The sequence below is a fragment of the Cyprinodon tularosa genome, unplaced genomic scaffold (genome assembly GCF_016077235.1).
Source record: "Cyprinodon tularosa strain WSP-4 unplaced genomic scaffold, ASM1607723v1 ctg294, whole genome shotgun sequence".
Taxonomy (NCBI): domain Eukaryota; kingdom Metazoa; phylum Chordata; class Actinopteri; order Cyprinodontiformes; family Cyprinodontidae; genus Cyprinodon; species Cyprinodon tularosa.
In genome coordinates this window covers 1,303,862-1,448,040 of record NW_024039001.1, presented here as the reverse complement: position 1 = coordinate 1,448,040, position 144,179 = coordinate 1,303,862, and the positions used below count along the sequence as shown (strand labels likewise).

Genomic DNA, 144,179 nt, shown 5'->3' with positions numbered 1-144,179 from the left:
GCTGGTACATGTCAACATATGGCAAGTAGGTATATAGTAAAGAGAATTGCCTCTAGCCCTGGTATTCCTGGAGCATGAGTAAGATTAGTCAATAACTTGAAAAAAATGAAATCTGTCAGAAAAATAGGATTTAAACCTGTCAGAGTTATGCTCTTTGTTTAGGTTTATTTTTAGTTTCACTCTTTATATTTGTTTTCTTGCAGCAATATAGTTTTGTGTTACTTTCTGTCGCCCCCTTGTGCCAGTTTCCTTTCCCCATGGCTCCTTTCTAGCTGCTTCTGTCCACACCCACCGCCAATTAACTAATTATTTATTTATTTATATTATCTATTTATTTATTTATATTTTGTTCCTGGATTTGTGCTTCTGTTGTCATCGAAATTGAAATTAAATCTGCAAGCACTCATCTCTGCCTCCTGATCTCTGCTATTGGGTCCTCAACCAACCTCCACCAAACCTTGACAAAACCAGCCTAGTGCTGTTCCCTAAATTCCTAAATAAATATTCAAGTCTTTCTTAAAGAATATTGTGATCAGCTGTATCAAATGAAGCACTGAGATCCAACAGGACAAGTAAAGATACAAGTCCATTATCGGAGGCCATCAGAGCCGTTTCAGTGCTATGATGAGCTATGAAGCCAGACTAAAAGTCTTCAAAAAGTCTAAAAAAAGTTATGGTGTTAAGTGTTCACACACTTGTTTACCAAGTATTTGCTCAAAAACTTTTGATAAGAAAGGAAATTGGATATAGGTCTATAATTGACCAAGTCATGTGGGTCAAGAGATGGTTTCTTAAGTAAAGGTTTATCATGGGGTGTGTTGGCCTTGTGGTTAGAGCAGTGCACTTGTGCTCTGAGAAGGTTGCAAATAAAAATGCAGAGAGTTAATTTCCCCATTGTGGGACAATAAAGGGATTTACAATTCATTATTAACAGGTATTATAAAAGCCTGAAGTACATATCCCTGTAATAGTGATAGATTAATCTAACATGGAATTAGATCAGAGGGAATACTTCCTTAAATAACCTGGTTGGAACTGAATCTAACCTTCAAGTTCAAGGTTCAGGTGAACACAATAGTTTTGCTAACTCTGAAACTTCAACTGGATCAGAACAGGTTCATAGTTACCTCAGATGCTGCCAAGAGACAAACCAATCATATTTAGAGAGGTGTCAATGATATTTTCAGGGGTTGACGTTAAGGATTTTTACCACTTGCTCTTTGGGCAAGTGACTTTCACATTTCATTTGCCCAGAAAATTTTTTTACTTGCCCAGTATAATGTTTGATAAATATAGTTCCTAATATTTATTTTTGTATATATATCAATGAAAAATTTTTGTTTTTTAAATGTTTTTTTTGTAATTCAGTAAGTTTACAGGTTCCTGGTGTGTATATGCATGCGTCAGATAATGAACTCAAGCCTACATTACCATGTTAACATGCTTTTCAATCCTTCCTGCACATTGTTTCAAACTAAACTTTGCTTTAAACTGTTGTGTGCTTGGAAAAATATAAATTGTAATGTTAAAAATAAAATAAAAAACTTGACAGGTTAAAAACTTACACTACTACTACTCACCAATTTAACATGTTTAGCTCTATAACATTTAAATGCACCACTCCAATGTCTAAGAGAAAAAAATGTAATGAACATTTTTAATGTATGATTATTGTACAGAAGACTGCCATATAATAGAAATATTTACACTGTGCGCATACAATTATTATAATTATTTTCCTAATCCCTGACTGATCATTTTTAATCTAGCGTGTATTATAGTATAGATAAAATTCATCATCCAGCTGCTGCTCTGCAGAATTCTCTCCCCAAGAGCTGAATCACGCCATCTAGCGGAAAATCACGCAGCTTTTTCAAATCACGCGAAAACATGTGCAAAACAACAAAGATGGCCCCGGTAACGCTTGTGGGTCGTTTTCATCAAATGTTGGTGATTTTAAAGTAATTTTGAGTGATAAATACTTTTTTTTTTGTGATCATTGCACTTGCCCAGAGGGCAAATGCAATGAAATTTGTACTCTCCCGACAATAAAAACTACTTGCCCCGGGCGATCGGGCAATGGTTAACATCGAGCCCTGATTTTTAATAGAATCATTCTCATTCTAAATCATTACTGCTAAGAGCAGGTGGAATGGAGGGTTCAACAAAGCTATGGCTCTGGGTGAGTTTGGCAACTGTATAAAAAAAATGTAGGACCCTTTATTCTCCTCCAATATTGAAGAGAAATATGCTGCTATAGTTTTACAAAGGGTAATTTTCATACAATAGTAAGCCATTTCCCTAGACCAGGGGTGTCAAAGTGGTTCCAGAAAGGGCCGTGTGGCTGCAGGTTTTCTTTCCAACCTAGCAATAACACACCAGACTCCAGTCATCTCATCAAGTTATCGTGTTCAGATTGGACTCACTTGATTAGAAGACTGGAGTCTGGTGTGCTATTACTGGCTGGAAAGAAAACCTGCAGCCACACGGCCCTTTCTGGAACCACTTTGACACCCGTGCCCTAGACCAAGTAGGATTCCTGTAGGCATTTAGGACGAAATTTTCTCTTTAGTGTCCAAGCATTTTGTTTCAAAGTGTGCAGCTCTGTATTAAACCAAGAAACCAGCCTCTTATTTCTAAAGTTTGTTTTTTCCACATTAGTTGTTTCATTTCTCTTTTACCTGCTGCAAAGGCAGCAGAAATAACATGAATCATTTGAGTGTTTCTGATTGTTTGCCACAAAAATCAATCCAGCCTCCCTTCTTTCTGGTATAAGTGTACTGTTCGCATTGTCATCCTGGCAGCACTCCACAGGAAGGAGCTCTCTTATTGGGCTAGCTGTAGGAAGACTGTGTCACCTAATCTAAATGCCATTGGTCTTACTTTGTCTCTCAGCAGCACTGATTATTACTGGTTGCTAAAGGATACAAAGAAAGAAGCATTTAAACAGACAGATGACTCACATATGAAAGCTGTGGCCAAAGAAATGTATGACCAAAAGTGCTGTGAAATGAGAGTTCTAATCAAGATATTTAAAGTGATTGTGCTTATTTAAAATTTTTATGTTTTGTGTGATGTAAAATTTAATATATCTTGGTTAACAGAAATTAAGACATTTCATTAGGCTGGACAACAGTATGTGTTCCTATTGATTATTAACTTTACTCATGTTCAACTTTAAATCCAAACTTATCGCACTTTTTTGACATCTATTGATTTCCAAGCAATTGTTTGCACATAAACTATGCAAATGCAACTGATTTTGGTCATTTAAAAGCTTGCCAGCAAGATAGTTTGCCAACCTAACCGTTTGCTAGCAGCTTTCTAACTATAGCTTTTTTGTATGCTTGTTTGTCATCATTTTATTAATTGTTAGGTAATTTGCTAATTTAATTTCAAACTTACTTGCTCAATAACAGCCTTGTTTGAAAGCTCCTGCATGATAACTGTACTATAGGCAGGGGAGAGTAAATATCCAGCTAAGCTGAATTTGTGCCACCAGCCAACACACTGATTCTGTTTAAACTGCTTGGCAGGAAAACTAGCTATGTCAAGCTTTTTTTTGTTACACAGTTGATGTGCTCAAATGACAGCTGGCAGTAATACCCTGCTACGATCTTAAAGGAATAGTACACCCAAAACATGATTAGCCTTCATTTTCTACTCAACCCCATGCTGAACAACACTCTGGAGTACTTTTTTGATATCTCAAATGCATCTGGAGATCTGGGAGGCTTCTTGCTGTCTGCTGACATTCAAATAATGGAGGTCTATGGTGCCCGAGACAGAAAGGTCCATAAAAGTCCACAAAAAACGTGTCAATATTCCTCCATACTGCTCGTCCAATGTATTCCAAGTGTCCTGAGTGGGTAGCATCCAGAATTTACTCGAAACGAAGTCATTTAGAATTTTTTTAGAGCATAAACAGTAGTGTATAGGATATCCTGAAAGCGCGCGCCTGTGAGTTCACGACTCTACGGAAACCGCGGCAGACCAAACCAGATGAAAGTGCGCATTCAGCTCGGCAAAGAACTCATGCTCTTCCTCAACACTGAAGTCCTCAGACATTTTTCTTTCGTTGTTTCTTTCTTTGCACAGGTAAACAGCACATTTCTTCTTCTACGCTTGCATTATCGGCAGAGCAGACGCTGAATGCGCACTTTCATCTGGTTTGATCTGCCGCGGTTTCCGTAGGTCTATTACACTTTAATTGTCATCAACTTATAATTTAAATACCTCTCTAAGGTCTTGATTGATCCAATATTACAGTATTTAAATTGAGGAATCTCACAAAATTTTTTAAATATTTTATGAAATCTCACCTATGAATTTAATGACATAGAGTCACTTCACTATAAAGTAAATAAAAAACACAGCTTCTAATGATTACTTATTGGACCTGTCCTACAGTATATGTAACTTTATCGTGCAAGGATACACAACAGGAAGAAGGACTTAGAGTGTAAGAGCATCAGAAATGAGGCACTAAGAGCAGGTTGTCTGTAGGTAAAAGCAAAGCCAAAGTAAACGGTACCTGTGGTTTGAGGCGTGTTAGGTCAGGTCAGAGTCAGAGTACTGTTCTTTATCAAAGTGATGGAGCTGATGTGTGACCCAGGCACCATATTTTTCTGTCTCTACTTTAAATGTGCTGAGCACTTGGTTGTATCTCTACTGGAGCAGCTACCTTTGGTAGGATCACTCAAACCACAGAGAAAACTGCCTCCTTATTTAAATATAAGAAGAAATAAAACAAATAACCATGCCGTAAATCAAAAACAGGGTTAGAAATAAAATGTTTTTGTAATACTTAAAGTGGCTTTGCAAAATAAAAGGGTCACAAAATAAAACACCATTGGGAAATAAATAAATACATTTTTAAGAAAAATTGCTTCTATCTATCTATCTATCTATCTATCTATCTATCTATCTATCTATCTATCTATCTATCTATCTATCTATCTATCTATCTATCTATCTATCTATCTATCTATCTATCTATCTATCTATCTATCTATCTATCTATCTATCTACTTTAATGTCAACCACACTTTACATTGCAATCAACATTTCAGTTTCAATACAAACCGTTCATCACAATACATCACATAGGTTGGGGTGGGGTGGGGGGTTGACACGGGGAATGGTTTTACTGAGGCCTTGCGTGCTGCAGAACGTTGCCTTTGGTGTGTTCTTATGGCTTCCTGGGTTCCCACTGGTTACCTGGCTTCCCAGTTCCCAGGCCATTACCAATAGCACTGACTTAGACTCTATGGAAAGATAGGAGCCACAAATTGGGGAAGAGAGGGGGAAAAAAAGGATATTTCATACCTAATCCATGACAGGATACAGTTTCAGATACCAAAAAAAAAAACACAGCACAAGAAAAGCACATGTAACACGAAACAGACATTTCAACAGAGGGTCACATCGGAGGCGGAGTCACATGAAGTCAGTCTGACATTTGAAACATTAGTTGTGGCGAGTCTAATACTCCAAATTTGTTGGGGTTTTCCGCCTTGAAGCGAGCATGCACATTCAAGATATTATCCCATCTCACCTTTGAGTTCAACCACCGCAGCCAGCCTGCATTCAATCGCACCCAGCATACATCTTATCTCCCCCGATCTTGCTCATTCACAGCCTTTGTGATGGTGTCAACGCTGCCGGAAGCCTAATCAGTGCCCAAATTGTCGCCGACATCCTGTGTAATTGTAGATACATCAGGTATCCAAATCCAAACAGGAGAAATCTGAGTATCATAAAAACAAGAATCCATACATCTTCAATATCCTCCACTGACATCGTTGTGAAGCACATCATCCTCCAAGCCTTCCAGGAGTCCATGATGTATCCCATGAAGTATGTCCCGGCAGGACAGGACAGGTCCCCCTTTCCCTGTCTTCCAGTTGAGAAAATTTGATCAATTGCATTGAGAGACCAGCTGACCAGGTCCATTGCTTGAGTTCGGGTGATATGAAGTGAGAGCTCAGGAAAAATACAATACAATACACATAAGGATGAAGAATCCCAAAAATCAGTCTTTTGAGCTCTAGCTTTTAATTGTTATACTGAAGTTTTGGCAATTAAAATTAGGATTTTTCATTTGAAATCATGCTAACAGACAAACAATGAATAAATTATATTTCTAAACAATTGTTGAGATTAAGTCTTTATTTACATTTCCTTTTGATTAAAATTGTCTCTAGTGTCTCCTTTGCATTTTATTAAAAATGTTGAAATTTTTGAGGACTAAAGACAGCATTTAGGGATCATTTAATGATGAATTGTGAGTTACCAACAAAATGCTTGATTTTGTTGGACTTTGTCCATTTATTGTCGGCAATTAAAAAACAATTTCAAGTGGTTTGTAATAACTAAGTAGTATTAATAGCTTAGTAGCTTGCCGTAAAAATATTGGAGATGTTTTTTTTATTTCATGTGAGTCACATAATATTAATAAAAAGGTTTTGTACTCTTTGCTTTGAATTTATTTTCCCTGGATCACCTGGATTATTCTACTCCACCATGTCCTTTTCTTGTTGCTTATGTGCAGGATGTTGGCTGGTAGATCGGCCAACACCCAACTGTATTATTAGGTGAGTAGTGATGTTTAAGTTTTCCGTTTAATATAACTATGAAATATAGGAAAAGTCTCTTCCTATAATGATTTAATCTAGAATCTAGAAGCTCTGCTGGAAGCTCCTTTAAGAAGGTTGTAGGGAGGCCTAATGGCAGAAAGAACCAGGCTGATGTCCTCTACTGTGTATATATATGTACACTTAAAATAACATAAAAAAAAGAAGATTTACCATGTTTATATATTAGATAAGTTGGCCAAGTTGTGACTGTCTATAGCTGGGTCAGATGCCTGCAGCACCCTTAGAAAGGCTTCCAACTGTTTGGATGTGCTCAATTGGAATTTAGCTCTATCTTCTCTTTCTATGCAGAGCGGCCATTCAGCTGAATCAGAGAAATGAAAAAACAGAGATTTCAGACACATTTTGCAAGGTGCAGTAATTTAGGAGTGAACATACACCTGAGAGGAAACAGTGCTCCCTCTTCACTTTAAAAAGAAAAAATGCACATGCACAACCCTGTACCTGCTCCCGAGAAGGAATGCATATTAAACACGCTCAAAAGCATGCACAAGCCCATTTCTCCTTGTGCATGCTCCGTTTAAAAGTTGCTGTTTGCATCACTCATACAAGCTTACTTTCCAAAAGAAGATTTGCAATTTTTCCACTGTTAGACTCACCCCCGGTAAGTGAAAATGGGGATTAGCACATAGGACGGCCTTAAGTAAATATCTGATCAGAATGATGGATAATTAGAAGGACCACTTATTTTTCACAGCATGAAAATCTAAAACTGAATATGTAAAAGCAAACGCAATCTCTTCAGCAGCATGCGATGTGACCACAATATGTCTCTGACCCAGCATAACCTTAGAATTATCTGCCATTTCACTTCAAAGAGAAAGTAGTCATTAGTTCTACATTTCAGCCTGCTTCTTCATTATCTAGTTAAATCGGCAAACATCTTCAACTGTCACTAATTAGCATGAGGCCTGTAATCATTGTAATTTGTGTACTTTAACTCTAATTAGCAGATTTCCTGTTGCAAATCAAACATAATCACAAGAGATGCATATAATTTCTTTTTTTGGAGGTGCATCATATTCAGACAGGTTCACTTCTTTCTATGTTAACAAAGTCCCCCTAATTAACAGGGTTTCCTCCTATCTTTTTTTCATATAGAAAGAAATTGAAAGTGAATTAAGGATAGAAATCATTCAACATGTTAGGATGGTCTTTCAAAAGTCCTTTGCTGTTACCTTGGAGATAATCCCACTTTGCTGTTTGCTTTGGCCTGCAGACACACATATGGATCCAATCACGACCAAATACACATGGTTGTGGACAAAAACCCACACAGCAATCCTTGTGGGAAAGGTATAAAGAAGTTGGTGTGGGTGTTTTAGAGGATATGAGGTGGGTATTTATTACCTATAAGCAATATTCTTAAAGCCTGAGCCCAAAAGTCGCACTCATTGAAAGGTAGTTTCATCAAGGGACACTGAGATGAAACTGTCTTTCATAAATGACTGAAACCTATTCTGTTAGTTTACCTTGGTTATTTTCTTAAACATGAAACACCAATAGTTTTTTTGTGTGCAATGCTTTAAAACTATTCCTAACAAAGAGAAGAGCTAAAGTGCATGCCCCATTTATAAGGAATATACTCCCCTTAGACATCAAACAGATTAAAGACGGATAAGCAGTGATCTTGACCAACTCACGCCCAAATTCCTATAAACTGCCTGGATTATAGCCAGATGCCTCATTAACCTTCCCTTTGAAGTCTTACAGCTTTTCTTTAAGTTGTTCTTGCTTTTACAGGCTTGTTTTCCTTTATATGCACTCTGATTAATTTGAAGCTGAAGTTTTTAATGGAAATTGCACCAACATTAGAAGACGGTCAGTAGGTCAGCTGATTTGAGTTCAAGTAAAATAAAGATTGCTGCAATAAACCAAATGCGATACATTTCCAGAGATTTGTTTGTCCTTTTTTTTCCTTCTCTTTCACTATACAAGTAAAACACGAGCAAATGGCTTTCCTGTTTTAATTTACAACACATATATCTTTTTTTATGTAATCATGCAGAGGAAAAAAACAAAACCAGAAGTTTAAATTGAGTACAGTTCCCAATGTCCTTAATTTAGAAGTTATGGAATTGGTGAGAGAAGAAATTTTCAAATGATTCTGGGTCAGCATTCAACTTCTACCATGCTGCATAGGCAGAACAGCATGGTGCAGTTAACATTGCATGCAAGCTGATTTCTTGTGGTATTAGAGAGTTTGTATTCTCTTGAAAATCCATTTTATACTGCTCCAGATTGAAGTTAGGATGAAGCATTCAAATCGAAGTGCTCTCCTGTCATTAATACCCTCAGTATCAGAGTCTTGGCATTCTAATGATTTAAAATAAAGCTTTTTTAAAAGAAAAAAAACCCTCTTTTGTCAGTTCTGTTTTTATGTCCATACCAAAGCTGAAAGTATGACATCACTCCGGGAGATTGGCTAGTAAACGTGGCGGATAAACAGGCTGAAACTAATAGCGATAGTAACGAAAATACTTATGTATCTTCTTCAAGTGAGCATATTTTGACACATGACAAACAGTATCCAGTTGAATAACAGGTCCTGCTTCCCCAAATGTTCGAGCCTGATGTCTCGTCTGACAAGGAAAGGCTGTTTTTAGGCCAATCAAATAGCTTACTATTCTCTTGAGAGTAATACTTTGTTGCACATCTATATGTCATTGTAGGTAACAGCAAAAATGTGTCATTTAAACCCAAAATTGGGTCTCTGAGTTCAAGTCCCACACACTCCCATGGACTGCAACTCTGGGTCCCTAAACAAAACCCTTAACCCCAGACTGCTCCCCGGGTGGCGCACAATGGCAGCCCACTGATCCCCAGGAGGGTTGGATTAAATGCATTGTAAAAATGTTTTTCTTTGCTCTGTACTTCTGACAGTGTAATGACTATAAGGATGAATTCTATTTTGTTAAAAAAAAAACTCTTTTTAGCTCATATCAGACAAGAGTAGATCACCAGGTGTGATGTCACTTTTTTGTGGCATACTGTGGCAGTGGCTATAGTGCATTCTAGATTTGGCTGAATATCTAATAAAATGTTCTTACCCTACATTGTTAATAACCATAAAGTTCTCGCTGTAAAAAAAATATAAGCTCAATTCCTCTTATTAACTAACTCTTCATGCTATCTTACAAATGTTCAAGTTTGACTCAAAACATATGAGCCAATCATGTTGCAGTATTATAGTTTACGGTTATACATAAAGCCGTGAAGACAGCAGGAGCTGCCGAGCCCAAAGCTGAACCAAAATAAACATAGCAGCACAGGAGTACACATACGTTGCTGCTTCTTGATTATGACTTATTTACTTCTGCACAAGACATGATTTTCTGAAACTATTTTGCTGTGTATTTATCCTTTGACAATATGAGCATATAAGACAACAGCTGGAAAGACGGGGAGGTTAGACCAACAACTGTTATTGTCATTTTGTGTACACAGAATGTAAACAAAACAAAATTTTGTTTTGTACAGCTTTCATGACATTTACATTTCTTAAAGTGCAGCAGTGATCAAATGTGAACAGTGTAGGAGAAAAAAAAACAGGGTGCAAAAAAACACATTGATTTGCATCCGGGTTGCAGCTTCAGTAGAGGTAGGGAGAGAGAGAGACGTTGCTTTTTAAGCCTTTTTGCTCTACAGAAGGAGCTTAACAGTTGTCCTTGTGGATAAATCTAGCTCATTGCTTCTTTAATATCTTCATCTTAGTGTTCCATAAGGCCAAAGGGTGTTGGTTGGTCCAATCCCTTGTGTAACTCAGTTTAGTCCCAATATGCCAGGGCCCTCTGAGCCAAGATGTGAAGTAATGATCTTCTGTAGATCCTTAAACATTTTGTAATCACTTTTACTTAATTTCAAGGCAACGCCTTGGTCTTTTTGGCTCCTTTGATAGATGCAGAAACATTTTCTATTTCACCCCCTGTTTTTATGTAAATCTTGTACAGATGTTAAAATGTTAATATTTTCTACCTAAATCTCCCAGGGACAGGGAGAACATGCACACTCCATGCAGTAAGACCCCAGGGCGGGAATTGAAATAGACAGCAGGTGGAAATTATTGGCAATTAGCAAGATACACTCAATAAAAGAGTGGTTCTGCAGGTGGGGACCAAAGATCACTTCCCAGTAACTACTGTATGCTTTCTAGCTGATGTTTTGGTCACTTTTTAATGTTGATGGTGCTTTCACACTCGTGGTAGCATGAGACAGACTCTATAACCCACACAAGTGCCTCAGGTAGTGCAGCTCATCCAGGATGGCACATCAATGCTGTGGCAAAAAGGTTTGCTGTTAATTTTGAGTGTGACTCCAAATCCAGGCTTCCATTGGTTAATACATTTGATTTCTATTCACAATGTTTATGTGATTTTGTCAGCATATATATATATATATATATATGTTTAAAAATATATATGTATAAAAATATATATATATATATAAATATATAAATTTTCTCATTGGTGGTTTGCCACAATGATCATGGTGATCATTAATCAATGTTAAGCAGAAGAGGACAGCCATAGTGATCAAGGTCGTCATCCCAAATGGAAGAAAAAAGGAAATACTATAGAAAGCCTGGAAGGTGAAGGTGAAGGCCCGTGGTCATGGAAGCAGTCTAATCAGTAACACCCATCGAGAAGTGGCTCCAACAGAAAACTGGAGAAACATCAGTGCTCTGGGGACTGCACTTTTCTGCTGGGTGAGAGAGCAGTTTTTCTTTTGTTTTGTAAGGTAATATCACGTAATGCAACTGCTGCTTAAATTTTACAGTGTTGACATCATGATATTACTAAATTTCATGAGGCACCCTGGAAACACTCCGTCTGCACTGGCAAGGCTTCACTAAATTCTGCATACATTTAAGATGGAAAAAAATCCATCAGCTGTGATGTCTGTGCAGCACGTAAGGTTGCCTCACAGGGTTATGTCTAACATTTGTCACTAATGAAACTTTATCTTCTGTAACTATTCTTTAAGGAAAAAACTATAATTTTTAATGTTTTTTTAAAGAGCTAAAAAAAGAGGCAGGATAACCTTTTAAAATACCCATATTTGTTGAATTTCTTATTAACATCCCTCTCATCTTAGAGTGGGTCCATCTTGTGTACAAAAAAACTTATATGTCCTGTTATGATTGCAAGGTCAAGCAATTTATTTTTAATCCAGTATATTGGTTTTTACTGCCTGGGGTTCTATGCTTACATAGAGATCTGACATATAGTGCTTTGCTTTAACCCTAAATCTGATTCTGGAATTCTAAGCTTTATTTTATTTAAACCATACACTTTTTAACATGAAACCCAGTGTGCCAGACATTTTGGATAAAATAATGACTTTCTCAGTTATTGAAAATAATTGACTTCATAATTTTATCTGCAGTGGCTGCTGTTTTTATGAGACTAGACTGAGTTTTATATTAACAAGACTTTTAATGGGCTGTAAGCCCCCACTGTAACCCCTGTAATGGAAGTGTATGTCAACATTGAGATTACTCCCTACTTTGTTTTACAGAACAGGATGTTATCAGCAGACAGTATTTATAATTCTTTTAAAAGGACAAGCAGTGAATTCTCATGCATGTGTATTTGAAAACTTTAACACTAACTTTGCTGGAATCCGTGTGTCCCATGTTTTACATGTATGTGGATGTGTTGAATTTTAACTCAAACTTAAATAAAAGGGGCAGCTTTTTCGTCCCACTCTGTCCTTATCGACTACAGAGCTTGGTTTTCCTGCTGCCTTTTCCTCTCAGAGGTGGGCTGGAATGATTGCGTAGGAAAAACAGGGAGCTGTGCTATACAGTCTGATAACAAACTGATTAGACAGGCATCAGAACTCATTAATCATACTTTAGTTTTATCTAAACAAAGATGTCTTTGAAGCTCACATCTAAAAATAAACATGTGATTTTGCTTTTGTTTAGCTCCTAATTTAAAGACGTTTTTAAAACATCTGCAATAATAAAAAATAAAAAAACAGCAGCGACATCCATTCTCTTTTAGTAAGCAGCTAAAAGAAACATATCTGCCCCTTATTTTATCGTCACACCCGGCGGCACAACATGCGAACAGCATCTGTTACGCATATTCAACATGGCCACAACTAGATTTGAATATCTGTGACGTCAGCTGGGAGTCATGAATTGATTTCAATTTGAATTTTAATTAGTTTTAACACTCTGGACAACTAATTAATTATGGTTATGTGTTCAAATGTCCTCGATAGTTTTTCTTTCATTTTTCTTTCCTCACTTTTCACCATCAATTAAAATACATCTCTCTCTCTCTCTATATATATATATATATATATAAATATTTATATATATATATATATATAGTATATAAATAAATTTTTTTATTTGCTAATGTTTAATCCGAGGATTTCCCTCACATACTGCTGAGTCATATTCCTCCACAGGATGGAGATTTTTGTTTCAAACATACTCCTTTATACAAATGACACAACCAGGTGTTCAGAAAACAATGGACGTGACAAAGGGGAAGCACAGTATTACATTCCATGAGGCAGGTGCCTCTGGCTCACGTCATTGTATGTTGCTCATTTTCTCCATGCTGGGCATACCCCTACGATTTCGCCTTTTTTTTCTGCTGTTAAAACTGGCAAGCATATTTTCAGTTTTACCTGTTCATTAATTTAAAACATTTCTTTCGAGCTTTTGTAGATTGGCTAATAAGAAGCTTCAAACACTTTGCTAAGATAAGGATCTTTTTTTGATGATGTAAGGTTCTGCGTTTGGCCTTCCTCAGCAATACCAATACCCTTAATGTGGAACAAGATTGTGAGAAAAAGTAATGGACTAAATTGTCCACCTAAAAATGAGACTGAGTGTTTGTTTTGAATTGTAGTTTTAAATTTCTATACCAGTCCAATATTGTTTAACCTATGTATGCCATTTCTATAACATGTTTAACATTACTTTGTGTGTGAACAGAATATCCAATGTGGTCAGTATTGTAAATTATTTGCTCAACATGACAGCTCCCTAAATCTAAATAATCTACTCCTAAAACGCAGGAAAGTTGGATCTACAGAAGGAAGGAACAAATGGACCAACAGGTGAAGGATGGGTCAGTGGGCAGATGAATGGATCAGTTTAATCCCCACCTTTAGATTGGGGTATGAATAGACTGATTGTCAAAGATCAGAACAGAGGACCCAGTATTCAAGGAAACACAGAAAGCAAGATTACTCAAAAAGCATTTATTTTAAAACTTTGGATCTGCAATGGCAGCTAGGGCAAACTTCCTTAAACAGTTTTAAGGCTCAGCCGGAACCTTGTTGAGTTTTGCTTTTGTATGAAATCGCTAAACGATTCTCTGCTAAAAAATGAAAGTCTTGCCTCAAGACTGCAAGAAAAAAAAACATATTTGTACCGTTGAAAGGAATGCTTTGCATCTAGAGAGGCTCAACGTTTTTCAAATGATAGCTGGCACCAGGAGAGTCACACATATCTCTATAGCTGCAGAGATTTATGAGGTATGCATAGCTTGGAGTTATGTTATTAGAATTTGGTCCATGGCACATTGTTTCTCTGCAGAAGAGGGGAATATTAGATTTAAAAATCATGGCTAAATATGTCTCTTCACTTGAATGTTAATCAGTTAAGAACCTCTGTTATAGCCAATGTCTGACCAATAATTTCATAAACTTTATATCTCTTCTATAGAGCTTTGAGACCTCGGGCTCCATTCATCTAATCAGAAGTTGTCAATAACAGATAGAGATCCATCGGATCAATATTTGAAGTAGTTGTTAAATAATAGTTGTTAATAAACCTGCACATGAGTTTGCTCATGACATATTTGGGTGTCATTCTCGATACTTTAAGATATACCTATAAACTAGGCAATTAAATTTGAAGCTCAACAAAGTGGATAACAGTCTCAAAGGGGTGGGTTGAGCCTTTTCTTGAAATATTAATAGGAGAACTGGTAAGTGTCTTCTCTCTTTCCTAGACAAGGTGACAAGAAGTGGCTCCAACAGAAAACAAGAAGAAACCAAACATTTTTATCATCATTGAAAGCAGTCTACATCAATAGTTCTTCATTCGTTTTGTTTTTTGGGCCACTGGTACTATTTTACTATCTTTCTGCCAGACCTTGTACCTAACCATGAATAAAAAATGTCCAATTAACATCTATATTTGTAGGTTTAAAAGACAAAATTGAGTAGCTGCCTTTTTCAGTAGATATTTAGCTAAATAGCAGTTACCTTGATGATTGTTAAAGAGCCAATCATTTTTAGCTAGTGTTTATAAAAAACAGTTATCATGAGTAGCCTTTATATTGAGTGGCTATTGTGTTGAGCAGTATTTAGCTAGCATGCTAGCCTTCATTGTATATGTATTGACATGATCAGCCAAACGGAGACTTGTCTGTGACTTGTCTTGATATTGGAACTAAAGCCTGTAACCAGGGCCGGCGATTGCTATAGGCGAGCTAGGCAATTGCCTAGGGCGACAAATGTGTTGGGGGCGCCCTCTAGCGTCGCCCTTAGGCTTACTTCCCATTAATCATAGAATTAGAAAAAAAAGCGAATTAAAACCGGTTATGAAGCGTCCGTCAGTTTGACTTAACCTTACGTATATATAAATAGCAAAATATGAACAAATAAATATACCACCGTTTTTTTATTTATTTTTTCACATTTAAGAGAAAACCGGAAAAGATTCTGATCACTTTTCAAGCGCCCTCCAACCCGGAAGTCGTGACGTCAGAACGGGAGCGTTCATGGCGGTGTTATGCCCAAAAGTGCATGCCTGCCGAAATATGCATCCCCAGTCGCGGGAGCGCGCCTCGCTCTGTTGAACTGCATATCGACGAGGAAAACTGATTAAAATATGTTCAATGGAGCTTACGTTCTTATATTAATGATATAAAAACGTTTAAAATCAGCAGCGACATCCGGCTGATCATCTCATCAGGAGACCAGCTTTATAAGCAGCGGCTGAACTTCCCTTCAGTGCCGGAGTGTTAGACCAGTTATGGTTAGCAAACCTGAGCCAAGCCTGCATGTCTGGACCTCAGCCTACTCTTAAGAGTTAACTCTACCCTAACCAATCTTTGTCCTCTCTGCTTCTTAGGAAGACCTGATTGAAGCCTGGAGCTCTGGATGAGCTCATTGTCGGAAAACCTGCCTGCCTGCTCTGTGAGCCAAACCTGAAGATCCACCGTTTGAATCTACATGCCAGTTCTCAAGGAGAGAGCTGAGAAACCCACTCAAGGTCTGAACCTCACTAGTCTGAAGCCAAGCCCTGCCGCTGCTAAGCTCTCTGCTGAACCCTCAGTCTCTGGACCCACCTGGTTCCCTCCCTCACCGCTCAGTCTGACCACCATCAGGTACAGATCAGTTCCAAGCTCTGACAAGACTCTCCTGCTTCCTGGCTAACCAAACTGTCCCTCTCTACAGAGAACCCAGTGATACCAGACCCGGACCCGTTCCAGCATCAGTCCAAACATAACTATATTTGTGCTTTCTCAATAAACAGTTTGAACTTTTACTCTGTCTCCGTGGTGTTCTGCATTTGGGTTTAGCTCCTAAGACCCAACATGACACCATGTACGGAGGCCTTAGTCCTCGACGTGTCCGAACCAGGTTCGAATCCTACCTGTGGTCCTTTGCCGCATGCCTCTCCCCCTCTCTCATACCCCCTTTCCTGTCAGCCTACTGTCCAAAAAACGAGCCACTACTAAAAACAGACAGTGAAAAAACCCAAAATGTTGAGTTAAACAAGTGGGCTGTGGATCCCTGGTATCGGCAGCTAGAGTATCTATAACAGGAATGTCTATAGGAAAAAAACACAGGTTAGTGACCACAATAATCTGACGGAGTACGGTTATGAATGCCTGCATCACTAACCTGGTTTGAGAGTTCAGTCTGTGCCCAGAGAACGAGTATGATTCCAGCTGGTCGGCTGACAAGACACAGCAGAGTGTTCCAGACACGGAAGTCTAGAAGGCTGCAGAGCTGACAGGATATCAGATCCGAGCTGAAAAACAAAGGCAGGATAATCCACAGGGCAGAGTGAAGAGGCAGAAGAATCCAACAGGAGTCTTAAGACAGGTCAGACAAACAGATCAGACATGGGCAGGCAGGCTCCAAGGTCCAAATACAGAAACGGATCAGGATCAGGCAATCAGAACACCGTACAGTAGAAATGTCAAGAAAGGAGGACAGACAGACCCAGTATTCTGGCGAGACAGATAGTAAAAATAAACAAGCAGAGCTGCAGTGGCTGTGGTTGCAGTGGGGCACCGCTGGAAACTCGGGTTTGAGAGAAAAATACAGGTAAATGACCATGGTAATCTGATGGAGGATGGTTATCCATGTGAGTCACTTACCTTGTTTAACAGTTCAGAACATCTCCTTAGAGTGAGGTAGAATACAGCTGGTGGACTGCCAATGAGATGCAGCGGGGACTGCCCAGAGTAAACCAGATAGTAATAGTAGAGTTAGTTCTTATACCTCAGTGATATCTGTAAAACTGTTTCACACCTATTAGGCGTCTATGTGATTGTGAGTCATTGCTCATCCCTACATTGTTGTTCTGCTTTCTCTTCACTACTACAGCTACAGGCATAGGTCCCCTTCCTCATGCCAGGCCCTGAGTAACTGCTTTATTACCTAGATTATTACTATTACTATTATATCTATGTAGGCTTTCCTGTTTTCCAATTCTTTTCTCCTATCTTTCTGATCTCTGCTTCAACTAATGTTACTCCTGAGGTAGATTAAATACTGCATTAGAATTTATACATTATATTATGGGTAGGAAAAAGCATCTTTAATTAATGGATGAGTTGATGTTTATTATACCTAACAACCTATGAATTTTAGTGTTTAACAAGACTTTGATTAAATGATGAAGATAATTCCAAAAAATAATTTAGACCAAAGCAAGCCCTGCTTGAGTAGTTGTTAATTTAGGTACAGTAGATGATAGCTTCATTGGTGATTTCTGCTCTAAGTTAAGGGGAAGCGGCTGTTTCGGCTGCAACAGCACCTTTTCTTTTATAGCTAATTTTAAAGTCGTAAAAACATGTGTTTTGACAGGGAAAGGTCTCAGACTTTGTTCAGCCTTCCTAACAACCAGATGTCATGGAAAAGGCAACATCATATGGAAAAAAGGGGTGTTGCTTTGAAAGCAAGTTACTTTATTCTGGGTTGGGAAAAATAGCACCAGAAAACATACATTTCAAAACAAAAGAACATTCATTGGTGCCAAAGGTAATACTTTATCATATATATACATACAGCAGATTTTTTTTAAGGATTAAAAAAACACGATGTAGAACCCTTTAAACAGAGGAGTTTGTAGAAAATCAGTGAAATAGAAAATAGCTGACTGCCTGATTGGGTAGATGATACACCAAGTGTTAGGCGCTGTGCACATGAGGGAGATTAACTCAAAATGGCATTGTGGTTCTATTTTTGTGTACACAACTATATGACATTTCAACAAAATTTTCTGCGCATACAACAATAAACCTGCAATGATGCAAGTGGATGGTAAGTTCTTAGAAACACAACAAAATGGTTGTGTGTCTTCTACTACTGTAAGGCAGGGCTTCCCCATACAGATAGATCTGGTTCCCCCTGTGTACACCACAACAAGATAACGGGCAGTGGTTCCCCCAAAGATTTACAAATGCAGTGTTGTGCTACTATTACTACTACTACTGTTTCTATATTTCTTATTATTAAATTAAAACTTTGTTTTAGCAAATTGACTGATTGACATTTGTGACTCCTGACTTAAACTTTATTGAGTTACTTCAGTGTTTAAAACTTGGATGATGCATCAAAGTGATGTGCTTGTTGCTTCAAAAGTCTGGGAGCTCTTAGGCTAAAAAGTTGAAATTGTGACTAATCACCGTCAGGCTCTCTTTTACTAAGTACATGTAAATTCTCATCTTTGGAGCGATGTATTCACTGTTGGCATAGAACAATAAATGGTGAAAAGGATGGATTAAACATCTGTCTTAATCTAAAGATAACAGACTGAAGATATAATTCAAGCCTAAGTAAGATTAACAGTGAAGAAAGAGAGAATACTCTCATATTTCCTATTTTTCAATCATACACTCACACACACACAGCAGGATGTTGTCACTGAGCCAAAGGCATCCAGCCTCTGTTGAGAGAGATAAGATAGGATACAAGAGATTAATGACTCTGTTTTTGTTAGAGTTGTGGAAAGTCTGGGTCAGAGCAGAAGCTATAGTATTACTGTACTCTATAACCATTCTTATCTGTGACTTGACTAAATTCCTCCATTTCAGTTAAATATTTCCACTTGAGTATTTTATATAATAAAAACAAGACAGTGGAAATTTTATTTTGGATTTTTATTCTGCATAGAGCTTCAGAATGTTTGATCTAAAATTCAAGATTATGGTTTGTTATATGATTAATTCATAATTAGTCAATAATTATATTTAGATTCTATATAATAGGAGTTTCTGAAATACATTTAAATAACACTCTATCCAACAGTCTGCATGTACACTGCAATGAAGGCAAATTTGTCTTAAAAAGCCTTCCTTACACATTTGTAAACTAGATGTTATATCACTGTTTCCCTGTTTGTGATTTTGGGTGGATTAAATATTTCTGTTTAATTAGGATTCTGTTCAATGTTAAACTTTAATTATAGTTTTAAAAGAGCTACTAATTCTCTCCGAGTAATCTTTCAAATATTTTTCATTCCTGTTACTGACCAATACATTGGAATTGTGTTGCTATCCAACAATAAAATATGTTAATTTCTACACTTGAATCACCCTTGTGTTTAAATCAGAATATTTTGGAAAATTTTATTGCATTACCCACTGATGGTGGTAAGAGGGTCTTGTGGCATCTGTTTAAAACAGCCTTCCGTCAGCGTGCCCCAGGGCAGCTGTGGCTATAGTGTAGCTGACATTCAGTGAATGGCTGAATGTCTAAATATAATATAAAGCCTTCTGGAGTCCCCTGGCTACAAGCCATTCACCGTTTCCCTTTTTATTGTCTAAAAACAATCTTATTTTTTTACAACTGACTTTTAAATACAGGATATTACAGAACAATTGCACCAATTAAAAGCTGTAGACTTTAAAGTCTGCAGGTGAAAACGGATACATTTAACCAGAGCCTGTTGTGAACGTGACCTTTGCGGCAGTTACCCTCTGCTCTGCTGTTACTGTGAGCAGGACCGGAAGAAATAATAAAATCAGACCAAGAAGCCATGGATTGTTTTTTTTTCATGGGTCTGTGTGGAAATGCTGTTCCATAAGTGGGTCCATGTGTGTTCCATGTTAAAACATTGGTGACCACAGGCATGTCGTTTGATTAGAAGAGACACAAAGCATTGTGGTTTCCTGTGTGGGGAGGGGTGGTCTTGGTCCAGATAAAAAAAAAAGGCATCCAAGAGTCCCTTTTCAATTTTGAATATAAGGAATATAAAGTTTGGTGGAAATTAACTGGCCAGACCAGACAGGCTCTGCCCACATAACGGCACTTATCTACTTATATTCTGAGAAACACCCAATGCATCCTAATCCTTAAACTTTTCAGTGTTCATGGAAACAGATTTCCCAACTCTTGGCAAAACGATGGTAAAAACATAGCCCGGATTGGCTTTGATTTTATGGAAAAAATCCACCCTGTTGAAAGTGCTGAAGACACAAACTTCAACAAGGAGCAAAAGACAGATGAGTTTCTGGAAAACAGCTCAAAAAAGCTTCTGAAAGAGGCAGGCACTGAGGTAAACCGAATAAATTTTCAAACAGGGGGCGAAACCTTCCCATCAGTTATTTATATCATGATCTACCCTGAATTGAAAAAGATGCAAAGGAAATTCTTAAGAGTAGTGGTTTGTACAACATTTAACAGCAGTACTTTTACATTTTAAGGAATTTCTCCTAATGTGTTGATTCAGGTCTTTGGGATTTAGAAGAATTTGTGCCAGTTGGACTTTTCTGAACATCCTAATGCTGCATTTCAATCAGGTTGTGGTTTGTATTTTGTCTGGGCCACTGTAACATCTGGATTCTGTACTGGTATAGTTATTCTGGCAAAGACGTTCCGCTGTGTTTGGGATCACTGTCCTGCTGATGACCCCGTTTGAGACGAACCTCGGCTGAGAGACAGCTGGCCTCACATTTCACTCTAGGATACATTCATATATCATGAAGTTGATATTCGATTCAATAACTGTAAGTAGCCCAGATCATGTGGTTACAAAGCAATCATTGTTTCAAAACTGTGCTATAGCTGGATTGAGGTGCTAACTCCGGTTTTTGACTAACAGAACTGCAAACATAGTGCTTTGTTTATGGCCACTTATTCCTTATTTATTGCCTGACTTGCCCAAAAATTGCTGTTCCAAAAGTCTTGAGGTTCCCTGAGATGTAACTCTTCACTCTTGAATTTGTGTATCTATACCAATTTTAAACAGAATTTACTCTTTTTTTGTTATCCTTTTTCAAATCTATTATTGACTATTAAAATCAAACATGTTACAAAGTCTGTAGTGTCTGTATATAAGTTTTGGCTTCCCTGAGCATTACACTTCATGGTCCAGTGATCAAGTAAATGTGAAGTGACATTCACCTCTTTGAAAATTGTGGTTTTTCCATCCCTCTGTAAAGTGATCAACTTCAAATTGTTTCGAAAATGTCTCATAACTTTCCCAAGATGTTATGCAGCAGTAATTGCTTGTTAATAGTCATTACTGTTGTATTTCCGCTCTGGTATTGAAGTCAAAACATACTGATGGTCAGTTAGATAAGTCTGTTTGAGAAGCAGTTTCTGATGGGGTTTTTCCTTTTTATTTCAATGAGAGTTGGGAGGCTGTACTTAAATTTCACGCACAGCTACACTATGTAAATATCACCATCCACCCATGCATGAATCTCACTGAATTCTGTACATTTAAGGGGGAATTTATATAAGTCCAAAACCTTTACTATTATGTCCAGGACATTAAAAATTGAGAACTGAAAGGGAATAAACATTATTTTACTCAATAAATCAATATGAAGAACACATTCTGTTCTTTTTGACTGTATTGAAGAAATTGCTTTCAAATGCTGTCAATCTCAAATGTTATTTGATTGTATTTTTGGACCAAATGGGAGGAAAATCTACTGTTTACTATTAAATCCAACTATTCAAAAGTAATAAGACTGTTAGGGATTTTATTCATGAAAGATGATAACAAACAGGGTAACAGACAAAAACATTAATCAAATTAAAACAACAACACTGGTAAATACCTCATAATTGCTCTGAAAGTTTCTTATCCTGACTTGAGTAAATATAAGGAAACAACACTTATTTTTAATGACTGATCACCTCTGTTTGAGTAGAGAAATAACATGTCAGGCTCCTTTGGATTAACAAAATAAAGATAATCCAGCTGAAACAAACTTAAATATATCACTTATGTTTTGTCATTATTTGACCAATCAGCTTTGTTGGACTTTTTAACATTTTCTTTACATTTGTGTTTTGGGTCTCAAAGTTTTACTTTTCTGGATACAAATCTATTTATTTTGATAAGTTGACAGTGGCTCCTCCTCTAGACTTTTTAATATCATGGTTATCATAGTTCTGGCTGGTTTTAAATTTTCTAATTCATTCATACTTTTCTTCCTAGCTAATTGCATCGGCTTCCTGCAAAGTCTAGAAGGTAGCACAGAAATGGATAGAGCACCTTACCATTTGCTTAAAGGTGTTGTGGAAGATTTTCGTGATTTTTTTTAAAAGACCTGCCTTTTCCCTTTTAAAATTATATGCACATGCACAACCCTGTACCAGCTCCCGAGAGCAAATTTCTATTAAACACGTGTGAGAGCATTCACAAGCCCATTTCTCCTTGTGAACGCTCTGCTTAAAAGTTGCTGTATTCATAGCTCATACAAGCTTACTGCGAATATCTGCTCTAACCCCTAAATCCCTCAATAACTATAGCGGGGACTATATGGTGGACTTTATAGCAAACTCAGTTAACTGACTGTTTGGATAGAAGATCACTACTTTTTGCTACTGTTGGTCACATAACTCCTCCTCCACCGCACAGTGCCTGTGCCATCTTATTTATTAGTTGCTGCTGTCCGGTAGTGATTGCCTATGGCGACAGTCGGCCTCTGTGACAGGGAATCCCATAATGCTCAGCTAGGAGAGCTTTCCTCACAAAGCCTTTCTTTTCTTTTCATACACTTCGCAGAAACTTTTTGCGAAGCGCGATGAGAAAGGTGAGCTTCAATGGCTGTCTGAAACCGTAGCTCACCACAGATATAGGCCTAAAAGTTCGCATGCACAGAAAAAGATAGCTAACGGGACGAGCACGTAGGACGGCCTTATGTAAACATATCTCCAGAATGATGGACAATTAGGAGAACCACTTATTTTGATGATCCACCCGGAAATAAAAGATCGTCCTCTATACCTTTAAGTAAAAGCATAGGCGTAACTTCCTTAAGGACTGGTGTGGACATGTCCCCACCAATCTTGACCGGTAGGGGGACATGTCCCCACCAATATTTTGTACACATATTTTGCTTTCGGTGCTGTGTATATCTGATTAAAACCCCATTCATGCCGCTCCTCAGAAAGAAAATAAAAAAAGTTCTCCCCGCTGCTCACCGTCCACAAACCCCGACAAAAAACTCAGAAAAAAGAATCTGTTGCCTCTCGCTTTCTCCCCATCACCCCCCTCCTCTGGTGATTTTTTTTTATGCGTGTGTGTTGTTATGGACATCAGAAATGTAATATTAATCAGGCACTGGGTGCAGCGCAGTGTACAATAGCCTATGATGGGTTAACGGGTCGGGTTGCGGGTTAAATATCAACGGGACGGGTCGGGTTCGGATTTGAATTGAAGATATCCGCGGGTGACGGGTCGGGTTCGGTAGTCATCCTAACGGGTTCGGGCGGGTGCGGGTTGGTAAAACTCGACCCATGCAGGTCTCTAAGCTACACTACATTCAGTATCGTTGCCATAGAAACAGACAACAGCGCCAATATATCAGAATTATACTAAAACACACGCAAATAATTTCCCACATAAAAAACAGGACTTTCAGTCCATTACAGTTTTCCGTTTTTAGAGGGTTGTTTATTTTGCGTTTATTAAGTGATGGCTGTGGTATATTAGCTTTCACTGCTATAAGCTTTCGCAGCAGTGATTGATTAATTTAAACACCTGCTCTACTGATGGTCTATCGGAGTTGGTGTTTAGGTTGAACATAAAGAACACCTTTTATTTGAAGCTTCTTGTAGCTACTGTTTTAATCCCGGCTTCACTTAAAACTTTTTCCTGACTTTGATAGTGTTGCCATTCAGTAGCAAGCACTGCGCCCCTTTTTCTTTTATATGTACACGTACATTTAAGATTTAGCGTGCTAAGTTGACAACTCATGAGCAAGCTGCTTTTTGCAATTTAGCAGGAAGTTAAGGATAGGATCTTGCAGGTGTGACGTCACTCTGCAGGGGGTCCAAAGATAAAAGCTTTAAACAATTTTGGCATTGGAATTTCAGATTTAAGGGAGTTAGAAAGTTCACTTAGTAAAAGTGCAAATAATAAATCTGATTACCGATTACTTTTAAGCTGGTTGAACATACTGCGACAGACTGGTGACCTGTCCAGGGTGATCCCACCTCTCACCCAGAACGTGGCTAGAGATATGCACCAGCACCTCCTGATCCCACTGAGGGATAAGGTTAAAGAAAATGGATGGTTGAACATAGTCCGCTCTCCCAGATTCTATCAAATCAGTATTGATACCCTCAGGGGCGGATTTAGGAAATTTGGGGCCCTAGGCAAAGACAGGCAGGAGGCCCCCTGAGAAGAAAACCCATAAAACAGACCCATTCTACAGATAGAGAAATGTTAATAGAATAGACATCCATTATTTGTTCTAGGTTTTGTCCCTCTCTTCTTGTCCCTTTTTCCTCTCTATTTATCAGCGTTCTGATGGCATTTTAGCCAAAGGATTTTTATCAAAAACATAATTAATGTGCACAAATAAGGATTAGTTGTATTAACCATACATGGAAACAGAGTTTTATGGGGCCCCCAGGAACTTGGGGCCCTAGGCAACTGGATACCCTGCTGGTGGATGTTCTTGACAGAAAGACAGAGTTGCTTAATCATATTCTGCTTAAGGCCCCATAAGATCTTGTCCGAGTCCTGGTATAAAAGTAAATTAATTTTAAAACGTGACCTAAAATTGACCGTCAATAAATGTTCTACAAAATTGATATATTTATTTGATTTCTTTGATTTGTACTGTCTGTTTAGATTTGTTATATTTTTTGCACAAAATATATAAGTGAATATTGTAACAGTTATGTTTTCAACTGTAAGCATTAAATTGATAAATGTTATTCGCATTTTTTTGGCTTTATCCTTTCCAACAAAAAAAAAAAAGGCGTCGCGCAGGTAGCTCCCTTTCCTTATGAGCCGTCCCCACCAACTTTCAACACAAAGTTACACCCTTGAGTAAAAGAATAACAATTTTAACAATATTCTTTGGTCAAGTAAAAGTAGAAAGTAGTCATCAAGGGATTAACTAAAGTAACAGTAAAAGGTGTTCAGTAAAATGGCTTCTCAAGTACCTAGTAAAGGTTGTACATAAAACTGTAAGGATACAGTTTTGATTATGTCAGAATAGAATAAAGAACTTTCTACTATTTACTGCAAATTCAACTAATCTCCAATTAGCTTAAGTTACTTAATACGGCGCAGTGACCTCAAATTTTGCTAAAGTAAAATTAAAAGTATTCTCAGAATATTACTTTAGTAAAACTAAAGCTAATAGTAAAACTAATGTACAAATACTCCTAAAAGTTTTTCTTTCTTTCTACAAGTTTCTAGGTAATGAAAAAAAGTGATGAGTCAGCTGGTTATCTTTATTCTGCTAATCCAAAGGAGTCTGCTATGTTATGTAACTGAGTAATTGTAACTAGTGACTAAGGACCTACCTTCAAAGCCCTCTCAACTGCTGCTCCTCATTTTGATATAATCTACCATTTACATTAGAAATGCTCCTAAACTGCCTACTTCTAACTCCACTTAAAACCTATTGAAATTCTTTGGCTTTCAATATTAGACTTGGTCTGACCTTCTGTGTTTTAGATTGCTTTAATTGTATTCATTCTGTATTGTTCCTGTGGCTTACTTATATATTCTTATTTTGATGTATTCTTTTTTAGTTTTAAAAATGTTTAAGACTTAATTTGAGCTTTGATTGCTGAAAAGGGTTTTATAAATACAGATATTGTAGGGTATCTTTATTGTTCTAAAGATAGATGTGGCACATTTAGAGGAGTAACTAATGTCTTGTGACCATTTCCAGACTTTGTAACTAAAACACACATTTCATTATGGAAAAGGTGAGAAAACAGACTGCTCATGTATTGCAAGAGTGGCCAAGAAATAGGGCTGCCAAACATCAAGACAGTTTTATATTCCTGGAGGATGAACTGCTTCAATTTTTTTCATGCTTTTCAGGTAGAATACAGCAAAACTTTCTAATAACCTTTTATTTTACAAAGATGTATCCTTTTGATCTCAGTGAAAATCAGAATATCAAAAACATGCCACAAAAACAGACCCCATGCCTTTAAACTAGGGTGACCATATTTTCATTTGGGAAAACCAGTACACCTTGGAGAGGGAGGGGGGGAGGGGGGGTTGATTGAAAGAACAAATGTCTCATCATCGGGATTTGCTCCGTGATCAGAGGAAATGTTACTTGGCGCAGAACAGTTGTGAAAATTTGAAGTTCAGTTTAATATAATAATACAACTCTGTGAATAGTTCCGTCTGAAATTAATGAAAATAGTTGTTTTAATGGTTATAGAGTCAGATATGTGGCGGTAATGTTTGGTTTATCTAAAGGTTTTAATCTGTTACTGTGTAAATGAGTTTGGCTGTAATTTAAGGACAGATTCTAATAGATCTGCAGAGTGGGAACTATAAATCTGATAGGATTTAAATTTTTTTATTGTTGTTTTGCACAATATGCTTAACTAAGTATTTTTTGTTGTTGAATATTAGAGATTTTGCAGATATATTTTGTAGATACATTGTTTAGATTTACTTATATATTTCTAACCCTTTTATAGAATAGAATAGAAAATCCCTTTATTGTCCCACAATGGGCAAATTTACAGCAGCAAAAAGGTTATTGAAAATTGTCACACAAATGAGGACCTTAGAGAAATCTATAAGAATAACATAATAGGGAAGAGTTAAAATATAAAAAATAAAATTCTGTAAAGTGTTTTAACAATATAAAACTGGAGAATAAATAACCAATATGCAGCTATGGACATTTTTACAATAATGGATATTTGAAAATAGCAGCAACATCAGAGATGTGCAGAATGACAGCAGCAGGTTATTTAACTGACTAAGGTTTCTATCATTACATTTGATTTGATTTGTTCCTGCTCCCGGTGGTTGGAACCTTTATTCCACTCTGGATTCTTGTGAGTGTAGTCTTTGTTCACTTTAACTTTTTTTAAAATAAATAAATAAACAAACAGTTTTGAAAACCTCGGTATTCATTATTTTCCTGCTTTGTGTGTCAACTTTCACGGTTGCTAAGCAACAGAGCATACGGCGGTAAAACCCGCCGTAGGGTGGACCTGTTCGAATTTACAGACAGAACTTTTCCGGCCTCCTTATTTTCAAGGACCTCGAAGGATCCAGTCTAGGTAGACCGCGTCCTTGGAGGATGCAGCCCAGGTTTTTGAACAGAGCCTCTGATTAAGAACAGGGCTGCCCGCACTGACGCGGCTCAGGGATTACGTCACACGGAGCGTCGTGCGCAGTGAAATCAGGACATTTCCTCACTTTCTAAAAAAAACCCGGGACGCCCGGGACAGGACGTGAAATACGGATATGTCCCGGGAAATACGGACGTTTGGTCACCCTACTTTAAACTGAAACATAAACAGAAATAAAGGCCCTGCAGATTCATTGCTTTTGCAGAAGGTCACTGTCCTTTGTTTGTTTGACAGTAATTGACTTTAAATATTTTTTTTATATTTAGACTCAGAGCATTTTTGTCACACCAACATTTGTGGCTAAAAGGTTTCAACATATAAAGCACATAAAGAGATGATTTGAAAAATACAATTTGTTATATCTCTTACCTTCTCCCAATATAAAGGAGTAGATTTTTCCCCTGGACTTCAGCAGGGTGGAGGCTCCTCGCTGAATGCTTAGCGGGTTTCAATATGCTTGCTATTCCCAGATGTTTGTAGAGACATATCACTAACTTTATGTTCTTAGGCATGTCCTTACTGAAGGTCTTGGATAATAGGCTGTAATGAACTTTACTGAGTGAGCAGACGTCACCAGACAGGAAGGCTAAAGGGTTTTGCTAAATTTTTGGTTAAATATGTGTGTGATGTAAATGATTCTGTGTTAGGCATGCTCAAGTGACATAGTGACAAATTAAACACATTATTTTTGTCCCAAAGTTTTCTCTTCTGCAGTCAGAATACAGCTGTTTTGGTTATTCTTTCTGTCCATTCTTTGGTGTCTTAGTCATAGCTGAATGTGAATTGCTGCTAATTGTGGACCAGTTTAAGACTTATGAACACATTCCTTAAAAATAGAGAGCATTTGTGCAGAATCCCCATTGGCCATGTATTTATTTGTGTATTTTGTTACCCGAGGGTGGTGATAATTAAAAAAATGTCACTAATATAAGGATAAGATGAAAACTTGGCTAGCATGACTATCCTACCTATGTTTAGACTGTTGCTTTGTTGTTTCTTGCATGATCTTATACAAATTGTGATCTATCTATCTATCTATCTATCTATCTATCTATCTATCTATCTATCTATCTATCTATCTATCTATCTATCTATCTATCTATCTATCTATCTATCTATCTATCTATCTATCTATCTATCTATCTATCTATCTATCTATCTATCTATCTATCTATCTATCTATCTATCTATCTATCTATCTATCTATCTATCTCATATCCTTTTGATCTCCAGACTGAGCTTAACAGTCAACAGAGTTGGTTGCTCCAGGGCTGAGCTAATGCAATCCCTTGCATCCCTCAGTTCAGTCTCAGTATACAAGGGCCCTGTGAGCCAAGATATGAAGTAATGATCTACTGCAGATCCTCAAACATTTTTAATCACCCCAACACCTTGGCCTTTTTGGCTCATTTGATAGTCAAACATATGTTTTCTATATTGGGCAGATAAAAATGTTAATGTTTTCTACCTAAATCAAACCAATGTACGCTGGCTTTGCAAAGACATGAGACAAAACTTCTGACCCTTGTGGTAAATTGCAGTAGATTTTTGATGCTATATACATTTTCAATAACAGCCATGAGTCAAGGAGGCAAAAGTCTTTTTAGCCATGATATTTAATAGGCGTCTCCTCTTCCTGCTGCAGCAGAAACAGACCAACCACAGTTAAGGACAGGCTGTATATTGAATAACGTCCGATGCAGATGTTTTGTATCATTTCGCTCACTTTATGGTCATTTTGTGTAATTTTGTGTTGGTGACATCTTTGTGGTCATTTTAACTCCCAATTATGGTTGGTTTCATAATTTTCCCATCTTTAAGGTGAGGATACACCTCCTCTCTGATGTCAGATGTAATTTGCACATCTCTCTGCGGTTATTTACATCTGATAGTTGTTCTGTGGTCCATATTGTGGTCCCTTGTGAACTGTTTTAGGTGTCTTCAGAATTGAGTACTCTGTAACCTACAGGGAGCAATATAGCTAGATACGTATGTATAATATATTATCTCAAGATATGTTTACCTGATCGTTATAAACTAACTTCAAATTTGTTATTGCAATAAAAATAAATGAACGCTGCACTGCCATAAGTATATTTCCGATCAAGAATTAGAAAACTACTAAGACATTTAATCTTTACAATTTTCAGGTGTTACAGGAAATTAGAAATTTATATTGTTACTCTCATCTTAAAAACACATTTGAACGGTAGAACAATAAATAAGATGTTGTCAATATTAATTTCAGAAATTCATACAAGAGTGCAGTAATTTCTGCCTTACTTAGTCGGTGGGCTGTGGTGTTTTCTTTAAATGCTTAAGCCAGTAGTCTTATGTTTCAACCTTTATCATTAATGTATTGGTTCTCTTAGTTGCTCTGTAGTCAAAATTGTTGTATCACTGAATTTAACAAGGAATGCGTTGCTCAAACTTCACCCCAAAGACAGTTTGTAACTAGTAACCAGCCAAAGTAACCAGAGGTGTCATACTCTTGGCACCTTAGGCTGGGTTTTACTCCTTCTCCTCTCATCTGCTTTGCTCCACCCTTCGCACATCTCTAAAGTGCATAAATAGCAGAAAGAACAAGTGGAGCTCATTAGCTCCACTTGTTCTTTCTGCTATTTATGCCACCGGATCCCAGCCTATGGTACCAGAATAATTGAGCTTCTAGCGAGTCTAATTCTAGCGTTTCTGTATGTGTTCATTCTGTCTTATCCTGACCTGTGTCTGCCACCAGATTTCTGAGTTTTGGCCGCCGCTATTCTGCCCTGTTTATTTCTTCAATATATTTCTTGTATTTCTTCCGCTCTATTTCTTCTGTTGTAGACCTCAAATCTGTCTTCTGACCATAGCTTGGATTGTGCTTCTGGATCCCTCAGTTCCTCTGCATGCTCTGGCTGCTGCAGTTTGCTGCTCCTCTTCTCTCCGGATCTCTGGTACAGGCTCAGTTTCAAGCTGCAGGGTTCCGCTCCTCTGGACTTCACTCCTTATGCTGGGCTCAGACTGAACTTTGCCAGGTTGGTGACTTTCACGCTAATAGTTGTTCCCCGTTTGAGTTCAGAAGTTACTGACCTGAGTCTTTATCCCTGCAGCGTTTCCAGTGAGCCCACCTCAGCTGACGAGCAGCTGCACGCAGCTTTTTCAATAAACACTTTTGAAGTTTTCACTGTCTGCCTCGTCTTAATCCTGGGTCTAACATTCCAAGCCTTCTGACAAAAGATCCACCTCAGTCTAAGGAACAGTTACATTTTGATGAGGATCCTGATCACCATCTGGATCCAGGAATTTTTTGAAAGATTCTGTGAATACAGGTGTTAACTTAAGGTGGAAATCACAATATGCCAAAGGGAAAATGAACTACTTGGAGGAGGTCTGTGATCTCTGAGCGCTTTTCTAGTTTTTGCTTTAAAAAATATCTGGAAAACGTTCTTGTTATTGGAATTTTAAGTACAACTGAAGGTTCAATAATGTAACATAAGGTGTTTTCTTTTATTGATTAATTAAATACATTATTAATTTGAAAGTCTACATATCTTAAAACATTGAAAACTTATCTGCAATATCTTAGTGTGCATTGTTAGTATGCATTGCTATATGGTTATGTAGATGTAATGATTGTTTGTAATCAAAGAAAAATAATATGCTTTGAAAGTTTTTATTTTTGCACACTGACAGCCTTCAACTGGCTATAAAATGGGTATAAAGCTGAATAATAATGCTCTTCAAGAAATTTAACTGTCATGATCTTAGTGCTGATGACTGACCTGAATACTCATTTCATTCACCTGCCTCGCTCCTCAGTTCTCATTACTGTTCATCTTGTCCACCTACTTCAGCCTCTATTTGGCCAGCCTTCAACCAGTCATAACTTAGATGCAGGCATGGAAGCAATAATCTTTTTTAAATTCCGCAGGTTTGAGCTGGTTTCTTGGCATTTCATACCTTTTTGCACATCCTTTTCTCTGTGTGTTAAATACTTATTTTCAGTGCCATTGTAAGTCCTAATATCTAACTTGTATTTGCTGTGTAATCTTCTTGATATCTTTGTATGAGTGGATTATTTTCATTGTTGCTGACATGTTTTTCATTTTTTCTCAGTTAATTTGTGTGCATAAAATGACCAATTTTTAAATTCAAAAAGAATCCTTAACTTTACATCTGGGTATGTAATAGACCCTGTATGGTCAGAAGTTTTAATCAGCTTAATACAGAAAATAATGTCCCGTTCTAATTTGATCCTGACACACTGTGTGATTCAAATACATTTTCAGTGTGGTTGTAAACATTTCATTTATTTAGCTTTCTTTCAGTTTGTTTACTTATAAGTAGGCATTGATAAAGTGAGACTCATCTCTCTCTCTGTATTTTGGAAAACAAAGTCTTTAAAGAGGCTAATAGTTGTAATATTCCCTTGCAATTAGGATAAGATTAGATTTACCAGAATTTCAGATCATTTTGTGAATATGTTCCCTGACCAATTTTTTGCCCCATTTAGTCTCCCCCACTACCACCCAGCTTCATTTACTGTACATCACAACCATGTTGTGAGAGTTGAGATTTGAATCTACTCCAAACAAATCAATACCTTGCTGTTACGACCCGGCTCAGCCAGGGAAAAAGGAAGTAACATTAAAGAAACCCTGGTGGTAAGGTTTTAACAATTTAGGGATTTATTGTTTGGAGTTTTTCAAAATAAACAAATAAGGGTAACAATTATTAATCAAAACGTAGGGACTCTCAACAACAGAGTATTCACTAAAACAAAATCCACCAAACAAAGATGTAAATCAAAGAACTTAACCAAACAAAAATGATCTCTCAAAACAAATTAAACAAAAACTAAAATACAAGTCTCTAACGGCATTTCAAAGTTCCCCCACCGGGACAAAGCAAGTTACACAAGAAATCAAGGTGAACAAAATCTGTTAGAGCAGACTAAGCTATCAAAGCTAACACCAGTTTTACAGCAGTCAAACCTACACCCCACAAAATGGCAAGCTGTCTGAACAAAGGATCAGCCGCGCCTTCCCCTAGGAAGTCCTTTGGTTTTAAATGGAGGCCTCAACAATGATTGGTGGAGCCGGCAATTGGTGATCCAATCACGGTAGGCCCCAAGGTGTGTCACAAGAAAAACATCCACTTCCAGGTGCAGTCAATTTGATCAGGCCTCTGAAAAAAAAAATAATAAACACAAACACAGAAAAGGCCACTGGCCGTAACACTTGCAAATGCTGTTTCTAACATTTAAACCAACTGGGTGTAAGCAATTAAGTGAAAATCATAAATTTCCTTTTTTCCTTGAAGTTTAGAAGTCCATCTGGAAAACTTTATTTTGATTTAGTCTGAAGAATCGGATTCTCCTCTAGCTACGGCATCAGCTGTCAGAGGTCTTACTGGAATAACTGAAGTGAGTGATGGAAAATGTATTTTATGGTCCAGTGGGTTTTGTGAGGGCAGGAAACAATTGTCCAAAGTCAGATGTTAATACCAGAGAGTTGGACAATAATGTTACCAGAACTCCCACTCGCGTGAACTGTAGTTTCCCTGATGGCAATTCTTCACCTTGACAGTGAATTGCTTTAGAATTTAATGGTTTCCATATTTCTGTTTTCAAACATGACCACTTCTACCGGTGTTGCAGATAATGGACTCATCATGTTTTTCCACAAGAATGTTTTCGATCAGCTAAATGCAAATATTTTAAATCATTGTCTTTAGACGTGGATTGTTTTAAATGTTGGAATACCCCTCATTGTTTACTGAAAATCTCTGACTGAATTGTATGCATGCTTAGGCAAGAGATGCTGCAGTAGCCTTTGGCTCTACTTAACAAAACTTGAAATCAGAAATCCCAGGATAAGAGATAAAGCGAGGCTCAACGTCAGGAGTTTATCCTGGCTTTATTCGTTCCAAATACTCCAAGTAGGCTTCACAGGTGTGGCTACTTCCTGCCAGGTGTAAGTAATCAAAATAAACACAGATCTGCAGTTTTCCTCAAGAGACCACAATATTCATGGATTCAGCACACAGGAGCTGAAAGAAGACTGAAAGAAATATTTCCCAAACCACTTATCTTAACTGAAGATTACATAATCTGAGGAGTTACTTGCCATTTTTCTCAAATGAACAACTACTAATTCGAAAATGAATAGCCAAAATGGTAACAAGTGTGGATCTCACAGTTTATTGATATATATTACATTTCTTGCTTATAATTTAGTCCCTCCATGGTGCAAAGGTTTAAGTATTTGCCTTTTACTTGGGCTACTGGGAATTGAATCCCAAGCACTGTACTGAACCAAATATAGGGTGACCCTGATTATCAGACCACCCCCTCTTTCCAGGACCAGTTTTTATGAACAAAACAAAAAGACCAAAAAGAAAAAAAGACTGATAACCTAAAATCTGAGTTTTGTTTAAAGAAATTTTAAATAAATCCTCTGTTCAAAGAAAATATTTTATTCTTAAAGCTACAGTGTGTAATAATTACAGGGATATAAAGTCAGAAATTTAATATATTATACATAACTATGTTATTTATCATCACCTATGAGCTCAGCCTTTTAACCATAATATTTGCGTTGCCTTAGAATTCGTTATTTATAATTACATAGGAGCGGGTCTCGCAGCCATGGAGGCAGACATCTTTACGCTACGGCAAGCGCAGAGGCAACAAACTAGCGATTGCGAGATCACCCATTACGCTCGAAAATAACTACGGCAAGTTGAGAGAGATGAACTGAGACGGTACTGAACAGTAGATGGCAGTATTATGCCTGAGAAGCGTTTAGTCTGCCTGAAACCAAAGAAGAAGAAGAAGCAGGTATACTGCGCCTCAGTAACAAGAAAGGTGAACAAGGCGGCAGGTGTGAGTGACTTTGCAAACTGTTTGGCACTGTGTGGCCAAACATCAGACGAATGGAGGATCATGCCTACTCTGTATCACAACGAAAAGCGGCGGACACCGAACCCCCGTCATCTAAGAAGCAGAAACACGACGAGAATAAACGCAAGCGTGACAAGAAACGACAAAAAACACGGATCAACATTGGCACGGCATTTACACGATGGAAGTCACTGATGGAGGAAAAAGGTTTTCAAAGTGACGCTCAAGTTGCCAGTTTTCTCTTGGACAGGTAATTAATCCTACACACACAATTGTCTAATATCACTGCAGTTTTTGGAGTACAGAATGCTCAGACCTGTCTAAAACAATAACATGCTGCGTGATGATGCTGTTACTCTCCAGTATACTTATTCAGCAACGTCCCTGACGTTTCACAGGTAATGATTCAGTAATTTTCTGTAAAATAATTTTCTGGATATATACCTCGGTTACTTCTCTCCGGCTCCTTTGGAGATCTTCAAGCCTTTCCTCCTCTGCTCTAGTCACCCCGCTGGCTCCCCTCTCTCGCCTGGCCCTAGCTGCACGCCCACCCCGGCCTCTCTGCCCTCTTCCTTTCCCTCTTCCTTGCCTTGTAACCCCCGTGCCACAAACAAGACTTGGACTCTGTAAACGGGGAATATATATTCTTCCAGCGAACACAATCTCGCTGTTAAACTAATGACTACAATTACTTCGTCTGTTTATATCACCATGCAAAGCAGCTCACCAAAACGTCACAACGATGTAGAAAAAATAACGGGTATATTTATTATCTAAAGTCTACATGAAATCTATACCCTACACGGACTAATGAAATACTATCTGTAAAATTATCTATGTAAACAAACCTCATCACTTGGGAAGGTAGGTGATTCCGACGTCGTGGAAGACATTTTGTCCCGTAACGGTCGCCGTACTGTTGGGTGGGAGAAGCGGTGGGGGGGAGATGTTCATGTTGCTGCAGTCTGCAGTCTGGACTTTAGATGTCGCTGAAAATTACACACTGTAGCTTTAAGTGCTAAGAATTTCATTGAAATAAGATTTGTGCAATTACTGTAAACTAAAAGAGATCTTTAACTGAAATCTTGCAACACTTAAACTCAAATGGTTTTTGAACTTTGCTCACATAACTTTTTAAAAACCTGCATGAGGCTTTTCCTCACAGGCCTCCTGTTCCTCACTGTTACTCCTACTCTAAACCTGCAGCTCTGAAATTTTTTGATAATCTTTTCTTTTGCTTTTTCCATGTTGTTTTTGAAAGTGCCATCTTCTGACATTTTTATGTGTAACTCCATGTTTCTTTGCTGCCTGACTGTTGTTTGATGCCTCCATTTAGGTTGACCACCGTTATTTTCAAAGTGGCCTCATAAATCTGCCTCAAATGTCTGCTAACTTGTCTGACTTTTGATCCACTCCGTTCTGGGCAGCGACTCTCCATTTGTAGCATCCTTGTCTCTCTTCTTCAGTCTGTTCTCTGTAGTGATAGAAAGGTGACCCCAGAGGTCACTGGCTTTACAAAAAATTGGGGCCCTCTGTTGTTGCTTTCATGTAGTGACCCCAGACAACTGCCAGGATGGTTAGACATTTGGTTAGACGTTTTAAACGTAAGAAAAAAACAAAAAAATACGATACTGCATGAAATAAATCAAATGTGAAAAATTAAATTAGTCTCCTCATTAAACAACAGTGTGATTTTTTTATTCTGTTTTTTCCAGAATGATGTCCTTCCAATAACATCAGGGAATCATCGCTCAGCAATTAAAAGAGTAGACCACCTCTTCCAAATTTGTTGATGATTTGTCACCTATTTTATGTTAGGTGCAATATTGCACAGCAAGGCCCATTTATTTACCTAGCACCACTAGCACATAGATTATTCAAAGTGCTTTACATGAAATAGACAATAGCATACAAGAAAAATAAAAGAAGAATAAAAGCAAATAAAGATAAAAAACATTATAAAATCAGTTAGTAAAAGAAAGATAGAAAAAAGCAGATAATCTCTGCCCTATGCAGCTGTTTAATGGTCACTCTGTGTGCAATTCTGAATTGGAACCCAGCAGTCTGCACAGGTATCGGATGTTATCCCCAGAAAAGAGGTAACACTCAAGCAGGCAGTTATTAAGAAAAAAATCTAATATGGGCATTTTTTTTTATCCTCCTCACTAGTCTGTTAAACAAATTTCTGTCAAACAACAACTGCTTTAAATTAGGCTGGTCAGATATCTGGGCCACAGTAGTTGGCAGTATATATCTCTTAACATGGCCTGGCTGTTATTCTGGTTAGGAGCCGACTAGTTTATGATAATAAATTTTCTTGAATGCCTAGATTCTTCTGTGTTAAAGACAACATTTGCAGAGCACTCTAACCGAAAGCTAAAAACAAGCCAAAAACACAGATATTTAAAACCAGAAATGAGATTATTCACAGAAAATGTCTCAATGTCAAAAACTGAGTGTGCTTCATAGAGGTTAAAGCAGGATTACATGTTAGAGTTGTTGGCACACAGATTACAGTATGTGAAAGAAGCCAGGCTATATGCTCACCTGACCGCAGAGTGAAATATGCCAGAGTTTTATGACTGAAGCTCTGAGCACAGTTCAGAGTTTATTTGTTTTGATTTTTTTGAACATCAGTGGAATGAGCAGCAGCTGGAGGAGCTGTCAACACCTGTACACACACTCTACTAATTATACAAGGTGTGTATATATATATATAACTATATATATATATATATATAGTTTCTGCACAAGCTAAGCCAACATATATTTTTTATTAATTATATTGTTTATTATAAATATATAAATCAGTTGATTGTTTTCTTATTGATAACATGCTTGGGTTGGAAAGGTTCAGCCAGTAAATCTGTTTGTTAAATTAGGCTTGCTCCTCGCTTGCTTACATTTTTTTTTTTTTTACTTTTTACCTTCTTATTTCTTAGCCAAAGTGATAGAAAGTTTAACAAAACTATTTTAATTCAAGGATTTTGTTTTTGGACTACTTTTTAAACATTTGTAAACATTTGATGCTATTTTCAGCACACGTTGGAAAAGGACACTTCAGTGCAGAGGAGTAAGGCAAGTGTCTTAAGAGAATGGCTGTCTTGGAAATGAAGACGTAAAGTCAATTTGGAAGTAGATGTTGTTCATGGAACTTATACGACCATGCCAATGCCGACCCTGCCAGAGAATATGGGGATTGGCTAAAAAAAACTATTTTTGGCCCTAAGAGGGACTGACCTCGAAGAAAAGGGCCTGATTCTAGACAAGAGGTTATGACAACATTCAGCTCTCTCTGAAACAGCCTCATAAAAAGTCAGCTGCTACGCCAAGACTATTAATAGTACCTGATGATGCTTTGAATGAGATTAAACCAAAAGCAAAATAGATAGTGAATGCTGGCTGTGCCATGCTTTCTGAAATCTTAAAGAGGATCACAAGGACCACAAAATTAAACCCAACCTTGAAGAAGCACAGAATCATGTTGCTAAGAGGAAGTCAGAAATATTAAAGGATGACTTGATTAGTCTACTTAACACTGCAGAACAGATCCATTTTAAAGTTTTAATTAGTGGCCCTGTTGCAACATCTTCAGTAAGACATGAAGTCACAGAGTTTCTTACGTCAATAATTGGATCAAACAAGCCTGCTCTGCAAGACGGATTGACCTTATTGACAACTTTAATACCTTCTGGGAAAAGAGAAACCTCTACAAGACAGATGGATTTCATCTGAATAGATCAGGTGTAGAACTTTTGGCTTCCACCATTTTCTATTTCCTGAATAAAGTTCATGATGTGAAAGGAAACCAGATAAGGAATCTCCCTGATGATAAACGCGACTCTGCTGAGGCCTTTTCATGTTGGAACTGCAACCAGAACAGAATGAACATAATAATAAAGACAGCCCAAATGGTTGATGAGGTGATGGGCAAATACATGTCACATAAATCAGTGCTTTGGAGCGTAGTGCCCACTCCTAAAGCACCAACAAACAGGTGTGTAACCCAAAAATTTTTTAGAAAAAAGTTTTAGTAAAGCAACCTGCATATCAATGCCAACTCCAGTGCGACTACAGTCTCCAGTTAAAGTAAACTCAGTTAAAATGCCAGAGCCATGGCTTGAACCGGCACCCCTTCACCAGCAAGAGAAGAGGTGCAGGTTCATTTTGATTATATGAACAGCAATAAAGTATACTGTCTTAGGAAAACTAAAAAGTAGCGCTTGTGTGATTGACTTTTCTTTAGCAAGGGCCATGCCTCAAGGCTATGGGTTTAAAGGTTTGTTGAAGTGAGGAGTTAAGGGGCTGAAGAACTGGAAGTGGGGATGAGATCATCTGAGCAGACAGGACTGAAAGATTGGGATAAAAGGAATCAGCATAGGGGTGGAGTCTTCTTGATTTGGCCTTTCCTAGCCTGCGTAAGACCTCCCAGGATGCTACATGAAAAAAGAAGACATGAGGATAAAGAGGTAGGGAGGAGAACATTGTAATGAGAGGGGTGAGGATAATGTGTTGAAGGGAAGGAAAAGGGGTGGGAATGATGTGTTGAAGGAGAGCAATAGGGATAAGGAATGAAAATTTTTAAGGGTAAGGCAGGGGGTGGGCTTGATTACAGTCTATTAGAATTTAATAAACTGTGAAGATTGGGTGAGCTAGGTTTAAGTAGATGGTTGGGTAAAATGCGGTTGTGGTGTCCCCAAACTAAGTTAACATATTATCTTCAAAATATTACATAACAACTGCCAAAAAACAAATGGGAAAAAGTAGGAAAGTTAATTACGCTGGACATGAGTATCACCCATCTTGAGTGCAGAAGTCAGGTTTAGGCTTGTTGCCCCAAGTTTCCTACTCGGAAATCTGACTTTTGGGAGTGTTTGAGTTTTCCTCCTTGAAAATAAGGAATTCTGAACCATTTCTCTCTCCATGCATCATGTGTCACTCCTAAACTGTAGGTACTGAGTGAAAACCCTGTAATGTAACCAAATTTATTTGGAAGGGTATTGATTAAATCTGGTGGTGGTATAAAGGTGTAGGGGAAGGTTAATTGGCTAATTTCTGTACTAGATGAGCAATTTCAACACCAAAGCCTACCAGATTATTGTTGTTATCTATGTCCATCCCTTCAGGACAACAGTGTACCTAACCCCTGATAGGTAGTTAGGGCATTATAATGCATTATGTCAAAAATCTTGTATAATCTCCAACTGGATTCTTAAACTGTTGTCAATGCCTTCCACAGTCGACAGCTAGAAGGTTACATACAACTATTATTTTGGCTGTCAGTCTCTAGAATATTAAACCCATCATGTTTTGGACCACATTATTTTCCTCTCCAAATAGCAGCAGGGCACTGGATGAATGAACAATAACTGGCTACTGAAGCCTCTGAGACTGAAAGAACTGTTCCATTACACTCAGCATGCTCTCATTTACCTTGAAGTATTTGGCAGTACTTTATGACTACGTATAATAGGTTGCAGCAATAAGTTAAATCACTTCTAAACATCCTGCTGTCAAGAGGCATTAGGTATCAACACCAAGGGCAAACATTTAGCAGTTTGTAGTCAGGATGCCAGGTGCAAAACAGGTAATGTTTGTCATGCAGAAACCATATTTAATGTATCCCTGCCTAAAAATACCTATTTTTAGATACTACAGTTTTTCTTCAGTTCTCTTTTTGAATTGATATTTGGTCCCAACATAAAGCCTGTTTTTATTTATGCAGAAATTTGAATTCACTCTAGGGTTGGAAAAGCAAAGCCTCCATTGTTTACATAGGGTTAATGACATAACATTTGAAAGGTTATATTTTAATGGGTCAAGTACTATATCTTAGTTGTTGAAGAATCATATTGTCATCTACACGTATCAACCCAGAATCTGCGTCCATCTTTGAAATGAGTCCTTGGTAATGAAGGAAACATCTGAAATTTATATTTTGTCAGCATGACTGATATGCTGGAAAAAGAATAGGAAAAATGGATCAATATGTGCTATAAAGTAAAAACATATAAACTAAAGAATTGTTTGTTTCCATCAAGGGTCTCAGTATTTGAACCAAGACCAATACTGTGATTAACTGGCAGACAACCAGGAAGCTCAAAGATTTCCAACCAATGAAATCAAAACCGGATTTGAGTTTTACTCTCATTCAAACAATCCAACAAGATATTTTTTTTTCTCTCAAACTGTCCTCAAAGACAAATAAGGTTTTATTTATACTCTTGTAGTGGAAATAATAGAGATTTAGAAGAAATGTATTGTTTCTAGTTTACTTTGTTTTAACAGCTTTGATGTTTCTGAAATTGAACTTGCATAGGAATGAAATACAACAATAAGACAAAAAATTGGGTTTCACTAAAACTCTTCTTATTAAGAAAATGGTACATTTCTAAAACTTAGAGTTAAAATAGACAACTAACTTGATCAAAAAAGAAGTTATAATAATAATACATTTTTAAGTTTCCCTTTTCTCTTCACTCATTGTCAGGTCGTGGTGGATTATTGGATTGCATGTAATACAGCAGAAAAAAATCTGACTGTTATTTATTAAAAACGTTGAATCTGGACATTTTGGGGGTAATGCATTTTATACCTGTTACAGGCGTAACACCGGGGCAGTTCAGAAAACACCCGGCCCTAAAGCACCAGAGGCTTAGGTCTGATTGCTTATGAATCAGAAATGGAAGCAAGTCATCAAACCAACAATGTCATCTTGTTTCCTAAAAGTTAAGGATTATTTACAGAATTAAACATTAACTGCCATGACTTATAAATCCTCTGCCACTGTTGTGGTATCGAAGGATGTTATCAGTTTTCACACACACCAATCATCTCGTTATGACGAGAAAACAACGTTCTAATGAAAAAATTATCATATTGTTATCACGAAAAAACAGCTTCGTGGTCTTTAGTTAAAGAGAAAATTCACTAGTTTTCTCGAGAAAACCATTGTGAAAAAAATTGGAGGGACACGACCGCTCTCGGCTTCTGTAAAGGAGCAAAACCTAAAGATATGCTGCTACACTTTGTAATCTGTGTATAAAGTTCCTTGAAAGTGAGGAAAAATAAAGCTGAATTTGAAGCCTGCATTTTTGTATATTTATGAAAAGCTCACATAATTCTGTGTTTTCAGCATGAAATTGTAGTTATGTTTGATTTAAAAATAAAATTCACACCATAACATTTACATAATGCTTATTTTTTATCAGATTGTAACATTTACTTTATTAACTTAATTGTTTTAGTTGATCTTTTCAAATTGGAGTCCCTCACTTATTAAAATTCTATGCAGAATTAACAGGAAGAAAAAATAGGATAAAGCAAAATGGATTTGGTCGCATACGGAAGCTGCATACAGGCACAGAGCTCAGTCAAACTTTGATCTCAATGTTTTAGCAATATTTACTGTGTAGAAAATGCAGCAGATGGACTGACTTCATTCAGCAGGGTACTAAAATGTATAGGCCTGTCTTTATTTTGAACTTATCAGGGTCCTTTGTGTCTTTTTATCTGCTCATCCGCAGCTTTTCATAAAGTACTGCTAGTAAAACAAAATCTAGATCTACGGTAGCTTAAAAGTTTTCATTATTTTTGACTTCTAAACTTGGGAAACATTTATTTACTATCTGATTTGAAAGTAAAGCTGATGCTTTAGCCACAATATTATTTTTTTTTCTGAAACTCTGGGTTAGGTTTGTGGTTTTTGGAATTACTGGCTTGTTCCTCAATGAGTGGCCTCCCAGCCCATGTTGATATGGTGTGCATACCACAGTATAAAATTACGTTTCTAATTTCTAACAGCTTCATTCAGCATTTTCAAAAGGTCTATTGCTTTTGCTTGAAGGTTGAATTTTACATCTTGGTTTAAAACACATTCCTGTATTAATTTTTGTACATAACTGCATTAAAAGCAGAATGTGACATTGAAGTGATGTCAGAATCCTCTGCAGCAGTTCATCCATTTCCCTAAAATAGGTTTTAAATGAACCTTTTAGAAGCCTCATGGATTTCTCTAAACTGTTAAAAAGCCATTTAATGTAATGGTATATAAGGAATGTAATTAAAAGTTATCTATCTCTCAACAAATGGAGATAATCTTGGTTATCAAAACTGACTTAAAAAAAGGACAGGTTTAGACTTATATCCTGTCAAACAATTTGGAAGAAAGGTTTTTATACAGTTTATGTCTTTGGCTGTCCCTAAAGCGCCTGCAGGGCCTTTAAAAACTTGCTTGAGCTCAAATCCATCAAAAATTGAAATCACAGTTTTAAATATATCTTTACCCAATACATGTGTTCAGTACAGTGCTTGGGATTCAATTCCCAGTAGCCCAAGTAAAAGGCAAATACTTAAACCTTTGCACCATGGAGGGACTAAATTATAAGCAAGAAATGTAATATATATCAATAAACTGTGAGATCCACACTTGTTACCATTTTGGCTATTCATTTCGAATTATTGTACATGTGTATGATTTTAAATGGCTGTAAATTAAATGTATATAGAGAAAGACAATTCCTAGGCAGCAACATTCAGCACAGGGAGAAAACACAGAATTTCTATTCAAAAGTTCTCTTGTTTTTACTTTAATTTCTGTTCTATTTGCAGATATTTTTCCTTTTGTTCCTCAGTTCTGATGTCACCTGGGGCAGCTCAGTCTTCATTCTCACAACCGTCAGCTAAAAAGCAAGGACAATCTGGTATTTCAGTGACTCACAATGCTGAGCCTTAGGATAGGATCCCTTTAATCTCTCACCACATACTGGCTGAAACACTTTGCACTCTGTAAATATCTAATCTGTTTTGGTGTGTTTTTTTTTTTTTTTTTCAAAGCAGTTTTGACCTACTGCTTTGTCTCACTCACCACATAGACTGGTTTCAGTGTTTTGTTCCTTAAAATTAGAGATTTGCAATTTTTCTCTCTAAGGTTGTTTTAGGAGAAAGTATCTTGGAATAACCAATCTTTCCAATGCCCTAAAATTTCTATAGATTGATATTCATATCTCTGAGTGTTTGAAATATGAAACCATTTATATTTAGTCTGCACATAAGTAGGAGTAAATATATTTATATATTTTTGGACTCAAACTTTTTCATTTGCGATAGCTATTGTGTATGATCCCTTTTCTAAAGCCCCTGTCACACTTTGACGATTTGGCCAGCATATGCCTGATGTACAAAAAAATCTAGCAAAAACGCTGGCATACATTGGATAAATTATGGGTTAGTTTTGTATAAGTTATGAGCACTCTAAAACACAGTGGCACATGTCGACATACAGGAAGTACATTGAGCATGCTCAAAATTTATTGACGTATGCCAGCGTACGCTCATACGTGGGGCATAAGTTACAGGTTATCTGATTGTTGACGTTAAGTGTAAGTTACTAAGTTGTGGTGTCCAGCTAATCCAAAACATATGAGTAACTTGTGCATAACTTATGCATAACTTGTCAAGAACTTATCTCCAATGCATATCAAAGTATTTGAGATGTTCCAGATGACAGCTGAACATGTTTCTAATGTACAGCTACTGTATTTTGTTCAGTTCACACATTTTAAAATGAACTAGTTCAGTTCATAGTTCATAATTCAGAATTTTGAACTAAGTTCACAGTTCCAAAAAATGAACTAGTTCATAGTTCATAGTTCTTTTTTTTTCATGTATTGCTCAATTACACCATAGCCTACTGTAGAACCACAGACAGCAATTATTTTATCAGTTGTAACACTGAAACTGTGCGTCAGATTTCATCTTCATATCCAGTTTTGAATCCTTATCCAACCAGGGTTTACATTAGCATTGAGGGGACAGCATTTCCCCATTGTTGTTTTAAGGCTTTGTTGCTGGCCATTCACTTCACACTAGTAGCAGCTGCAGCTTTCACCCCTACAGTATATTCTCAAAAACATCAGGAAAAATGTGCTGCTTGAATGGTCTTTTTTTATGAGGAATTATTAAAAGAAAAACAGGAAAGTAGTCTTTAAGGTGCAAATGTTTTTTTAATTCTTACTATTTTTTTCCATTTGAAATTCCATTTCAGTACATACTAAAAAGGAATCCTGGAAAATTATACCAGGCAGGTTTAAGCACAGATTTTTTTTACTGAAAGCCGGCGGGCAAAGTTTGCAGAGAAATGTAAGATTGTTGCCATCATCCTCACCGACCACCTGGTCATAAACCTGTTTTAAGTGATCATACTGCTGCTTTGTCGCATCCACGGTCGCCTCCACGCTGCTGTGGCTTCCACGCTGCATTTTGTTTTGATGACGCACGCGGCTGTAGGCTACGACACTGGTAGCTGGTGTTGCCAGATTGGGTGTTTTCCCCGCTACATATTAAGGCCTGTTTACGGTGTGATTTAGCCGGGGTTTCGCCTGGAGGGCTCTATAGAAATCTGGCAACCTATTGAATGGAGCTGAACTGAGAGAGCGTGCCGTTCACAGACACCAGAATGAACGAGTTCACAATAACGTTCACCAGGCAGTAATGCAGTACGTTCAGTTCACGTTCGCCCAAAATATGAAAGAGTTCATGAACTTTCGTTCAATGAACGCGTTCAGGCAAAACACTGCCCACGGTCACAACCAACAAACTTCCTAGCAGACATGACACTTAATCGCCTGCAACTGCAAACCTTATTTCTCTTTCTTTCTTTCTTTCTTTCTTTTTTTTTTTTAGCAGGCAGTAAACATGATAATGAAAAATGACAATCTCCCGGAAATCAGTTTTTGGAACTTGGGATGTCTGGGCTTGTGACATTTCATGGGCATTACGCTGCTGTGCGTCATGTATAAGTTAGTCTGTCGCTGGACATATTCTCTGGACTCTTTATGAATACTCAATGTATATGCAGAAAATTGAAAAAATACATAGAAAGTTCAGCATACTGTATGCCAGCATTTTAGAAGATTGTGGGATGTCAGGCATACTCTGTCTAAATTGTCAAGGTGTGACAATGGCTTAAGCAGGCTCTTAGCAAAGAAAACTGTTTTATCCTTGTTAAATCTGTAAAAGTTCGGCCCCACACCAGGGTTTGACTGACAGAAAATAGAAGAAGACAGAACTTTCAATATTTTTTTGGGTCTTTGTATTCCTGCTTCTCAAGGTAAATGCTACTTAAAGGTAATGGAATTCAGTGGCATTCGCACTAATTAACACAACATAACTAATTTCTTTAAGAGAGAAAACAGGCAACTTTGAGATCCTTGACCCTAATTTCAAAGGTAAAGCCCAATAATTTGTTCTGTTTTCATCCAGTTTAGTATGACTTGAAGATACAAACTGATCTGGGTTGGATGGTAAATGTGCTTACAGAGCACATCATCTAGTTCTAGAACCACAAATCTCTGTAGACTACATTCAGTCATTTACCAATTTATACAGACTTGGCACTGATGGTGCCAAGCTTAACTGTAGCCAAAGTGGCCGTGGGGAATGTTGAAAGAAATGGCTGCCTTACATCGGTGCCAGCCGTCTGTCTGACCACCAACAAATGTGGCCCACTGCAGGACTCTTGAAGGCTGACCACTACTCAAACTATTAGCCACTGAAGCTAAAAACTACATAAGATAGCTGCTAATTAAGCTAAAAGCTACTACAAAAAAAATAAAAAATTACAGAAGAGAAGGCTGTAGTTGTAAGGCAGTAATCCTTTTCAAATCTGTTCTTTTCAGGAGCGTGACACTTACTTTTTAGTTCCACTACTTTGAAGCAAATCCTGTAAACTCAGTGACTTGATGCAAACAGCTGGGTTTCCTTAGATAGTAAAATTCAAACCATTCAGTCTGCATAATTCAAATAAATTGTCTCTGTAAAGTGCCTCGAGATAAAATGCATTGTGGGTTCAGGCTTTATAAATAGACTGAGTGCAGTCATTTTGAATAAAAGTCTAACAGGAATTGGTAGAGTAGTCTTCCTTCTAGTCTTCCTTTCCTACTCCTGTTGGTGATCTTAATGTTGACCCCATAAAATATGAACAAACGGGATCAAAAAGAGGCTCCAATTGGATTATTTTGGATGTAGCCAAAGACATGCAACTAAGACATGCATGTACATTTAAAGAGCAAAGTAACAAAAAAGCTCTGTGAGACCACCCTTCTTCCTTGAGCTGTGATTTTTTAACAGCCCAATACTTGAATCAATGCTCCCCTCCAAGAAATCACTTGCAACTCCATTATGCTGTTTTGGCCAGTCTAAAACTATGTGTGAAACCAGATTGTGCCAACTGAAGTTGTGAATTTTCTAGATGTAACCATTCATCGACCAATCCACGGACCAAACCAGCAGGATGACTGCATCTGTCAGATAGTTACTGCATGTCTCCTATTCCGTCAATACTTGGCTGACTTCTAGGTGGCAACATATTTGGTAGGTGGAGGGATAATTATGTAAAAACCTCTTTTTTGTGGCACTATATAGCATTTTCAAAGTAGTTAGACATGAACCGGACAGCAAGAGAAAGGGGGAGAAGTGCAGCATTTCTTTTTTGCAAAGGAAATAGAGAAAGTGGACAATCTTTCTGGAAGTGTAGCTGGTTTACTCATTAAGGCTTGCCCTTTGAGAACCGTTCCTCAAATGCAACAACAAGCCAGCACTCACTGGAATGTCACTTGCCAGTGGTAGTAGTAAGTGAAAACTGATGCCATCTCTTGAACAGCCTTGCTCATCGACCCTGATGACTGCTATCTGTCTGAGCTGTCAGAGACAAGGTTCAAGCACATCCTTATCTCTCCTCTACTCTGCCACTTTGGCTCCTGCAGCAGGACTAGAGGTTGTTACTGCATTACAGGCAGATTCCATTTGGTACCATTGTAAAATCTAAGACAAACATTAGCTGGTGATGGCCTGCTAAGATGCAAAGATTCGAAGTGTCTAATTAAAAATTCCTCAGACAAAGTTATTGACAATCTTTAAAATCTAGCTTTTTTTCTTTTAAAAAAGAAAAGAGCTTTTTCTTTAATCCATACCTAAGGCAATTGTAGTCTTTTTTTAGTAATGGGAATTATGATTTAAGATTTAAAAAGAGCTTCATCTCATCAGATAGGTGAGTTGAGCCAATAGTTAACCTTTAAACCAGCTGCCATGACAAGAGCAAGAAAGGAAACAAGCAACAATCTTGTATTGTGTGCCTGTGCTTCAGTCATCGGGAGGAAAAATGTTTCTATGAATAGCACTAAAGTCATGGGGGGAAAAATAACAGGACACCATGATTCAGAAGCTTGTAAGGAGATTTTAGCAGTAATAGCTGGAAGTAGTTATTTTCTGTAAGACTTAATTCGTCTTTAACAGCACTGTGGAAGAATTTATGCCCATTTCTCTTTACCACATCGCTTAAGTTCATTGAGGTTTTTATGACAGTCGCTTATGTACAACATTTTCCCTGTACATTCACACTGAGGTTTGGACTTTTTTTCTTCCTTTCAAACTGTTAGAGGTTTTGTGTTGATGCTTATGGTCTGGGCCAGCGAAGGGTCCATTATACTTTAGTATACTATATACATTATACTATAGTTTTTTGTTTACTCAATAACTGTAGATCCAAATCATAACATGCACTATCCTCTATAGTTTGTGTGAAATACTTATGCCATGTTTTGCCAAGCATGATGTTTCACATCATGGCAGATCCTCGGTTCCTCAGTTCCATCTGACCAAATGGCATTCTCTTTGATGTCTTGGGAAGCATTCTGATGAAAGCCTTTTGTTGAATGCCATATTTTCCTGAGGGAAAAACTTGGTATTTTCTTAATCCTTCCAACATAACTTAACAAGCCAGCTGAGACCCATAGAGTCCACAATAGAGGTTTTGAGTTTTTTGCAATTAATCAGAACATGGCATGACCTGATATGGGGAAAACCCACATCTGGAAAGATTGGCGACTATTATAAATTGTTTTTCTATTTATGGGTATCACCAAATCCAGCATGTTCCATAGAAGAGATTTAAATCTCTGAAAGATAAAATAGGATAACATTTTTGGGCATCTGTTCTGCCTTTTCTGTTATTAGAAAGTGTTACTCTCTTGCTGTCTAAATATATTAGCTATATCACACTGTGTTGCACTTTTCCAGCACGCACTTGACGCTGATGTAACATTGAAACAATGTTCTACCCCAAGGTTGTATAACCATTGGATTATGGTGAGAAATTGAAAGTTCGATTTACGTTAAATCCTTTCTCAATTGAACATTAGCCCTCAACGTTGAGACGTTAGCTATTGGTTACAATCCCAGAAAACTTCTTCCATCCATCATTTTTACCTCCTTAGTCCTTGTCAGAGTCGGAGTGGGCCAATGCCCATCCTGTCAATGGACGAGAGGCGAGATGCACCCTGGACACACAACTGTACACACTCACACCTTAGGACAATTTAGAGAAGCCAATTAACCTAACATTCATTTTTTTGGGTTGTGGGAGGAAGCCGGAGAACCAAGAGAGAACCTACGCATGTACAAGAAGAACATGTAGAAAGACCCAGCCCCCCCCAGGCCGAGAATCAAACCCAGAACCTTCTTCCTTCCACCATGCAGTCCCCAACACAACTTGAAACCAGTTTAATGACAACATAAGACTGATGTTAAAAACGTTATGTTTAACCAATGTTGGCTTTTGGTTGTCCAATGTTGCAACCCATATCCGACGTTGATACATCGCAGTTTGTCTGCTGGGTGGAAAAAAAAAACTGATAAAAAATGCATCTCAGATGCTAAAAAAGGCTCATTTTATTTTTAAATTTTTTCTACAATAACACACACTATCTATTTACTGTTCAGTTACTTGTCAGGGCCAGAATCAGCTTCTTTTGGTCAACACCTGATGTTTACAAGTGTTCTTTCATTTGTTGTAACAGTCGCTTTTCTAAGGACCTTTTCCCCTTTGCCTTGTATTAAAACACAGGTTAACTTCAGACCAGAAAACTGCTAAAACATCTGCTTGTATGGAGGTGGTCACACTAGCTCATAATCCGTTACTGAAGAACCTTTGGAAAGGAAATCCATAATTATACTTTTTACTTCTATCATATGGAATCTCTTTTTTTTTTTACACCAGTCTTTGCTAACTTAAAGAAAATCTCTCGTTTACAATCTTAATTCTGATCAAAGCAAACAGACAGTAATTATACACTTGTTATTGTATTTTACTTTTAATTCCTTTCATTTAAACCTAGAAATATGTTTCCAAATTCTATAAAAATGAGGATTTGGTTAAAGTTATTAAAGTATTAATAATATGAAACTAACAGATAGGCTAAATCTGTTACAGTTATTTTAGTGTGTATTTTGTAGCCAGAGGAAGGTTAAATACTTTATTTTGGGAATTTTTTGTATGGGTTTGAGTAAACGTCTGTTCCCATGCTCATTGTTGTAGGAGTTTATTATACATATTTCCATCATATAAAATTCTCCTGATGTTGCAAACATCTAGTGATCTTCCCACAACAAGTCAAGGCCACACAAGGAAAAGGTTTTTAAGCTTTGGTGAAGTGAGAGAAACCACACCGGTGAAAGGAGGAGCAGGAAAACTGTGGGAGGAGGGCTGGCTTAACCGGAGTGTGTTAATTTGTATCTGGTTCTGTGATGTTTGAGGGGAGGGCTGCATTAGAAAGCGGTGGTCCGTGGAGAAACGGGGAGGGGGGAGTCAGATTTCAGCTCCAGTCCTGATGCTCTGAAGCTGCCTTTGTTTAACTGGGAACCAGAGGGGGAGCAAGAGCAAGTAGGAGGAGGAGGAGAGAGAAGTTTTTACTTTGGAGGGAGTAAAAGAGGGACAGAGTGAGCTCCATCTCTCTCTCTGTCACCACCAAATCAATGAAAAGGGAAATAATTTTAGCTTGGATTAAAGCTCACCATCAGTGAAGATGACTTCACGGTAAATTAAACTCTGCATATATTCTGAGAATAAGTTGATTTGGAATTGTTTTAGTTTTCTAACTCTTCAGTGTGCTTTTATACAGCATTCCTCCCTGGTTCTTTGGAATAGCTCTCCTCCTTCTCTGTCTGTGCTGCCATCACTCCAATGCCTATCAGCTGCTGGACGGTATGTGCACTCTGTCTGCTGCAGGAACAGATCTCATTTTATCCTGCTGGTGGAAAAATATTCTTGCTCAGAAGTGTGTGTTTATTTAAAAGAAATTACTGAAATATTGCAGCTTAGATTGACTCTTCAGGAGTTGTTCTGTTAAGACTTTTGTGAGTGCTTTAAAACTGGAACTTTTGCTATACTCATCCAATTTACAGGAGTATTGCAGAGATGCATGTAAAGGTGTCAGTTTTCATGAATTTTAGATTCTATTGCGTAATCTCACCAAACTATTTTTCCACCTCTCTAAAACCAGTTTGGCCATTTCTGAGTGAGTAGCAAAACCTTTTTAAATTATTAAGTGATCTGAATAAATTTTTTATTTAAAAAGTGCATCAAATCATATAGATAATTAGGGATATGATTTGGACTACTTTTAGATTCACTACCTTCAGCAAGGATTTGTCATGGAAAATGAGAGTGTGGATGGTAAAACAAAGGCTTTATCAAGCTCTGGAAAGTTTGCAATTCATTGCTCTTAACTTCACAACCAGACGTCAGTGTATGATGAGATAACTTTCAGGCCTACTTTGTTTTTTTACGATAGTTTTCATTATTTATGAGCCCTCCTGCAAAGCTCTTTAAATACTCTAGAGGTTGAACTTCATTCCTTTAAGCCTTGACATTGTGGTGTATGATGACATACCTGTTAGTGCTTCACAGGGATTTTAATCATATGTTACTGGGTTTCCCTGAGAAACTGAAAGTGCTTTCCAAAGCAATGCCCTTCATTGCTTTTTGGTAAGACACTTTTTTGGAAAAATTGCGTTTGATGTTTTTAGACATATGGCAGTGTTTATCTAATGTCTAAACGTTTCTCTACTAGGATGCTGAAACTCAGAATTCCCTTGGCTTTAAAAAATGTTTTAGCTTCCTTGCTGTGAACTTGATACCCTGACATTGATAATGAAATTCCTCTGATCAATTTGGTGGAATATGAAGTAAATTATCTATAGTTTTTCCCAAACCCTGATTGATTTTTCAACTGCTCCTGGTAGTGTTATTACAGCTGGAATCATGTTTTCAAATCTCAAGTAATTGATCAGTCAGAACACTTCACACTTTCCCTATTAGGGCTTAAAGAAGTGCATATTTTCCTTCCCACTATGAAGAAAATGGAATGCATATGGATATAAATCCTAAAATCTTTTACACTCTCTGATTTAGGTTATTTCACCAGCCTTCAGACTACCATGCTAATAAGCTGTCATCGCTTTCGTCCCAAGGCTGGAATCCAGATGGGCCCTTTGCAGTTTTTTTTGTTCAGTTTTGACCAGAGAAGTCTGATGTCACAGGGGTGCCTTTGTTCAGGCGTAGTTAGATGGTATTATTAGTTAATATAGTCTCCACAGAGATTAACCATTCACCTGATGTTTTGTATTGAGCTCCTCTCAAGCTGGAGCTTTCAAAATTGGAAGCAATTTAATGAGATGATTGGAATATGATATTTCACTTCTAGGCTCTGTTAGAATTCGTCATATTGCTTGATCCAGTTATCAGTTCATCCTGTTAGAGCTAAATATGTCAATTATTGTTACGTGATACATCAACACAGAGTAGCCATTCTGTAGAAGGATGTCATTAATAAAAGAAACAGTCAAAGGTCGATGGTAACGCTAAAGAAGCTGCAAAGATCCACTGCCAAGGTGGTGCAATCTGTTAATGGGGAAAACTGCAATCTGGGTGCTCTTAAAATCAGGATATTGTGGAAAAGCAAAAACAAAGACTCTAGAAATCAATTTTTCTATTAAAAAGTAGAGGATACACAAAACATGTGGAAAAGGGGGCTAATCAGATGAGCTGACACCACTTCAAAGATGGAACATGGTGGAGACACTATAATGCTGTGGGTTTACCTTTTTCATTATGGGCAGGAGGCTGACTGACATCAAATTTTCTCTTCTTCCTCATGTTTATGTGCAACTTTGTGTTGATCTTTCACAAAAAACCCGCTGAAATACAATGAAGTCTGTATTTAAAGTGTGACTAAATCTGTACAAGTTCAAGGAGTGTAAAGACGTTTGCCAGGCTCTGTGTAGTCCAGCATAGAGTTTAAGGAAAAGAGACACACGTTTAGGATCCTACAGATGTTGGCTTGGAGTGGTGGCCCATCATCAGGCTGTTTGTCTGTTTGCCATATCTATAATCCACTGCCATGATTCAAATACTTCTTCAAGGGAGAGAGCGGGGGGAAAATAAGTGTGTGTGTTCTGGAGTATGCAGGATGACTCGCCAAAGAAGGCACCAGGGACAAATATTTCCAGGCTGCATGCTGTAAATACTGCTGAAAACAGAGCTGTCACCACAGCAACATTCCCATTTCTGGGCGTATTTTTTATTTTTTTTTTTTAGAAGAAGTTGGTATATTGATTTTCCTTTGTTTGGAAAAGGGGAAATTGTTTCCTACAGGTCTGTCTGTTACCAGTTTATCATACAGGGAGAAATAATCTTTGAATGCTCTGCTTTTAATTTTGACAGGAAATGACAGAATTTGACAGGATTCGTTTTATAAATACAGCATTTTCTTTTACATTGATTGATTGATTGAACACACTGGAGCTTAATCTTTGTGACTTAACTGAGTTTATTAGGAAAGATAATGATCAGTTTCTCAAGATATCTTGGATTAAATAGCAACAAGTGATGTACGCAAGGCAAACAATATGTTTACCATTTATAAACAATACAAGGATAGAAGCTGTTTAACTAGTAGATAAAATTAGTCTTCTGCTTTATGTTGTAAATATAAACCTGTTTAGGAATTAGTTGTGCAGCATGCTTGGTTTTATTGAAAACAGCAAAACCCTATTAAGCACATAGTGAAATATTTCATTAATGGGGATGAGCATGGTCTGCATATCACATGTACACTCAACACACATCTATGCACAAAACCAGATTAATGGTGCTCTACATCTGCTCCAAATGATGTTAATTATCTTGAACACTAAGGGCCAGATCTATCATAGGTTTGTGTGTATAAAACCGTGAGCTATTTCACTGCGCACGCTAAAAAATGTACAAACTGATCTATCAACAGCGTGCTAAAAGGATTTGGTCTTTAAAACGTGCTAAATAGCGCCTCTGATCCATTTAGTACTTTTTCTGCAATGAATATGCAATATGGGGCGTTTACACGCAAAAGTGCGTCTTGTGGCAGGAGAACATGTAAATATATTAATTTAGCAATCGCAAAGTGATTTATCAAACCTGAAAGCAATTTTGCTAACGGTATCTGACTCTATATTTAACACGTTTCAAAAGAAGGTGCAAATGGTCTGTATGCGTAATTGCGCACACATGGCAGCGGTTATTGTCGCAAGAAGGAGACATTGAAATGAAGCAAGGAGACGCAGAGAATGCATTTTTTCACTCCGTGTGAATATTTTTGGAATGAATGAGGAAACGATCATCAAAACATATCGTTTATCCAGCATTGCCATTTTGGAGCTGTTGGAGGAACTCCGAATGGATTTGGAGCCAGCCACAAGGAGGACCCACGCAATACCAGATATCACAAAACTCCTTGCAACATTGCACTTTTTTGCATCTGGGTCATTCCAGCGTACGGTTGCAGCGAGAGCTGGGATCTCCCAATCTAGTTTTTAAGAAGTGCTGTCCGACGTTCTAAATGCCATGTCGCCCTGACGCCCTACCGGAGAACCCCGACCTCTGCGCCTGTGGAGCAACATGCCAATGCTGCGGGGATGCGTACGCGCTGTAATCTCATCCACAGTCACTTCTTGTGAGCAATTTGGTATGTGCATTTTTCTACAGGCCAATACAAAACACCTGTTTTTTTTGTTTTTTGTTTTTAGTGCAGTAAAGTAGAAATTCAGCCACATACCACCTTAGGGAATAAAGGTTGCCAAAGTTTATATATATATATATATATATATATATATATATATATATATATATATTTTTATTTATTTTTTTTTTTTTTTCTGTAGGGGGTGGGGGTGTCACTGTAAAATTTAAATTTCTTAATGTACTAGTTTGTACAAACTACTTTGCTGCAAACCACAAAACGCGCAAAACCATCATTTAAATAGGGCGTCTCCAACAGTTTTGCACCTGCTACTACGCAATCGCTCTTGTTAAATCACCCGCAAACCATGGTTCAGCCCCTCGCTCAAAATTCCAGTTTGCGAGCGCAAATTACTGCACGCAAAATTGGATCTTGATAAATCTGGCCCTAAGGGCGCTGTTTCTGTGTAGCGATAATGAAAAAGTTGATGCAGTTGGAACTAAGGTGGTTACTTTTTTGCTGAAGAGGGATGATGTTGATAGAGATGAGAAGATGAAGAGATGAGAAGATCATTGTCATCCGGTAAATAGGTAAACTCTGGATATACTTAGAGGAGGGTTTCAATTTACAGGGAAGGGACCTTGTCTACTGCTCTGATGTGACACAGAGGAGGACCTAAGTTTTAAAAGAAGACATTCAGTACTAGAGCAGATATGCATTCAAAACAGTGGGCAGTGAGGACTGGGATTGGTGAGGGGTAGGATCCGGTTCCACAAGGTTAAGAAGCAGGGCAATAGGTCCAGTGCCTCATTATTACTCTAGTATTGTCATCTATAAACCAGCCTCTGTGTCCAATCTTATCTATACCATCGGGAAAATGGAAGTCATTGGATAACTAAATAAATGTCAGCTTTTTTTCCCTGCTCTGTATGATTAAGCTGAAAAAAAGAGTTGGATATTTATGATTTGCTCTTATGCAAGGCTTATGCTGCAGCATTAAAAGAGGAGTTTCCAGGGGGTGACCATGTAGTGTGGCGCGATGCTCAGTGCTGAATTACCTCAAAAGTTCGTCTTGAATTCTTTAGAAGTCTGGGAATCACTTGGCAACGTGATTCAGGAGTAATGGAGCAGAATAAGATTTAAAATAAGCAGGTCAAAGTGTCCGGAGGCCCAGAGTTAGGCAACATCTCTGTACGCTGACTCAACTTTTACATCTGATGCTTTTATGGACACGTCTGCAGTTATTTACACTATAAAGCATGTGAGTTTATTATGTGTTGCCACAAATCATGTGGGAAACTTGGTTCAAAATGGTACATGTTGCTAATCGACTATTTTGTAGTCGAAATAATGGATAGCAGAGATTGTGAAACTGCATTAAGAGCCAATACTGTGTTTTTAAGACTTAGGTAGTTTTAAAATGAGAGAGATCTTCTATCATTAGCTTTGATCTATACTAAGGGTGCATCTACAGTGGGTAGGATACTGACTGCTAACAACTCCAAGGGGGAAAAAAAGAACCTTTGTTTAATCAGAGCCTTTGTACCTCTTAGTCACAAACTTCAAGTTTATTCAAAATTAAAACTTCCTAAATAAAACAGAAACCGATGCTCCTTCCAGTTCTGGCTGACTTGAAACAGTTTGTAGGTCTTTGATATTCAGGCCGGAGTCATTTTCTTTTTATCAGATGTTTGTTTGATGAAGGTTTGCAGATGTTTTTTGCCCATCCCAAGTGTTTTACTTTGCTTTTGTTGTGGCAACCTATACAGAGGTTTCAGTCATCTTTTCATGAACCGTACCAACATTGCTAACTTTTTGAACTGTGGTAATCGGTTCATAATGTGATTAACAGTATGCAGTGGAAGTTCAGCCAATCATGACCAGGATTTCTTTACATATAATGGCTAAAATAACACAAGTAGTAATTTGTCATAGTTTTATTCCTTATCTGACATAAAATCCTTTAGGACCTATTTAGTCAGTTCCTTGAGACGTAGAAGGGGAGAAAAGGTCATCTTCTAAAACGATGATTGAGGAAATACCCTCATGTTAAGTGAAAACATTGCTTTGAGCACAGTGATCACTGGAGATTAGCTCTTGGTTAAAGATTTGTCAGCAGCTGAGTTCAGACTGGGTTTTGGGCAGAGATGGCAAAAGTACTCACTTTCCGTACTTAAGTAAAAGTACAGATACTTGTGTTAAAAAATACTCTGGTAAAAGTGGAAGTACTGATTAAACTCCTTTACTCAAGTAAAAGTAACAAAGTACAGGCTTGTAAATTTACTTAAAGTATAAAAGTAAAAGTAGAAACCACTTTTTTCATGCCGTTGCCTACATTTTAAATGGATGTCTGCCAATAGGACTAGATCTCCGTTGTGTTCATTTTCAATCATCTCGTCGTCTATACTACTATGCTAACGCCACCGCCACCAAGCTGCAATGATTTGCCGCCAATGAATACCGCCGAATCTGTCAACACATCTTGTAGTGGTGCATCAAATGCAACGTAGATTCCCATCCAATTAGATTGAATTTGGTATTGATGACGTGAAAAATAATAACGGTAACTCCATTGAAATGATTCAAAACTAAAGTAACGAGACAATTTTTTAAAATGTAAGGAGTAGAAAGTACAGATATTTGTGTAAAAATGTAAGGAGTAGAAGTAAAAAGTCGCCATAAAAATAAGTAGTAAAGTAAAGTAAAAATATCAGAAAAATCTACTTGAGTACAGTAACGAAGTATTTGTACTTCGTTACTTCCCATCTCTGGTTTTGGGAAAACTAGTTTCCATTCATATCCATGTGGTCATGATTCTCTTTTGGCAGCAGTTTGGATGTAGGTCATCTGGAAAGCTGGCCCATGGAGTTAAATGAAGAGTAACATCCAACTATGATTTCACAATTAAGCAGGAATAATAAAAAGCCTCAGGATCCGTTGTTGGATGATTTTATACTATGTGCTTGTTTCCATCCACAGTTTATGACATAATGCACAACTGAGTCTGAATGCATCAGTTTCTGAACAATGTTTCAAAGCAACACATGACAGAGTGCAAGTTTTAGTGGAAAGATATCACATAATTGGAACTCTGAACTCCAAAGCTGGGGAAAAAAAGTAAGAAATCACCATGACAACGTATAACTGTTTGTTAACGTTGAGAAACGGGGGTCAGATATTTCCTAATGTGGCTTTGTTTTACAAACTTTAATTTTCTTGTCAAACATACAAGTGGGTCAAATGAAACCCCTTAAAAAAAAACAGCTGCACTACTGTCAACCATGACAATTTAGAAATAAAGAATCATGTAAGCACAATTGTGTTTCATTAAACCACTAAAAGCAAATAACCTTATTTATATTTCTTTAATGCTGAGTTCAGTCATGTTTTCTGCCCTTTAAGTCTGCTTAAAGAATTCCCTTTGAGAGCTTATTGAGGACATATTTAAAAATAAACTCATGACAAATGTCTTAATATTTTTGTCTCTGGGATTCTGACTCAAACGATTGTTGTGGTTGTTGACATTTTATGAGTCGGCAAGCTCAAACTAAACCAATATGTCCTTTATGCTTCTAGCCAAATACAGTCAACTGTGAGAGACATTTTTTTCTCCTAACCAGAAAACAAATAAAAACTTATCAGCAACAAAGTGAGAGAAAAAACATTCAAAATCATATATGTCATTTTGTTTGTCTTTATGTTTTGCTACTAAAAACTCTTTCCAGAGTTGTGTTCCAGAGTAAAATAGATGTTCTCAAATAATGTTAGATAGATGTTTTGACTGTTAAAACATGTTATAAAAAGAGGCCTAGCCATGAACTGATTTTATGAAATGTTGCTTGTTTATGCATTTGCAGCTATTTGCCATCCCAGCCTCATTAATGAATGCAGCTGTGACTACTGCCAGCAGATGGCAGCATGGTGAACAGTGTTAATCTGATGATCAAGGCTAGTGCAAAAATGATTTCCGGATTAAAAAGGACTAGGTAAACAGTATCAAAATGAGCACTTGCTTTATTCTAATCTGAACATATGTTTTAGGGTGTTTTATTTTTATAGGGATATTATATGATTGGGCCCCTTTAAAAAAACCCTAAGGGCCTTATTTTTTAGTAGTGCATTGTGATTAGATCTGGGCTTTAATCTGGTTTTAAAAGAGTGTCTTATAAAAACAAGGCTGTTCAATTTAGTGATCACCTCTCTACACAAAACGATACCTTGATGGTCATTTTGCCAAACCTTAGACTCCTAAGTTCTAAGCCTTAGGTAAAATAGAAAAAAAGAAAACACCTTGTGCCACTAAATTGATATTGTTTGGTTATTGAACTTGCTCGTTTTGACACTTTTCACAGGGAATATATCAACTAAACCTGAATATGAAGGGTAAAAGCTACACATGGAGTTGATTTTCACAAGATGTCTAAAAATAGAGTTACAAGGATTTTGTCAAGCAGAGAAGAAATCCTCTTAAACATGAACAAACCAATCACATGTGTGCTATTCTGCTGGATAAACAGGGATACCTAAACTTGTCCTGGACAGGAACAAGTCAATATTTTATGACATGGGCTCAGTTTGACAGACTGTGTAACAAAGAGACAGATGACTCTGTTCAAAAGCATGCAACCAGACGACAAACACAGGATGTGTTAATTATAGGAAGGTTAGTGTGTAGGAGGCTAAAGGTGCGACGCCACATGTCGCCCTGACCTCCTTTCTGTTTGACGTGTAAATCCTGAGGGTGGTCATAAAATGGTCAGAGCAAACCGTGTGAATCATAAACGCTTCATGTGTTCATAGTTGTTGAATGGATGTGCAAAGTCCTAAAGTGCATTATCTCTGCTAGATTTTCTCCTTATCTAAACAACAATGAAAACCTAATCAACCCCAATCTTTGGCCATCAAAGAGTTTTCCTACAGAAAAAAGCAGGGTTGCAGGATATTGCCTACTTTCATCTCCTGATTTAAAAAAAAAAAAGTTAAATAAAAGATAAACTTATAAGTAGAATACACCTTCTCAAATGGGTTTAAATTTATATATACAAACATGATAATAATTGAACTTCATTGATCTCACTTTGCAAAAATTTACCTCTACATTTAATCTATCCTATTGGGGAGCAGTGGGCTGCCATCCTGTTGCGCCCGGGGAGTAGTGTGGGGTTAAGAATCTTGCTTAGAGACCCAGAGTGGCAGTTTGTGGGAGTGGGGCTCAAACTCAGAACCTCAGGATTCCAAGCTCTATGCCCTAACCACTAGGCCACCCCCCCCCCCCCCCCCCCCCAGAGATCTTTAAAAGACTGTAAAGGATAGTTTTGATCAACCCCCAGGATGCCCTGATCATTAGGTTAAAGGTGTCTTAAGAAATATTTGAACATTTATTGATTCTGGCTGAAAGTATGGCCTTGTTCTGCCAGATTATATTATTAATCCAAACTTCATGTCTGATCTCATACGGTTTCCTTCAGACCACAGTAACCATTTGGATTCAAAGCTGTGAATTTGCTGCACATGTACATAAGGAGAAATTTTATATTTGTGATCTTTGACTCTTTTTTTTTTCTGCCACCATACATCCAGTGTTTTGCTTCATGATCAAATGCCTGCTGAGAGAAAAATCAGTCCCAGACCGGCTGGAACAATGCATCTGGGGAAAAATATGTCATAGGCAAAGGACTGCTGAATGAAGTGTGAAGAGGAGGGAGTGATGATGAATGGGAATGAAAAGAAAACTCCTCTTGAGAGCTGTTATGTTACAGCATCTACATTGTATAATTCCCCATGTACAGATTTCTTCTGTATTTACACTTATAATAACTCTTGCATCTTTTAGATTCCTAAAAAATGTTGGATAAAATTAAATTATTTTAAATAGATACACATGTAGTTTTCATGTGATAATAATCTTATCAAAAAAACTAAAAAAAAGCTACACAAATCACCTAGACTGTATGCAACATTAGAATTAACCTCTTGTTAAATTATGAACCGTTGGTGATTAACCACAATCTTTAGTAAGGAGGGTTTTATATCTTGAGCCACAAGCAGGCATGATTGCTTCCTGAGATCTGTATTCCAAATAATCTCTGGTTTTACTACAGGAAGAAGGTTCTCAAAAAGAAATGTATCAGTCCTTTATCCAAAAGAATTTCAAACAGATGAGAAAAAGTAACTGATATTTTTTAATCTGGAAAGAGTTACAAAGTTCTTTCTAATGTTTTGGGACTCCAAAAATCACACAGAGAGTCACTATCCACAATAAAAAAAACAATGGAATAGTGGAGAAAAACCAACTTAATCCAGGAGGGCTTTATTTAATAGGAGGTCACAGATGAACTCCAAACACTCTGAGCTTATAGGCTTGATTTGCTTCAGTTAAGATTAAAAGTAAGCCACTGCTGAAGGTAATAAACACAAAAAAGTGTCTTACATTTACCAAAAATAATCTTGATCATCCAAAATACTTTTTTTGACATTCCTTTCTATTTAATTAACTGCTAACACACTACCACAAGAAAGAACTATGACCCTGGAATCAAACAAGGTGGTGGCAGTGTTATTATCTGGGCTAGTTTAGGACCTGAAATATTTCCCGTGATGATCGAACTATGAATTAATCCCTCAACCATCTGACATTCGTTGGGAATGTTCTCAGTTGGTGACATTAGGCTGAAAGAAACTTGCAGCATAAAAATAATCCAAAGCTACCCGGCTAGTCTAACTTTACACCAGTCTGGACTTAGTTTAGTCCAGACTGGAATCCAGTTTAGTTGCTGTTGCCTAACTTATCATAGGTTGTTGGTAGTTAAAAAGCCATCAAAGCGGCTTAAAAATGTGGTCTTAAAAGGAAGTCTGGATTAGAGCTTTTTTTTTACAACCTACTACCATGTGGTTATGGTTAGAGTTTATGAAAAGTGGATTATTACTAAATCTTTATTATCCATCCATCTGTTATTCCATTGTTACCATATTATGAGTGATTTAAAGTCCATGGTAAACAACCATATTCTTCTTCTACAGTTAACTTGGTGAGTTAGGCCCCGTCCACACGAAGTCAAAACGTACATGAAACGCTAATATTTTCCAGCAGGTTTGTCGTAAAGACGGAGACTTAAAATAAATGTGATCAACCACACGAATGCATGACAACGCTGCAAAATGTATGCCAGGCCTGTAAGTGGCGCTGTGGTGCCAAAGCAAAAATAGGCGAAAACAGGCAACGAAATGTTGGGAATGCGCTGTAATATTTATACAACAACCAAACCGGAAAACCGGAAAATGGCCCTGCGGGTCCATTTTCGTGGTTCAAATTGAGGTGATGAACTATGTCGTCTATATTGCTCTGTTCTTCCTGGAGATATTCCAGAAGAAGAAGATTCTGTTGTAAGCCCGACAGCAGGGTGAGTAGCATGAGCAGCAACCATTCAACACAGTACGGCGCCATTGTTGTTGTGATACTGTGTCGCACATGCGTGTTTAGAGGCGACGCTATGACTCATGCATGTAAGAAAAAAAATGCGGTTAGAGCTTAAAGATGGAAACGCGAAAACGGCGTTTCAAAATCTTCCCACTCTGAAGGCTTAATAAAAAAAAGATTGTTTACAGACCCCCGAAACGCAGGCTTTGTATGGATGAGAGGCTGGTTTGGTGAAAAATTTGTGCGTTTAGGCCAGGGTTTGGCTACGTGTGGACGGGGCCTTAATTATTAATTATTTGATCGAACTAACAAGTTTTCTTTGCATTCTTTTTTTATTTTCTGACTTTTCAACTCTAAAACTTTGGCTTTGCTTTCACACCAAACCACTTTGAGAGCACTGACTGAACTGGGTCATAAAATCATTACTCGGATGACAAAACCTTTAAAGCTTCTCACAGTTTGCTCTGCTGTTGTTTGGAGTTGTGTCTCCTGTCTGTTTGATGGATGAATTGTGGAAGTCAGCAGAACAAACAAAGTCTCAAGTTTAAACAATCAACTACAGAAACCCAATGTCTCAATAACTATTTTTTATTTTTGTTTAAGTGTCCTTGAATGCTATTTGAATAACATTTAATTGTGATGCAAAGCTTTGGAAGGCTGTTCTTGTCAGTACAGAGCGATCAACACTGATACGTGGATGACAGGATGCATCTGTGGGAGAATCTGTTTTTTTTCCTCCCACTGGGAGGTGGGATTAGTAATGCAGCTTGTTTGTAGATGTGCAGTCAGCTGGTCTGCAGCTGTGTGGTTTGTAAGCACAATGCCGACTCATTTCCCCATCGTCTCGGCAATAATGTAATTAACAGTCTGGTTTTAATCTATCTTATTGTTTCACCACAGCTGGCAGATAAACACCACCAAATATTTGCCTAATTTCTCTCTTCTTTCTGCCTACATCATCTCTATTGCACCCATCATCCTCTGCTTTTTCTCTTTTCTCAGGGTTTAGGTATATTTTTGCCAGGGTCTCCTTCCCTTGGAGGAAAGACTTCTGCTCTGCAACCCTTTCCCCTTTAATCCATTGTAACCTCTCTGCAAACTATGGTTTTAGGTTTCAGAATCAAGTTTATTGCCAAATAGGTTCGCAATTACAAGGAATGTGACCTGATGTTGATGATGCAGACATATTAGATATATATACAGATTACAGGACCTATAGTTATATACAAAAACATACAAAAAAACATACAATGTACTATGTACAATATATAGTATATAGCTATGTACTATATACACAATAGACTGTGCGTTAATGTAATGCAGGAGGTCTGGAGATGCTACATCAGTTTGGTTTCTAGCTCCTGAACGGGGGAGGGAGAGAGGCAGTGTCTGTGTCATAGGTGTCTCTGGGCCTTGTTGATAAGGCTGGTAGCTTATGGGAAGAAACTGTTCTTGTGGTGTGAGGTTTTGGTCCTGATCGACCGCAGCCACCTGCCAGAGGATAGTGACTGAAATAGTTTGTGGCTGGGGTGTGAGGGAACAGCCACAATCTTCCCTGAACGCCTCAGAGTCCTGGAGGTGTACAGATACTGGAGAGATGGAAGATTGCAGCCAATCACCTTCTCTGCAGACCGAATGTCCAGGGGACAAGGCCAGGGAGCAATTGGGGATCATTCAATTCAATTTGCTTTCACATAGCAAATTTTGACCAGGCCAAACTATGTATGTACTATGTCACTTGTATCCACATATTGAATGGGAAAAAAATAAAGCACGAAGAAGAAAGTCCAGCTAATTGGTTTCCTAATGTTACTTTGATGTTTGGATTTAGCCTAGGAGATTTGGACTCCTGTATCTCCTCTTCTTTTTCTACCCAAATGCGCTGCTCTTATGTTACAGTTTCTCCCCCTGCGTTTGGTATTCTGGCCAGTCAGAATTTCCCACTGCTAGCGAACTGCTGTAAGAATCTGGACAAACCTTGAAGAGTGAGTCAGTCATAACCATGCATAGTTAGGGTTTTCCTCTCCCGTCCATGGTCCAGGATGGGTTCAAAGTGGTGTGAATCACTCCAGACCTTGGCATGGTAACAAATGTTCCATAGGGCTAGTGAAAAAGCACTGTTAACTAAAAAAGCAGTCGCATAACACAGACCTCTGCAAAGCATCAAATTTAACCCCACATTGTGACGTTTTTGTGATTCACAAACTCCTGAAAATACATGCCAGAAGCCAATAGATAAATTAGCCTTTAATACAGAACGGTTTTGAACTGATGAAATGCAATGATGTGTATGGTGGATGCACATTAGGCTATTTGTTAGCTGACATACTTGACAGTTGTTATTTAGTTGGTTTTAGCCTGAATACTCTTTATGTTTTTTCTGTTCAACCAGATTTGGTTGGCTACTGCTGCTGATATTGGCTTAAAGCTTGACATGGGAGGCAAGAATTGTACTAAAATATCCCTCCCTTTTGCGAACACCTTCAACAGGAGCCTTTGGGGATTGATTCTGTGTAGAATTCAAATTGAACTACTGTACACGTATAAATCTGGCCTACTGAATGCCAGATTAATGACCAACATCTATAGCTAAAACTTGCACATTATCTGGATCAGTACCAAATTTGAATGAATTGTTTCTCTGGTAAGGTTTCCTAAAAGTCATTCATAAGTGAGTCACAGTGTGTGTCTGCAGCCTTTGGTGTCTGCTCTGCTCTCTCCTTCATTCACTCTGCATTCGGCCTTCTTCATTGATCAGGGAATTGAGAATTCAAGCGAGGCTTGGCCTCCCTGTCTCAACATGTTGAAGATTTGTTTTAGTGTCCCTTGTTATGAAGTGCACCTCTGTAATTAAAAAAAAAATTAAAATCCGTTTCAGAACTTTTGAAATAGTCTTGCTTACTGACAGACAGACTGACTGACAGACAGACAGACATTGCCCCATTTACACAACCCCACTGAAACTGATTCGAGTTTGGATCAGTTAACCATGCCAAGCTTGGTTCTTCCGACCATTTACACATCACACCAGTACAGTTCCTATCCTCCTATTGGTGGTCCATTATAATACATCTCCCAAGGTGGGAATTACGGAAACAAAAATTGCGCTGCCCATAACATTCAGTAACTTATGTGCCTGAATAGCTTCCTCTGCCCAAATTTCAACGAGAACCTCTGTCTTGAAATAATCCCAGGTTGCACCCCGTTGTTTTGATGCCATTTACTTTTAATATGCTGAGAAGAAGTTTGTGTTGTGAACAGGTGAAGAGATGTGTGAATTACAAAGCCGGACATGCCAGAAAACCCATGAAATGAGTCAGCTGACTGTATATACAGTAGGAGATGACCTGGTCTTCTCCCAACTGAACCATGCTGAGCCCTACTGTTGAACTAGGACTAGATTTAGCATGGTTCGGTTGTGTCTGGCATGGTCCTGTTTAGCTGCATTCCATTTACACTCAACAGTTGTCTCAGTTACCGTGCTTGGACCATTGTCGGTATGAAAAGGCTAGTGTAAATGGGGCTATAACTGCCTTAGCACAGATAAAAAGTTCTTTGGAAAAGTCTTTGAGCTCTTACGTAAATAGATTATGGAAACTTCATTTATATTTTCCTCCAACTGATTTGTTTGTATTTCAGTTGACTTGCACAGGATGTCAGAACGTTTTATCAGGGTTCATGTTTACCACAAAGATGTACATTTTACCCTGAATTTGTAAACTTCTTCGGTCCACTGCAGGAACAAGCATGTCAGCTCCAGCTGCTTTATTACTGATTTTCCATACAAATGTATACGTCTCTCTTTTACACATCAGAGATAGATATAAAGAACAAAAAAGTATGGATCTAATTTGGGGTTTATAATCAAAAGGATAAAATGTATATTTGTACTTGACTGATGCCTTGACGAATAGCTCTTTGCCAAATACTGCTTAATACCAGAGACGGATGTTTTGTACATTAGAGAAAAAAAAAGTTGCATGATTGAATGAGTGATTAGTACCCTGGCTTTTGTTCACAATTATAGATGACTGGTGGCTTTCATCTTTAAAAAATACAGTAAAATTTTCCACCACACATCAAAGTATAACAGAAAGAAGGCGTCTATTGCTTCTGGAAACTAAACTGGACAATAACCAGAATTCAGCTGCTGGGTTATTACTCATATTAAGCACTGTAAAACAAAGCAGGGGCAGTAAATCAGTAGGAAGAAGGCACAGAATCTTTCCATCTTATCATAATCAGACTGTATTTCATTGGTTTCTATGTGTATCTATCACACACCTGAATCCCTGCAGCCTTTTGCTGACCCAGACTAGAATGCATTGCTAACTTCTGTTCACCATCAATCTAACACCAATTTATGTAAAGCTATAAACGGTAACAAATGTGAACAACTTGTCTGCCTGTATGATAAACCCTCCAAAAAACATCTGGGTTATACAGAGAGGGTCTCTCTGAGCCAATCAAAACACTCCTGACTTCATCTGGACCGTTTGATCATGTATGGCAGTGGATCATTTAATGTTTCAAACAGTAAGAGAGATGATAAGAAAGTAAAGCACACCTGCTTTTGGGAAAATGCAAACTATAATAGATAAATTGTGACATTATGCAATTTGCAGAATTAAAAAGCCAAACCTCGGATCTTGTTTGAGTAGTGGGTGCAGTTTTATTTGCTTACAGACTGGCTTGTATTGCTTTACAAAGTCCTGCTTAAATTCTTGTCAGGTCCAGTAGTTCATTGGTTGTTCCCCTGGTTTTAGCCTGTAGTTGTTAAAAATTAAAGATCAGGACAGATTTAGTAGAGTTGCTTATTGTATGTCTTTTTCGGTATCCGTCATACCAAATCTTTTTTACTTAATATGTTGTATGAGTGCTTTTCAATGTTTATGTTTTTCTATTTTATACAGTACAGCTTTATGCTTTTGCAAATCTGCTATGAATCGACTGGAAAAATGATGTTGAGGTCAACGGTTTATCTAAATTATACAGCCTATTTTGGGTTGAATGAGTGAAAATTAGCACCTTTTTACTTCCACTGTCAGAATTTGAGGAATATTCAAGTTCAGGCAACCAGCCCTGTTGCTGATAACCAGTCTTTTTTTCTTTTTTATTTAGCTCTGACTCGTTAATAATGTATCCATATCCCAATTTTGTCTCCATCTGATAAAAAAATGTTTATTGTCAGCCATCCTAGCCTCAGTGGATAGTTTAATTAATCTATTAATTAATAAAGTTGTAACATCTATCAGCAGTCTTTATATTTTCAAGAGACTTAACACTCTTAATCAGTCAGGGATTTCCGAAGTTAGTTTTTTTTTGTTCTGCATTTTTCCCTAAAAGAGTTTGGGAGTTTGAAATAATATCTGCTTCCTGCTGAACCACCAACATACTAATGTAGACAATTGGGACTCTCAGTAACATATCATTAATGCTGGCAATAGCTAACTTTGATGGATCCTTCTTAAATTACACCATCTGTAGCACTGGAAATAGGTGTACACCTATAGTCAACAAAACTTTTGACTTTACCTTTGACCTGTAACTAATCACAGCTGGTTAAGCGTATCATGGTCTGATTTCTCCGAGCATCTCCCCTTCAAATCAGTGGTTCCCAGACTGTTGAGCTTCTGACCTAAAACAATGCTACTAAGACCTGAACCCAGTTATTGCCGACTGAAGTGTACATCCTTTGCTTTAAGCGATGTTTATATTGCCATTTAAAAATGCAAGATTATCTCTAGACCCTCTCAGTGAAATCCTGACCCCAAACTGTGGGAACCGGAGCTCAGAGTAACAAGGATAAATCTAAAATTTGTTTTGGACTGTGCTCTCTTGTATGTGGAAAATGCTCGATAATCCTCCACGAGCCTAACTTTCCTTCAAAATGGCAATGACTGCAGATATAATCTTAAAAATAAGTTAAAGCTTATTCTGGTCTTTTATGATACTTTTTGTAATGGTGGTATAATCCAATATGAAATGTTTAAAAAGGGTTTTTATTAAATGTATTGATTGTCCAGAAATGTTTTTAGCCTTCTTTAGGGGCTATACTTAGATTAATCTCAAGCAAACATTACATATTAGCTTCATGCTTTTTACAGAAGGTTATCTGACCCAACTTAATAAAATCTTTAGTTAAATAAACTATAATTTCCTGTGGGAAGCCAAGTCTGCTCTTCATATCATTCGTTGGTGACCTGGAACAGTTTGCTCTCTAGAAGGTTCCCAAAGCAAGTGGTGGAAACAGAGCAGTTAAGCTATACATAACGCACTCTAAAAGTAAAGTGAGATTCAGATCTTTCTGTTTTATCTTGTTAGTTAATTTTTTTTTCTGTTACCTGAACCCTAAAAAAACCTGCAAAAGTCTATTTTGCTTCAAGTGTTTGCCTCATTTTCTGATTCAGAAATTAAGTAAGTTGTTTAATGTTGCTTACTTGCATATTAGTTGTGTACTGAGCTCTGTTTGTTATAGTAAAAATACTGTTAAAGCTGTATTTACTTTATGTATGAGGTGCTTAGATATTAAAATGCTTATAGCTTGGCAAAACTGAGGTTTTAGGGGATGCTCTCATGGAAAACTTGGTAGATAGCTGAATGACTGTGGCAAATAGGGCCTTAAATTAAATGCAAGATTGAAAAGTTTGTGCAATTGTCTGTGTTTTCCCTGGCAGACTGTGCAGTCTGTGCTAAGGGGCAGTTTGAAACCATAGCCGATGTAGACAGTGATCCAGTGTGTTTTCTGATAAGATATCTGTGGAAATACCAGACAAGGCCCCCTTATTATCTGGTTTGAACCTGGCAAAGTGGCAGAGCAAAGGAGAACCAATACTCTAAGAGAATGTGCTTGTCCAAGGAAACTTCTACTTATTAAGCCTGCAGTTCTGGCTTCCATAACTCTCACCCTGGAAGTAAATCCAGAACTTTGCTCCAACTTTCTCTTCAACAATTTAACACAAACTGGGAAGCCGTCTTTTCATTAGCTTTTTAACATAATCTGAATGTAACTAGAGCATGTTTTTTAAATGGAGCATAAGCTGCAGATTAACTGAGTAATCTATAATATGAGAAAACAAACCAAGAAGGAAGCAGTTATGGGATTTTCATTGCTTGTTTGAGGTTTGTGTGCAGAATCACTTTACTCCATAGTGAACAAACAGAGAAACCGTACATGTTTTTGGTTGGATATCATGACTAATTGCTTTCTTTAAATTTTCCACAGCTAAAGCCATGACCCTCACTTGAATATAAGGCCATCTTCTACCTAAATCACCCTGAATGCTTTGTTGAGGCTTAATATCTATAATAAACATTTAGAAACATGTTGTTTTGTTGCACTGCATTTAGGAAGGTGATGAAGTATAAGGTCAAGCATATAATCTTCTACGCCTATCAACTATTCAATTTGTCTTTAGCTTGATTGCAAAACGTGAACCCTTTAAAGCCAATTAATGCTAAAGGTACTCTGATTGCTGATAACCAAAGAAACTGCAGATTGCTCCATTGCAGCTTTACCCAATCAGAAAAACAGGAAAAAACTATGATCGAAAAGCGATCTATTTAAAGATAAATAAGATTAAAATCACAGAAAAAAAAAATGTCTACAGCTATAGTGAGAAAGCCTTCAAGTCTGTCATGGACACGTCACAATCAAAGCTTGCCTCTTCCTGTTGTTTAGGGCGTTGCTTGACATTTTTTGTTACACAACATTTTGTTTTTAAGTTATCTGCTTTCAAAAACAACAATTGTTATTCTTTGTTATATAACTATATACATTTTTTCTGGTTCTGCGATATAATTACGATCGCCTTTAATATAGAGCATCTGGGCAAGCCCAGCCCACTAATGCTAACTTGTGTTTAACTTAATTATTGCATAACTTACATTAGCTGCTTATTGCTGGGAATGCTCAGTCAGCTTCCAGCTGAGATGCATTTTGGCCAATTATGATTAAATTTACCATAACAGCTCTGCACACCTCTTGCACTGTATATCAGGAGAAATGTCTAGTTGTCACAACCTGTTATATTTTTTATCCTCTGGTAGGCGCCACATCGTGTTGTAAGGCAAAGCCAACAACTTCAGGAAACAGTTTTTCCTCAGAAGTCATTACTCTAATAAATACCTGACTCTGACTCACAGTTACAGGAGCAACTTTTGTACAATAACCCAGGATGTCAACGACTATTCACCCCCGTTTACTGGTTTCCTCTCTTTAATTTAGATTTAATGATTTACTTTTGTATCCTTTGTACTCTGCTAATTGCAATACTGCTCTAGTGTTTCAATCTGATATATGTATTTATAGTATGCATATGTGTGTGCTGTATTCTGTAGCCTGTCAGATGTTTCTAATTGTGTTACAGTCTATGTAAGCCAACTCTGAGCATTGTAGAATCCAAAGAATATTGTGTCATAGAGTTGTGCTTGATAGTTTACATACCTTTCCTTTACATATTAAGGACAATGATGAATTCATAAGATTAATTCAAAATAACACAAAAGGGGAAATGAATAATGACTAAAATGTACCCAATTATAATCTAATGAAATAAAATATTGATTTTGAGTTTTAGTTTTTGTAAAAATCATTCTAATTAAGACAAATTAAAGCACCTGGCTCCTGAGCAGCGACCCAACATACCTTTGTACAGGTGCAGAAGTCTGACTGAACATTTGAAAGGGATAGAGAGAGTCAGGGAGAACCATTATACGTTAAAACCTTTCTCAATTTCAATGTATTTTACTAGCAGCTGTTTTTTTCTCTCTGTAATGAAAGATTAAATTTTCAAGCACAACTGTATGTTATGACATACCGCGAAAAAAAAAACAGCAGATTCTGATGATCAAATATGTTCCGTTGATTTTTAGGTCTGAGCTTTGAATCGATTATTCAAATACACATAAATATGTTTTGATCAGCAAGAAACATTAAATTGTAGTTTATGCTGCATGTTTAGGATCGATGTTCTGCTAGAAGGTGAAGCGCCTTGGCATTATTTAGTCTTTTGGAGCCTTTAAGAAGTTTTTCAAGAAGGATTAGCTTTAAACGTATCCATCCTATCAGAAGCTCTTACCTGCTTCCTTTTCCTGCAGAGGGAAAATATCCCTACAACATGTAGTGCCACCACAGCAGTGTGGTTACTAAAATACCACACACGGACTCCATTACTTGTAAGTTGACTTCTGAATGACTTTGGTTGCAAAATACGTCAAGAGGCATATGGATAAAGGGTTGTCTGTTCAACTGCAAGCCACACTATTGAGATTTTAATGTTTTAAACTGAGTTATGCCAAAAACAAATAAATGGAATCTATATTTATATTGTTATGTTTTCTACTTTTTATGTGACTTTACATTTTCAATTAAGTAGCTTTAATTAATTAAGATCAATTTGCATATAGAAAGAGTCAAATAATTTTTTTGAGACCTGAGAACCCTCCTAGAATTCACTCTAAATGAAATATTCAATTCCTGTATTACTGTCTTATTAATGCATTCCTTTATTTATTTCAGACAAACAGAAAGTTTCAGAAACTCTTTTCAACAGCTTTGGTATTAGTTCTAATCTCAACAGCTTATGATCAATGTAGTTACAAAGGCAGAAATGCCAAAAAAAATTAAAATAAACGTGTTTTCTTCCTTATAAACTGATTGAGACAAATACTTTGAGAAAATCTTTTTTTTTTTTTTTTTTGTCATTACTCACTTCTAACTGGATGAATTATGTAACAGATGCTGACCAGTGAACTCTGAGGTCAAGCATCAGGGTCATTTTGTCCCACAATGAACATTTAGACCTGACATATTGAAACAGCTGCTGCTTTGTGTGGCAATTTAGAAGTCATTTCTTTTCCATCATTTTCCCCACAGAACTACTTGAATGAGCAGCAATTACAGTTTCAGTTATTTTATTATGCTTATCACGCCATTGCTTGGCAGTTGTGCAGAATGAAAACAGAGATATTGCTGGAAGGAAATTTGAGTGATCCGCTTGGGAATAATTTGCGACTTGCTCTTCTTTCATTTACTTCACCAAACGAAAACTAAACAGGCCTTTTCCTTTTAACGTTGCAGTGTTTACAAAAGCCACTTAAAAGTGTGTACTGAAAAGGCTGCAGCTATTTTTGAATGAAACAAACAAAACTGATGCAGTTGAGGACATTGGAGGACATATGTAAGACATTTTAATTATAGTCTGTTAAAGGGGTTATTTAGGAGTCAACCATTGAAAATTGGAAGACCCTTTATCAGATCTACACAGAAGGCTAAGAAAAAGTAGAATAATATTTAAAAAACCCATAAGACTTAGAAGTTAATCTTTCCTATGGGCTGACCATTAGTTTATTACGTCAAATCTGAAATGTGCTTCATTTTTTACATGGACCATTAGCATATTACGTGCATTACTCATTTTTAAAGTTAGATGTTGCAAAAAGAGTATTTACCCTATTAATTAATTTGATTCCATCCATCTCGTACCCTTGCATCCTAGTTATTTAATCTGCCAACTCATTTGACCAATCAATACCAACCCAAACCTCCAAAGAGAGGTACATATAGAAAAACAAATCCGAGCTCATCCCTGAGGCTGATGCCAAACCACCTAAGAAAGGAAACTCATTTGAAGTATCCAGGATTCTTTCCATCTCATGACCACAGGTGAGAGTCCGAAGATAGATGAAGCGGTAATTTGAGAGCTTAGCCTTCTAGCTGAACTTTTTTTTTTTTTAACAAAGACCAAAGCAACACCGTATATCCCTCCCTTCCATCCTGCCACCACTTCTGAACAAGAAACATTGACTCCTCCAGTTGAGACAGAGATCACCCTTTTATCCAGATGAAAGCATTCTGGAGTTTTCTCCCTCTAAATTATCTGTAACAAGGCCAAGCCTGTTGGATTCCAACTGGCACTTATAAAAGAAGGTTGATCTGAAAAATAAAGACATAAATAACATCTGTTTCTATGAGGTTTATCATGGACAAATTTGAAAAGCTGAAAATGTTTTCGTTGGTCTTTTCCCCTTGTTTGTACAGGCAGCAAACATTTTGTCGATTAATCACCTTGGGAGGCCATTAAGCAGAACATCCTCTGAATAAAACTATTTTCCTTTTGAAATGTTACCTTTGCACTCAGCCTCATCTGGGTCAGCCGTACTGTTTAAGCCTCTTTAAACCCTGCCAGTCAACCAGCGCCACACTTGAGTAGGTGAATGGACCAGACATCAAGTGTTTTTGTCCAGGCTGCAATCTTCAACTGTAGCAAACTACTCAGGGTATAGAGCCAAACAGATGGTATTACTCAGATCCTTTCGTGTGTTTGTAGAAACACTTTTGATAAGTTTCAGGAGTTTTCTTCAGTGTGATGAATGCAAACATTTAGGGGCCTGTGGAGATTGGGGAGACACCTTTGGCTTCCATGACAAATATATGAAATCTTAACAATACACGGTTGAGCCAGGTTTTGGTGATGTAATTATCAGTATGCAATTATCAGTAACACTGTGGTGTTTTATCCAACTTTATTGTGTTTTGTTCTCTATTTATGTCCATCAGTCTCATTTCTTGCATAAGGTGCAAAACCTTTTCTCCATTCCTTTTAATTCTCATCATTCTCAAATCCCAGCAAACATGGTCTTTATATTTTTCCCTCCAGCCACAACTCAAGTTTTACTTCTCTTTCTCACTACATATATTTCCTTAAATCTTCCTTTAAATTATATTTAAAATTCATTGGGTCGTAATCTACCCTGGGCACAGCGTTGGCAATGAACTGTTTTTGTTTAGCTAGACCACAATCCCTTTGACACTTTGGTCACAGACTGAAGTCTCTACAGCTGGTTAAACAGAGCTTGGTGTGAGCAAAAACAACATGGTGTTTGCACAGCTTAGTGACATCTGACCTTTGAGGACAACCTCTTTCAACATCAGAGTGTGGTTGCCTTAAACTTTCTTTAAAGGTGACAAGAAAAACTATAACTTTTGAAGAGATGTAGAAACCATTTGCGGTTTCGTTTTTTTTTTAAGAAGGAAACCATTTGAGAATAAAGTTTTTCCTATCTTGGTTGACACTTATTATAGCATGCTTCTAAAAAGTACAATGATTTGACCCTGTCCTTAAAAACACAAAAAGGACTGTTTACCACAAAACTCTTGTTCTATGGGTAGGTTGTGTTATGAATAAAAATTAAAGTTCCTTATATCTCTTTATCCTCTCGCAATTTTAAATGTAGTAAATGTAGTAAAAGTAAATGGGACATTATGTCACTTGAAAATCTATACCATGAACTATGAGACTTAAATTTGAGAACAGGTTTAGCACTTAATATGACTTCTTTTACATTAAAATGATCTCCTGCAGGGTGCTGTGATAGTACAGAGATGGAACGCCTATCCATGTACCCTGGCCCCAGTCCTTGACCCAGCCACCCTGGGATCAGTTTCTGACCCTAAAGAAACCTTTGCATGTCTTCTCTAATTCCTCTCTGTTTCCTTTCAGACCACCTTTAAGATAAATGACATTTAGTGCCTGAAAAAGATAGCGGTAATCTGTTTTTTTTCAGGTTCTAAAATTATTTACATTTCAACTAAAGTGTCCAGAACCACAAGACATAGTCCATATCATTGTTTGTATAAAACAATGTTAAAGCTGTAATGGAAATTTATGATCAAAAACTTTACTTATCTCCATATTAAACATCTTTAAGAACTGCTGGTAGCAGCAGTAACTCACTATCCTTTGACCTCTCCAGCTGCTTTAGTTCAAAGACATTGCAGATATTTTTTCTGCACAGTTCTCTTAAGATCCCACTTCAGCATTCCAATCAGATTAACATCTGGACTTTGAGTAGGTTATTGCAAAACCTTGACAAAACTCTTGTTTTTTCGTAGATTTGTTAGTTTTTTTGTATTTTTTTTCTCTTTTTTCTTTGACTCAGTGACTGGTGGTCTCAGACTCTCAGATTTGTCTTTGAAATACTTTGAAAGAATCCAGGAGCTTGTGTGGTCACTTGAATTCACAGTAAGCCCACTTTGTCACCCTGATGATATTCAGTGTTTCGTTTTATCCAAACTTGTCACTTTGAATTTTTGTAAAATGTCAAAACTTTGGACTCGTCTGCCCAATGGAAATGTATTCAGAAACTGTAAAATCAAATGCAAATAAGTTTTCTTAAATTTTTCACTTTGCTGCAATGCTATTTCTGCATGGAAGTAGTATTTCACCTGATTCATGAATGTTTTGGTAATCCTTCTAAGTATGTGTTTGCCCATTTCCTCCAGGAAGCACCTACCTTGGTTGTGTCAAAGGCATTATTTCATCATAAAACACACTTTCCTGTGTTTCAGTGGCTTTAATTTTTGAACTGTTGTTACACAGGTATAAAAAAATTTAAATGAATAGAGGCAAGTCAGCGGAGGAGGTCAATTACATAAAAAAATCCCTGGACTTTCTGTTTGAGGATGTTGTAGCGATCAGGCTGCGGTGAAAGCTCTGTGCCACAAAAATGCAGAGAAGGACTACAGGACTGCCTACCTGAAAAACAGACTCTCTAACCCAGAAATATATACAAGAATAAATTATTCTAAAGGTTAAACCTGGGTCAAAGCCACTCATGCAACAGCCGCTGACAATGGAGGACCAACGGAAGAGTTGGACTGTAGATGTACAGAACAACAGGTAGCTAACTTTCTCCAGTCCTGTAGGATTGAACTGCACTGCGAGCACAGCAAAGTTAGCCTCCCATGCTGAGAAAAAATCCAAAGGACAAACTTGCCACCATCAAGAGCAGGGGTGGGCAATTCCAGTTCATGAGGGCCGGTATCCTGCAACTTTTAGATGTAGCTTTGGTTCAACACACAGGAGTCAAGTATATAGATGATTGAGAGGACTCTGGAGGAAATGACGGCATACTGAGGATATCACTAAGCCATTTGATTCAGGTGTGCTGGACCAAGGATGGATCTAAAAGTTGCAGGATACCGGCCCCCAGGAACTTGAATTGCCCATCCCTGATCATGAGGCTTGTCAATAGAAAGCAGAAAACAGCTCAAATTGAACAAGGAGGAGTCTAAACAAAGAGGGGCTAACGTTTACATCAATGATCCACTGACCAAGAGGTACTGGCCATGAAGGTCAGGTTACTGAAAAAGCAAGTGAAAGACCAAGCAATGTGGATGCCTAACTACATGACTTTTAATAAAGTGAATGGAATATAAAATCATAATTGGAACCCCTTAGTATCTTATTTCCAAAGTTCTAAGTAAACATTTAACATAGAGAAAGGGTAACTTCTCTTTTCCCCGGGATCTACTCCTCAAAGGTGTTTCTACTTACACTATTGGTTAGTTCTTCTTTTTTTTTCTAAATGAGTTCAATATTTTGCCCTACAAAAGGGATATTGTCCTCTTGTTGACATGGTCTGTGCAATGGCTTGCATAAGGAAGCCGGATGAAAGTCCTTAAGAAGCTTTGAACAGTGTATGTTTTAGACGGACGGGGGACCACTTGGCACCACTTACCTGGACGCCTGAGCTATTTGGCCTTTTGCTCTATGACTCAGAAATGCCAGCTACAGACATGATGGGGAAAAAAAAGGTAGCAGTGAAACTGCTTCTCTGCAGCCACTTGGCTTTAATAGACACTCACCATGGCTTTAAAAGTCTGACCTTGACCAAAACTGATCTATATGTTAGTACAGTTCTCTTTTTACATAAAGTTTGGATTTATTTTCGTTTTGAGTGGAAATATATGACACATAAAGGTTATTCTGTGGTGAGTTTCTAGTAGCCCTCCCCTTTTGGATGTTACACTTGGAGTGTTTTCATAAGGAAGTCTTCATAAGCCTTTTTTCATGGTCAGCCGTGACACATGGAGGCATTTAACCCTCGTAAATCCACAGGAGCACCTCCCGTTAAAACCCCCCTGTAGACCTGAGGGAATCTGTAGAAGAGCCTCTGCTTATTTAAATGTGTACATGGATGTCAGCTGTCAAACATGATGTTATATCAAAGTTTAGCTTTGACATGCAACACTATATCAATCCACAGGAATCTTTTTCAGCCCATTTAGTATATTCTAGTCAGCAGACCAAAGTCAGAAGTGATGTTTATATGAATAAGCAAAAAATCTGGAGATTTGCTGCTCAGTGGCGCAGTGCCTTGCAGCAAGAACGGTTCGATTCCCAGCCCAGGGTCTTTCTGGATGGAGTTTGCATGTTCACCCTGAACATGTGTGGGTTCTCTCCAGGTACTCCGGCTTCCTCCCACAGTCCAAAAACATGACTGTTATGTTAATTGGCTTCTCTAAATTCTCCTTAGGTGTGAGTGTGTGCGTGAATGGTTGTTTGTCTCTGTGTTGCCCTGGAATGGACTGGCGACCTTTCTCGCCCATTAACAGCTGGCACCAGCACCCCTCGCGACCCCACTTGGGATTAAACGTGTTAGAAGATGGATGGATGAAGTTGCCCTAAGTATAAAGGCCAATGGCAAATTTGAAATAGGGAAGTATGCTCAGATTCATTCACTTCAGACATTCTTCCACATCTGATCCACCTGAACACTTCTGAACAAATACCTAAACCTTAATTTAAGGTTTTTACAGTAATCCAAGATGAAACAAAGGCATTGGTTATGATTTAATAAAGCTGCCTTAAATGCTTTAGTTTGGCAAGTGCCTAGAAAGGAAGAAGGATAGATTTAACAGCAATCCTTTTCTGAGCCAGTTAAATTCAGAAGTAATGCATATGAAAATAAAAATGGAGCTGAAAGAAAGCTGATATAAGGAGAAAAGAAGGGGGTCTAGAAATGAACACAGTGGGATTCCACGCAAAGGAAAAGAGGTTGATCAAAATATAAAAGAATGAAGACTAATAAGAGTGGTGCCACAAAACACCAAATTGAATATATCTCAGTAAAAAAGAGTAATTAAAACTCACATTTATACAGAAAATGGTCTTCATGAAGATGTTTCCATTTATCACATGATCATACTGTATATTAGGTGGAGGGTAATGCTATCCTCTAAGACCACCGACTAAGAAGAAGCAGAATGGCCTCACTGAAAAATGTAGACTCTGCCTCTTAAGTGAATGTTGGATGAAATACAAGAATGGTCACCGCACACCACTCGTCTTCCCCTACTTCATCTCAGACCTCACTCTACCTGTAGCGCATAAAGCTCCTTTTGTGTGTTCATGTGCAGAGTATTCTAAGTTTTATGGAAATGCCTTTTAAAGCTGGACCATGCAAGACCTTTATGCACTGTACTACAGTAATCTTATTTTAAACGTCTTTTGAGCTATAATTGGCAAAGTGTCTTGAAACAAAAACGTCTTTGAATTTTATTTGCTGACACAAATCAAGCAACACAAACAACACAAAACACTTAGAAGCAATACAGAATCATTCAACTCATCTGTATTTAGCTGGTCAGGGGGAAGCTTTTAATAGTTAGAGTTTTATGTCCATACTTTCCAAAATCAGATGTTCCACAAAAAAAAATGTATTGCAAAAATTGTCAAGTGGTCAGGCTTTAAAAGAGGAACCTCAAAATGTTAGATCATGAGACTGGCTGGCTGTCTTAAATGAATGCAGTATGTAAACATTATGATACTAAATACAAATGTAATTTTCATTTAGCAACCCAATTTTGGTAAACCATTAACCAAACCAAAAATTACTTTTTTGATTAGTTTTCTCCTTGCTGATACCAGAAATCTGCTGAATGTCTGCTACTGATACAGGGAGTTTATGCATTTTTAGCCTTTCATCTGTACTTTCATCAGCTATTCACCTTCAGAAAAGGGGGTTGTTTTCTCTAAAGATGCCTCTGCACCCCCAAAATGTAATCTGAAGGAGCTGTTGCAGAACTCTGTAACACTGTTTTTCCCAACCTTTTGACTTGTCAACCCCCGTGGGGCCATGAGTACCCCTCTTAGTCAAAAGTATTGATGATTGTCCAAAAGTGGAACTTACAATAACTGATTATATAATAAAAACTGTTTTACTTAATCTTTTAATATGAGCATTTAATTCTTAAGCATTTTATGGTTTCCATCTCAAATGAAAAACAGCATAAATACACTCACCGGCCACTTTATTAGGTACCCCATGCTAGTAACGGGTTGGACCCCCTTTTGCCTTCAGAACTGCCTCAATTCTTGGTGGCATAGATTCAACAAGGTGCTGGAAGCATTCCTCAGGGAGTTTGGTCCATATTGACATGATGGCATCACACAGTTGCTGCAGATTTGTCGGCTGCACATCCATGATGCGAATCTCCCGTTCCACCACATCCCAAAGATGCTCTATTGGATTGAGATCTGGTGACTGTGGAGGCCATTTGAGTACAGTGAACTCATTGTCATGTTCAAGAAACCAGTCTGAGATGATTCCAGCTTTATGACATGGCGCATTATCCTGCTGAAAGTAGCCATCAGAAGTTGGGTACATTGTGGTCATAAAGGGATGGACATGGTCAGCAACAATACTCAGGTAGGCTGTGGCGTTGCAACAATGCTAAATTGGTACCAAGGGGCCCAAAGAGTGCCAAGAAAATATTCCCCACACCATGACACCACCACCACCAGCCTGAACCGTTGATACAAGGCAGGATGGATCCATGCTTTCATGTTGTAGACGCCAAATTCTGACCCTACCATCTGAATGTCGTAGCAGAAATCCAGGCTCATCAGACCAGGCAACGTTTTTCCAATCTTCTATTGTCCAATTTCGATGAGCTTGTTCAAATTGTAGCCTCAGTTTCCTGTTCTTAGCTGAAAGGAGTGGCACCCGGTGTGGTCTTCTGCTGCTGTAGCCCATCTGCCTCAAAGTTTGACGTACTGTGCGTTCAGAGATGCTCTTCTGCCCACCTTGGTTGTAACGGGTGGTTATTTGAGTCGCTGTTGCCCTTCTATCAGCTCGAACCAGTCTGGCCATTCTCCTCTGACCTCTGGCATCAACAAGGCATTTCCGCCCACAGAACTGCCGCTCACTGGATGTTTTTTTCTTTTTTGGACCATTCTCTGTAAACCCTAGAGATGGTTGTGCGTGAAAATCCCAGTAGATCAGCAGTTTCTGAAATACTCAGACCAGCCCTTCTGGCACCAACAATCATGCCACGTTCAAAGTCACTCAAATCACCTTTCTTCCCCATACTGATGCTCGGTTTGAACTGCAGGAGACTGTCTTGACCATGTCTACATGCCTAAATGCACTGAGTTGCCGCCATGCGATTGGCTGCTTAGAAATTAAGTGTTAACGAGCAGTTGGACAGGTGTAGCTAATATAGTGGCCGGTGAGTGTATGTAGCCAGGAAGTTTGTAAGGAATCAAAATAAATACAAATAAATCATATGATAAACCTGTGTTTATAATCACTCTCTTAAATTCTAATTTACACACAAGTAAACTTGATGATTCGGAACAATATACAGAACAAAAATTATAGTCAGACTGACTTAATTAATTTTACTTTGTTTTCATCAAGACACCTGAGCTGCTTTGATGAGCTCCGATAGCTCAATGTGAAAAACACCGGATCCCAGACTGTTCTCTACATCTAGTCTGTTCCTCTGCTTGGTTTGGATGTATAAAAGCTGAAGGTGAACTCAATATATAAGAAAACTTTTTTTAGAAGCTTGTTTGATTTTTTTTATTGGGTCCTGACGATGCCAAACAGATCCCAGCCCTATTTTATTTTACCACCTAAGAAATTAAAATATTTCCATGTACCCCTAGCAATGCACTCACAAAACACTATAGTGAGTACATACACCAGAGGTATGCGTAATCACTGCTGTAACAGGTGGAAGAAATTGGACACTCAAATTCCTAAAACTATGATTCAGTCATCACTGTCAATTAATTTTCCTAAAGCTCTAAAGACAGAAGTTGTTTTTTTTTCAAGAATCTTTCTACTAATTCTAGATATGAAACATTTTTTTGATCTGTTTTCCCTTCTTCTTGTTCTCAATCACCATGATATTAACTGAATACTTAAACACACCTTTTGTTTTGCCACCATTTAGTTTATACAGTACGCACAATTAGGAGGTGTGTGCGCTACACACTTTGAGAGATTTTTAAGGTTGTAAAATTTTTGTGGTCCAGAGTTAATGAGCTTCTCTTTGCTAAGAATATGTGGATCTGATTGCGGGATTGGCTCAGAGGTAAAGCATACAAACCATGTATATCTGTTGGCGTTTGCATAATGACTTTTCATCTCTCTCTATCCCTTTCAAAAAAAAGCCACTAGTTCTGAAAAGTCTTGAAAAAAAAGAAAATAATGCCAGTTGTTTAAACTTCATCTCCAATCAGGTTAACATCTGCAAAGTGTAATTAACAGAAAAACAGTTGAAGACAAGACTTTTTCTTAAAGAACACATTCTGAGAAAAATCTGCAGTATAAGGAGATAGCACAATGCCCATTGGTTTTGTAAGAACGTTTTGTGCTTTAACATCGAATTTTACAGCTTGGCACTGCACCCTGTACCCAACATACTTTATCAAATGCACGGAGAGGAGGTAAACACATAGTTAAATTGTGCAATGGTGAAGTCGCTTATTTGAAAGATAATCTGTTGGTTGTTGTAAAAGCTGTGGAAAGTTCTTATTGCAGCCAAAAGAAGTCATAACCAAGAAACAATAAAGCAATACCCAGTAATGAGAACCATTTATTTGTATCCTGATAGCAGTTATACTATGATTAGAAATTTATGTACAGGAGGTTTAGACATTACAGCTATTTGGCAACACTCATAACAATGCAGTATATTGCTAAATAATTGAGCAAGTATCTATTTATGCAGTGATCATGCTCATTTTTTTTACGGATTTTTTTTTCTTTATCTTGGACTGACCAATAACAGATGCATACTTAAAGTAAAGGAAAAAAATGCATATTATTATTTTGTTTAATTCATAAAGTACATGTAGGGTCCATATTGCTACTTCACAAAACATATCTTGCTCATCCAGATTGCATGGATAATTTCTGTTAGCATAAATCTTCAAGCCACAGATTGAGAATTGGATTTAGGTCTGGACTTTGGACTATTTCAATGCATGAATGTGCTTTAATATAGAGAATTCTGCTTTGGCACATTTAGATTAATTGTCCTGTTAGAAGATGAACCGTTTGGCGATTAAGCATTTTGCCTCTGGTTTTCTTTTCCGATTACCCTTTTATTCGCCCCTTTTATGCATGACACTACTACTTCCATGTTTCATTTTGGTAATGCTGTATGTTCTTGATATTAGATTTCTTCTCAGTTAGAAATTGGCCAGATCTGACCAAAACATCCGTTTCTACACTTTCTTTGTTCTCCTGATGGCTCATCTCAAATTCCAAACAGGACTTTGTATAGTTTTCCTACTTCTACCTTCCAAAAGACAGATTAATAGCTGTTATATCGACAACTTATTTAACCTTTGCAGTCTCTTCAAGTCCTTCATAGTTTACATACAAATCTTGACATTATGTTGCATCCAGGTGTACCGTTTGCTCATCGTATAATCTATGAATGTAATAAGTTGTTCTAGATTTGCACTACATGGCGATTTTTCAAATCCCTTGAAATAGAATGCAACTCAGTGTACTTTATGAAAGGAAATGTTCATTTTCACAACTAAGCTGCTGATTCACTGTCGGAAAGCTGTATGCATCAACATTTTCTTTTGTATACACTTTGTGTATACAAAATCACAATAAAGTTTGACTAACTAAGATTTTAATTAGGAGCTTTTGGTGCTACAGGTATGTGTGTCGTTTCTAGATTTTTGTTAAATCTCTTTTGGACTCTGATCAAATAAAGCTCAATAAAATCCTAATGATAAAAGAAAGATAAGTATTTTCTTTTTAACTAAAAGGTTTTTTTCCAACTAAATATTAATTATACATCAAATAAATGACTGAAAAGTTGTGATCCTAACTATATCAAGAAGGTTGGAATAGTTAATTGTAAACACTTTAATGCCTGTTGGGGCTATACAAGTCCCTACACACACTGATTTCTTTGAATTAAAGCCACTAAACATATGTTTCATCGAGCAGAATGTTTCCCTTTGGTGGGATCATGAAAGGTTTGGTTCTTCTGGAATTTCCCTAATAACATTTAACTTTGGGGATTTGTTTCCTTTAAAGTTAACCCTAATTGCTTTGAGTTTTATTTATTTACTTTCCAATGGTGTGTATTAACGACCCATGCCTGAACAATCAGACTCCCCACTCAAAACTTTCATACCTACATTTGTGACCAAAGCCCTTAGCAGGGGTTAACTGAGGATTTGGAGCCTAGCTTAAGTTTGTCAGCACTGCAGCAAGGCCAGAACTATAATTTATCACAGAAGACTGATATAAGAAAGCCAAATTTGGATGTGATTGGTAGTGATGTCGCGGGCTGAGGCACTTTAATGCAGACAAGATTTTCCGCTGTTCTGAAGTTGGTTGTAATTTAACTTTGTCATTTTCTGCAGCTGCATAGAGTGCACCGATGGTACGCCGAGAAACCAGCCTCAGCCAGTAAATGTGATAAAAGCGTTTGATAAACAACACTTTCTTCTCTCAGTGTGATTTAAACTTTTTATTTGAAATATAAGAGAAAAGGGTTAAACAATTGCTGTTGTGATAAAAAGAAATTTTGATGAAAAACATCGTTGGACTTGATCAAAGCAGTAATATTTTCTTTAACCAATGAAGTGAATTAATGTTCCTTTAGATTATTTATATATATATATTTATAATCTGCAGAATCTCTCACAACTAGCTGACAATTAAAAAGCTGTTTAGTTTATGAGTTCGTCAGAATGTTAGTTTATGTTTGTTGATTTACACACAAAACAAGATGGATTAGTTTTAAATCTCAGAACTTTCAAGAAAAAAAAAACAGATTTTTATCTAACGCAGGCAGCATCCTCCCTTTGGTTAAAATCTCTAATAAAAACATTTGGCACATTTGTTCAGAAAAGGGAAAAATATACCAAGAAATAACCATTAAATTATGTTATTTGTCCCACCATCATTGGTGCCGCTGTATGTACTCCACCCCTTTTGGCAAAGAACAGGAAATGGGACAGAAGAAAAATAGATTTTCTTTGCTAAAAGAGAAGATCTGACTTTAAATATGTTTTAATGCATATATGTGCTTTTCTTGGTAGATCAATGCATATCTGCATTACCTGAAAGCATGTTTCTTCAATTTCATTAAATTCAGTTTATTTATATGGTGCCAATTCACATGTCATCTCAAGGCAACAATGTCAATTCAACCAGATCGCTTGAAAGCGATCCCTCACACTAAGCATTCTTGTAGCGACAGTGGAGAGGAAAAACTCCCTTTTAGCAGGAAGAGACCTCCAGCAGAACCAGGCTCAGTTTCTTGCCTCTCCTATATTTTGAAACACAGATTACATACCTAATTATGTCTCTGTATCCTATAATGTATTTAATCAATATTCATGAGTTTTTTTGTAAATCAAAATGTAATTCATAAGGTTGACAATACAGTAATGCATTGATAAAGGAGGTGAAGAGCGGTTCAGCTGTTTATATTCAGCTGTTTATATTTCATAGCAACCATCAAGGGTTTATCAGTTCTGTAAACTTTTTATAGATTGTTCTACTTAAAGGTTTCCATATTCACTGTGAGAATTTGCTAAAAAGGAATAATTCATATGAATTAATTTTCTAAGCAGAGACCTGTGGAGAAGGATGCGTCTTATTGCTGACAGTCTGAGTCACTCCCAGTTAACTAACATCAAATAACTCCACCATTTTGCTAACTTCCAATGTATTGGGATGTTTTCATGCCATAACAGAGAACAGACTCGTCTTATAATTTGAAAGCCACATTGGGTAACTTCCCATACTGCCTCATCCCTGCTTGCATTCCCAGCATATGAAGGACTCCTTTGTAACTGTACTACTTACAGCTTATACTGTAGGTATATTTTGAAAGAATTTACAGCACTGAGATGGTCTCCTAGATAAACTATAATTCAAAGGAGTGGAAGGATGAGCTGACAGATGATGATGTAAATTCTTGGAGGGGAGACGGCTCTTGTGTTGATGGCAACCAAGCTTTGAAACAGTAGGAGACATTTTTCATTTAGCAAAACAGTCTTCACAAGATCCATCCTCATGTGTGGCTCATGTGGTTCGCTTGCAGCAGTAAGGTGCTTGCGACACCATGTAATCTTCTTCCCTATTGGGATCAGTAAATGGAGGCAATATAGAGAAAACTTCTGTTTTAGATGAAAACTTCTCGAAAAGGCTGTATTGAATTTAGAAAATCTGGTAGCTGGCTTGAACTTATTTTCAGCATGTGTTTCTGTTTCTGTGAACAAGAATGCTACTCTGACAAGTGCCACTCTGGCAACACATGTGAGCTAGCCAAAATTTCTGAGATGGAAATGATTCCCATTTTTCACCAATATTGCTGCTTAAGTTTTTATGGTGGGCTTTGTTTTGACCGTAGATTGATATAAAAGAAATTCAATGAATGAATGAATGAATGGATGGATGGATGGATGGAAGGAAGGAAGGAAGGAAGGAAGGAAGGAAGGAAGGAAGGAAGGAAGGAAGGAAGGAAGGAAGGAAGGAAGGAAGGAAGGAAGGAAGGAAGGAAGGAAGGAAGGAAGGAAGGAAGGCCTTCAACCAATCAGTATTTTTGTTTTAATAGCAATAATCCCAAGTAGCTTTACCCTTCAGACTGCAGTGTAAGTAACCTTCAGCCTGAGTAAAAACAGTTTAAAACAGTACTAAATAAAAATTTTACTTCCATATATCCTCTTTTAACTCCCTGTGATGGTAATCTAAGTGTTAATAAATTGACTAAAGGGTCTGTTATCTCTCTCTTCATTCTCTGGCCAGAAAACCTCACTTGAAATGTTCTATGACATCAACATTGTAGCAGTGTAACAGCTCAGTTCATATTTTGCAATGAGACAGACATCTTTGAGGATACAGCCGAAAGTTGGTGGCTGATCATTCTAATAAAAATTTGCTTCAACGGTGGTTGATTTTGATGCCAAAAAGTGCCAACAACTATTTTTTTCTTTATTCTGATTTTTTGTGATGTGATAGAAAGAAAAAAAAAACATCTTGAAAGTGTTGCATCTCTATCTTTATGGATAAAAGCAACAGAATGTTTTCAAATTGTGAATCTCAGGCCTCAGTCTCCTGCATATTTATGTGTCTTCAAATCAGATTCAAATAAACACATCATCTCATTAGCATGACAAGTGTGACGGAAGCCTAGTAAACACCGATTGTTTTAAGCCAGGTGTGTAGCAGAAGGGAAACACCTTCAATATAATGGAAAGAGGCTCTTGTAAACCAGAATATACAGCGCAGGAAACTACTGCATTATAGAATATACTAGATTTCTTTAAAACTAAATGTAATATCAACATTGCATGTAATACTGACAGGCTGTAAAATGGTTTTAAACATTGAAGAATGTCTAAAGTCATCAGAAAATAGACAGCCAACCGTGAAAGTTATTCAAATTTTTAAAATATAAAAAAGAAATGTTCAAAGACTTTTAACGGGAGTAAAGTATTCTAGTTCCTGACATCAGGCAGAACAGATGACTTCATGTCTGACAGGGTTTTTTCCTTCCTTTGGACTGATGCAGACTTGGCACCTAAGCTCTATTCAAACACAGCAGCTTTGTGCTGAATGAGGTCTCGCGCATGCAAAATATACATTTACAATTTTGAAAACCCAGCTGTGTGGTCTTAGCAGTTTACCTACAGCTACTCAAGCTTCTTCCAATTCATCACTGCCAAGATTTCCTCAGCTCTTTCAGTCTAAGGGAGTTCCTGTTAAGTGATGGCATTTGAGACACCTATTGTGCAGCACAAATTAGATATTTATAGTTAGAAAGAAATAAAAAAAAATGCTTAATGCCCATCCTAATATTACCTCTACTGATCTGCCTAAAAAAGTGCTTGAGCCTCTGTTAAATATCTCAATTCTTGATTCACTGTTACGTCACCCACTAAGTCCCGCATGAGAATGAGTGTTTCATGAAACTTTATTAGCACCATTAGCAGTTGTTTACCTAAAAAGCTTTTAGTCTGAGTAGCAGTTAGAGTTCCCATTAGCTTAAGTAGTAGGAAAATTAAAATAAATCCTAAAATGGGTCCAGAGAGATGCATCAAGCTGTAGACGCTTACCGGTATCAACAGATTCAAGTTAACAGGAGTCATCTGCATAGTGGGACTGCTTCTTATAAATTAGACTGCTCCGATATCATTGTTTCCTACATATTACTGTCATGTTGTTGATAAAATATACATTTCTGCCTGTTGAGCAGAGTTAACTTAATTAATTTACTCAAAAACATAAGAACAAATCGGGTCTTTGTGGGACTCTGCTCATAATGAAGATTTATGCATAGCTCTGTGTACTTCTTTCATATAATATATGTTTGGATCTCAATAAATAATTAGACAGCTATATTTTCCTAATTCTTAAAGCTTGTTGTCCAAGTTGTCCTTTTTTCCCAGGAAAAGGGAGTCTACCCAACTAAGAGTATTAAGTCATTCAGTGATTTACAGCCTTAATCCCAAGAAAGCAAGGCTTCAATGAGAGGTCCTTACTGTAACCCACTTTTGCTGTGTTCCAGTGCAGGTGGTGCACAAACTCATCCAAGCATGATTACTTGTAGTGATCACACCCTGACCCAAATAAGTTTTTCACTGCTGATGCTCTGCAGGCTCTTTGTTTTTTTTTTGCTTTGTTGAACATCATCAGAATAATATCCCTGTTTGCCAAACTCGTTGATTATAATCAGTTGATATGTCATCAATTCAACAATAGAAGTGGGACAGACACTCCCAGAAACTCTCACGAAGGTCATAGGAACTTCAACAAACCCAGAGTCTCTAGCCTAATTTTTATGGCGTTCTGTTCAGTTGTTGGGTTTCTGACTCAGAGGAGCAACATCTGCATGAAGTCACTCTGAAGAGCCACAGCTAAAAGTGTTGAGCTGAGCTGTGGGAAGTTTGGCAGATGCGCTTTGGAAGCATTTCAGCACTGCAAAGAAAATTGAGTAAAGTGCATGTCCAAGAAACAAGGCTGCCAACAAGCCAGTCACTAGTTCCTGATTCCAGTTTTTTTTTTTTTTTTTTTTTTTTCAGAATCAGATATCGGTCAAAGAGGACTTGGGAAATATTTCCCACTTCATCTTGAACTAGAATAGATTGTACTGTATCAGCATAAATATCTGAAGCAAACTAAACTTGCAAGGAAAAAGCTACAGTACACTTGTAAAAAAAAAAAAAAAAAAAAAGTCAATATAGTCTATTTGCATTTCTTTGGATACCAGTCATACCCTTTATAGCCTCCATAATTAATAATGTTAATGCAGTTGATCTCTTATGTTTTTGTTGTTATTTAGAAAAAAAATATAATACATGTTTTATGTGCATTTTTGTAGCCTCCCTCTTTCTTTGGTACTTGTATATCAAAATAAAATGCAGTGCCACAAAAATAAACTAATAGGTTAATTGTAGTGCTATTTGTAATTTGATCCCAGTATGAATCTAGCTGTTTGCTGAAAACCTTTATTGGAAACTAATCCAGAGAGGTTAGGGGATTAAGCTGTGGAGAACATATCCCAAACTTTGAATATCTTACAGGGGATTAGTACTCCACAAATCTATTTTTGTAAAAGAGGGACAATAACTTGTGGAGGAAAGCCTCAATATGTTTATTCTGTGGTCTTCCAGCTATTTAGATGACACTGTGAACATTTGACAGTAGGTGCTCAGTTATAAGGAGACGTAAAGAAAACATGGCAGACTTGCCTCTTTTCATCTGGATCAAACCATATGATATCCTTGAGGCAGTGTAATATTTGAGAATGTTTTTCTTCACAAGGGACAGAACAGTTGACTAGAGTTGATGGAAAGTGAGATTTTTCTAAACACTGAGCAATCACAGAGGAAAATCTGTCAGAGGCTGGAAAAGACTTGAAACATTTGAACATATGCAAATTAAACGCAATAATATTAAATACAATGGTTATGAAACAATAACTGACAGACAAAAAGTAATGCACAAACAAACATATTTTGTACACCCATTTATAAATACTTATTAGCAGCATCCGTGTCATGATGTGGTGCTATCATGTCCAACCCTTCATTAAATTATTATTTTAATTTTTAAATACATTTAAAATGTTCCACTGTTAAACATTGGGTTGCTTAATGAGAAAAACTAATCCAAAGCGGTACACCACAGAATCGTTTAAAGAACTGGCCACAATGAGTTTGATATTTGGGACGATGGAGATCCCTTGACTGGTATATATTATGTAAATCCACAGCAGCATTTGCTTAAACATTGACATTAAACATTTTGGGAGTTTTTCCTTCAGTATAAAGATCTTATAAATAAAAAATAAGTATTGGAAAAAAAATTCATAAACTGTCTGTGTGAGGGAATGAGCCAGCCAAGCATGAGGAGACAGTGGTGATTATCAAGAAAAACGGGTTTATTTCCCCAAAGTAACAAGAATCCAAACAATAATGACAGGGCCCTTAAAAGAGGTCAAATGAAGAGACTAACTTAAGGCAAAAAAAAAACCCTCAAACTAACTACAGATACAAAACTGACCTGACACACAGCAAACAAAGGGGACGTAAATAATGGCTGATCAGACCAGACTGACACACTGAGCAAGAGGTAGGGGAAACTTATACTCAAATTTCATAAAAATAACTTAACAGTAAGCTTAAGGATTGAACTTAGATTACGAACAACTAAACTAACAAAATGAGCAAGTAACAAAAGCAAAAGAACAAAAAGATTATGTAGCATATTAAAATGTGAACTCCATGTTCCTACCCAATTGTGGAACTCCAGACAGTACCAACCAATTCAGTGAGTGCCAGCCACAGTCCTTTCCATTATACAGTAAGATAGGTAAGGATACACAAGGGTATAATAGGCCATGATATAAATTGAGAAGACAGAATGGCTAACTCTCCCTATTATACCAATGGATTTGTTGATCTTCCACAATCAACCTGCCCTTTTTCTAACTTAAACTTTCATCAATGAGAACTCCCAAGAATTTTGTAGAAGATAGCTTTGGTAACCCAGCAGATCGAATTTTAATTAGAGTTAAATCTTTATTGTATGACTTTCTGTCACTTAAAATAATAGAATTAGATATTTTAAATTTAAACCATTTAGCTTATTGTCAGCTAGCTAAGCATCGCTGTTGTTCATCAATGGAATAAAGTTTGAGTATGACAGAGCTGGTGTTGTTTCATAATGGGAGAAAGCATATGTTTCACATTAGGCAGGTCACTTATGTAAATAAGGAATAGCAGTGGTCCAAGAATGGACCCCTGGGGAACTCCACATTGTCAGTTAGCTCATCCTGAGAGGTAGCCCTTAATGGAAAGAAATGTAGATCTATTTGAAACATAATTCTATAACTATTTATAAGTGGCATTTCTAAAGCTCTAAAGCTTTTGAAAAGTCTAAGAAGATACCTCAAGTCAACTCTTTACTTTATAGAGCAGAAGCAACTTTTTCAACGAAGTAAAGACATGTAAGTGGAATGATTTCTGTGAAAACCATATAAGTGATTAAAACAAAAAATAGCAGGAGAGCCTTAATGGATAATTATTATTTTTATTAACAATTTTTATCTTTTGTTTCTGAAAAGCCTGCAAAAATAGATATGGGTCTATTAGTGACGTGGGATGCATCATCAGCTTTGTACAGAAAAATAACCTTAGCAACTTTTTTATAGAACATAATGATTTAGATCAAACAACATTGTTTTGTTAAAATACTGCTTAGAGGCGCCTTATTTTTTCCATGTTGAAACCTGGAATAGAAATAACAAATATAAGCAGGTAGAGCAATAACCTTGAAATACATACAGCTGTGAATTCAGTGAACGATGGCTCATGGCATACCTGTTCTGCAAACTTTGTTAAATACACCAAAACTGGCAGTTTTAAGTTAAAAAATGCCATTTAGCACATTGGCATAACACATTTTAAAGCAGTGGAAGCTACACACCAGAACAGTTTAACATACATGTTGTTTGGATGTTTTACTAGCCACCACCTGCATGGTTTTAAGTGCAATTAAAGTCTTCAGACCCCCATTCACACATGGAAGTCCTAATGATGTAACTGCCAAATCAAGTCAGTTACTACTGCTTTCCTTATTTTTCGTCTCTGTCCCCCCACTTCACACACGGATAAACACGCACCGTACGCCAAGTCTAATTTTGCAGGAGCTGCCACTGTGCAGCACGTGTGCAGTGGTGCAGTCTAATGCTTTCCAGGTGCTCAGGATATATAACATGCTGCTCAGGCATGCAGAAAGAACAGGCCATTGTTTCAGAGGGTCTTCCTTATAAGGAGATCCAGGTGTGGAGGAAAGTCTGAGGAAGAGCTGCGGTGATTAAGGGTTTGTAGTGTGCCTGTATATCTTTAAGAGGAATAACGGCTACTGTTCAAACACTCAGGGAGGAAAGAATCTGTAGCAGTTAATTTAATAGAATATAATAAAAGGGATTTTGGCATTGGAAAGATGGAAACTCTTTCTTGGTTCACTGGTGAACATTATGGGGAGCAACCAAGAAATTGTCAAATGTCTCCTGAATGACTCCTGAAGTTGGACATGAAGATGCTTGGATTAGGTTAAGACATCGGTCTGTGCGCTATGATTTGATCAGAATGGCAGGGTCGAGAAAACACCACATAGTTAAATGAAAAATCCATTTCAACATCCAGCTTCCACACTAGATGTGATGAGTGATCAATGGGGGATAAACTGGTAGCAACAATCAGTATGTGCACACTAAAACTAATATACAACTCACCCACCTTGGATTCACATTTAGCTTTGAAAACAGTTTGTTGGCATTATTTTGGGAACACTTTCTCTCTTTGTCTTTGAAAATTTCTCTAAATCTTTCATATTTTCAGGATGACTGATGTCTACAATAATTTTCAAGTGACTGTAGAGTATTTCTGTTTCTGTTTTTTTTCTTATTTCTGAATTTGCGGTTCCAAAATTGTGCAATTTGTCTAGTGAAACTAGTCAATGGTTGGTTTTGACATATACTTGGACAATGCTGGATACATTTATTAACTCTGTATCCTCAGGTTTTCCAGTAAAATCTTGAAGAAGTTTTAAATAAAACTGTAATTGCCCCAATTCCAGAGTTAAAGAGGAGCTTTATTTGACCTCAAAACAGTAGATGGTGAAAACAAGGCCTCTATCCGCTCAGGCACTTGAAGAAAATGCAAGCAACTGACAACCCGTGTCAATCACACTAAGTGCTAATCAAAAATTATTTCAGCCTTTTAATGCTGCTGACAGCTTCCTAGCATTCTTGCTGACCATTCTGTTTACGGCAATGTTAAGAAAAGTAACATTCAGTTGTTAAGTTTTACCATTTCTGTAAAGTCTGAAGTTTGAACCTTTAATGCAAGTAACATGTTTTCCTAGAGGTATGATATTCTAAGCTCCTCTTAGATGTGTAAACCATCACACAGTCCAAAAAGTTAAACTTTTGTCTTGTCTGTCTTTACAAGATTTTCCCCAAAATCACGGATCCAAAAGAGTTTTTGATTATTGTAACACTGTGTTATTTTTGACAGCATTGGTTTTCACTTTGGAAGTTGGGAGCCATTTTCCCATGTCTCTTTCTTATTGTTCAATTATAAACTCTGACTATATCTGAGGTAAGCGAGGCCTGTAGAGCCTTATTCTGCGTTCTCTTGTGACCTCCTGGATGAGTTGCTCATGTGCTTTTGAAGTAAATTTTGTAGGCCACTCAGTTCCTAGAAGGTTCCCCTCTGGTTTGTGTTTCTATGAGTTCAAATGTCTTAAAAATGTATATTTTAACCCCTTAAATACATAGATGTCAATGAGATTTTTTCATTTGTTGTTGGATCTCTTTAGATTTAGGTCTAATTAATTGATAGCATGTTTTAGTATTTTGTCTTGTCTAGTGAATCTGACCAATGAATAATCATAGTTTCTGCATATTTTCACTCAGGTTTATTTGTACTTGGAGGTTTGTATTTAAACAATTTGAAAATAGTTTTTTCTAATCATTCATAGTGACAGATTTGTGAGACCAAAAATAAAAAACAAGAAAGAAAAAAAAAGGTTTTTCAAGGAACTGTAAAATTGAAAAATCTACAGAAAGCTACCAATTCAAAGAAAAAGGCACATTAATATTAAGAATATTAATAATTTCTCTCTTCAAAACATTCATATTAAATTATGAAAGTTTCATAGCAGAATATATTCAAGAAAAAAATAATTCACCTATATTCACCTGTGTGCAGACAGATTTTAAAGACTCTTCAAAAAGAAGGTGAGATACTAAGCAGAGGATGTCAATAAAATCAAAGGTTCAATACATTACTTATCACTTATTATAATTGCAGGTAATGATTCCAGTAGTTGATTAAGGTGTAGCTCAGCATCTCTTTTTTAACCTCATTTAATAATATGATTGATTATTTTAAAAGAAATTAAATAAAAATTCACTTTTAGAAGAAAATAATAAAGAAAATATAAATCAGTTCAGATATGATGATAATTCTGTTGTTTTTATTGATTTGTACTAAATAGCCTTACTATTTCACAATGCCTTTTTACTATTATGCAGTAATGTGCACAGTATTTCCCCAATGATTTATCTTCTTTGGGAACGGTTTTGGTGGCTTTGGTGGTGCACTGGTTACCGTGCTTGACCAATGTATGGAGGCCTTAATCCTCGACATGGCCGACCTGGGTTTGAATCCCACTTTTGAATCTTTACCAATGTTTCCCACTCTCTCTTGTATCCCCTTTCCTGCAGCCCACTGTACAAAAAAAAAGCCAGTAGTGCCTCAAAAAGACCTCAAAAAATAAAAACAGCTGGATATGTTTTAAATGCTGCATTTTGTTGCACCATTCCCTAAAAGCATGAATGAACGCATATTTCCCCAGCTACTATGAATGGCATCATTTTGTGCATTCTAGTGATGAGAAAATACCAATCCAACCTCCACATTCTGCAGTCTAAAGTTTCCATTAGATCCTCATCATTTTTCCATGTGTCTGCAGTGCGCTTCTGTGCAGTTTTTTGTTCAACCAGTTTGTTTTCTTCTGGGTAAAAGGTGTTCAAGATGACCTCTAATGAACTCCAGTGTTTTCTTTTTCTCCTCCACTTACACACTGTGCACTTCCTATGTTTGATTTGTGGCAGACCGCGGTTCTCAAAGCGCCTTGGACCTGACAGAACTGATCGGCGTTCCCCTCCCCCCATCGGTCTCCTTTGTTGGGGGGTTCGAAGGCTACCCGGCCTACAGCTTTGGCCCAGATGCAAACGTTGGCCGCCTCACAAAGTCGTTCATCCCAGACCCATTCCATTATGACTTTGCCATCGTGGTGACAGCGAAACCGACTACACGGCGTGGTGGTGTGCTTTTTGCAATCACAGATGCATATCAAAAGGTGAGACATTTTAACTTTTGTGTTTTTATTAGTCCTGTTTGAAAAATTTGAGCAATCTGGGCCCATTAGGTTGATGTCTGTATATTTTGCTTGGATTGCTAAGATCGTGCAGTTGGGTGTAGCCCTGTCAGAGGTAGAAGATGGTGCCCAGAACGTCATATTGTACTACACAGACTTGGAAACGAGAGGTGGAACCAGAGAGGCTGCTTCTTTTAAAATGGGAGACCTGACAGGACGATGGGCAAGGTTCACTCTGACTGTGCAAGGTGCAGAGGTGAGTTGGAACAACCTGTTTGTTGGAACATATATTTAAAACTCCATACTTTTCTTTATAACATTAAGAGACACTTTTTCTAAGTTCTGTAATCATTATAAAGTGGTCTTTCTTTGTTTTAATTATTTTTCATGCCTTAAATGAATATGGATATTTTCAGGTGGAAATTCCATATTTTCTAATGAGATTTCAATTTACTAACCTTCAAAATACCAGTAAAGAGGTTCTCCCTTTCCATCATTTTAACACTATCTAAATTCTTTACAATTCATTAGAATTCAGCATTTATCCAGCAGCTTTAGACAGATGCTTGATATGTTCTTTAAATGAGAACTTTACCAACAATTGACCTGTAACCACAAGTAAGAATTCACTTAAAGCTGGAACAAGCCCATGTTTCTTTTTTTTTTTTTTTAGAAAATAAATGGGTCCGAGTTTTAGGCGACAAAATATAGAAGAAGGTTAAACAATAGATATAAAGATTATAAAAGGACAGTTTCCTTTTAGTAAAGTGGCCAAACTTATGCAAAGTCATAGCTGAACTATGCACCCCTTTATCTCTAAGGAGTGATTAATTTGAGAGATTTTTCATAAATATATTGCAATTTTGAAGAAAAATACTAGGATTATGTTTACATCGTGCCCTATATCACATATCATTTTAACTAGTATTATTAATTCATTGTGTTATTGAGCTGAGCAGGGGGTGGAGGGTAGAGTTAGGGTTGGAAATTAAGTTCAAAATCATAAATAAGAACTGGTTCTCTCTTTAATAACATAGTGGGAATAACTAGGTAGTTGAATGTGGGAGAACGATGATGAGAGATGTAAAGTCATTGTTGAGTTGATCCATTGTTTTCTTTAGCCAAAAATAGTTATGTAATTTAGATCTTTCACAAAGCAAAATGTTTCCATCAGAGACAACATTCATGGCCCATGGCAATATTTCATCATAGTAAAACATTACCATAGAACCTGATCTGGGTTTAGACTGTTGTCTTGCTGATGTATCCTGCTTCTCTTTGTAAGCCTATGTCTTCCAAAGTATTCCAGACTAGGTCCTTTCTGTGCTTCCCTCTGTCTCCTTAGTGCACATCAATCAATCAATCAATCAATCAATCAATAAATCAATCAATCAATCAATCAATCAATCAATCAATCAATCAATCAATCAATCAATCAGTTAATCAACCACCTGACCAATTGCTCCAAAGTCAAAATGAAGGTCATCTGATGTTTTCTGTAAATACACAATCATATCTAAAATGAACTGGACTCTGGGACCTAATCTACATAAGTTTGTTATGGGTTTTTGTGATATAAGCTAAAATTGCCTTCTCTGGTTTCCATTTAGATTCGTCTCTACATGGACTGTGAGGAATACCACAAAGTGGCTTTCTCCAGGAGCGCCCAACCTCTGACGTTCGAGGCCAGCTCAGGGATCTTCGTGGGGAATGCCGGTGGAACGGGCCTTACTCGGTTTGTGGTGCGTCTTCATTCCCTGTTATCAACCTGTGTGCATGAGTGCAAAGCGAGGCTACTATCTACCCATCATTTTTAGTAACAGGACCTCCCTGCTCTGTCTTTTCTCAGATGTGTTTGACAGCTAGTGATCCAGTTAGTTTATTTCCTCATTCCTGGTGTCAGTGCGATTGGATCAGTGAGTTCATGATGACGATTGAATCCAGAGCTAGTATGAAGAGGCAGATGTGATGTTTGGGTGGTTGTCTCCTTTTTTTTATGTGAACACAGTCATCTTTGTTGGCAGCTTTATGACCACCGCCAGAGACCACAAAATGAAAGACCACATGTGTCTGAGTGCTGTCTTCTCCGATGAGAGCTTATAAATGGAAAGCTGTTTGTGATTTGTAGGTTTGAAATACAGCTAAGCTCCACTGTTGTCTCTATTGGCCCATATTGAATGTGAGTGGAGAGTTGAAAATGGACCTAATCACTGATGAATATGTGAGCACGGAAAGCCCCTCTCCCCATAGTAGTAGTAAAAAATGCTCCAGAGTTAAGCTTGTTAGAAGAAGTGGAGCAGGTGCAATATATTTAGCTCTGATTGTTAATGTAAAGGAGAATATAACAGCAAATGTTCAAAAAATTGGTCAACAAATATCTGATCTATTATCAGGATTAATTCTGGTTTTCAAGGCCCTTTCTTGAAGATCTTTAGTTTACATTTTGATAACAGAAATAATCTCTCTTCAGAACATTTTTAAATTGTTTAAAAACCTTTGGTTCATCCCTTTGACTCTTTGTCTGCACATCCTATCCCTCCCTCTGGTTTCAGGTTTTTATTTTAAATCAGACTCCAATAAAGTCATTTGCAATAATTGTTCAGTTAATGTTGAATGTCTGCTTTTTAGAAGTAGGACCAACTTGGACCCACTAGGTGTGTTTGATTACAAAGGCTACATCCTCCAAGCACCTGGTCTACTTGGACTGGGTCCTTCGACGTCCGTGGAAATAAGGAGGCTGGAAGAGTTTTGGCTGTGCATTCAAACACGTCCAGCCTTCTCTGGCATTCACCGCCTGTACGCTCTGTCGCCCAGCAAACGTAACAGTTGACACACAAAGCATGAAGGGAATGAATCCCAAACTTCTTACTACTGTTCTGGGTGCTAGTTACCTTTTCAAGGAGCTTCAGCAGCACTACCATTGTCACAAATATCATATTTTTAGTCTTCACACTGCAGATATACTAGAATCTGTTCTTAAATGTCAGCCAAACCCATTTGTACAGGCACGGATAAAACCTTTCAATAAACCAAACATCACACACCACATATCTGAGTCAATAACCATTTAAAGCAACTATTTTTATTAATTTCAGACAGAAATATTCACATACTTGTATTATATTAAACTGCACTTCAAATATTCACCACTGTTCTGAGCCAAGTACCTTTTTCCTCTGAGCACGGAGCAGCCGGCTTGCTTGGACCCACGATGAATCACGGGATACCAAAGGCTACGTAGGATACACCGGACCCATCCTTCAAAATGTGCAAAAAGAGGGCTGCATTTGTTGGCCGCATAACAAGGAGTCTTCCTATCCGAACAGACCTTGGCGCTGTGCTATGACGTAATCGGCAGATGAATCTGGCCTTGGGAGGACGCAGCTCATTAATTCAAACTCATCATAAGTCTAAAGCTTGGATGTTCGGACATGGCTGCTTCCTGACGTTTTGCTGTGGAGCAGGTTTATGTGATGGGGAAAAAAAACAAAACAGATAAGCTCTTAGTGGAAAAGGAGAAAGAAAAAGTTCCTATAAAACTTTTTACATCATTAATATTTTATTAGAGACCACTGAGAGGCATTACAAAAAAAAGCTTCTGGGAACCGAGGAGGGAGTTTGTTTTTATCAAAGGCTCCTTATTGATCGTCTTTTGGCTTTAAAGAGTTTAAAAATGTCAAAATGCTTTTGTCTACTCCATGAGTTGGCCAGTTTTTTTTTTAAATCTTTTCTTAGTCGTTTTTGTTATTCAGCAATTGATAACAGTTTGATCTTTTACTCTCATCTCATCTAAAACTGAAGGAAAATTATAAATATCTTCTCACTGCATACCAACGGAAACTTCTTCATGTTATCGCATATTGAAATAGAAAACAGTGTTTGCCATTAATTTGACTTTTTGTGAGAGCTGTGAACCAGTCATTACACTGCTAATGAACTGGGACTGACCTGCTGAATGGATCCACTCCCTTTCGGGGAGATTTTTATGTCCTATCATTGCTGCTATAACATTTCTATTCCTACACATCTCCTCAGAGTAAGCCATGTCTTTCATCACTCCCATGCCTCCCTACATTCAGACAAAGAGGAGCAGTGGTGTCTATGCAGCTGTTTGGTGTTTGCATTGGCTGCTCTGTCAGAGATAATCTCTCTGAGAGCAATAACAGACCCCATTCAGCAGCAGCTCTCTGCAGTCATATTCTCACTCATGGCTTTTGATGAACACATAGGGAGTTAAAAAAAAACAACAATGAAAACTCCAACTCTGACTTGGACTTACATATGGCCTTAGTCTCTGGAGTTACATTGAGTCAGTCTTTGTGTGCAGCACTTTATGAGCCATGGTTTGCTGCTGTGGAAAGCTCCTTTTCTTCTGGGCCTTAAAGTGAAAAATGTCTTCCTAGTGTAGAATGGTGAAAAGATAGGAAATTTATAGATTTGCATTCATGTTGTTGCTGTAATCCTATTTTTTAAGGATGGTAATGACACATTTGTTTTGGAAATAAAAAAGAAAGTTCACTTGGAATATTGTTTAGGGAAAATGTATCCGTCCAACCATCAGTCCATCCATCACACAGATCAGCCAGGAGTCATGTTGTCTGATGTGTGGGCTGCAGGATGAGCACTGTTTTCTATTGATGATGAACATTGGATAAAAATGAAAGCACAGTACCAGAAAATATTCCTGCATCTCTTCACTTTTCTCCTCCTGTTCGGTAAATGGGTTATAAATAATCCAGAACTCAATAACTCAGACCGTCTTCTGGCTCAAATCTACTCTACATACCCAGAACCAGAACCAAACATAGAGAAGCTTTTAGTTTCTATGCTCTACTAATCTGGAATAAAATTCCAGAAAACTGTAAAAGTGCTGAATCTTTAAAATGCTTTGAATCATATTAACTTACATGTTTAAAATGGCCTTTGGCTTTTCTATCTAAACATTACTACAATCAAACTTTCCTTTCAAATTTCTATCTATAATTGTATCATTATGTTTTAATAATAATGTTGTATTAATTATTACATTTTTTCTATCATTTGTGATCATTAATTATTTAATTATCTCTATTGCACTGCATGGTTTTGTACTCTCGCTACTATATTGTTGTGTTTCTCATGTACGGCATTTTAAAATGTCTTATTACTGAAATCTGCTTTATGAATAAACTTACTTGCATACTTCTTATTTTTGAAGTAATGGCACAAGAGAATTTTATCTGCAACTAGCTGTACTGTATTATTAAAACTAATGCTTACTTTTCCTTAAACGTGTTTGGGGGCACTTTTAAAATTTCTAAAGTTGATGCAAACTGTAACTGTTGACTCTTCAGTGCACCTTTGCATCTGTGGTTTAAATGAGAGTCTACTATTTTTCTACCTTCATGCAGCCGCTAGCTGTGCTGCAGTTCTGATATTACTTGTGCTAAAACACGCTCAAAGTCACTGCACAAATCAAAAAACACATGCTCCTTATATCTCTTGAAGGCTTCTCAGGATTTTTCTTCTATATATTTTTCAAAATACAATGGAAAAACATTTTCAATGTGGACTGGATGTAGTTTAACATAATATGTCTGTTCTGGATCCCCAGATACAAACCGTGTTATGGATGATTCCATTTAATAAGCTGCACAAGCAAATAAACTGAGTTGCATCTTCACCTGGTATGAAAGAGTGAACTGACGTTTTAAAGCTGTAGAGAGGATTGCGTGGCACATTTAGTTTCAGATGTGTTGTTTACTGCACAAACAGATGTCTGTGATTTGGCTTGCTACTCTGGCTCTTATCCACCCAATCCTCTACTTTTTTTCGATTAGTTCCACCCTTGTCTGTTTGTCATTCTTTGCCACATTGAAATTTCACAGGCACTGCCTTATTAGATTAAAAACAGGTGATTATCTTCTGTTCTTTTCTCTAAACAAACAGGCTTGACTGAATCTCCTTTTTTAAAACCTATGGCTTTGTCTCTACATTTGAAATCCCAAATAACAGTTTAGACCACCGGTTGGCAGTGATCTAATAAAACAACATAGAGACAAGTAGCATTTGCCATCAACTTACATTTATAAATTGTAAGTGTCTGAATCGCCTGTATACCAATAAATACCATTATCTGGGCCACAAAAATATAATTGTAAGGATCCCCTAAAGATTTATCAAAGGGTTTAAATCAATTACTCAGTTTTAGTCAGCAAGAAGTACACAGTGACTGGGACGACCTTTGACCTTTTTTACATATTTTTGGGGTATGCTTCCGTCAGCTATGCACACCAAAAATGAATGTATTTACAACAGTTTAAATTGCAAAATAGCCCAAGCTTCGTCAGACTAAAGAGAGTGTCTGACATCAATTTCAAGCATCCGATTCTGTTAGATTTATGTGCAGATTAATTTGACCATTCAAACTAAACCCCTTCTTTTTATCAATTTTTTATATGTTTAGGCTTGTTGTCCTGTGGAAAGGTGAACCTTGCTGTGAGTCTGCACTGTGGATGGATGGTGTTTTTTTTTTATTTTGCATTTGGGCTAAACCCTTCATGCAATCTCATTAGCTGTGGATTTCTGCACCACCTCCAGAGGTATCACCGGTCTCTATGACCCTTTCCACTTTGTAGCACCTTGGCAAGTTTCCAGAGTGCTTTATTTTTCCTCCACGGCTTTCTCTGTTCTTTATATAGGTCTAACTAAAGGTTATAAACTGTACAGAAGGTCCTCCATAGTTGTATTTTATTTACTTTCACATCTAGATGGCCCACCGTGCCATGAACTCTACTTACATTGCTGTGATACTTAACTGTGATGAACAACCAGCCATTTATAGTTGAGATAACTCTTACTGAGATGGTAGCAATGAAAAAGTCCCATTAGGTGCTTTTTAAGTTAAAGCCAAGCTCTGGTGTTTAGATTTGCTTTTCAAACTCAGTCTAAAACAGATAAAAGGTGTCAAGCATAGAGTGAGCCAAATAATGTTGGTGTAGCATTGATGCTCCCTCTCATTGATTCCTCTTTGTTTCCTGCAGGGTTCCATTCAGCAACTGGTGTTGAAATCAGATCCCAAAGCTCCAGATGACCAATGTGAGGAGGATGATCCTTATGTGAGTCTGCATTTATGAGAACATTCTGCACATTACACTGCTCTAAAAAACAAGAACTCTTACTCCCTCTGCTGATGGGAGGAGAGTATTGCAATATTTTCAAGCTGCCAGAAAGTCATTCTAATTGGTGATGAGCAAATAACTGTTTGGTCGGTAACCTTTTATTTGGATAGGAAGATAAGGGGATTCTATCTGTCTTTTGTATCCTTAGTGAGCAGTTTACATTCTGCAAAATTGCATATTTTTACTATGTCAGTGTGGGGTATAGACCTGTTTTAAAGTCTAAAACATTCAACATTATTTCTTTCGGTAAATAGTTAGATTATTTCCATCTGAGTAATGAGTATGAAATAAACACTTCTAGTTGACAACAGTTTAAGTTCATTTCTTAAATATTTAGTTTGCTTATGCTATATAAAATGAACATATATCTGTACACTGATTTAGAATTTTTGGTTTTATGGAGTTGCTTTTTTACTTTAAGTGGACTCGCTTTCATATGTTTTTAGATTTTTATTCTTTTAATGTCATTACAGTTTAATCATAGTTATTCAATGAGATTTTACCTCTTTTAATATTTAATATTTTGGAGTGGAGCGTTTTAGAATATCACACACAAGAAAAAACAAATAAAAAATAAAAGTTTTGTATTCTTAAGGGAATAAAAATAATCTAAACCAACACAGCCCTGTGTGAAAAAGTGACTGCCACCACACCTAATAAGTTGTCGGAAACAGCCTTTGCAGAAACGACTGCTCACAAGCATTTCTGATAACTTGCAGAGAGTTTTTAAAGAGCTTTGCAGGAATTTTGATCCACTCATCTTTGCAGAATTGTTGTAATTCTCCTAAATTTGGGATCAGGTCCTAGCATCTCAATAGGATTCAGGTCCTGGTTTAGACTAGGGCACTCCACAGACTTCCTTTTGTTTCGGTTTGCTGTCACCAAAAAAGTTGTTTCCATTCGGAGGATTCAGTGTCCTCAATGTCTTTTATCAAAACCAGGTGGACTGGTTTGAGCCCAAAAATACCCAGGCCAAAATTTTCCCCAGTCCAGCCCTGATGACATGCCCCCTAATCATCATTAGCTGTGGAAGCCTCACACTGGGCCTCAAGCTACATGGATTATCTAACTCCCTACTCATTTTTCAGATTCTAAGATCTTGAGTTCTAAAGAAAAGCAAATGCTCCTTTCATCTGAAAAGTGGACTTAGAACAATGACCAAAATGTATGGTTCTTGTCTTAAGTTCAGGAGTTAATTGGCATGACTAATACAACGTTGGTAGGTTGGATGTAGATGTTGTCTGTGAGCAGTGGATCTTGATGCACCTAAATTCATGAATAGATTTTGCTTGACAGTCAAAAGGCTGCTATTATTCCTGTGGCTGATTCAGGTTTTCATTCCACACCTTTGCTCTCTGAATAGACAACCTCTTTAAAACTACCTTTGTATCTTAATATGGAGGATGTACAGTAAATAGTCTTCTCAACATCTGTCTAATCAGCAGTTTTCTTCAAGATTATTTAGCCCATACTACTGTGGCACATGCTTTGACTCCCCAGAGGGCACTTTAGCACTTGTTTTCGTTCCCTAGAGGGCAGTTAAGGACACTATAGCTTGTGTTTTGGCTCCCTAGAAGGCACTTTAGCACATGCTTTGACTCTCGAGAGGGCTCTTTAGCATGCTTTTTGGCTCCTTAGGGGTTATTTTGGCACCACTTTGACTCCAGAGAGCGCACTTTAGCATGCTTTTTGTCTTATATAAGCCTGAAACGGCAACATGTGCGCTAAAGGCTGATTTATACATCAAAACTATGTCGTCTGCATAGATGTCACGGTGAACGCAGAGATGTCCCCGCCCCCCTCTGCTGACACTCTGCTGCACCTCTCCTGAATTGTAGGTGACCACAGAATGTGCCACAGACAGGAGTCCTCTGATTGGTCAAATCTACATCCGCTCTACACTATGCATCTCCTGTTTGGTACCTTATCTGCTTGTTTTGTTTGTATGACCGCAATTGTGGAAAATGCCTCGTGAATTTCGACTAGCTAGAAGAGCGAGGTGCGTGAGAATGCTCAGATCCTTTTTCCACCTGGATCCCTGCTCTTTTTCGCCTTCATGTCCCTCCGCTGTTAGACAAACTTGCCCCCACTTCCTCACCGCCTCGGCCGTATCTAGACGCACAGCTGGTTCCTGATTTTCCCCTTTTGTGTTGTGGCGTGGAATAAACATAGCACAGACCACGCTTTAATATTGAGCATAAATCAAACATTTCTGCGTCATACCTGGGACAAGCTCACTGCAACACACTGCAGATATAGTCAGCCCTTTAGTGTATTAAACCACTATAAAAAAGACCCCTGCCCTAGAGGGTGCTGTAGTACACACTTTGACTCCCGAGAGGGCAATTCAGCACGTTTTAGCTCCCTAGAGGCACTTAAGGGTAGTTTAGCACATGTTTTTCAACTATTGAAAAATGCCACTGTCAATTGCTAAAGAATACAAAAAAAAATAAAAAATAAATGTTTGCAAATTTTGGGATATTTGGAGAATTTTAATTTAGGCTGTTCATTAAATGAAAGACATAACCATCAAAATAAAACATAAAGACTTTAAATATTTTATTATGTAATACATCTAAATAAGTTTAACTCTCTAAAATGAGCAACAAAAACTGCAGAAATGTTTTAAAGTAATCTAGTCATTTTTATTATTTATATCCATTAGAATAGTCTGTTTCATCTAGTAGGTAATTGGCTGTGCCTTTACAAGAAAATTAATTAGCATTTAAGTGTGGAATATTAAATATAATCTCTTTTTAAAGTTCCAGACATTCTGCAATCACTCCAAAGATGGTGCCTCTGGGTTTTAAAAGGGGCTCATCTCTCAAAGCGGATTTTGTGTCAGCAAATTTTTAGAAATTACAGTTAAAGTCTAATTTTAATTTCTGGCTAATGTAGGTGACCTTTATTGTCCTGGGATGATGAAGGAAATACAGAAGCCTCAAGCAGGTTTTTTTGTAAACAGTTTTTTTTTTTCTCTCATGCTCCAGCAAGATTATATCTCTGTCCTGCTTTGTTTTCTTAAATGTTTGAGTTCTGTTTCAATTTCTTTTAATTTTCCTATTCTCATGTTTGCTTCAGGCATCTGGTTTTGGAAGTGGAGATGAAGATTATAAAGACTCAAAGGACACAGATGAAGTTAGGAAGATTATAGAAGAGAGAGAATACCCCACGGTATGTATGCTGAACTTCAGCTTTTTTTCTCTTTCTGTAATTTTACTAAATTGGACCCAAACCAAAGGAAACAGCTATTATCCTTGCGGGTCTGTTGGAAACTGGATCACAGTGATATATGGTACTTTCTGCCAATTCTGTGTTCTCAACGACCCACCACAGGGTGCAGGGTTGACAGACAAGCGGGGAGAGAGCCATGATATTATACATGCAGAAATAGCTCCACAGGGGAACCTGTCGGATTCATTTCAGGAGCTGGATGAAAAGATCGGTATCCATAGCTCAGCGGGGTCTGAAAGAGCCCCTTGTTGAATTAAATGCGGTTACTATGTTTCCATGATAGCTAGCAGGAAAATCTTAGGGTAAAAATTATTCTACAAGTGTAAATCAAAGCAGAGTTTATTTCAAATGTATTTTCAGTGGTAGCAGAGATCATCAGAGTTGCTCTGCCAACATGTCTGGACACTCCCTTTTTCTGTGGCATTGCTAATTGGCTTCTCACATCCCAGAAGGATGAAAAAAAGGATCCAAAATGCGGCCTGGTCTATTTTTTTGTTTTGTTTCTCACGTCTTTTTGAATCTCTTTGATTTTGGGCAAGACGTGTTGCTTGTTATTTATTTATTTATTTATTTATTTATTTATTATCTGTCAGGTAGAAAAATAATGAATGGCTATAACAGGTTAGTTTAATATAATGCATAAAGGGTTTGTAGCATATAGCTGATCTAATACTTGTCCTTGGTTATGCTTCTTTCTATTAGAAAAACCTCTATTGTCCATTTTGAAGGATTTGTAGGTTTTACAGATCTAGCAGTAACAAAGTCTGTATGTGGCTTCTGTAACCAAACTGTGATTTTCTAGAATTTTTTTAATGATAGAATACGTTTTTTAATAATTATATTTCTATACAGGTCCAGGTTGAGTGGGGAATCATTCTCTGTGAATATTAGATTCATATGTTTTAACCGCCGTTAAATGTATGAATCTGTTTGATCTGAAACATTACGGTAAATGTAACAAAACGGAAAAGGAGAAAAAGTAGATTTTAAGGGCAGTGAGCAGAGATGGCAAAAGTACTCACTTTCCGTACTTGAGTAAAAGTACAGATACTTGTGTTAAAAAATACTCTGGTAAAAGTGGAAGTACTGATTAAACTTCTTTACTCAAGTAAAAGTAACAAAGTACAGGCATGTAAATTTACTTAAATTATAAAAATAAAAGTAGAAACCACTTTTTTCATGCCGTTACCTACATTTTAAATGGATGTCTGCCAATAGGACTAGATCTCTGTTGTGTTCATTTTCAATCATCTCGTCGTCCATGCTACTATGCTAACGCCACCGCCACCAAGCTGCAATGATTTGCCGCCAATGAATACCGCCGAATCTGTCGATTCATCTTGTAGTGGTGCGTCAAATGCAACGTAGATTCCCATCCAATTAGATTGAATTTGGTATTGATGACGTGAAAAATAATAACGGTAACTCCAATGAAATGATTCAAAACTAAAGTAACGAGCCAATTTTTTAAAATGTAAGGAGTAGAAAGTACAGATATTTGTGTAAAAATGTAAGGAGTAGAAGTAAAAAGTCGCCATAAAAATAAGTAGTAAAGTAAAGTAAAAATATCAGAAAAATCTACTTGAGTACAGTAACAAAGTATTTGTACTTCGTTACTTCCCATCTCTGGCAGTGAGGCTCATTCATACTACTGTGGCTCATTTGTAGTTTTGCTAACATGATCTTTAAAAATAGAGGAGATGTTTCAAGAAGAACTTTGTGGCATATTTCAGTCAAACACTTAAATCAAAAGCTTTTAAACTAATTTTTCTTGTTTTTCTGTGATGACTGTTTATACTTGTGGGGGGATTTCACATCATACAGGTGTTACAAATGAAACTCAGAAGAAGAAAATCAGAGGAAACCAGAGCACAACCCAACACAGAAAAAAAAAATCCAATAAAAACTTGATAAACAACCAACCAGCAATAGCAAGGACCACGGCGCATCCAGACATACTTCAAGTTAAAACAGGACCTAAACGAAATTTCAAATTTTTATAACCAAATTTCTTTTTGTTTCCTCTAGTGTATACAAAATGACAAAATAAATCTGTCTAAGTCTAAGTGTAAGTCTAAGACCTAAGGTTTGAAGAGAAAAACGGTAACAAGTTAAATCAGATTTTTAAGCAATACATGAAAAATCCTCTGAAGGGACACCAACCAGTTAGGTAATCTGTGAGAATTTCACCAAAGTTCATCCTACTTTCAAGAACTACAGCAACTTGGACCTGATTTATTTGATTAACAAGTGATTGAGACAAAACCCCTCAATTGACCAGACTGACTGATGGGACTGCATGTTAGAAATGTCACTCAGTCAATACGTTTTAGATTATAAACTTCCACAAACAAAAAAGGGCTCTATATGTTACAGGAAATAACGTTAGAAGCACAATTTTCAGATTAAAAAACAGAAGAGTATTCCAACACCGTCCAGTGGCAGGAAGATGAAGCTATCAGAAATCTCCACAAGATTCCTGGGAAGGGAAAGGTGTTTAAATACATTGAAAAGCATAAAAAAGTTGCAGCAAGTCTTGGAGAAAGTGGGGGGGGGGTTGTCTTACTACATGCGCTCCAAGACGTGCAGTCAGCTGTGATTATTGAAACAAAACTCAAACTTTGTGGGTCTTTAGATCAGCTATACATCTAAAGAAGGATGTAGAGGCAGTAAAGCACGGTTATGACTTAATCATACTGTGGGGAGGCCTCCCCTCCTCTGGTGCAGGAAATTTACTTTGTGGATAAAGGAAGAATAATTGAATAAAGCATCAGGGAATCCTAGGAGATGTCCTGCTTTGTGAGCAAGCTAAAAGATCTCATCTCCAAACATGACATCGATCAAAAGAATTACACGTGATCATCATAAACCTACCGAACCAAACTATTCTATGTGGCATATTGCAGCATGTCACAAAAGCAGAAGGTGCAACGTGGCAAAGATTCTTCATAGGAAAGGGATTAATTATTGCACAATTGCATTTCCTTTGAAGATGCCACTTAGAATAATTTAGTTGTTGTGATTTGACTTGTTTCAAGCAGCATATAATAAGTAAATCCTAATCTAAATTAAATTTGTGTTGGGGCAGTAGGTTTTCTTTTTTGACCTTTATGTATCTATCTGTTAATTTTGATAAAGATCTATATGGCTATATGTTGATATATCTTGACATTTTTGTGAAATACTAAACACAATTTCATATAGTTGTAGTATAATATAAGCTGCATTTCCAGCAGTTTAGATTTTGTATTTCTTGATTTTTAAGTCCTTTTATAACATTTCCATAAACTCTCAGTAATTTGTTGAATTCATTTAACAAAATTATTCAAAATGCATTAGACTTCCTTGTCCTCAACGTATCTTGTCTTAAAAATCATATTCCCAATAAACTAAAATCAGATATCCCTGAAACAAAAATGTAACATGAAGTTCCTTCTGTTAAAAAAAAAGGATTTTTATGTCATTTGTAAAGGATTGATCATTTTATTTTTAGAAAAGCTACAAAAATGTTTTTTTTTTTTTTTTTTTTTTTTTTTTTTAGATAGCCAGAATGGTGGCTTTTTAATCTTTATATCATCTGTTGCTTAACAGAAATGATATTGGCCATGCTTGTATGGGGACTGCTGTTTACCAATGAAATGTATCTGTGTTTAACGCTCTAATGTACTCATTGGCTTTCCTGCCAGATTTTTGATGGGAACAATTTCGCAACACATCAGTTTTGCCTTGTAAAAATTGAGCTTCAGCCAACAAAGAATTAAACAGTAAAACCCGAAGCTGATGTAAAGATCTTTGGCCTTATTAAGGTTTAACTGTAACTTCAGGTTTGGACTGGCATGTCTATTACTGCTGAACTGGGGTCATGTTGGCACAAAGTTATCACAAAATGTCTGAGGATTTATTGTCTTAAATGCACTTGGAGGCATTGCTCTGGTCAACTTTCAGTACATTTAGTGGATGTATGTCTGTAATAGAGTGGTTTCTTTCCAGAATTAGATATTTAAACCATAACATTTTTTAAAATCTGATTAATTTTAAGACAACCGTGTGTAAAGATATGAATAAAACAGATTTAGTTTTTTTCCTAATCCACACTCGCTCAAAGTGATCGATTTGGATCCAGTCCATCCTCCTTGATATCATCATTGTACTTTATGCAACTTACCAGTACCTGTGACAGAGCAAAAAAACCCCACAGTATGATGCTGTTACCTCCATGCTTTATAGATAAAAGGCATCATGAGGCTAATAGGTACTTAAAGCAGAAAAAGTTGATATTTTTCAACTTAAAACGACTCCAACCCATAAAATAACTCAGAGATTGCAAAGTAAATTCTTAGGTCATTTTCTTTAACTAATGACCTTAAATATAAAACAAAATTGGAATTGGAAACCAGTAAGAAAAATGTTCAAAATGCAGAACCCAGTTTGGATTTCTCCGTCAGATCGATATCTTAGGCACAGCTCCTAACTTTTAACAAGCTTGTATCTATGTAATTAAATAAGCTTTATTTTATGCCGGCTTTACCCATCCTAATCTAAACTATGGTAAATTTGGTGTCATCATCCTGTTGAAATGCCAAAACATGTCCAAGATTAGAACATCTGAAGCAGATGGCAACCTTGGGATAAACAGAGGATAGGTGGGATGTTCATAAGTGAAGCTTTTTGAGAATTTGGGCTGAGAGAAAGCTGACTGAGAAAGATGCACACAATTAATATTTATCACTTACAAAATTAAATGTAATTTGCTGCTGAACAAGCCCAGTTTCATCAGTGGAAAACGTACGGTATAGGAACGACTTAGATTAACCTCACTGGACTGCATGATGTGATATTCATCATCTGTGAACTAAGTACCAGCCATTCTCCACGGTGATGACTCCAGCACGATCAGGGCTGTGATAAGGCATCATATATACATACAAGGTGGTGTTAAGTCTGTCTCTGCTTTTCTAGTTTCAGGTTTATGAAAATGAAACATACCTCATTTTATGTTAGGCTGACTTTATTTTCTTTTTAAAAGGAAAAATTGATCAGAAGGCGTAGATTTAAAATGGAGTTGAAGTTCTTTAACCACTATTTTTAGGTGAAATGTCTAAACATGTCCCTCCAAAAGTTAACATTGTGCTACTTTAAAAAAATATATTTTTTCCTATGACTGACTTTTGTAATATGTCTCCACGTCTGTCTGATCTGTAGCCTTTGCCAGAACTGGATTCCATATACGGCTCCCCAGTTCGAGCCCCGCCCTCAGAAATATCACTAATTGATGATGAAGATGGAGATGTTGAGGAGTCCTCTGGGGAGGAGGTGGAGTCCACCACAGTAAGAGGTCAAATATATTATTTAACTATTGTTGAATATTATGAACATTTGATTGAAAAATATTTTTGGGTGGGAGGGTTTTGTGATATTAGTTACTAAATATATTTAATAAGTTAAAAATGTTTTGTTGCTTTCACATATATATTTCTGTTTTTACTGTTGTTCTATGTATAAGAATGTGATTATAATTGATTATCTTTATCATCAATAACTTTCTTTATCAGTTTTTTTTACTATAAGTGTTTATCCATAAATGTATCTTTATTATTAATATACGGTTGCCAGATGTATGTTTATAGTAACAATTACTATTATTCGTATAGATCTTAAGAGTAATACTTCTATATTTTCTGCTATTGATTTTTTTAGTAGTATGTGCTACCATTCTTTAAGGAAGCAGGAGGTATTGTAGTTCTAGAAATGACCACTAGATGGTAGTAAACAAACACTATAACCTTATTATCACTGTATTGTTTTCTGTCTCCTGACCTGCAACAAACCAACATGTCTAGACTATTTATTTTCTTATTAGCATTGAATATTTTGTAATTTTTGTCAAAATACTGAACTGTTTAATCATAATGTGCTGAATGTGTGTCTGTTACAGCAGGAATGATTCGGACTGATGCTTCTAAGATTCAGCCCGACACTGTAAGTTGGCTTCTTCTCCTAGACCTGCTTTGCATTTTAGGCTAAACATTAAAGCATTAAGTTTATTAAGCTGAGCATTAAAAGTCTGTTTCCATGTAGCTGAGCATCCAGGCAGCAGCCTGATCCCTGCAGTGTGAGTTTGTCCCAGATATAAGGAACTGTGGCCTATTTAAACTTTTGCTTTTGAAGTTGCTTTCCACATAGAAAGTTGCAGCTGATTAGTTCCCTGACCTTAGACTTTGTCTTTAGCCTCTGTCAGAGGGTTTTATTGCAGATGACGGTGCTGACCTTAAATTCATGTTAATATTAAGTCCCTTCAGGTTTCTTCAGGACAGAAAGGTGAACCAGGGGAACCGGGTCCAGCTGGTCCCCCAGGACCCCCTGGCCCTCCAGGACATGCGTCAGGTGAGGGAGGCGACCCTGGACCAAGAGGTCCTCAAGGCCCGCAGGGACCGCCTGGCCCAACCGGACGCCCTGGGAAAGATGGCGAGCCTGTGGGTTTTTAATCTAATCTGCTTTTTAGTTTGATTTGCAGTAATCAGCATCTTCTATTTTTAGATGCAGCTTTATGTTGTTTTATTTTTTTCCAGAACAGCAGTGTTCTGTTGTTTATCAGGCTTACAGGGCAGAGTACACTCTGATGGATGGTTTTCTATTTTTATCTGTTCTCTAGGGGATGAAAGGTGAACGTGGTCTGCCTGTAAGTAAACCTTTTTGGTTTCATGTTTGTTGCAGGTAAAATGTGTTAAGCTCATGTCAGAATTTTATAGCATGGAGAGCAAGAATGCAGAAAACTCCACCTGAGTTTTTGAAGGGAATCTGCCTAGGACAGCATCCTGTTAGGGGGCAAACTGGTCATTTATACAAAAGAATTCTTCTCTGTCACTTTTCTACTTATCCAGTCAGAGTTGAGTAAAGAATCCCCGTGTTCTGTGGTTGGAGATATTTTTCAGAGGTTTTGAGCTATTTAGAGTTATGCAGAGCTGCTGGATGCATGTCCATGGTGCAAACCTCTCATTTCAGAACGAGCCAAAGGAGCTCCACAGGTTTGAGATCTGATGAGTGTAACTAGAGTTAACTAGTTGAAGATTATCTGAGCTTCTTGATATGATGCCTTATTCAGCTGAAATCAGGGATTAAAGATGGATGCAGTGTAGCTCTTAAACAGGAGGAACCTGGATCTCAAACAGTACTGAACTGCTACTGAGGGGCCCACAGTGTTCAAAGAAAATATCCCTCAAGACTGCATAGCCTTAGAGTGTTTTCCTTTCCTTTCCTTTCCTTTCCTTTCCTTTCCTTTCCTTTCCTTTCCTTTCCTTTGCTTTCCTTTCCTTTCCTTTCCTTTCCTTTAATATTCTTTCCCTCCCTTTCATTTCCAGTGCTGCTTTATCTATTCTAATAGATTTCCACAGCTTGATTGCATGAGTAGTAAAAGCGCTGATGTTGCCTATCTTATTGTCTTGAACCAGTCTCCCCATCTGATATCAACAAGGATCATGTACTGACTGGATAGTTTTATTTTCATTTTCATTGTTTTCTGTAAACAGTGAGAAATTGTTTTAAGTGAAAATTTGAGCATGTCAGTACATTATAAAATTCACAAATATGATTTTAGCTTCTTTTAAGTTCAGCAAACTGTCTGTACAGCTGATTTGGTAATTGAGTTAACAGTCAATTAAAAATATTTACGTAATAAAGCAGCTGGTCAGTGCTTTAACTCAACTTATGATGTTTGATTTTTGGTTTATGTTTTGGTTTTTTTGGTGTTTTTTGTCTGTATTTTTTATTAATGGTCTCGCCATCCAAGCTTACCTGAAACATACAGTGTAGCTAAGATTATTTTTCTTCTTTTTTTTCTTTTCTAGGGAGCAACAGGTTTCCCTGGATTACAAGGAGACCCTGGTGAGAAAGGAGAGAAAGTAAGAAACATTTTTTTAATTACTGTGAAACAACCAGCAGATTTAGACACATTAGACGCACTTCAAAGATTTGTTAAAAGGTTCCCAGTTGAACTGCTAATACTGAGGCTGTCTTTCTCAGGGGGATCCTGGTCTTGGGGTTCCTGGTCCTCCTGGTCCTCCTGGACCTCCTGGTCCATCAAGAAGATCTTCCATGGTTTGTTTTCCACGCCATGCTAATCTTTTTATTACTAAGGGCAGTGATGCCCAACGCCACATGTATCAAACTCCAGTCATTGAGGGCTCATGCCCTGCAACTTTTAGAGGTACCCCTGCTTCAAAACACCTGAATCAAATAGATGTGTCATACGCTTCACTCTGAAGAGCTTAGCTGCATACTGAGAAGGATATTCAGCCATTTGATTTCTTTTTCCTGGATCATAGACACAAGGAGATAAGGAGTTGGGTTTGTCACCTGTGGCTTAAGCTTACTTCACTTTGAGATCTGGGATTTAACCAATAGCATGCTGTGTTTTGTACAGGAGGGGTCTGGATTTGATGACTTTGAAAGTGATTCAGAGGTCATCAGGGTAAGGAACTATTTTCTTACATTACAAACAATCTTTGTTTCATTTAATTTGGATTTTAGACAAACAATAAGTATCCAACCTCCTTTAGTGTAGAACTGTAGAAAATCCAATGCAGCTAATAATAACCTAACAAGTAGACAAAACCCACGTGTGTGTAAATTGATCATAGAGTGATCATTCAGCCATTTTGGTAAGACCACTGCATGAAAAGTGAGACTTTCGTCCCCGTAAACCCCCGTAAACTCCCGCAGATCTGCCTGATTTTCGTCAGTTTCCGACAATTTGCAACCCGTGCTTGTCCGCGTTTGTCGTGCCACAAATTGTCGAAAACGTACCGTGATGTATGTGGAGAGCGATCAGCTGTACTAATGGCCCTAATTAGCATATGAATGCAGCAAACCCGCGCGGCTGGCCAGGTCTGGCTTGAATAACCTTCTCAGTATTGGCTGAAACCACTATTCTCAAACAAGTGAAATCGCTCGTGATTGGCAGCAAAACCACACGTGGCCACGCCAGGCTTTAATTTTCTTACTGAGTATTGGACGGAACCACTTCTTTTTAAACAAGTAAAGTCGCTCGTGATTGGTTGGCATATATATATATTTACATATAAATTTACATATATATATTTATTCATATATATATATTTATTTATTCATTCATATATTTATTCATTCATATATTTATTCATTCATATGGTGTGTATTTATGTTATCCTACACTACTACACAATTATTATGCTACCATCAAGGACATGAATGAATTTATACAGGAAATGAAGATTTGCCGGGAAGCTGTTTATGCAAAGAAAGAGCTTTATTAAAACACACACAACTATATACAACGCGTATCCAAACACATGCGTTTCTAAAAATTACAACTCCGTGAACGGTCCGTTTGCTTCCTCGAGGTTGGAGGTAACTGGCAGCATTCCCTCCGAGGCAGGTCCGATGTGCAGACGCCTACTGTGCGTGGCCCTGTACTTCGGCATCGCTTCTAACCGGGACTGCAGCTTAACACAGAGTTCAGTGAGATCCGGCCTACGAAATGGCGGCGACCGTACAATCCATCCAGAGACACCGCGACGACGGCGGACTTCCAGAGTTCCACTTCCTCATCTGCTAGCACACTCTGCCTCGCTTTCAGCAGCTGAAAAAAAAAAATGAATCAGCGCACTGCGTATGGACACAACACATCTATCAATGCACCTGAAAAATAGTCACCAAATAAAGTCTTACCCTCTTTCTTCTGGCCCGACTCAGAGCAGATTGCCTCCGCACGCAGCGTGTTGGCTGGCTGCGTATATCTGAAGCTCCTGCGTACCGTCTGAAAATACGTCTTACAGGCAGCTGGAAAACAATTAAATGAGAGTGGTATAAATAAAAAATCAAACGCAAGTCACAGTAACAAGGAAGGAGAAAACATTAAAACAAGTCACTTACACACAATGTCGTCTTTATCAACATCGTGCAAATCTGGACTTGCCGTCTGTGAAAACAAAATGTAGAGCTATGATCGGTATCCATCCGTATCCATTTCCTTTTAGCGCAGAATGAAAGCATATTCTTTAAATCTTACCCTTGCTCCGGTTCATAGCGCCTGCAATTAGTCTCCGAGTTGTTAAGACGGCGTACTGCTACCTGTAAATCACAAAAAATACACTTTAATAAAGCTTGTTCTAGCAAGGCTACTATTAGCCGCTATTAGCCGGTAGCTTAGGCTAGGCTGCTTTTAGCTTAGCAGGCAGTAATCGAACATATATTTACCGCTAGCATCTATTCTTTGAGTTCGTCTTGTTCGATGCAGAGTCGACATCGCGTCCAAGAGGAGTTTTACCCCGAAATCCAGACGCTCCAGACCGCCTGCACAAAGCAAAGCATACATCCTCCACTGTGGCTGCACACACCGCCGCTCTAAGTTTCTTGGAGATCGTAGAGCGCATGCGCGAGATGAACCAGGGTTTCCGCGGATCAATAAAAATAATTAAAAAATCATTCTTTTTTTTTTAATCAAGGCCTTAATTGGCACTAAAATTATTTAAATATGTTTATCGAAGTATTTATAATTCTTTAATAAAAAATGCTTATAAAAACAATTTCGTCAGATATATTATATCGCTCCAGGCGGAGAAAAAGCTAGAGGATATATATATACGTATATATGTGTGTGTGTGTGTATGTGTGTGTGTTTACATACATACAGGAGTCATGGAACTCTGCTTGCAGCTCCTTCATATTTCATGTACACTAATAACTTGTGTACATGGTTCTTGATGATGGCATTAAAATCATTTCAAATAGCATTAAAATAGCATTAAATTAGAGTCACTCATTCCTGTATGAACCCTGTGAGCGCTTAATTTAATATGACATATTAAAAAAATCCCACCATCATCCAGCACATGTTCAGTTTCTGCCCAAATATATATATATATATTTTTGTAGATTTTTGTAACGGGGATAAGGATAATTCAAAACTGCTTTTTTTTTAATGAACTTGTTCACTACTTCCAAACTCAGCATCTCTTTTCATTCCTGTAATAAGAAGTTTCTTTTGAATGGATTTGATTAAAGTTTAAGTCCCTCGGTATAAAATAAATATTTTGATGGAGATGAGAAATCTGCTTCCTTGTTGGTGAATAACCAATAGTTTGGACCCAATCATTTAAATAAACGGTGTTAGTTTTTTTTTTTTTTATATATATATATAAGTATTGTGCTATAATTTCTAGTCACCGATCTGTTGCTGCTATATTTTAATTTGACGAAACGGAATTTGTCGATGTTCTTTTTCCTGTTTGGTGCGATTGCAATTGCGGATCTTGATCTGGCCGGACCTTATGACCACAGTGTACCAATCTTCTCATGGCTACTTCCAACAGGATAATGCGCCATGTTATAAAGTAAATCATCTCAGACTCATTTCTTGAAACTTTTCCACTTAAGTAATTGTGAATTGAGCATATTGACAGACAACATTTTATTTTTTATCTTAAATGCAATTTTTTTTTTTTATAATTATTGCTCTAAATGTATTGCATTGTCAGCTAAAGATCTGTTTTGGTCTCTATACTTTAATTAAATAAATCAATTCAAGCTAAAATGTAAGAGGCTATACTAAGCCTGATCTCTTTGTATCAGAGAATTTCTTACCCAGAAAGATGTCACTTGGGGTAAAACCCCCCCTGCAACCCTGGTTTGCATTTGTATAGCTCACAGCATGTTCATTTACATGTTAAAGCCTCCCCTAGAATTCCATGGGGGGGGGGCATGGGGGGAACACTGCCTAAGAAATTCCACGTCAATTTCTGACAATTTACGGGAGTTTTCGGCAAAGCCTGCAAATTGTCGTAAACTGCCGCTAACCTGAAGTTCCACGACAATCTACAGTGCCGCATATTGACGAAAATCCCACTTTTCATGCAGTGGACATCAGAGTTTTTTTTTAGCGATAATTAGTCAATAGATATAGTAGTTTCCAAAAGACCAAGGGACAACGAAGATGAATCAGGAAGAACAGACTGGAGAAGTTTAAAGCTATATAACAGTTATTCAAGCTTTTAACCTCTCACAGATCTATGTTCAACCCATCATTTAAAAATGAATAGATGAACACAGAATAGCAAACCAACTTTGGTGGCGCAGTGGTTGGCGCACAGGATCTATGTGTCGAGTCCTTAGTCCTTGACGCGGCCGACCCGGGTTTGAATACGAAGAGCTCCATGATGAGGAGCTTAAGGACAATCATTTGTTAAATCTGGCATTTATGGAAATCCTGACTAATTAGCCTCGTGAGATCATCCTGATCTCTCGAGCTTTCAAGGTTTCACTCGCAGATCAGTCTGGCTACTTTCCGTTAAAGAAAATTTGGAGCCGTTCACCAAATGAACGTCCAATCAGCGTTGGCTTTGAGGCGGGTTGAGGTGTGACGCAATGACGCGCAACAGTTCAGTCTAAAGAACATGTCGGCTTTAGCCGATGAAACTAGCTTTAGCGTGGCTATCGAGCAAGTTTTATCGGAATTACAGAGTATTTCTTTACTGAAAGAAGAGCGAAACACTGATCTGGAGGCTTTTCTCAGAGGAAAAGATGTTTTTGCTCTTCTCCCGACTGGTTTCGGCAAGAGTTAGCCTGGCTTGTGGTTGTGTTTTCGTTGTCGCTCTGTTAGTACATCATATGCTTTGTTGATCTGATTTAATTGGCCCGTCTATCACCAACATAGGCCAATCAGCTAACCAGTATTTTCGCCCCTTCCCAAAATTACTTCAACGGAAGGTTTCCAGATGGATGTGCGGAGCAAATCCATCTGGTGGAGTCAGGTTAGGGACTAATGTCCAAGCAGCATCTAGAAAAACTCATACATGCATTTATCTTTAGTAGAATTGATTACTGCAACACTGTCATCATAGGTTTGCCTTAAAAGACCATCCGGCAGCTGCAGCTGATCCAAACAACTGCTGCCCATGTTCTCACTAGAACTAAGAAAGTAGAGCACATCAGCCCAGTTCTGAAGTCCTTCCACTGGCTTCCTGTAGTTAGAATCCTTCTGTTAGTCTGTAAATCACTGAATGGATAGGCACCTCAATACATAACAGATTTGTTGTCAAAGTATCAACCTCCCAAACAACTCAGATCTTCTAGATCAAGCCTTTATACAGAACTAGAATCTAACATGGAGAAGGAGCATTACTTCCTATGCTCCACTTATCTAAAAGTGCTGAAAGCCTGAGTTCTTGCATTTGACTCTTGATGTTAAACTGTTACCTGAGATATTGTTAGCCTACAACTGTGGTTGAACTGTTTTATTTGGTTCTCTATTTGCTTTTATTTAAGTTAAATTTATGAAAAGCACTTTGAATGTTTGTGTTCGGAATTGTGCTTTATGAATACATTTGCTTTGCCTATGTAAAAGAATACCATGAAGAAAAACATTCTTATGTTTACATCGGATCACCATGTTTACATTTTATCACTGCTGCACTTTAAGAAATTGACATGTCTTGAGAGCTGTACTGAATAAAATTTTGTTTGTATACACCCAGTTTGTACAAAATGACAATAAAGTTTGTCTAAGTCTTAAGTCTAGAACAAAATCAAAGAAATCTGCTCTGTGAGAGTGAGCAAGAAGGGTATATGGAAACCTAGATTTAACTTTTCTTTGGCTTGCATGTAAAAAACAGTGTGATCAAATTTAAAAGTGTGACTTACCCTTTAAGAGCCCTCTCCACAGTAAAACATTGGAAGCATCAATGTGTGAGAATGCTTTGCTTTAATAGGGACACAAAAGATTATTGGGGATGAGAGGATACATTTTGCAATACAGCAAGGCTACTAGAATGGAGGTTCATCTTCCTGCAGAGCAACACTTAAAGCAGCCAAGGCTGCACTGAAATGGCTCAGATCAAAGCATACTCGTATGTTAGAATTGTAATGACTCAGAACAGAAGGACCCAGTATTCAGCCAAAACAGACAGTGGGATAACTTCAAGGGCGTTTATTAAAGCAACACTGGATCAGAGTTGCAGCAGCTAGGGCGTCTGAGGCAGGTAACTCTAGAGAGAGGAAACAGGTTAATGACCGCGAAAATCTGAAGGAGGATAATCCCAGAGCGTGAGTCACTTACCTGGTTTAAAGTTCAGTCCTTGCCCAGAGAACAAGGTGATAGCAGCCGGTCCGCTGACAAGACGCAGCGGTTTCCGCAAAGAGAGTTTCAGACGCCAAAGAATTGAAGGACACAGAACTGACAGGAGATCAGATCTGCACGGATGAATGAAGGCAGGATAATCCAGAGGGCCAAGTCAAGGGACAGAAGTTCAGTCCACAATAGAATCCAGTAGAATCTGAAGACAGGTCAGGCAGACAGATCAGAACAGGGGCAGGCAGGCTCAAAGAGAGAAGACAGACACGATTCAGGAGTGACACTAGAAAAACTCTCACCAAGGGCTCAAGAATAATCTGCCACTGATGATTAAGAATAAGTACCTTTAATAGAGGCATGAGCAGGTGGATCAGATGAGCATTGATGAGAAAACTGAGCAGAATTGGACTGGTGAATGAAATGAACAATTATGCCAGTCATCAGCACCCAGATTATGAAAAGAATGGCCTAGTCAAAGTCCAAACCTAAGTAAAATTTAAGAGGTTTCTGTTTAGAAGTTTATCATCCACTATGACTAAACTGGAGCCATTTAGCAAAAAGTATTGTCAACAAAGGTAGATTTGCAGCTTTTACTTTGTCTTGTTCCACAAAGAAACCTTATTACAAAGCACCTCAAGCTTACAGAAATCTAATTTTTTGAAATAGGACTCATTCTTAGCATTATATTTTCTATCCTCAGGGTCTCCCAGGGCCTCCAGGGCCCCCAGGACCACCTGGCCCCCAAGGATCCACAACAGCAGATGTTATTCCAGGGCCTCCTGGGATTCCCGGAAAAGATGGAGTGAAGGGAGAACCAGGACTCCCTGTGAGTTTTCATTACAATATCTCATCTTAGAAGGCTGACCTGAAGTTTTGTGGTTTAAACCTAAAGATAGGATTTTTTGAACTCAACAGGGATGCATGTTAACTATCAGCAAATCCAAGAACTTTCATCAAGGACATTAACAAACTCTTAGGTCTGCTCAGTACCTTTTCCCAGGACAAACTGTTTGGCTCATTTGTGCTGCAATATGAGAGACAGCAGTTCTTATTGTTTCATCTGTATTCGGGCCATCATGGTGGAGCTCTCTGTTGATCTGCAGAGAAAACATCCAGGCTAACAATATCTTTTTAGTAAAAATGATCAAGACTGGACTATGAGAAAAGGAGAAAGTCTGACATTATATAAGCTATACACAGCTAGCAGACCCAAGGCTGGCTCCATGAGACCATTTCTATCATCCCCCCAGCAAATCTCACCTCCACCGACAATGGAAAATTATATTAACAAGAGCTTTTGTCAGTTAATGATTCTTCATTGGTCCATTTTCCTACAGATACGTGTTTTGAGGGATGCTGCTCTTTATGGCTAATTGAGATGTTAAATATGCAGAGCAATTTTCAGATAAATTAAGTCTATCATTTGTGCATGCAGATATACTGACTAGTCTTTCTTTCTTTCTTTCTTTCTTTCTTTCTTTCTTTCTTTCTTTCTTTCTTTCTTTCTTTCTTTCTTTCTTTCTTTCTTTCTTTCTTTCTTTCTTTCTTTCTTTCTTTCTTTCTTTCTTTCTTCATTTTCTTTTTCTCTTTCACCTTGTGGAAGTTGTAAGGGACTTTTTGCTAAACTTCCAGTAATTCAGGAGTCCTCTCCTCGTTCATTCAATCTTTCTGTTTAAAAAAGCAAAACACTTGTATCATTTGTTTTAAATGTTATTTAACTTTTCCGAGAAACTGAATTGGGTTTTACAATCAGCTGTAAGCCATAATTGTCAACATAAACCTAATTCATCTGCAGCATACAGTACAGAATCACATTGTACTTTCTGACACCTTTTTAAATTGAAAATTAATCAAAGAACTCTTCATCATATTCTAATTAATCTGCTTCCTTTCAACCACTCTCTACTTTAAATTCTATTTTTATTTTCTAGTTCCATAATGTAAGCACAGGCTTACATTATGGAACATGCAGGAATATATTCCATTGATTTGGAGGAATTGTTTTAGAACTTTCAGTTTCTGTTCTTTAAAGAGTGAGAGTTTCTAGAATTGTTTAGTTTGTATTGTTCATTTAACTAAAAATCTAACTTTCAAGAGGTTTACATTAAAAATAGTTGAAATGTTTACAGAAAATAAGAGTTGTTACAGCAGCAGCTGTATGATAAGTGAACTTGTGTTGTACAGCTTTTCTTCACTAAGGAGGTAAATACTAAGATATAAAGCGACTGTTGCTATATTACAGGGGCTTGAAGGAAAAGATGGGGAGCCTGGATCTCCAGGAGAGAAAGGAGACAAGGTCAGGCTAAAACTCAAAATCACTATCTCCTCATTCATAATTAAAATGTGTCACTGACTTGAACCCTTCCTGTTAACTGTACATTTCTCTTATTCTCATGTTTTAATTGTAAATTTCAGCTCAGACTGTTCAGACTCAGAAACAGAAACTGCCGTGCCTAAGCTTAATTATCACTATGACAACCTCTGCAAAGGCCGACCCTGATTTAGCTTTAGCGTAATATCCAAGGCAGTCTTGTTAAAAATAAAAACAATTACGCATAAACTAAGTAACCATCCAGCTCTTAGGCAACCTCTTAATGAGGTGACCCCATGGACTAATGAAGCAGGGGAGCTCGAGTGTAAACAAGCTGGAGCTGCAAAAAGCTACTCTGCTTTTTAATGCTAACCAGAATCTATCTGCAGTCAACAGAGCTGTTAATTCAATGTAATTCTTTTGTTGGTTAAAAGGGAGAGCCTGGAGCAGGCGGGCCGCCAGGACCAAAGGTACGATCTATTTACTGCTTGTCTGAAAGGATAATGAACCATTACCAGCATTAGCAAGAATAATTATGATGCTTGCTTTTTGTTCTTGCTCTTCATCCAATATGGTTATTCAGAGACGTGCTTGTGACGATTTGAATTATGAGTTTGTCTCTTTCAGGGAGATCAAGGCCCACCGGGCTTTCCCGGCTTACCAGGGTCCCCTGGCAATGAGGGGCAGCCTGGTCCAAGGGGTCCACCAGGACCTCCTGGGCCTCCAGGACCCTTAGGAAGAGGCTTCGCCATGACGTTTGAGGTATTTTTTTTTTTTTTTAAATCAAGCTTGATCAACAGGTTTTTGATAGTGTGCATTCAAACCAGAAATAAAAAAAATTATCATCCTAAAACGTTTCTATATTCTGTTTACCTTATAGCTATAAATGTGGAGTTTTCATGAGAATCCATTAGAATTTTGTCCTGGTTTATAAGTGCATTGGAAATTGCATGTGTTTTTTTGTAATTAAATTTGAGAAGTTCTGCATGCATTTGCCTTTTTGGTCTCTTAATGAATGCTTCTGTAAAAACACACTTTCACCACAGTTACAGCTGGAAGGCTTTTGTGCACATCTAGAGACTGAAATTCTACTCCTTTGTCTTTGTAAAACAATACAGAACCAGTAAGATGATTTGAAAAAAAAACATCTTTAGACATTATGTTGCCCTCGAATTGTTTTCCTGATTCTACCATCTTGAGTTTAAATATGGTGAATATCATTAATATAAAGTTAAGTTCAACCATGCTGGTAGGGGAGATGAATAATCATTGTCTAATATCTCTGCTACATAGAAATCTGACATTTTAAAAAGAGTTTGTAGACCTTTTGGAGAAGTCAAGATATCGTTTCCCTTTCTGCTTGTCCAGTCAAAGATGATCCATAAACCCCTGCATGGATGCAGAACCGAGGATTTATCCCCAACAAATCTTTAAATCTTAACAGCAAAATTGTAGACACTCAGTTTGAATGATTTAGTTTAAAGGAAGAGCAGACAGGGTAGGATGTAACCCAGAGACCTAATTAAGGCTGAGATCAGTACCATGATACTTCTTCCCTTATTAGAAAAAAATATCCACTTATGCAGTATTTGTATCAAAAATCAAATGCCTTCTTTAGTTTAATATCAACAAAAGGACCCCCCTCCCCAATACCACTCCATAAGGTCATAGTTCACCTGATAAAATAGCATGCCACCTGCACTGTTGATTCATTTTCATTATCTTTAGCAGAAACATATTTCAAATTTGTTTCAAAATTTGACTTTCCAAGTATATTTATATATATAATATATTTTAATACAACATATTTTTTGTTTTTTTTTGAGGACCTGGAAGGATCTGGCCTGCTGGATGGTTTTGGAGCCTCCAGTGGTCCTCAGGTACAGGCGATATATGTGAGCCTCATAAAGCACGCTCATCCCACCAGGGTTCGCTGCTCACCTTATTTATATTTCTACCTGTTTATAGGGCCCACCAGGACTCCCTGGACCTCCAGGACCCAAGGTGACATATTTTTCTGTTTGTTCCTGTTGACAGTTATTTGGTTCTGGGAGTGATCTCACTCTTTCATTTCCCCTGCAGGGTTTATTTAATGTTTGGTTGGCGTTGAGTGAAACAAATGTGTTTGCAGTCTGGCAGTTTTATTCACTCATAGCTCAACATTCATGTCTGTTCTGTCTTTATTTTCTCCTTTATGTCTGTCATAGGGGAAGGATGGTTTAGAAGGGCCCCAAGGAAAGCCAGGGCAAAAGGTAAGCCCCCTACCTGATGTTATCTTTACTGTCCCTCTGTTAGGTTTCTGTTCACAATCAGACAAGCTTCTTTACAGGCTTCAGCCTTTAGGTCAGTAAAAAGCTGTGATCTGAGCCCTCATTGTGACATGACCCACAAGCTTTGAACCACACACTGTTAAAGAGGCTACAGATTCTGTCCTGATTCAGGCGTCTTGCTGTCTGACGTGATCTTCTTCTCTGTGAAGAAGAAAGCTTTATAATCCACAGGAAACCAAGACACCAAAGCACAGAGAAATGTCATGATTTTGTTTTTACTTCTGAAAGATTGTGCCATGTTGTGGCATTTTATTACCTGTGAATCATGCTGGTATTGTTTTTTGATGGTTTCTGCAGGGGGAGCCTGGTATTAGAGGACCACCTGGGCTTCCTGGTCTGGGTGGCATGAAAGGGGAACAGGTTAGTGATTTTTTTTTTTATTGTGACAAATACATGCATAAACACAACAAAGACATTTACAGTATAAAACAAACAAAAACAAATTATATAAATATATATATATATATATATATATATATATATATATATATATATATATATATATATATATATATATATATATATATATATATATATATATATATATAAATATATGTATATATATATAATTTGTTTTGATATATATATATATATATATATATATATATATATATATATATATATATATATATATATATATATATATATATATATATATATATATATATATATATATATATATATATATATATATATCCTGGATGAATTGAATAACAAAGGTATAATCAACTTCGCTGCTCCATAAATCAGCTGAGATCAATTCTGTTGAATTAGTAGTTTTTCAGCTGAGGGTCAAATATTCTACTTTCTGTAAATTTATAGACAATATAATAGAGATAATTAGATATTATTTACTTAGAAGAATTGGTAAGCATAAATAATACAGGTTTATAATAAATAGAGGTAAATATATCAAAACATCCTGTATTTAGCCACGCCCCAATTTTGGGGCGTGATCAGAAACTTCCAAACCTATAAGCCACACTCAAAATGAGGTGTGAGGACATAGTATTGTTGCATGATGAGCTAAAGAGCTAGAATTGCAGATTATTTGCAAACACATCTGTAAATTGTTATAATTTGACAAAATTGACAGTACCATCCAGTAGCCGAACAAAGAATTCATAATTCAGCATATAATGGCATGACATACAGTTAGTCTTCTCTGACATGCTGTGTATGCTTATAGGGAGAAAAGGGGAACAAAGGAGATCCAGGACCAAAGGTGAAACGATTACCAAGAAGTTGATTTATCCCCACTTTTTTTAAGTAACACAAAGCCTAACAACCAATAGTCTGTTTTAGGGAGAACAAGGTCGAGATGGGCTAAGTGTGCCCGGCCCTCCAGGACCACCTGGACCTCCAGGACCAGTTATGAACCTCCAGGATGTAAGTGGCATCAGAGCTTAGACTGTAACAGACATTTGTAGTCTCTAACCTTCGTCTAGCATGTTCAAAAATCAGAGCAAATTCTCCACCAGTGTTTCATTCTTTATTCAGAGAGTGGACGTTTTCTCTCCCTTCTTTCGCAGCTTCTGCTTAATGCAACAGATGGTGCCTTCAATTTCTCAGGGATATTTGAAACTCAGGGTCTGGCTGTGAGTATCATAAAAACTACTGATGGTTGTTAAACAAATAACTTTAAACAGGTCATTTTTAATTCTGGTTTCTAACATTTTTATAGGGACCTAAAGGTCCAAAAGGAGACATTGGATTGCAAGGTTTGCAAGGGCCTCAGGGAATAAAAGTAAGATTTACATATATAACCTTTGTTTTAATTTGAAATATGTGACATATATAAATAAATTCAATTTTGTATTGTTTTAACGTAAAAACTCATTCTAACGGGTTTATTTTGTGTGCATGCTGTTTTTCGCCTGCCCCTTATTGTTAACTGGTGTTTGTGTGCAGGGAGAAAAGGGTGAGCCGTATCTCATCAGAGCAGATGGATCCTTAATGTCAGATTTGGCTCAGTTTGGAGCAGTGGGAACCAAAGGAATCAAGGTAACATTTCACTCCCAAACACATTAGATTCATATAAAATCAATCATAGTAATGAATGTGATTGAGTTCTCAAGATGTAATTACCTTGGAAAAACCTGTACATCACAGCACAATGTGTATGTATCAATGTTGGCAGGGAGATAATGGTGTTCCTGGAGCCCCTGGAGTTCCTGTAAGTTTTTAATGAGAACAACATGAATGGCAGTTTCGAACATCATTAGGTTTGGTTAACAGCTGTGAAAGAAGTAGGATTTTCATACATCTAAGAAATTCTGTTTTGTTTTGTTTTTTTTACTATAAGGGGCCTATTGGACCACCAGGACCTAAAGGAGAAATTGGTTTCCCTGGACGCCAAGTAAGCAAAATTAGCTAAATAAGCATTTATAGCATGAATAAAGTAAAAATATACAGATGCTGTTATGCAGTTATAATATATTTAATGGCACCTTAAGTACGGGGTGCAAATGTATCATTTAATCAGATAATATTTGGACTATCATACATTGTTCTGTGAACTGTCTGTATGTTAGGACGGCAAATAAAAGTTTGATTCGAGCTCAGATCATGGTCAGCAGATAACTCTGCACATATATTGAATACATTCACCACAACTTCTGTTTAAAAAACAATAATTATTGATAAGAGAAATGATTCAACCCCAAGTTAGACTTACTTTGGTGAAAAACTCTTGACCATACAAGTGAAACTAAATTAAGCTACTACAATATGTTCACAAAGAAGACGAAATCATGGTTAAAAACCATAATCAATTAAATAAAGAAATGATATCACAGTTTAGGATGGAAGAACTAAAGTTTATCTTCAAAACTTTAGAATGCTGTCAAATTATTTAGACCGACTTAGATGTGTCCAACCAATTCATATATCCAAGAGGTAAATTAAATGTTTCCCCACTTTCTGCTTGCAGGGACGGCCAGGATTAATGGGACCTAAAGGAGAGAAAGGGGATGCCCTTGGCCTGCCAGTAAGTTACATCTTTCCTATTAACAGCCATTCATCCAATAGTGATATTTATCTATTTATGGAATCTTGCTATAAGATGTAGGATGATCACAGTTCAATACATAGTGTCACCCTAAAATATTCCCACTAATCCACTTTAGAAAGGTCTTGTTTGGTTACAGATGTGTGCTAAGAGTCAAATAGGTATATTTTAAAGAGATTAGAGCCATATTTTGCAGCACCTTAGAGATACCAAAACTGGGAGAAACAAGTTTATTTGGAATATCTAATAAAATCACTATTGTACAGCATGGCGATGGCAACTTTATGCTGTGGGAATCTTTCTATCACAGAAACCAGGATACTAGATTCTCAGCTGTATAGTACAGCAGCCAGATAAAGAGATTTCCTTTAAACTGAATGGTGCTCAGAACCACAATCGGATGAAGAGTCATCTTCCAACACATCCTTGACCCAATTAGATCCAAGAAAACAGTAGGAACCCTTAGCTACTTAAATCCGTGATTTCACAAAATATGGAAAAGCGAAGGGATGTGAATACTTTTTGGTGGTGCTCTGCATCATGACTGCTGATTTTCCCCTTTGGGAAACATGTTTAGGTTTTAGGGGTGTCCAAGAAGCAAACTTCTCCGTAATAAATCCTTGTTTGGATCCAGCAGTAATATGCTTCCTGGCTTATCCAGCAAAAATTGGACAGCTTTCAGCCCCACTGTTCCTAATCAGTAACACCGTTAGTGATGGAATCAGAATCTGACCTTTCACAAATTTCTTAGAAGAATAAGAATTATGTTTATTTCAAAGGATTAAAACTTCTCTGAGAAAGCATCTCTTTTCCTGAGATCTAGCAAAAAAAAAAATTATTTAGATGTTCTTTTCCGACCTAAAAATTCACTCTGATCTATTTCATACTGTGAGATAAAAAAAATATGTTTCATGTCTTGTTATACAGTGTAGATAAGTGTTAGGTTTCAACTGTATATTAATGTGTAATAACATAAAAAGGCAATCCCTACTAAACCACCAAGACTCATTTTACATCTTAAGCCATTTGAACACATTTAGTTTAAATTGAAAGTTGTTTTTTGTCTGAATTTATAAACATGATGGCTTTTATAAACTCTGTTCCTTACAATAAAATGTATTTGCCATTTTGATAAGCTTATGATTGTGTGAAAACACTTCTCAAACTTCTTCAAGCACAGATGACTGATAAATCTCCTTAATGAAGTTTTAAAACATTTGAGTCCTTTCAGTACAGATAGCATCAGATGGAGTGTTCCTGTGCTTAGACACCACTGTAAGGTTCAATAAAAACTTCTCACCTTGACTTTCTGCACTGAACGTTTCTTCTGCTCCCTTTTAGGGACCTCCTGGACCTCCCGGACCCCCGGGCCGACCAGGAACCTTCAACTGCCCCAAAGGAGTAAATATAGAGTCATTTTATGTGTAACGCTTTCTTTTACAGTACAGAAATAACCATGTAATAACATGGTAATAACATAGCAAGTTAAACTTTATTACAAGGTAACAATAAAAACTATGGAAAATTTGGGTAAATGCTGTGCTTCAAATTTTAAGCAGATAAGGTAAAGTCAGACTTTTTAGATTTCAAAGTTATTACCAGGTAACTCAAATTCATTTCACTGAGAACAATAAATTAATGTGTTACTATCTAGTAAATGCAGTTTATTACTTGGTACGGTATATAATAGAAAAACAACCCTATAAGACAGCAAGCCAATCTTGTTCACTAAACTGTTATTTATATTAACTTGAGTTGAGTTTTATAATGCTTTACTTACCTGATCATAAGTTACAATTTACTTTGTAAGCCGTCGGTAGTTGGTGGCCAATAATAGAAAGATTATTTAGAAATTTAACCAAAAGTCTCCATTGTTACCTTGTAACATACAATTGTAATAATTGCATACAGGTTATTAATTTGAAATTATATACCTTAATTTTGGGGTAATTTCCAGATAAAGTTTTATGTTACCTAGTAATATAGTGTGACTTGCTATGTAATTACCGTGTTATTACATGGTTATCGATGTGCTTTAAAAGAAAGTGTTACCGTTATATGTTCTTAGCTTTTTCATTGTTCATTTTCAGAAGCTCACCATGATTGTTTTCCTTGTTTTTGAAGACAGTGTTCCCCATCCCTCCCAGGCCTCACTGCAAAATGCCTGTAGGTTTAAAATCATGTTTGAACATAGCATGACACCATCTTATTGCCAAAGATGAATATGCCTCTGACTATGTTGTTGTGCTGTTGATCGATAACTTTAAGGACAATTAGTGTTTGCTTGTGGTTCTTTTTTGATTAAACCCTTGAAAAAAACTACTCGGATCCTTCCCCATTCAGGCCTCACTCCTTAACCCTCATTTTCTTCTTTCCCCACTTGTATTGTGCATGTTATACTCATATCAGCCAACCTTCTGTCACTTAGAGCCTCTTCTGGGTGATTCTAAAAATGTCCCTGCATGCTGCATGTGAACAACAGGAAGGGCTTAGAGCTGACAAAGGAAAAGAAATAAAACACATCAAGGTTGATGTGTATGGGCTACTAAACTCACCATTGAATGATTAGAAATGTTCAGAATTATTATTGAATGCTTTTATTGTTGTTATTCATCACTTTTTAACTCTTTGCTTCATTTATTCCAGCTCCATCCCAATGGAACAATTGCAACAGGTTGGTTTGATCCCACTTTGAGTCATAATAGTCTGAATACAGCTTTTTTATCTCAGAGATTAAAGAAAGGAAGACAACAGAAATCGTGTTTGGATTTTTCTAATAAAGGTAACTGCCTCGGAGGACCAAAAGGAGAGAAGGGAGAGAGGGGTCTTCCAGGTTTACCGGCTCCCCGAAGTAAGAAAGCAGTTATTTTGTTTTTGATAATTAAAAACACATAACAGTGTTTTGAGCTTTGAGATTTTGCTTGTTTGTGCAGACACCCTGCTGGGATGAAACGTTTTTAGCTGGTTTCCAAAATATCTGAGCCTCTCTTAATGAGTAAAATCCATTTATAAGTAAACTGATCTGTTTTTTTTTTGTTTTTTTTCTTTTGAAGGCTCATTTTTCCCTACAGGCAGCTGGGTAAGTTTCATTGCTAAGTTCCACTTTTCTTCCTGCTTACTTGATGTTCTTGTTTTGGATTTTTTTTTTTTATGTATTCCTACAGGAGATAAAGGGTGACCGTGGCATCAAGGGGGAGAAAGGAGAAAAGGGGGCGGCAGGGTCCCCGGGACAGCCAGGCCTACCTGGGAGGTCCGGCCTGGTGGTGAGTCACTGTTTGGCTGTCGCTGCTTTAAAAAAAATGATCATCAGTGACATAATTTTCTCAAAATTGTTTAGGGTCCCAAAGGGGAGTCAGTGCTTGGACCTCCTGGGCGCCCAGGGATGCCTGGCCCACCTGGGGTTCCAGGTTATGGCAGACCTGGAGCCGTCGGTCCTCCTGGCCCTCCAGGACCTCCAGGACCACCTGGAATGCCCCACATATATGGTTCAGGTATAAAACTTTTTGGATCAAAGCCTTCTCAATAAAACTAAAAAGTCTCCATATCCTTCTGTTATTTTGTCATGTTAAAATCACCCATTTGAATCAACTTAGCTTACCTAACTTACCTAAATAAATCAAGTCAAGCTGTGTGTAATTGAAAGAAGGATTCAGACGTTTATAAATGAATGGATAATAAGCACATAGGATCAAGACAACAGCAGATATGACTGAAGGATGCTGTAGAGCAATTTAGTGCAGGTGAGATAAGAACAGGAATGGGACTATGTGCCACACGCAACAGTTGGCTAAATCCATTCCTGTGTATCACCATGATCCATCCCCATAGTAAAACATGGTGGTGGCAGCATCATGGTAAGGGAATGCCTTGCTGCTGTAGCTAAGTGTAAAACCTGGGCGCAGCAGCAATTTTCTTATTACTGAGGTTCCGTCAGTAGAGGTTCAGGCAGAGCTGCGGAAGAATGGTCCAGTCAAAGTCCAGACATAAGAAAGATGATCCTCTTCCAGTATACATGATTTTACACCCTTTTTTCCCTTTATTTTTAAACAATCAATGTGCAAATATGCTGCTTAGGGTGGTTCTATGAAGTATCAACGTAGTGGGGCTAATGTACCATGATCAAATAAAATACATTAAGCTTTATGTTTATGACTTGAGAAAATATGAAAGAATTGATGAATTAATCTGTTTTCCTGAAATAATCTACAGAGGAAGGCAATAAAGTCAGAGTGCTGATGACCAGGATGTCTTAGCTCTGATAATTTTTTTTTTTTTTTTTTTTTTTTTTTAACCTTTTTAAATATTTATCTGGACCAGTACAGTGCTCCGTCTATCTATTTCTCTGTGAAGGTGTATGATTATATGGTGGAAACCCTGCTACATTTCTTAAATATTCATATATTGACTTGTTTTGTTCCAGCAATGACCATCCCTGGTCCCCCTGGACCTCCCGGACCACCTGGAACCCCTGGGACTTCAAGTAACTCGGCATTTGTAGGTTTTTTTTCCTTGTCATTGCATTTAATGGTTTTTTGTTCTCAATCCGTGTCTAAATTACATAGAGATTGTTTATTTGAATGTAGCACACAGATCAGATATTGATTTATATACTTGTAATGCCAGATTCGAAAAGAAGGCAAATCCTATGCAACATGCACCAACAGATGTTAGTATTTACCATGCAACACCTTGGAAATGATTTGGGATGGACTCCTTCCTTGTCTGAGGGAGATCCAATCAACTCACACCAACCATCCAACATACATCTAATGTCACTAACTTGTTCAACTGGTTTTAGCTGAAAACCTTTTCGACTCGGGAGAGTATGATGCAGCAGACATCGAAGGACGAAGAGGGGACTCTGGCATACGTCAAAGCAACAGGAAGTCTCTTCCTGAAGGTTCCCCAGGGCTGGAAGGAAATACAGGTACTAACGAGGAGTTAAATGTTTCCTGTGGGGTTTGTTTTAAAACGTAGCTCTTTCCTGGATATCTGAAAACAGTCTTCACCCTGAGAGTATCCTTTGATCACTACTGAGAAATGAAAGAAGCCGTTTTAGTCAAACACTTTCCTTCATGCTGTGACTCAGCAGGGATCATTATCAAAGGTGAAACAGCCTGTTTGAGGGAATGATTAATGTTGTACTGTAGCTCCCGTTTATAGAAATCATTGACCTTCTACTGCTGTGTGTGTGGTGAAGTATTGTGGCAGTGTGACTTAGAAAGCTTTTTAAATCACCTAATAAATGTTGGTTTAACTCAACCTATGCAGTTCTCTATTATGATGTTGTTCAAACAACATGATATGTAACGCCTTGAACCAGTGTAATCGTATTGACTTTTCCCACAGCTCGGCAGCCTGGTCTACCTCCCGAATAACGTCATTCCCCAAGATGAGGTACTTACTGCTTTTCAAGATGTACATCTGTTATAAAGTCCACACTAAGTGTTGTAATGTTTCACTAAAACTTCTTAACTCATCCTTCAGCCTCGAGTTGCGTATCAAGTTAGAGGAGAGACAATGCAAAGAGTCCGTTCAGTCAAAGAAAGGGTAACATCTAGATTCTGGTTGCCAGGACGTATAGAGCTGAATGTTATAGACTAACATCCATCTTTTTACTTTCTCACAAATAAGCTAAACTTAGTGGCCTTGAACCAACCGCACACGGGAAACATGATGGGGCTCGACATGGCGGACCGGATGTGTTATGAGCAGGCTAAGGCCATGGGTTTGGCGCCCAACTACCGTGCCTTCATTTCATCTCACAGGCAAGACCTGGTCAATGTGGTCTACCCTGGGTTCAGGGACTCTCTGCCAGTAACCAACCTCAGGGTGAGTGGACTCTCTGTGCCCAAAAACCTTGATCAAAGCTCAATTCCTTTGATTAAAGGCATATTTCCCTTCAGGGAGATGTGATGTTCAGGAACTGGCGGTCCATATTCAATGGCAACGGGGGGCCAGTGAATCCCAGGATACCCATCTACTCCTTCGATGGCCGGGATGTTTTAGCTGACCCCTTCTGGTGGGTGAACTTGGACATTATTATTTTTTTTTTTTGTGCTTATTTACAGCATTAGTAGTTTACATACACACATCAAAGGCATGATAGTTCTATTGGTTTGAGGTCTTTAATGACTTATTTTGACCCATCTTCCATTGTGGGTAAACTGATTATATCATTAATGAGGTGACAAAGTTTGAATTTATTAGATATTTTCCTCACTTTAAACAGCCTCAAAACAGTCATCACTGGTTCAATTCAATTCCGTTTATTTATATAGTGCCAATTTACAACACATGTCATCTCAAGGCACTTCATAGCCCACCAGATCATACAGTCAAATTGACCCAAAGTTTTCTATCTAAGGAAAACCAGTTGATTGCATCGACTCATTGACTCGAATGCAATCCTTCACACTAAGCATGCTTAAAGTGACAGTGGAGAGGAAAAACGCCCTTTAACAGGAGAAAAACCTACAGCAGAACCAGGCTCAGTGTGAGCAGCCATCTGTCGAGGCCGACTGGGGTTCAAGGAGACAGAAGCAGAGATACAAAAAGCAGCTGTAAAAGGCAGCCCAGTCCTGGAAACACACAGCCAGGCAGAAAACTCCCATGTCAGAGGATGAAGAGAGCACATCCAGCCAGTGACAGTCAGAGAAACAGGACTACACTGGAAAAACAGGCCGATCTCCAACATCTATAAATGGTTCAAATGTTTGTATACATCCTTCAGTAAATGTCCATCACCAAGTTCGACCACAGACTTTTTTAGCTATTAACTAGCTTCTAGCATATTATTCACCTAATAGTGGACTATTCTTCTTGGAAGATCATAAAATTAATATTGCTTGATTTTTAGAAAGGGTTCTGTTTTTAATCATGATCCCAATATATGGTTTTGGCAACAATTTCCATTAGCTTAATGTTAGCCTGCTTTTCCATTCTTAGCCAGTTTTGATGCATGTTAGGGAGGATTTGGATATAGTCCTCTTACTGTATACATTACATTAACTGTTTGCATTGCATCAATACAGCACTATCCTTCCAACAACTAACCGGCCCGTAAAATGTTACTCCAGAAGACATTCATTTTAAAAAGGCTTCACTTTGGCTATTATATGTTTTAGGAAAAAGTTTTCAGCTATGCAATCCAGTTTACTAAAGGAAATCGATGGTAATTTACTCAGTCATCACTTTATTATCTTTGCAAAGATGAAACACATATCATAATATACAGCTTGATGCTCTGTCCTACTCTAACTAGACAAAGATTCTCTCACTAACTTAAAGCCTGCAGAAAAGTGTGAAGGTCTCCACATACAGCTAATCAAAACAAGTTACAGACAGTTGATGAAAATCAGAGTTCATGCAATCAGCTGGTTTTCCTTAAATAGAAAACTTTGAACAAAACTGACTGTATTGTCTCTGTAAAGAGCCTTGTGATGATATGTGTTGCGAGTTGGTGCTATATAAATAAACTGAAGTAAATTGAATTGAAAAAAATAGAATTGTATGAATAAACCTTGAGACAGTGTCTGGCTTGTTATGGGAACGATTATTTTCTGTCCCAAACAAATAGTGAAACAGTAACTCCTCTCACTCAGACACTGTGTGACCTTGCAGGTGTAAAGGCTTGATTGAATACTTTTATAAAGTATGTAAACGCAAAATATATGTAAGGGAAAGTAATAGGACATTGAATTTTCCCTTCAAAGACATTTAAAGCATGCAATAGAAGCTTCTAACAAAGAGCTATTCAAACATTAACATGATATTTGCCATAAACACATATACAGTTTGTATATTTCAAGAATCTTGTCATTTTTAATCCATGAAATGACACTATATAAAAAAAAAAAATAAACAACAAGCATCCTGAGAGAATTTACTCCTTGGAATATATATTCCCAGATGAAAAAAAAAGAAGTATAAAAAACAACTGTACTTTATTGGGGGAGTGGCGGACTAGTGTTTAGGGCATAGAGCTTGGAATCCAGAGGTTTTGAGTTCAAGCCCCACTCCCACAGACTGCCACTCTGGGTCCCTGAGCAAGACCCTTAACCCCACACTGATCCCCGGGCGCCAAATAATGGCAGCCCACTGCTCCACAAGGGTATGGGTGAAATGCAGAGAGTTCATTTCATTGCTCTGTGACAGTGTAATAATAAAAAGCTGGGGGGAAAAAATGTGTAGAAGATTTAAACAACCTTGAAAGAAAAATGTGTGATCAGAAAAGTAGCATGTAGTAGCTAAATAGAGCATCTGCCAATTTGTTTTTAATTTAATGATGATTTAACCCTGGATTAAAAAAATATTCAATCCACTTTTTTTCTATGACAAGAATTTCTAATGTATTTGATCTAAAGGCACATTACAGCCTCAAATCAGTCAAATTATAAAGACAGATTAGTTGAAGACTTTCAAAAAAAGGAGACTATCTCAGGAAACCTTGCTGATTATGGAGTCATGTAGTATCAGAATTAATTTGTTCTGGATGAATATGTAGCGACCATGGAAATGAAAAGTTATGTGTTACAGGAAGACATCAGCAAAGTTATGTGTTACAGGAAGACATCAGCATGAATGGCTTTAGAAGACAGGGCAGACACATACAAAAGCCTCACAAGCACTGATTCAGGAGTACTTTTTATGTGAGAGTAAAAAAAAATAAAAGAAATGGCAATAAAATCTACTTTAATGGCCTCATTTAGAAGAGAAACAGCTAAAAAAATATATATTATCAGGATCGGTATCAAAATTCAATACAATTAATAAGTATTCTTTTAAAGGGAAATAAATGTTGCAGTAACTCATAAGGTTTTTGTTTTGTTTCAAGTGTATTTAACTAAAAGCTTTTTTAAACTCAAAGTTGAAAGCATTTTAAGTCCCAAATTAATATTCACTATCACGTCTTTAAGTATGTATATAAACTTCTGGCCAGAGCTGTTTAAAGAGCTGGGATATTTTCTGTCATGCTTCCGATAGGCCCAAGAAAAGCATCTGGCACGGTTCCACCAGCAGAGGTCTCAGAGTGATGGACAAACACTGTGAGACGTGGCAGGCAGACAACTTCTCAGTGATGGGCCAGTCCTCCAGCCTGACCTCAGGTCTGCTCCTCGGCCAGGAGACAAGAAGCTGTTCCACCGAGTACATCGTTCTTTGCATCGAGACCTACAAACACTCTTAACTAGTGTCTCTTTGAGACACAACTCCACCTGGACCTATAAAGACTACAGGTGCTGGTCATAAAATTAGAATATCATGAAAAAGTAGATTGATTTCAGTAATTCCATTTAAAAAGTGAAACTTGTATATTATATTCATACATTACATACAAACTCATATATTTCAGATGTTTATTTTGTTTAATTTTGATGATTACAAATGACAACAAATGAAAATCTCAAATTCATCATATCAGAAAATTAGAATATTGTGAAAAGGTTCAAAATTGATGGCCCCTGGTGCCACACTCTAATCAGCTAATTAACTCAAACCACCTGCAAAAGCCTTTAAATGGTCTTTCAGTCTAGTTCTATAGGCTACACAATCATGGGGAAGACTGCTGACTTGACAGTTGTCCAAAAGACGACCATCGACACCTTGCACAAGGAGGGCAAGACACAAAAGGTCATCGCTAAAGAGGCTGGCTGTTCACAGAGCTCAGTGTCCAAGCACATTAATAGAGAGGCGAAGGGAAGGAAAAGATGTGGTCGAAAAAAGTGTACAAGCAAGAGAGATAACCGCACCCTGGAGAGGATTGTGAAACAAAACCCATTCAAAAATGTGGGGGAGATTCACAAAGAGTGGACTGCAGCTGGAGTGAGTGCTTCAAGAACCACCACACACAGACGTATGAAAGACATGGGTTTCTGCTGTCGCATTCCTTGTGTCAAGCCACTCTTGAACCACAGACAGCGTCAGAAGCGTCTTGCCTGGGCTAAAGAGAAACAGGACTGGACTGCTGGTGAGTGGTCCAAAGTCATGTTCTCTGATGAAAGTAAATTTTGCATTTCCTTTGGAAATCAAGGTCCCAGAGTCTGGAGGAAAAGAAGAGAGGCACTTCATCCACGTTGCTTGAAGTCCAGTGTAAAGTTTCCACAGTCAGTGATGGTTTGGGGTGCCATGTCATCTGCTGGTGTTGGTCCATTGTGTTTTCTGAGGTCCAGGGTCAACGCAGCCACATACCAGGAAGTTTTAGAGCACTTCATGCTTCCTGCAGCTGACCAACTTTTTGGAGATGCAGATTTCATTTTCCAACAGGACTTGGCACCTGCACACAGTGCCAAAGCTACCAGTACCTGGTTGAAGGACCATGGTATCCCTGTTCTTAATTGGCCAGCAAACTCTCCTGACCTTAACCCCATAGAAAATCTATGGGGTATTGTGAAGAAGAAGATGCAATACACCAGACCCAACAATTCAGAAGAGCTAAAAGCCACTATTAGAGCAACCTGGGCTATCATAACACCTGAGCAGTGCCACAGACTGATCGACTCCATGCCACGCCGCATTGCTGCAGTAATACAGGCCAAAGGAGGCCCAACTAAATACTGAGTGCTGTACATGCTCATACTTTTCATGTTCATACTTTTCAGTTGGCCAACATTTCTATAAATCCTTTGTTTTTATTGGTCTTCAGTAATATTCTAATTTTCTGATATGATGAATTTGAGATTTTCATTTGTTGTCATTTGTAATCATCAAAATTAAACAAAATAAACATCTGAAATATATGAATTTGTATGTAATGTATGAATATAATATACAAGTTTCACTTTTTAAATGGAATTACTGAAATCAATCTACTTTTTCATGATATTCTAATTTTATGACCAGCACCTGTATTTAAGGACATCGTTTTCAGCTTTGGGGCTACATGTAGCTGTTTGAGCTTTTAAACCAAGATGTTTTGTAGTTTTCTGACTTCCGAGATCGGTTAGATCGAGGACTGGGGTCACGGTGTTCACAACTGAAGGCTCCTTTTCCACAGGTAAAAGTTTATATTTGGAAGCAAGGATCACAGAATGTCTTTATTTATTATGAAGCATTTTAAAGATTTCAAACCTGGTGGCACATGCAGTAATGCAAAATAAAACCCTGAAGGTAAAAGATTTAACTTTAACAAAGTGAACAAATAAATGCATTTTTAAATATGCATCACCTCAGCTGCATTGATATAAAGTACCACCTACTCGTGATTTCCTTCACATTGGATATAAAATAATAGGTCAGCTGTGCTAAATTCTACTTTTCTAAGCCAGTATGTCTCCGAAGGTTCTGCTAGTGTTTATTTTTGATTCCTAGTGCCATCATTTTTCTATTAGCTTACATTTTACTTCATCCAAAGGGAAAATGAGACAACTGATGTTGCCACCAATGATATTTGTGATGCACTGTATTTTATTTTTCAAGGTTTTCTTGTTTAGCTTTCCTGTTTGTTTTGTCATAGCTTTTAATTCATCCTGATCATTCAGCCTTTTCTTTAAAAGGCTTATTTAATTTAAATCCAGTGATTTATTTATGCAGTCACAGCACATAACATGAAATTAGACCAAAAAAAAAAAGAATGTAATTTATCATTGTTTACGGTCTGTCTCTCCTCTTGCTTAGGTCTATATTTGTTTATTGTTCCAGAACAAAAAGGTTTGGGGATTTTACTTTTGATGTCAATTAAAGGTAAAAAACAAAACAAACAATCTCATAGTTAGTTGGAAACAACATTTAATTCAATATGAATTGATGTTTGAAAAGAATCAAAAGGGAAGTGAAATCCAAAGGGAGAGCACATGTTTTGTATAAATATTTGTTGTTTTGGAAATAAAGATTTTTTTCTTTTCATAAATTGTTGATGTTATTGCAGATGAAAAAAAAACAAAAACAAACCTGCAGCCCAACTCAAAATATCAAAGCTTAATAATTATCATACTTTTGATTACGACTTTTAATATTTCATTTGTACTTCTTTAGGAGTGAGGAAAGTTCATTTAATAGGAGTTTATAGGACATAGAGATACAACTAAAGATGGCGTAGTATTAATATTACTACTAAAAATACTACCCCGTCCAAAGTTACTTTAGTACGACGGAGTATTAGGGGCAGGCTAGAGATTTTTTATATTTTTTTTAATTTTGAAACTAAAGTCGTAACATTACAAGAATGAAGTCATCATACAACAACCCGTTTTAGAAAGAAAGCTTTGAGCTCCTAACAGCATATGACTGCCGTCCAGCGCCACCAGACAGCAATCTGAGAACACTAATTAATACTGACTAATTAAATGCTGATGTGCTGAAAGATTTCCTTATTTGTCAAACCAGAGCCAAAGTATAATATAATTTTAGGGAATAAAGTGCTTCTTGTAAAATACAACTTTATTCTCGTAATTTTAGGACTTTATTTTCTTAATTTTATGGCTATTCTCATTGTGATTTCACTCTTGTAATTTTAGGACTTTTTTCTCCTAATTTTTTTTGCTTTATTCTCGTATTGTTATGACTTAATTCTCATAATTATACTTTATTTTCATAATTTTATGACTTTATTTTCATAATTTTATGACTTTATTTTCATAATGTCATGACTTTATTTTCATGTTACGACTTTATTCTAATAATTTTAGGACTATATTTTCATAATTTTATGACTTTATTCTCATAATTTTATGACTTATTTTCATAATGTTTTGACTTTATTCTCATAATATTATTACTTTATTCTCATAAAATTATTACTTTATTTTAATAATATTATGACTTTATTTTCATGTTACGACTCTATTCTCGTAATTTTACGACTTTATTCTCAATATATATATATATATATATATATATATATATATATATATATATATATATATATATATATATATATATATATATATATATATATATATATATATATATATATATATATATATAAAATCTACAGCCTGGTTCTAATGCTCCATCGTAAGTATAAAGAGAATATTTAGAAATATTATATATATATATATTATACTTTTGGTTAACATGGTTTTATTTTGAAAAGAAAAAAAGCGGAAATCCCGCTTTTATTCTGATGGGCGGAAAGCGGAAGTTATAAAGTTTTATAATTTCTCTTATCAACAGCCGCATTCTAGCCGTGACATTTAACGTCTGCTAAAATGTTTTCTTTATTGCTTTTTATTTCGCTCATTAATCTTTTGTTTTGTTCACCGGCTGCCAGAAATGACGAACCAATCATCGGTGAGCTCATTACATGGTTATGTCTCTGTTGTTACCTGTGTGACTTAAAATGCCCAGTCATGTTTAACTAGTTCGTCTCCTAAAGGTGTTCTGGCTCAGGAGGTTTTCTCCCCTAAACCGAACCAGACGGCCTACATCGCTGCCTCCTATGTGAAGTTTCTGGAGGCAGCTGGAGCCAGAGTTGTACCTGTCATGTAAGGCGCCACTGTCTGATCGGCCATTATTACTATCATGAACACCGGTGTGGAGCTAAATTTCGTCTTTACAGGATAAACATGACCATGGAGGAATACAAGACCCTGTTCAGCTCTATTAACGGGTAAAAACAACTTCTTTATCACCTCAATTTGCTCTGTTTTTCATCAACTTTTGTTTTCCTTATTCAATATGTCACTTCCCTTTTGATTTAGGCTTTAATTATACATTTTGATCAATATAACTTTATATAGAAAGCTGATTTATCATATAATTAGCGGTAGCTCACAAATATGAAGGACCGGCTCTGCCATATTTAAAAATAAATACAGAAATAAATAAATGCTCAATAAATAAATAAGCACACAATTAATAGCCCCCAAAAATACAATAAACAAGCAATTATAGGCAGAAAGTATACAGTGACACATAAATGTATATATCTCTTTTAATTTATTCACCTTTGTAATAATCACCTTATTTATTTATGTGCATGTTATAATATTTTTGTCTGTTGTAGTAAAATGCTAACCAACCAATGAGCAGAAATCCATACAGAAAGTTAAAAACGACAGGCAGAAATAAATTGGATTGAAAAAATAAATAGGGTAAAAAAAATACCAAAGACGAATAAAGCAGACTAAAATATTATAACATGCACATAAATAAATACTTGAGCATTTATTTATTTCTGTATTTATTTTTAAATATGGTAGAGCTGGTCCTCCATACACAAACAGTGGGTTATAAATTGTTGTGAGCTATGCTCACTTAGGATTACAGTCATGTTTTTTTAATAATGTAAAGAGAGCATGATAAACGCTTCACTTCTACAATTAAACTCAAATAAAACAAATGTCAAAGAAAGAAATAAACCCCTGCAACACGTATAACCAGAACACAAGGACATCCATTTGAAAATAAAAACATTTTATATTTACGTGCCGCAGTGGGTGCACTACTGCCTTGCAGCAAGAAGGTTCTGGGTTCGAATCCCAGGGTCTTTCTCCTTGAAGTTTGCATGTTCTCCCTGTGCAAGTGTGGGTTCTCTCCGGGTACTCTGGCTTCCTCCCACAGTCCAAAAACATGACTTCTATGTTAATTGGCTTCTCTAAATTCTCCTTAGGTGTGAGTGTGCATGAATGGTTGCTTGTCCTGTTTGTTTCTGTGTTGCCCTGCGATGGACTGGCCACCTGTCCACCAACATCAAGTGTGATGGAAGATGGATGGATATTTATATTGAAACAAAAGCCAATTTAGGGACATTTAATTTGGTATAAATGTTGCCGTGTTAAATATTGGCTACTATTTAACAAACCCTTTACAAATCAACAAATAATTACTATTTCTATAGAAAGCAATTTGAGATTGAAGTGTGGTTTGGTTATATGGTCTCTATGTTCTCGTGATGTCCTTATAGACTCTTTTAGATTACAATGTTGATGGAAACACAGCAACTTAACTGTAGATTAAAACTACATGTAAATGTTAGTTTTACAATAAAAAAAAGCTAAGTGATAATTGATAAACTTGTCTGAACGAATCAAACCAATTTTTATTGGCACCTCCTAGGCTTACTTACAGTGATCCGGTTTGTGTGCTGTATTTGGGACAGGGTCCTGTACCCAGGCGGAGGGGTCAGCATCATCTCATCTGGTTACCAAAGAGCTGCCAAAGCCTTCTATGATCTGGCCATTGAGGTGAAAGCAGAACCTACAGGCAGCTGCCTTTCAGTGTGTGTATGATGGGTTGTTTAACGTGTGAGATGTTTCAGGCAAACAAGCGGGGCGACTATTTCCCTGTGTGGGGCACCTGCCTTGGGTTCGAACAGCTCATGTATTTGACGAGTGGAAAGAGCTTGCTGTCCTTCACCAACACGAGTGGCATCGCTTTGCCTCTGAACTTCACCGAAGGTAAGTGTGTCATTTATTAGCGAGAGATTAGAAACCATAAACCATGATTTTGTGATGCAATAAATCGGTTTACTGGGATACTGTATATCATCCAATTATTGCATCACACTCAAGTAGCTATAAAATGTTATGGTGCTGATTCAATCCAGATTTATAGCTCATGTATAAACAATGAAACCTAAAATGGAAATATAGCCAGGTTTAGAAATCTTGCTAAAGTGAATGATGAGGATGGTGTGTTTGTTTTCCAGATGTAAAAGGCAGCAGGATGTTTAAGGCCTTCCCTCCTGAACTCATGAGAGCTCTGTCCTCTGAGCCTCTAACAGAAAACTCCCACCACTGGAGCCTGGCAACGCTGGTATGTCATCATTCCTGACATGATCAGAGTTTCTACCAAGTGAGGAAAAGGATTCGAAGGATAGCATGTGCTAGAGGAGGAGGAGGGGGAAAGAAAACAATGTTTTTCTAGTTTCCATCATCCGTTTATTTTTAAGCCTTGTTGGCATACTATTAAAAACGGTGCCGATATTTGGTCAGACCTTTTAGTTAGTCACCAAACAGAATTAGATTTTTCCTTTAAAGCTGATTTTAGGCTACAATACCCACAAAATGCTTTTCTGTGACTAATCTTTTCCATTTGGTTTCAGGCTTTATACACAAACGAGGAACTGAAGAGTTTTTACAGAGTGCTCTCAACAAATAACGATGGAAACGTGGAGTTCGTGTCGACGGTTGAAGGTGATTAAAAGCAGTATTTCCTTTGGTGTGGTAGAACAGGACAGCTGTCATAACTATCGATTTTTGTCGTCTCACCTCCGCTCCAGCGTACAATTACCCTATTTATGGAACACAATGGCATCCAGAGAAAAATGCCTTTGAGTGGTCCAGACCTTACATTCCTCACTCTCCATCGGCCGTCAGAACAACCTTCCACATGGCCGAGTTCTTTGTGGGCGAAGGTATGAATACGGAGGCAGTTTGTTGTCTTAAAGCAGAGTATTTATTTGTTGCTCCTGTTCTGATCCGTACATCTTCTCATGTCTGTTTCTCTGTAGCGAGGAAAAACTTCCACAAGTTTCCATCTAAGGAGGAAGAGGACAAAGCACTGATATACAACTATAATCCTGTTTACACAGGAGCAGAGAGTGCCTTCGAGCAAATTTATTTATTCTGAGAGATTCCTCTTCTCTTCTCCGAGCACTTTTTCCACTCCAAAGCTGAATCAATACCTTAATATGGACTTCAATTTTTTTATTTTTTTTTATTGATTATTACTTATCTTGTTGTGATTATTTACAAATGTGCACTGGAACATGAAGGGAGATTTTTTGTTAGAAGTATTGTAGCAGTGCAATGTTTACATTTGCTGTTTGCAAATCAGTTTGTGCAGGATTTGTTTTAAAAACTTGAACTTGGGCTAATGCAGGTCTTCTAGCCTAACTGTGCTCAACCCGACATGTTTTTGGCTTCAAAAATGCTTAAAAGCCGAAATTTAGATGCTGCTTCAAATGGTGGTCAAGTTACTTTGACGCTCTGGATGCTCGGTGCTCTGCTTGTTTATCTGCTTTATTCTGCACTGGGAAAAAATGGAAATCTAGATAAGTCATTTTTCTTAAAATAAGTGCATTTGTGCTTGGATTGAGGAAGTAAAAAACACTTAAAATAAGAAAACACAATTGCATTGTCTTATTTCAAGTGCTTATTATCTAATTATTTTAAGAGTAAAAAATACTCATTCCATTGGCAAACAATGTCATTTACCTACTCAAATGTAGAACAAATACACTTAATTTAAGAAATTTCTACAGTTGTGGTCAAAAGTGTACCTACACTTGTAAAAAATCATAATGTTATGGCTGTCTTGAGTCTTCAATAAGTTCTACAACTCTTATTTTGCTGTGATAGAGTGATCGGAACACATACATGTTTGTCACAAAAAACAGTCATAAAATTTGGTTCTTTCATAGATTTATAATGGGTCTGCTGAAAATGTCACCAAATCTGCTGGGTCAAAAATATACATACAGCAACATTAGTATTTGGTTACATGTCCCTTGGCCATTTTCACGGCAACTAGGCGCTTTTGGTAGCCATCCACAAGGTCCTGGCAAGCTTCAGGTCGAATGTTTGACCACTCTTCTTGACAGAATTGGTGCAGTTCAGCTAAATGTGATGGTTTTCTTGCATGAACCTGTTTCTTTAGCACTGTCCACATGTTCTCAATGGGGTTTAAGTCAGGACTTTGGGAAGGCCATTCTAAAACCTTAATTCTAGCCTGGTTTAGCCATTCCTTTACCACTTTTGATGTGTGTTTTGGGTCATTGTCTTGTTGGAACACCCAACTGCGCCCAAGACCCAACCTTCGGGCTGATGGTTTTAAGTTTTTCTGCAGAATTTGGAGGTAATCCTCCTTCTTCATTATCCCATTTACTTTCTGCAAAGAACCAGTTCCACTGGCAGCAAAACATCCCCAGAGCATAATACTACCACCACCATGCTTGACAGTAGGCATGGTGTTCCTGGGATTAAAGGCCTCACCTTTTCTCCTCCAAACATATTGCTGGGTGTTGTGGCCA

At 37.4% G+C, this 144,179-nt stretch overlaps 2 protein-coding genes across 3 annotated transcripts; both read left to right on the top strand.

Moving 5' to 3' along the window:
- The first annotated feature begins 50,027 nt into the window (after nucleotides 1–50,027).
- Nucleotides 50,028–138,113, top strand: LOC119787324 (collagen alpha-1(XVIII) chain-like). Of its 2 annotated transcripts, XM_038291122.1 has the most exons (45): nucleotides 50,029–50,221; nucleotides 50,307–50,389; nucleotides 93,854–94,101; nucleotides 94,205–94,375; nucleotides 95,730–95,861; nucleotides 101,142–101,216; nucleotides 104,361–104,453; nucleotides 109,716–109,848; nucleotides 110,449–110,492; nucleotides 110,804–110,986; nucleotides 111,166–111,192; nucleotides 112,358–112,411; nucleotides 112,533–112,607; nucleotides 112,933–112,980; nucleotides 119,318–119,443; nucleotides 120,860–120,913; nucleotides 121,363–121,398; nucleotides 121,556–121,690; nucleotides 122,755–122,808; nucleotides 122,897–122,932; nucleotides 123,136–123,180; nucleotides 123,556–123,618; nucleotides 124,448–124,483; nucleotides 124,564–124,647; nucleotides 124,791–124,856; nucleotides 124,943–125,005; nucleotides 125,170–125,262; nucleotides 125,399–125,434; nucleotides 125,564–125,617; nucleotides 126,191–126,247; nucleotides 127,610–127,669; nucleotides 128,393–128,434; nucleotides 128,915–128,942; nucleotides 129,051–129,119; nucleotides 129,322–129,347; nucleotides 129,433–129,531; nucleotides 129,606–129,759; nucleotides 130,689–130,762; nucleotides 131,067–131,195; nucleotides 131,618–131,665; nucleotides 131,756–131,818; nucleotides 131,903–132,100; nucleotides 132,175–132,290; nucleotides 135,254–135,499; nucleotides 137,114–138,113. In XM_038291122.1, exons 1-44 carry the CDS (start codon nucleotides 50,211–50,213, stop codon nucleotides 135,453–135,455), a joined length of 3,723 nt encoding a protein of 1,240 aa, XP_038147050.1. In that variant the 5' UTR covers nucleotides 50,029–50,210; the 3' UTR covers nucleotides 135,456–135,499; nucleotides 137,114–138,113. The 2 variants fall into 2 exon arrangements, with proteins under 2 accessions (XP_038147051.1, XP_038147050.1); XM_038291123.1 differs by lacking the exon at nucleotides 137,114–138,113 and having other exon boundaries at nucleotides 50,028–50,221; nucleotides 110,452–110,492; nucleotides 135,254–135,455.
- A 1,225-nt stretch (nucleotides 138,114–139,338) lies between these two features.
- Nucleotides 139,339–143,299, top strand: ggh (gamma-glutamyl hydrolase (conjugase, folylpolygammaglutamyl hydrolase)). Its single transcript, XM_038291128.1, has 9 exons — nucleotides 139,339–139,495; nucleotides 139,581–139,689; nucleotides 139,764–139,814; nucleotides 141,306–141,390; nucleotides 141,465–141,603; nucleotides 141,855–141,961; nucleotides 142,251–142,341; nucleotides 142,428–142,562; nucleotides 142,659–143,299. The coding sequence occupies exons 1-9, from the start codon at nucleotides 139,414–139,416 to the stop codon at nucleotides 142,775–142,777; spliced, it is 918 nt and encodes a 305-aa protein (XP_038147056.1). The 5' UTR covers nucleotides 139,339–139,413; the 3' UTR covers nucleotides 142,778–143,299.
- Nucleotides 143,300–144,179: the final 880 nt, after the last annotated feature.

What these genes read in the sequence shown, in the direction of transcription:
- LOC119787324 (XM_038291122.1), top strand. An exon ending in GTGATTCAGAGGTCATCAGG is followed by an intron (nt 112,981 to 119,317) that starts GTAAGGAACTAT and finishes TTCTATCCTCAG; the next exon opens with GGTCTCCCAGGGCCTCCAGG. An exon ending in GGGATGCCCTTGGCCTGCCA is followed by an intron (nt 126,248 to 127,609) that starts GTAAGTTACATC and finishes GCTCCCTTTTAG; the next exon opens with GGACCTCCTGGACCTCCCGG.
- ggh (XM_038291128.1), top strand. Translation starts at nt 139,414, where the DNA reads ATGTTTTCTTTATTGCTTTTTATTTCGCTCATTAATCTTTTGTTTTGT. An exon ending in AAATGACGAACCAATCATCG is followed by an intron (nt 139,496 to 139,580) that starts GTGAGCTCATTA and finishes CGTCTCCTAAAG; the next exon opens with GTGTTCTGGCTCAGGAGGTT. An exon ending in GCCAGAGTTGTACCTGTCAT is followed by an intron (nt 139,690 to 139,763) that starts GTAAGGCGCCAC and finishes TCGTCTTTACAG; the next exon opens with GATAAACATGACCATGGAGG.